The sequence below is a fragment of the Rhamphochromis longiceps genome, linkage group LG11 (genome assembly GCF_057381845.1).
Source record: "Rhamphochromis longiceps isolate RC_006_pf linkage group LG11, R_longiceps_female_GT1.1, whole genome shotgun sequence".
Taxonomy (NCBI): Eukaryota; Metazoa; Chordata; class Actinopteri; order Cichliformes; family Cichlidae; genus Rhamphochromis; species Rhamphochromis longiceps.
In genome coordinates this window covers 24,431,168-24,575,346 of record NC_140567.1, presented here as the reverse complement: position 1 = coordinate 24,575,346, position 144,179 = coordinate 24,431,168, and the positions used below count along the sequence as shown (strand labels likewise).

General features: G+C 42.4%; 4 protein-coding genes across 7 annotated transcripts; all 4 read right to left on the bottom strand.

Annotated features, from left to right (window-relative positions):
* Positions 1 to 3,390: 3,390 nt before the first annotated feature.
* On the bottom strand, positions 3,391 to 30,990 carry cacng8b (calcium channel, voltage-dependent, gamma subunit 8b). Its single transcript, XM_085421845.1, has 6 exons — positions 30,705 to 30,990; positions 12,418 to 12,707; positions 11,388 to 11,612; positions 8,437 to 8,520; positions 5,841 to 5,981; positions 3,391 to 4,509 (listed from the first exon to the last, which is right to left on the bottom strand). Exons 3-6 carry the CDS (start codon positions 11,608 to 11,610, stop codon positions 3,707 to 3,709), a joined length of 1,251 nt encoding a protein of 416 aa, XP_085277971.1. The 5' UTR covers positions 11,611 to 11,612; positions 12,418 to 12,707; positions 30,705 to 30,990; the 3' UTR covers positions 3,391 to 3,706.
* Positions 30,991 to 34,950: 3,960 nt separating this feature from the next.
* On the bottom strand, positions 34,951 to 49,259 carry cacng7b (calcium channel, voltage-dependent, gamma subunit 7b). Of its 2 annotated transcripts, XM_085421844.1 has the most exons (6): positions 49,031 to 49,259; positions 43,938 to 44,133; positions 43,551 to 43,637; positions 42,487 to 42,627; positions 39,630 to 39,775; positions 34,951 to 36,888 (listed from the first exon to the last, which is right to left on the bottom strand). In XM_085421844.1, exons 2-6 carry the CDS (start codon positions 44,131 to 44,133, stop codon positions 36,433 to 36,435), a joined length of 1,026 nt encoding a protein of 341 aa, XP_085277970.1. In that variant the 5' UTR covers positions 49,031 to 49,259; the 3' UTR covers positions 34,951 to 36,432. The 2 variants fall into 2 exon arrangements, with proteins under 2 accessions (XP_085277970.1, XP_085277969.1); XM_085421843.1 differs by lacking the exon at positions 49,031 to 49,259 and having other exon boundaries at positions 43,938 to 44,160.
* Positions 49,260 to 50,443: 1,184 nt separating this feature from the next.
* Positions 50,444 to 76,541, bottom strand: prkcg (protein kinase C, gamma). 3 transcript variants are annotated; one of them, XM_085423158.1, is made up of 17 exons: positions 68,129 to 74,085; positions 66,890 to 67,221; positions 63,346 to 63,377; positions 63,157 to 63,239; positions 62,177 to 62,288; positions 61,523 to 61,651; positions 61,263 to 61,419; positions 60,826 to 61,027; positions 60,113 to 60,310; positions 58,076 to 58,249; positions 57,710 to 57,801; positions 57,195 to 57,257; positions 56,886 to 57,024; positions 55,033 to 55,113; positions 54,743 to 54,850; positions 53,909 to 54,049; positions 50,444 to 53,127 (listed from the first exon to the last, which is right to left on the bottom strand). In XM_085423158.1, exons 2-17 carry the CDS (start codon positions 67,129 to 67,131, stop codon positions 52,966 to 52,968), a joined length of 2,115 nt encoding a protein of 704 aa, XP_085279284.1. In that variant the 5' UTR covers positions 67,132 to 67,221; positions 68,129 to 74,085; the 3' UTR covers positions 50,444 to 52,965. The 3 variants fall into 3 exon arrangements, with proteins under 3 accessions (XP_085279284.1, XP_085279285.1, XP_085279286.1); XM_085423159.1 differs by lacking the exon at positions 68,129 to 74,085 and having other exon boundaries at positions 66,890 to 67,582; XM_085423160.1 differs by lacking the exons at positions 53,909 to 54,049; positions 54,743 to 54,850; positions 55,033 to 55,113 and having other exon boundaries at positions 68,129 to 76,541.
* Positions 76,542 to 84,889: 8,348 nt separating this feature from the next.
* grin2db (glutamate receptor, ionotropic, N-methyl D-aspartate 2D, b) lies at positions 84,890 to 138,713 on the bottom strand. The gene is made up of 16 exons (XM_085423157.1): positions 138,352 to 138,713; positions 122,473 to 122,812; positions 121,965 to 122,171; positions 120,694 to 120,960; positions 117,287 to 117,615; positions 115,261 to 115,375; positions 105,671 to 105,876; positions 104,914 to 105,082; positions 103,330 to 103,483; positions 102,748 to 102,873; positions 101,631 to 101,860; positions 101,116 to 101,276; positions 97,804 to 97,873; positions 97,596 to 97,713; positions 93,345 to 93,580; positions 84,890 to 91,247 (listed from the first exon to the last, which is right to left on the bottom strand). The coding sequence occupies exons 2-16, from the start codon at positions 122,758 to 122,760 to the stop codon at positions 88,035 to 88,037; spliced, it is 5,889 nt and encodes a 1,962-aa protein (XP_085279283.1). The 5' UTR covers positions 122,761 to 122,812; positions 138,352 to 138,713; the 3' UTR covers positions 84,890 to 88,034.
* Between the last annotated feature and the right edge of the window lie 5,466 nt (positions 138,714 to 144,179).

The following is a 144,179-nucleotide window of genomic DNA, read 5'->3' as shown; positions in this document are numbered from 1 at the left end:
GCACTCTGAGTGGGACAGTGGCACGGCTGCCCCTCTGTTGGTCTTCCTTGGTCTCTTGTGTTCTGGGGGCCTCTGGATGTCTGGAGTCTTGATCTCCTCCATACCTGCTTCATGCCCTGGAGGACGGGGCTGTGGCCCCCCCACACCCTCTAGCAGATCATTACATGAAGGAACCTTTTAAAAAAACAAGCGCATCCATGCTCACAGGTGTACACACGGGTGATCACACCCACAAACTACACCCTTTTTGGCTCCTACCTCAAAACACACTGTGTTCTGTTGATCTTATGTGCTGCACAATAATGTTTAATATTTAGTATTTACTGTCATATTCCCATATATCATTGTGATGTTGTTTATTCTATTACTCTTGTTCTCTTCTGCTTGTTTTCTTTTTTCTTTCTCAGCAGGTGATCCAGGTGATTGATATATGCATTTTTTTCTGCCCATTCTGTTGGTTTTTGTTTTTTGCCCTTCTTCCCCGTCCCTCTTCTCAGCTGTTTCTCTTTCCCTCTTTCTTTCTCCCCCTTCTTTCCGCCAGTCAAGTCTGTCCCGTATTCAGCAAGTGAAAATAAAATAAACAATAAAAGGTGAATCAAATGGACCATTATGGCAAGGCTGGGATGGTCAATTTGGTAAAGTAAATCCGTTGGGCATCTTTCTTTGCCTTTAGACAATAATTCTGATGGCAAAAGAGCCAAACGGGACAGGCAAGAAGAATAAAATAAATAAAAAAATAAAAAAGGTTGTGTTTGTCTAGCCAAGAAATTTTGCGCTTTTTAGTGCACTCTGAGCCAGCACGAGGTGTCACACTCGTATGCCCTACAGTTAAGAAGGTGGAATATTCTCCCTAAGACGTTACAGCAGAACTCCATCTTTACAGCCTGTCCCTGGGGGCTGAATTCACAATGGTGAGCCCAAGAAAAGGAAAAGAAAAAGAAAAGATGAACATAGTCTCACTACTAATCTTGAAATCTGCAGACTCAACTCAGAACAACTGAAAACCACTTGGTCTCACCCAGCACCCCAGCTTTCATAATCAGCAGTTATCCTCCGCACAATATTTAGGTGAGTCTGAAACAGAAGTTGATGATTGCTCTCAGGTATAAGGTCCATGACCTCTGCCAAATTGCAGGTCACGGTGTAAGTTGTCTATAGGGAACTCTTGTTGTTGTTGTTTTTATAACTTTTTGATCCACTTATATGGACTGGAGAGTCTTAACTGACAGGAGTCATACTCAGTGCTGCGTTTAGCTACTGTTGCCCATCTGCTTCAAGGTTTGGCATGATGCATGTTCAGAGATGCTCCTCTGCATACCTTTCACCTGCATACCTGCAGACCATTCTCTGTAAACCCTAGAGGTGGTTGTGTGGGAAAATCCCAGTAGATCAGCATTTTCTGAAACAGACTGACAACAGCAACCATGCCACTTTCAAAGTTACTTAAATTGCCTTTCTTCCCCATTCTGAAGCTCGATTTGAACTTCAGCAGGTTGTCTCGCTGATATCTGTATGCCTAAATGCACTGAATTTCTGCCATGTGACTGGCTGATTAGATACTTGAGTTGACAACATAATAAAGTGTCTATCAAGTTAATGCCTAATTAACTTGTTTTTGTCAACCACCATAACAAATTAAAATAAACTAAATAATTTTATATATGAATATGCACTGAATATGAACGGAATTAAATCTGAATCTTTATGATTCAACTGTGTTTTTTCACAGCCTTCTACTGTAGCGCAACAACAGGAGAAAGAACATGAAACACAAATTAACTGCAGGATTTTTTTTTAGTGCAGCATTTGTAAAATATTGTATTGCTTCATTTACTCGGGTAAAAAACCAGAATATTCCACCTTTTTTTTTCAGTCAATTTGGAGGTTCTACTGAACAACAAAAAAAGGGAAAAAAAGACAGCACTCTGTAAATATTTCTGTTATTGTTTTTTTTATAAACTTCGTGCAATACAGTGTTTTAAGTTTATCACACATTTAGATAAACCATAATCATTTATCTAGATATATCTATTCTCAACTACATACTATTCATATTGCCCACATAAATGCTATCTGTGTGCATTTTTAATCACATTTTTTTCTTTTTCTGAAATGAAATCAACGAAATGAAAATAATCTGGAAGCATCTGGTCATTGTTTTTGTTTCTTCATTATACCACGTAGCAGGTGAATCCACAGTTTCCACCTAGATCTGCAGTCACTCGGGACAGTTTGGAAGAGGGTGGGATGGCTGGGTGTTACATGTGTCTACATTCTCATCCACATAAACAGCGCAGAGTTCAGACTCAGGAGTTACTGGGGAAGCACAGTGAAAGGAATCTTTGGGGAGCTTAAGGGGTTGTCTGTGGTGAAGCCGCCATTGGTGATAAAGTAGGGAAAACACTGATCGTGTGGCCGTAAATGGGCAGATATGGCGGGCCAGGGTTGGCGGTTGAAACCACCCGACAAGAGTCCAGGGACGGCACTGGGAGCAAAACACTTAAGCCAAACCGGCTCGTTCCAAAATGCATACCCATTTTGAACAGTGGTCCCGAGAAACATGTCTATAGACGTTACAAATATATGTATGCATAATTACAATGTACAGGTATCTTTTTTAAACCCTTTAACCCACATATACAGAGTGTTTTTCTTTTTTGCCACTGAAAATGATGATTTGCATGTGTCACTTTGGGACTTTTCATAGAAAAAAATCTGCTTTTTTTTGTTTTGTTTTTCTCCTCAGGCAGCAACCTTCACCTGATTCTGTACAAATGTGTAATTCTATGTCTCTTTTTTTTTTCCTGCTACGTCTGAGCAGAGGTTCTGTTAATGCCCAAGAACAAACATCTTCAACACGACTAGAGCTACAATTACTACTGTTCACACTGATTAGAATGGAAATAAGACTAACAGAGGCCCATAGAAAACTCAGACTCATAATAACAATGAAGTTGGTGAGCTGTCGCAGTCACTCACATTATTGTTGCATTTCTTTCAGTATCAATATTGGAAGACAATTTACAGTATTCACATCTGACTTCATCATATAAATGAAAATCATACAACATTTGGGTTAAAAAAGAAAAAATAATTATACAGGCTCTCATTCTCCCACGTTATTGTGCACACTCATGCTGGACACTGACATATTACAGCTCACTGTTAGTCCCAGTGGCTCTGCATGGAAGAGATTCACAGTAAAAGTCATAAAGGAAAAGAAAATGTGAAAATTAAAATTTCATTCTAAATTATAGTGTTTGCACATACAGCTAGCCTGTAATAACTCTAAGAATAATCACAACAACAATTTTACATCAATGATGGCCTGGTTAAATTAGCGGTAATATTGCACAAAAATTATGTGAAACATTTTCATAATAGCCCAAGGTTAATTGCGTTTGATCATTAACAAAATAAATCATTTCTAGCACATTAAAATATCAAAATAGTTTTATTGTGAAAGTTCATTGTTGTTGTTATTATCGCTCTGTTATTACTCTTCTTTTTATCCTCAGTGAGATTGAGTAGACTAAATAACAGTGAACATGGAGGGAGAGATGTAGCGTTTTACCTGTGTTTCTACCTCCTGTGTTTCTGCCTGTGTTTCTACCTCCTGTTGAGCCTGCAGTGCTCCTTTCTGGCTTCCCTCTTTCTTTACTACCCATCCTCCTCCCTCCTCACCTACCCCTCTAATACCCTTCCTCTAAACAGGTGTTGTTTTTCTATTGAGGGTGTTAGAGTTGCTCTCCCTGTCTCCCTTCAGCCTGTCCAGAGTCCCCATCCCTCGCTCCCTGTCGACTGTGGATGAGGTGAAGGGCGGAGGGCCAGAGCCCACAGAGTTGGGAATTGGTGGATTGGAGTTGGAAGAATTGGAAGGGTTGTGGGACTTGAGTGATGGGAGAGTGCCGCTCATCATCACCCCCCCTCCCCCTACGCCTCCATCCTTTGGAAAGCAGTTGTGGAGCTGGTAGAGCGTGGCCCTGTCCACCGTTCCATACATGGGCGGCAACCCTCCCAACTTGGGGTCACGGGACAACGTGTACAGGGAGATGTCTCCTCCAGCCAGGGCTGTGTGGGAGCGAGAGTGCGGGTTGGGTAGAGTGGACACTGAAATGGGGCCCTGGGAAAGTAGTGCAGAGGGGGGCAGCCCGAAGTTCTTTCCTCCACCTCCCCCCACAGGCGAGGGGTCTCGGGAGCGGGAAGGGTCAGTCGAACGGGATGAGGAGCGAGAGCGGCGGCGGAAGCGGTAGCTGGGCAGGCGGAGCATGGCGTGCGTGGTACTTTTGAAAATGTCGGTGCGAGAACGGCAGCGGAGCTCCTTGTTCTTCTCGATGTAGATGTTGACAGCCAGCACCCCCACCATTTCAGCCATAATGAAGGAAAGGCCTCCAAAGTAAAAGGACCAACCATAGGAGTACTGCCATTTCTTATCTTCATCCTTCTTCGGAGAAATGTCCCCCAGCGCAGCCGAGATGTAGACAATCACACCAATTATGTTGCTCAGACCTGCGACAGCACAGAAATACGATATTTATAAAAGATGTACACAAACATGGGCCTGCATACAGTGCTAATACATAAATTTTTCTGACATTTGTTAATAAAAACAACAGGTAGCCATTAATTTGGCAGCGACAGGCACCCCCAAACAAAGCATAGAAACTGTTGTGCCACATGATATTCTCCAGAACACTGTTCACACATCTACCCTGCTAAAAAAAGGTATAACAACCATTTAAAAACAATCAGATCTCAATGGAAAAAAATGCAGGATATCTACACTGATATGGACTGGGTAATGCAATAGGTACAAACGGATCCTACATCATTTCAAGGAAAAGAAAATTGTCATCCTACAGAGAGCTGAATTCAAAGACACTGCAAAACCAAAGTGAAAAAATGATGCAGGACTGAAACAGAATGTCACACACATTAAATCTACCGGATTTAGATCAAGTGATGGTGGGAGCCAGTTAATGGTATCAATTCCTTCATCCTCCAGGAACTGCCTCCATGCTCTCAGCAGATGAGCATTGTCATGTACCAGGACGATCCCAGGACCCACTGCACCAGCATATGGCCTGACAGTGGACCCAAGGACTATATCCTGATACCCAATGGCAGTCAGGGTGCTGTTGCCTAGCTTGTAGAGGTCCTTGCATCCCTCCATGGATACGCCTCCCCAGACCATCACTGATCCACCACCAAAACAGTCATGCTGAATGCTATTACAGGCAGCATAACGTTCTTCTCCAGACCCTTTCACATCTCTCATGTGTTTAGGGTGAATCTGGTCTGATCTATGAAAAGCACATGGTGCCCATGATGGACCTGCAAATTCTAGTATTCTATGTCAAATGCTAACCAAATCGGGCTCCACAGCGCTGAACAGTGAGGACAGGGCCCACTAGACAATGTCAGGCCCCGAGGCCACCCTCACGAAGCCTGTTTTTGATTATTTGGTCAGGCACATTCACACTAGAGGCCTGCTGTAGGTAATTTTTGACCCTAGCAAAATGCAAAACTAGTGAAAAAACAGTCAGGAAAAATAAGGAGGGAAAAATGTCATTTCCTCTCTAGGGGATTGTCTCACTGTTGTCCCTCTAGTGCATCCGTGTTAATTTCATTAACTCCAAAAGAGATGAAACTGATTAACAACCCCCTCTGCTACTTAACCGACCAGATCAATATCCCAGAGGTGTAACTGACTTGGCACTACTATAAAAATGTGTTCCTGTAATTTTTTTATAGCAGTGTAGATAAATACATGAAGACATGTGCACACAAGCACAGATACTGAGCTACATACAGAGTTACGTAAAACAGTCCTCACTTACCTGCAGCCACGAAGAGGATCCCTGCCCCCAGGATAATATTCCTTTTGCTTTTATAGAAACGACTAGCAGCAATGCAAACTCCTCCCATCAGCAGAAGGATGGCACTAAGGATGGGGAAGATGTTGGAAGCCCTGACTACCCCTAAAAGAATGGAAGATGAAGAGTAAATGAAACAAGCAAAAAGCTATTACTGTGCAACATGACATCAAGAAACTTAATGAATAGAAGATTTTCACCAGATCAAAACTTGCTTTTGATAAAGTTTGTGTAATATAATCAAATTACCTAAATAAGCACAAGTTATTTAGCTCTTGTATACAGGACAGAACAGTCAATTATGTCATAGGTTTTCTAACAGAGTATCACAAGCATTTTATTCTGAAATAGGTCTGTTAGAAAAACCCTATACAAAAAATAAGATCATTGTTGCAACTGTGATTGGCTTCTTCATTAAATCAGCATGCAATTGTTGTGCCTGTGCTGCAGGCAAATTTACAAATTGCTCTTCTGATGTGTTTTTGACAAAGTAGGTGCTCAGAGAGTGTTTATTGTGCATCCTGGCACTACGACAACTAGGACTAAATCTTTTATGCTCATTTGTAGCACTTTCACATTTAAAGAAAACATTTATTCTCTGTCTGAAAAAAGTACCACAAGGCTCCATTTTTGGACCTCCATCTTTCTCTTTGTACCCACTTGGCACTATTTTCCAGACACATAATATTTGCTTTAACTGTTATGACTGTCAAGTTTATTTTTATAGTGAAACACATTGGTGCATGTCCTGTCCAGCCTTTCCTTAACTGGCTTATTGATTAAATTTTCCAAATTTTAATGAGAGCAAGACAGAAGTTATGTTGTTCCAGTGGCACCAAATGCACCTCCTGTGTCACATTTTCTTCTTGACCTTATATAAGAAATTCATTATCACTAATTTAGGTGTGAAAATGAATCATTCTCTATAGTTCGATCCTCATGGGAACACAGTGTCTAATTCCTGCCTTTTCCACTTGAGGCTGCTGTCACAAATCAAGCCTCTCCTGTCCATATGCAAACCTTGAAACATTAATACATGCTTTTATTACGTCTCATCTCGATTACTGCAATGCACTTTTCATAGGAATTAGCTTGACTTCACGCTCCTTTGCACCTCCTACAACTGGTGCAGAACACTAGATTTTTATCTGGTGCAACCAATAACACTCCAATTTTAGTTTCTCTACACTGGCTTCCAGAGCCTTTACAAATCCACTTTAAAATCCTTTTATTTGTTTTTAATTCTCTAAGTGGTTGTTTCCCCCGTTTCAGCTGTGTGCGCTGTTACATCCTTACATCCCGTCTCGTTCTCTCAGGTTAGCAGACCAGACGACTTCGCTTGTTACAAAGATGCAACACAAACTCAAAGACGATAGAGTTTTCACAGCTGCGGCTCCATGTATGTGGAACAATTTGCCATCGCACTTCAGGCAGTCTCCTTCACTTGCTGTTTTTAACTCTTGTTTACAGACACATTTTTACGCCATGGCCTTTGACCCAGTGTGTTCTCTAACTTTTACCCTTTGGTCTTTTATGTTTGCTGTTATTGTGCAGCACTTTGATCAGCACTGTAGTGCTTTATAAATAAAGTGGTATGGCATGGTAACCTAAGCCATGTTAAAATAAGAAATATAAGGAAAATCGTTCTGAGCTGACATCAACTCGACACAAGAGTAGAAAACCCATTGGAAACCAAGCGTTTAGTGCTGTCTGACCCCTGACCTTTTGGCTCACTGGGATTTCTTTCGCTATGCTTAATATGATCATCTAACATTGAAACTGTAAGAAGCATATTTCCCTATAAGGATTACAAGGAAGAAATTATAGCCAACCTGTTTCTGTGCTCCTACTGTAGTGACAGGTGGAGAAAAACATTCTATGTCCTTGTTAACCAAGGCTTAGAAAATGTGAGAAAAATGGGTAAAAATGCTATGAAATAATTAAATATGTTGAAATTTGCTTTAAATAAAATACACAGAATACTTTTTTGAGGAAATTAATTACTCAGTTCTAGGCACCCAACTGAATCAAACCCTTCCCATGTGGCCCCCGGTCCTTTCAGGAGGTCTGCCAACCACACACACACACACACACACACACACACACACACACACACACACACACACACACACACACACACACACACACACACACACACACACACACACACACACACACACACACATTAACACGCCTCTCTCATCTAGGACAACTAGGCCACAGGAGAGAAAATGCCACCTAAATGCCAGCAAAATGCCTCTGCAACATTGTAAACAGAGCACAAGCTTTTCTTTACGTATGCACGGGCACACATGCATCATATCAGTGCAGAAAGACATGTCTGCAGGGCATTGAGCATGAACTAGGGCACCCCTTCTCTCATGGCTTTGTAAACCTTGTCACGTGTTTATTTCTTAATGTGATTGAGAGAATGAGCAATAAAACGCCAAGTTTAAAGCATCAAGGCATCATTTTATACTTTGCTCTTAATTTGTTTTCAGGTTGTTTTTTTGTTCCCCCTCTACATCACCCACATCTGGCACTTCAGGTAATAACTTACGTAGGACGTACTCTGCCCCATCATGGTCAAAGTCTGCATCCTCTGGGAAGTGGTTAATCTGAGAGCACACTCCTCTCTTCACTCCTGAGACAGACAAGAAGAAAAATGGTGACCAGACTCAACAAAAGGCAACAACTCAAAGCTGAAGCCTTATGAGAACAGTTTCTATCCTCTTGATGAAAAGACTGATTGACCTGGAAAATGTTGTACCGTGATTTGAAAATGAATCCAAGCAAATGCGCTGAATGGTAAATTTGGGTATATTGTTTAGGAACATCATCGAGGTTAATGACTCTCGTTGTAATTACAGCTTATGTTAGTAATGTCACAAACACAGTGAACGCACAGGCACAACGTAAATACATACAAGCAGACACACAGGCAGACCGATAACTACCCGGCGGGGTCTTGAATGTAGACAGACAGACGAACGGAGGGACGCACGGAACGATGATGACAGCCCACCACTGTTGTTGGTGGATGGATTTTGAGAAAGGTGGAGTGATGAAATTAAGAGACACAGACTGAGGGAGAGACGAACAGATGTGGGGTGAGATGGTCTCTCAGTGCTCCTACATTTCCACAGGTAGGTCTGTAAAGAAACAGATGGTGGTACAATGGGAGGGAAATACTGGATGAGCCACATGGATCAGGCATTTTTGAAACCCTGCATTAGTCTATGTTGGCATTTTCCATCGTCCTTTATTAAACCACAAATCCAGGACTGTGAAAATACCACCTTATGCACACACGTTCTTAGAGTATTCTATATCTATAGTCTTATATAAATGTAAGAGTTAGTTTTAGAAACACTGGTTCATGTGGTCTGCTGCCCTAAGAGGCAGAGAGAGTGAATAAAACGTTTCAGTAGCCAAATAGGCTAGTCAGTATTTCAGAAACTGCTGATCTGCTGGGATTTTCCTACACAATCATCTCTAGGATTTACAGAGAATTGTCTTAAAAACAGAAAACATCCAATGTGCAGCAGTTCTTTAGGTGAAAATGCTTCATTGATATGAGAGGACAGAGGACTGCTTCGTGTAATAAACCTCATTACAACCAATATATACATCTCTCAATTCATTTCATGGATTCCCATCAGCTGTGTGACGCTGTCATTCCAATATGGAGCAACATTTCAGAGGAACATTTCCAGCACCTTGTTGAATTTGTGCCAGGAAATAATTAAGGTAGCTCTGAAGACAAAAGGGGCAACTGAATAAAGTATTCAATGAGTGTATGTGAACGTGCTTCCAATATTATCTCACTACATGACCTCAAACACAGCTGTGCTAAGTGACTCTGGCAGCTGACATGTTCAGTATCGGGCTCACACATTTGTGGAATTATCTAACAAAAAGTCACACAGACAGATAAAATCTTCATTGACTGGTAAGTCAGTGCAACCCCACCTTGAATGAGTCTGCAGAGGGGAGAAGAGGACAGGACACGTCTATATCCACAGCACAATGTGCCACCCACCTGCAGGCATAAATCTTTTGGAGCTAGCATGTCCTGCATTTCCACCCCTTCTACACCTCACTGCATCACTGCACAACTACTGAGCATCTATCTTGGCTGAATACTCCACAGACATCAAGGATACTTGACCTCTAAGCCACGCCAAGACTCTGTCAGCTTTACTGCAGCAGAAAAGGCTGAAAACGAGAGGAAACTACAAGGAGGCAAAGATGAGGACAAACCAGTAAAAGATGAAATGTAAAAATGTTTGGGGGAGGAAGGCAGAGGGATAGCAAGTGGAAAAAACTGAGAGAGAGAGCGGTGAGGGAAAGAGTGGGTGGGGGTGCACTGCAGCAGAGCTGCAAGGGCTAGAGCTTATCTCTAATTGGCTGCTTTGCTATCAGGAAGCTTAGAGATGAGGACAAATTAGCTTTGTACAATGACCAAGCCCAGGATGGGCCAGGGATGCTTTATAAAGAGAGCCAAGCGGTTTTCCCGGAGACAAAAAAAAGCTTTTACCTCAGTCTGCATGTGAGCAAAGGCACAGATCGCAAACTCACACCACCCCTTTGCTTCTTCACTGTTAACTCCATCCCAGCTTTTACTGTAGAGTGTCAGGCAGGCAGTGTAATGTATAATGAATTAGCAGCTTGTGTTGCAGTGACACAAGAAGTGAAGATTGAGAGATGGTTGCTGCCAGATTCTGTATCTTCCGCCACTTGAAATGAGAAGCCGATGGGTGAACAGAGGCTTTTGTTTCAGCAATTGACTTGAATGAATGCATCCTGAATCACAGACAATGATTAATGGATTATTTTGGATGAGGGTTACGCTTCAGTATCACGTAATTATATTGCAATTATGCAAAATTGTTTTTTTTGGCCCTGTGGCACGGTCGACCAAATACAAATGAAATGTGTATGTTGGTGCTGCTGCAGTGCTGCGCCCTCCTGAACAAAGTTTTTCTAAAGTCAAGTGAGAGGTTCTTGCTGTTAGACTCTGATCCCATTTAACAGAAGAACAATGCATACTATTAAAAATATGTGACTGAATAATGGGAAATGTACTCCCATTTATAAGCTTTAACATTTCAATGAGATACGATTGTCTCGTTGGACCTCAGGAGCGGGTTTCAGGCCACCAGCTTGAAGGTTAAATATTTGAATATAGAAAATTTAAAAAAGAGCCAATAAATACAGTATAATAAACAGAGTATCAAAATTACTGCGTGCAGTGATTAATGTGATTTAAACAGTGGTTCAATTCATCTGCTGCCTGCACAGCATCCAGTCTGAAACCACCACGACCATAACTTAAAGTCACACAATACTGTGAGTGCCCTTCCACCCTGCAACTCTATTATATCTCTCAGTTGAATATGAACCTAAAGATCCAGAAAGTAGCTATAAACTTCAAACTTTTTCAAACATGCGTCTACTTAAGTCCAAATCCCGCACACAGATTCCTGTCGATGAAAGCTCTTTTGTTACCTTCCAAGCAGCATATTCTCCATAGACCGGAGTGGGTGAGAGCACCAGGGTCCTTCTTGTCCTTATTATGAGGGTCATCCTGGGTCACGTTGGCTGTGCTGTTGCAGATGAGGGCACGGGAGTACAGCCAGTAGTCCGTGCCTATTGCCACCGTCATCAGGCCGAAGGCAGCGAATGCCCCCACGGTGGTGAGAAGGATCTGGATCCCCTTCTCACACACCATGCCTTTAAGGGAAACCAGAAAGTGGAGGAAGAGGTGAGTGAGAAGTTGGAGAGAGTGGGCATCAGGAGTGCAAATAAAAAGCATTTATCGAAGAGTAGGAGAACAAGGAAGAACTTAACAAAGTGCAGTTTATTAAAAAAGACAGCAAACAAAGAAGGTGAGATGATGAGGAGCAGGAGGAGGCGAGGGGCACCGGTGGGAGGGAGAGAGGGAGGCGATGAGAAAAGATGAGCGCGAGGTGTAGGCGGATGTGGGAGGTGCATAAGTGGCTCTATGATGTGTCCTTGGAGGAGAGTTTGATGACTCTGCTGACTCTGCTTAACAAGACAGAATTGATGTGAAGCACAACAGATCTCACCCTCCCAAACTCAGTCTACTCCATATTCATGACCCTGACAATGTTCTCCCCCTCGGTATCAGCAGGGCTCGATGCACACACACACACACACACACACACACACACACACACACACACACACACACACACACACACACACACACACACACACACACACACACACACACACACACACACAGCAGATGAAACATGGGATCACCTTGCACCTACTTCTATTACAGAGGCAATGTTGGTGAACCTCTTACATACAAACATCCATGTATACACTCACACATTACATAATTCACTTACAGCCTTTCACATTGAACCAGGCAAGTGTGAAAGACAGAAAGTTGTCTCAGTATCGCAGAGTTACCTCCACAGATATTTCTGTTGTGTTAAAAGTTTCCTTTTCACAGACACAAATGTGCTAAACCTGACGGTGCAGAGAGTGACAAAGTGAGACCTACCTGACGGCGAGTTTCTATCCTTCGACTCAATTTTGAAATCTTTCTTTTCCTCGTCAGTGAAGAACGTGCTGTCCCCTCGATCCGGACAGCATCCATCGACTGTGTTCACCCGCTCTCCTCTCTCCTTCTTGCTCTTGTCCTCTCTCTTGCCTCTGTCTCTTTCTCTCTCTTTCTTTTCGACTCACTGGAAAGTTGGTGCTGGTGGAAGTTGTGGACGGTTGTCCCGCCCTCTGCTCGTCTGCTGTTAGCAGGAAACTTGCAGATAGAAGTCCATGGTCACTGCTCTGATGCTGCACATGAACAAAGACAGAAATATATTGCACTGTATTAAATTTATGTACAGCAGTAAATATTAAGTCATGACTCTGCAGATGAGGGCTATTACGTAACGGTTGACATGAGCCATTGTTGTATTTAACTTCTTTTCACATGTGCATCTATAAGACTTTTTAGCTGGTATCATGGATAACAAAGAGCTGTATAAATTAGGACTAAATTAGTAAATGGACTCTTATTGTTGCTGTGATTTTTGGGTCAACGACATATTATGAAAAAAGTAAATGTGGCACATTACATTACTTTCCTTAAATTAAAATTTCATTTTGCCAGCTCAACAGTAGGGTTAGGGCTAGGGTATCCTTCGTATCCTTATATGTGAGGAAAATGATATTTCTGTTGGCATGTGGTCATTTGGGAAGACTTCCATAAAATTCTTTAAGTTATTATGAATTAATTTAAGTTATCCCAAGTAAGATTTATAATATGCTCAATATTTGCTTGGAACCAAGTCGCAACCTCTGTGGATTGAAATAGAAACATGCAGTTCCTCAAATGCACAGCTCTACAACAACGTTATACATTCACCAGCCTATTTGTAAGGTCCATCTCGAGAGTAATGGGTTGGACCTTCTTAAAGCTGGTGTGTGCCAAGAAAATATCCCCCACAACATTATCCCACCACCAGCAGCAGCCTGAACCATTAATACTTAATAATTTATCAGTGGGTGGCTGTAGCTCAGGAGGCCAATCGGAAGGTTGGTGTTTCGATCCCTGGCTCCTCTGGTCTCCAGTCTGCATGTCTCAGTATCCTTGGGAAAGATACTGAACCCCAAGTGGCTCTCCCATGTCTTCCATGGAGTATGTTAGATAGAACGCACTTATGTGTAGCAAACAATACTTGTATGAATGAGTGAATGTGCCATGTTGTATAAAGCACTTTGAGTAGAACAGAAGGGTGGTCTACAAGAACCACTTAATTTACTATTTATACTTTCACACTGCTAATGTCAAATTCTCACCTTACCTTCTGAATGTTGCAGCAATGTTTTTCTAATCTTCTACTGTCTAATTTTGATGAGCCTGTGGGATTTGTAGCCTCAGTTTCATGTTCTTAGCTGACATGAATGGCACTTGGTGTGGTCTTCAGCTGTTGTAGCACATTTTCTTGAAGGTTTGAGATGTTGTGTTATCAGAAATGCTCTTCTGTATACCGTGCTTGTAACAAGTGGAAGGCAACAGTTTGAACTTTGGCTGCCTTCCTATTATCCTGAAGTGGTCTGGCCATTCTATTCTGACCTCTAACATCAACAAAGTATTCAGCTCACCTGTTTATTCAGTCTATTCAGGCTTAAAGTTTATTTATTAGCGCCATGGCTGCCTTAACTAGCCAATGCTAACTGCTAGCTTCTTCTGCTGGGATTCACCAATTTGTTTTTAATTCACTGAGCTTGACCTCTTTACAGTTTGGCCTTTTATATATTTAATTGTACTAATGGACCTCCCAAAAATTCTGTGCATCCCCTTTGGTGAGTGAATGTCTTATGTTTATTTAATTACACATCACAGTTAGCAGGTGTATGTGATATGCACTCAGCTAGCTAAGCTTGGGGCGATCATGGCTCAACAGTTGGCAGTTTGTCCTGTATTCGGAAGGTTGCCAGTTCGAGCCCCAGCTCCGACAGTCTTGGTCGTTGTGTCCTTGGGCAAGACACCTCACCTGTTGCCTACTGGTGGTGGTCAGAGGGCCCGGTGGTGCTAGTGTCCTGCAGCCTCGCCTCTGTCAGTGCGCCCAAGGGTAGCTGTGGCTACAATGTAGCTTGCCATCACCAGTGTGTGTGAATGACTGAATGTAGTGTAAAGCGCTTTGGGTCCTTAGGGACTATACAAATACAGGCCATTTACTTGTTAGCATTCATGGATAAATTAGCACTCCAACCTTGGTTATTGAATCTGAAATTAAAAATGGTGAAACAACATTTTATGTACTTGAAATCGGCACACTGTCACCGTGATAGTGATGTGTCGTTGCAAACGAAATGGCTCTTAGAGCCGGATCTTTGACGTGAATGACGCGAGCCGGCTCCTTATCGCGAGCTGTGGTGTTTTTTTTCTTTCTCTCACCCTCTCTCGCACTTTTTTCCGCTTCACTCCGCACGTGAGCCTTGTGCTTTGCGCTGGGAAGAGGGAGAGGGGCAGTAGTTACACTTGCAGTAGCACAGGAACAGAGCGGGAGGGAGAGGCAGAGAAAGAGAGCCAGGGACAACAACCTCACATTAGAAAGGTATAGTAATCATCCACAACTATTTTCAGTTGCAGATGCTAAAGGATTCAGAAAGTTTATTCATGCAGGCCCATATGACAGAGAATGTTCATCTTCTTTTTGTTTTCATATTTTAATTTATATTTAATTGTGTTGTGGTTTGCAGTGTTTTGTGTTGTTTCACTTTAAATTTGTTTAAAAGGAAAAAGCTGAAATTTTAAATAATTAAAAGTTGAAATATAAATAGTTGTTTTTTGTATTATATGATTTATTTATTGCATTTTATGTGGAGTGAATAAATAAAAGTATATCTACGATGGCCCCTCGAGACAAAGCCCATACAAACTTCAAAACACGTACGAACTCTGAAGCACGTACAAACTCCAAAACACGTAAAAACTCAGAAGAACATAAAAACTCCAAAACACGTACAAAAGACAAAAGAAGTGCTCCAGGATGCTAGGGCGCAGTGTTGAGTTTTTGTTACCTAGTGGCTACACAAGCCAGCAAGTACCAACGACCGGATTTGGTGTGTGGTAGTAACAGGTAAATGAACATTTTTTTAAATTATTTGATTATATATGTGTGCTTGTGTATAAATACACAAACAATACACATATGCCTTCAATTGTGTAATTTAAGTGATCTAGGTAGCTCTGTTTTGGAAGTTCAGTTAACGCTAGAAATGTGTTTTGGAGTTTGTACGTGCTTTGTCTCTAGGTCTAGGGGCCACCACATATATTTATATATAAACATATATAAATTAAACCACTTTTTTTTTTACATTAGTAATTCATTTTGTGCATAATTTTATATTATTGGTAATAATAAATTAATTAAAGCAACAAAATAACCCGAAGAGCCGGTTCGGAGCCGAAAGAACCGGCTCTTTTTAGTGAGCCGAGCCGAAAGAGCCGGAAATCCCATCGCTACACCGTGAGGCATGCTGATGTTAGCATTTAGCTCGACTGCTGCCTAACAGACCTGTGTGGCATTCAGGAATGTCGACGGTTTGTAAATTAATGGAAGTGAAGTGTATGACATGAGTTATGATTTATTTTCCATGCTTAGGGTTATGGCCAAATTAGTTTTTCCATTTTCAGCTCTGCTCTGTTGTGTGTTTTAACACTGTTTACAGAAAGTGTAGTCACAGGAGGGACAGCTTTAAAGGTTAAAGAGAGAATGAATCCAGAGCAAGGAAACTGCATCTACTCTGAATAAGAGGAGCAAGAGGGGGAGGCAGGGAGGACCAACCCGACATTGTTACCATAGCAACATTGAATTCCAAAGTCTGGATCAGCATCGAGCGAGGGGGGTGGTGGGGGGAGACAGAGGGAGAAAGGGGCAGAGATGGGAAAGAAAGAGGCAGAAATAAGGCAGATATTTCAAGACACTAACGGCGTGTTGACTCTGAGGCCGGGGCAGAAGGACGAGCGTGCTAAAGCTTTATCAATAGATAAATGTGTGACCACAGCAACACAGATGCTCTGGGTCACACACACACGCACGCTCATAAATACACATGAATAAAGACTAAACGGCATCCGTTACCGAGGGCACAGGAAGTATTTCCTTTTCTCAGCGTCTTTGTATGATGGGTTTTGAAACAAACACGAGGGTAGGATGAAGCAGCACACATTATTCAGCAAACATTATTTAGCAGACATAATGCAGTGCAGTCAAGTCTGTTAATATTTGATGATGCAATATGGCACCGTGATCAAAATAGGTTACATCCTGTTTGCATTGTGAGGCCCAAAACAGAGCTGCCTCAGAGACAGAAAAAGAGACATGGAAGGAGAAACGGTGTGTGTGTGTGTGTGTGCACATTTCCTCTCCAGTGCTTCTGAGGATGGGTCTAGTCCAATCTTATTGAATCCCAGCAATGTTCCCCTCAGCTCCCTTTGGTTAGACAGTTAGCCTTGTATCTCTGCTTTCAGGCATCTTATTATGTAAACTGTCAAATGACACCACCACAGTGTGGCTTATTATTTATACACTGTGGTTGAATATGTGTAAGCAAACAAGCGAAAGTGATTGTGTGTGTGTGTGTGAGTGTGCCGTATGACCTTCCAACCCTATCAACATGCTGCCTCTCCCTGTGGAAAATACATTTCTAGAAGGGATTACACTATCTCCAAGGCGTAAAAATACAGTATCTAATCTGTGTGTACGTGTATGTGTGTGTGTGTATAGTCTTTGACTCCATGTAATGAATGACCTTAAGAATAACCTACAAAGTTACTCTCCCGAGTAAAAACTCCCCTGCGTGGGCGGAGATCATAATTGTCATTTAATTATCTGTAATTTCTATTTTCCAGCAATAATTAAGAAAGAGGGGAAAGAAGAGAATGGCACAGAAGCTAGAGCAAGAGAGCGTGAAAGAACAAGAGGCCATGAAAAAAAATTAAAGAGCTGCACAAAAAATATTAAAGGGGTTCAAGGTCAGATAAGGGAGAAGGCATTGTAACTTTTCTTTAGGCTAACAGGAGTCTTGCTTTTTAAAAAAAAGTCTTTATGGTGTAGTTAAAAGGGTATGTGAACATGACATGCTTCTTTTGCAGTTTAAAATGAGAAGACTTTGTATTTTGGGGAAACATATACTGATTTAGGCTAGGTTGTATCAGGTAAAACAATAAAAAAAGAGACTGCAATAACACTGTCTCTACCAAAAACCTCCTCCATGCAGGGATTTTGTTGCTCTATGAAACCCCACTTTGGCATTTTGATAATGAGCCATACTGCTGTAACCATGCAAAGTAGACTTATTATAAGCTATGACACCACAATGCTTTGTGCTCCTGTGGAAACAACAAGTCCGTATTATGTTAACAATCTTTGACAAAAATGCATTTAATTTGAAATGTTGCAGAAAAGAACTACTCTACCTACAATCCTAAACTGATATAATCTCTGACTGATGGGAGTTGCTGTTACTGTGGAAATGTTTAAACCCTGTAGCATCATGTCACTTATTGATCACAAAACCTCAAAAACCATCAGAGCGGTGATTGCATTCAGGAGCGAAGCACTGTACCATAACCAGGCTATATTACTTTACGGCCTGATTATTGACAAAAAAAACCTACGTACTGTTATTATACAACACTATTATTAATCACATTAATCACAAACCCTACGATGATGAAAAGGAGTCAATTCAACTGCTATGGAATTAGAGACTCACAGTTGGTTATTTAAGGAGTAGTTCCTTCACCATTAAAATAATTAAGTTCGGTCCTTTAAAGTTTTTTTTTTGCTTTGTTTTTCTTCTTTTTTGATCCAAATATTTTTTTTATGGTCACGATACAACTGACAACCAGTATTATCTTTTTTTTAAAATTCAATGTCTGGTTAGAAAATACAGAAAAAACACAATGGTACGTTATATTGTAACTTTACAGAGCTTTTTTCAGTGTAAGGAAGGTACAAACAGCAAGTTCACTTGTGGAAATGGAGAACTTATAAAAGTGGAATTTCTATTGTCTGTAAAAATACCGGTATAAACTTTTACGTAAAATAAAAGTGTCATATAACAATATAATTTAAATATAGGGATGGCATGCATTTACACGCCCTTGTGCACCACACCAGCCTTTCTTTTTAGGCAGAATGATCATTTCTACCTAAAAAGGTAGTAATCATAACCAAGCACTACTTCAACAATTTGCAAGATATTTTCCAATACTTTTCCCCCCAAAACTGTTTGTTAAAGATGGAAACAACAAACTTGTTTCAACACTTGAGGCAAAAACACAATGTCGAGCATAAGCAGGCTATGATGGCATGTGAGAAGAAGATCCTAACAAACCACAGAGTAAATAATTAATCTCTGTAACTCTGGTTAGTTGCACTCCAAATGACAGAAAGAGCAAACAGTGGATGGGAAATATTGATGACATTATATGGTGATGGTCTTAAACAGCTTTAAAAACCTTGACCCAAGATGTAACATCCCAGGCTGAAAATTTTTTTTCAGTTATATTATGTGACAATATTGTGCGGCTCCTGAAGCCTTACAAGGTTAGTTACTGTTAAAGTGTTAAACAGTTATGTTAACACTTTTACTTCTCCACTGAAAACACTACCTGAGCTCTGTGAACTGGCTACATGCTACTGTTTGACTATAACTCTGGTGGTGCTGCTGAAACTTTGCAGCAACAGATTCACAGTTTGATTTAGGCAGTCTTTCATCAATGGAATATATCTTTTGTTTTGTTTACACTAATACATATTGCTGTATTGCAAACTGCAATCATTAATATATCATGTAATCAGTATTGCTTTTCTATATCATCATAAATATCATTATCATTAGTGATAAATACCATTATTGCAAATATCATGATATAATTTTGAGGCTACAGCATCCACCCCCTAGTGGTCAGTGTTGAGCTCTGCAGAGTCTTTTGTCAGCAGACATTTGCAACTGACAGTGTTGTTAATCTTGCAAGCACTGGGGTTGTACTCTTGACTGCTGATTGGCCGATCCATACACTCGATGATCTACTGTGTTACTGACACAAGTGGGACATCAGTTACATGCCAGAGTTAACCCATTTTTGCAGCAGAAAGAACGGTAACACTATAATACAGCCTGCAACCAAAGACATAATTCTTCTGTAATTAAATGGAATTTCCATGTATTTTGCTGTTCCATGTAAATAACATTGTAATAATGTTTAGATGGACAAACTTAAAGGTAGTAAACTAGATTAAGGGGCTCAGTCAGCTTTTTACAGGAAACCAAGAAAAAATTATATTGTAGGTAAATTTCAGTAGTGCGTAAGTCATTTTAAGTACTGCATACGTAACAACACATGCAGGTATTTTGCAGGAAAAGAAATACAAATTATACTGTAAGCTTAAGTTATTTTAAGTGTGGTAATACATCAGCATAATTACGATGCGAGATGGGGAAAGAATAAGACTTTTCAGTATTATAAAGTGGTTTAACTTCTGGGTATTTTATAAGAAAGGAGACACACATTGTATTTGAAGTAATTTTAAGAACAGTGTAAGTAAAAAAGGACAGCTGCATAACACAAAATTCATCATGCACATTAGCTAAATGAATATTAAATAATGATGTAAAAAAAATAAAGACGTAAAAGGTAAAGTTAAGTCACTCCATAATATGGTGTATTCCCGACATAAAATGGGAAAATATTGCATTTGCTCAAAGGTAAACACACATTACTTAAAATTACATACAGTATAATTTGTGTCACTCTCCTTGCAAAATAGCTGGAAGTTAGGAAAGATGAAGTCACTACATAATATGGACCTTGCCCCAAAATGTAAGATGGGAAAATATTGTTTGTTTATTGTACATCTTTGTCTACATTACTGGGAAATTATCCAGTACTTACAATTACTTATGCACTACATACATTTACTTGCAATATAATTTCTGGTTTGTTTGACTTGTTACCCTCTTATTCTTGTGTAATGCCTTTATATATTTTCATGTAAATATAATTACAATGTAATTTTGAATAAAATCCATCGAACTCCCTTTTTATTGCAGGAAAATTAAACCCGTAGTAACGAGCCGTATTGCAAAGTGTTACCGAAAGAATACACCATCTGCAACAAACTGGGCATCTTTACTACTTTGAACTTACCCAACCTAAACGAGATTTCTAAGTCTAACTTACTTAACCTTTACAAACTGTCCGCATGACTGCATTTCATAAAATAAAATAAAAAATCAAAGAGACAACATTCCAATCACAGGGCAACGAGGCAACAACCAACAAAGTATGTATTCTAAAAACCGTAGGCTACATTTTCAGTAACAGGATGTTCTGTAAATCAAGAATTAACGTATTTTAATATAGTTTGTCCCATAATTGCTCTTTGGAATACTTGCAGTGGGCAACAGCTGTCAGCAACAGCAGCAGTCCACCTACACCAAGCTGGATGTAAAGTATTCTCTCTCATCAAAAAGTAAAATTTATATCATGATAGGAAATGTCAGATGTGTTGTTGCTCTGGATATTTAGAGATACAGATTTGGAATGTAATGAGCACATGTTGGAGTAGTGTATGCTCTGCAATTCTACTACATTGTTAGGTGGTTGGCAGAAAACACGTTGATGTCATAATATATCATGTTTACTTCAGGTTTTGTGGATCAAAATTCTTAAATGTTATTGGAATAAAATTATAGTGACACATGATATAGATATAGAAGAACCTTGAGGAGTCTATGATGTACCTGTGTGCCAAGTTTGGCTGCTCAACTTCTGACTTGGTAGAAGTTCGCAGACAGACAGGCAGGCAGAAGGATTTTGTGTATTTTATTAAGATATGGACAGGTCTGTTGTTATCATTTCTGTGTAAGATAACAAGGTTAAAATGATTTATGATGCACCAATGCAAGCTTAATGTCTGTTTATAATTCATTTAGGCCAGGAGGGCTCACAGGTGGAGTGCACTCAAGTTTAGGCCACAATGCACTCAAGTGCCTTGTGGCATATATAGAAAGTCTGTATATGTTTTTTGGTTGAAGAGTAGATGACTTCTAAAGGCCAAGATTTTCTAACTGCACCCTGAGGAAATAGTGGATAATTAACAGTGGCAGTATTATTTCAATAGTTGCGTCACAGTGATTAGTTCAAACGTTAATGTGGACAAAAGATTTTACACATTTAGTTCTGTTTGCAGGTCCTGTGGGGTACTACTGCATATGTGCAGAAATCTGTACAAATGCCCTCTGTGGCTCCCAAGGGGGCTGCGCAAGATCTGACAAGCGATTTCACTTGACTCAGTGCTGATCTGAGCTGAGGAATACAAAAAAAGGAGGAGGGGGGAGTTTGAATATGAAAGAGGTGAGCTTAGCCAGACCTCTAACTCTCTCCTCACCCCTGCTTGAGGCTAGCAGATCAAAGCAACATTAACCACAACTAACATAGCAGACCTGAATCTCAAATACACACTGTCAGCGGCCATTGTGTACCGTGCTTAATGCAGGTGCCAGGTTGAAGGATGAAGAATGTGAGAAATAAATAAGATAGTACCTGTAGCTCAATTCTGATCCTTTTTTAAACTGTTGCAAGCCTGACGATGTCATAAGAGTGCACTGCAGCATCACCTTTTTTACATTATGAAATAGTGGGTTCAGAGCCACTCTTCTCGGCAATAATGTTCACACTGGTCGTAATAGCAAATGATTGCAGGAGTGGTGATAAATTCTGGATAGTACTGGAGTTTGTGTGGATGTAATATACACATTCCCCTTTGCCATAAATCTGAGCATCCCGGACCTAACACCCTCACAGTGATGCCTTCATTGTATGTTGCTAGCTAGGGGCAATTAGCTGTAGCTGGACTTACTGCAGAAACAAAGGCTTTGGAAGCAAGCGGCTGCAGGGACCATTACAGAACCAGGCTCTCACTTGCCTAAAAAAAAAACTTCAGATATAATCAGATCTACCTGTGTGACTCATTCCCAGCAAGGCAGGCCACCTTGCTTGTATGAAATACAAGCATGCCCAATGAGTTGTGGCGCTAATAACACAGCCATAAATCACACAGGAGATTTGAATTTTGTAGCAGCTGCTCCATTAGCTATTCATTGCATAAATCAGCTACCAAACTGCTTGTTGAATAAATGATGACAGCCGTAATAAGTTTTTCCACACATGTGAAAGGCAGTGGTCCTGCATGGGCAAGTGTGGAAGTTTTCAGTGCAGCATCTACACACACACACACACACACACACACACACACACACACACACACACACACACACACACACACACAAGGGTATCACATGGAAAGAAGAATTATGTCTGGTCTCCACAGGACCAGAATCGGGACTGTAGTTATTGAAAATGACATAAGCTAACAGTGAGTGCTTGACCAAAAGTGAGTGCTTGACCAAAAACATGCACTAGGCCTACTTATGATGGCAGATCTAAAAATACAAGCCGAGTATTCTATTCTGAGGTGCTGATGGCGGCAGTGAACATTAGGAAAACATGCACAAATATTCAGAGCAGTGACTTTTGGTAGCCGCAGTGATTTTTCCCCTTAATCATGAGAAAGAGCTACACACCTGAGCTCATTGCTGAGCTCCCACATCTGGCAGGCGCACATTTACATCTTTGCACGCTCACATGCAGAAACACACTCGTGAATGCACAGGAAAAAAAAAAGAAAAATAGGAAGAAATCCACATGCAAACGAACCAAGCACATATGCGGCCTTTAACACCCACAACTGTCAAAATGATGACAACAAATGCATAAAATAGGTCATCTTTAAAAGGTACTTTAAAGTGTAGCTGAACTGCCATTAAGCCCTCGTGAAGAGTCTGCTAAGATCCTCTGACTCCATGTGACCAAGGCTTTGCCTGTCTGAGCAGAAGTGCCTGAGGAGGCAGTGGCAGTAACACCTTGGTTTAAGAGGCTCTCAAAATAAAGTGTCTCTGAATGACTGGATGCTCATGAACCCGTGAATCCATGCTTAAACACATGGACACTTGCAACCATGAACTTTAAATATTCCAGTCTTCACAGATTAAACCGCTTTCTGACAGCAATTCTAACACAAAATTGCCCTTTAAATTTATAGTTATTATACATAAAAGAGTAAGTTATCCTGTTATGTAAGTGGAGCAGGGGAGAAACAAATTAACCAGGAAACAAGCTTGCAAATAACTCAAGAAGAAAGCTGGCCGTTGTAAAGATAGAAAAACTGGGGATTATAATTATTTTATTACTGCTCTAATACAGAGTTTAGTCAACAAGACTTTGGGAAACTCAAACAAGTGCCTATCCAGTTTAACCAGGGAGATATCTTCCAGTAATGGGTGATCAGCAGTTAAATTAGGCCTGCAACAGATTTTCATTACTGATTCATACATTATACGACTGTCTCGTTAATTTAATTTTACCATTTGGCTTCAAATGATTAATAAAATGAGAGAATTGAGATGAAATGATTATTGGGTTTTTTTTGTTTTTTTGTGTCCCGTTTGGATCTTTAGCCATCAGAATTGTTGTCTTTAGGCCAAGAAAGATGCCAAGCGGATTTATTTTACCAAGTGGATCATCATGGCCTTGCCATATTGGTCCATTTGATTGACCTTTATTATAATTATGAATTTATTTTATTTTCAGTTGCTACAAACGGGACAGACATGACTGGGGGATAGGACAGGGAGAGAGAATGAAAGAAAGAGAGGGAGAGAAAGAAAACCAAAGGGGAGAAGAGACGGTGAGAAGGGGGGGGGGGGGGAAAGAAAAAACCCCAAAACAAAACACCTGGATCACCTGTATGGAGAAAAAAAACAGAAGAGAAAGCAAACAACAAAGAGCAACATAATAAAAAAAACAGCACCATCACAATAAACTAGCTAACAGTAGATAACAGTAGATACTAAATAATAAACGATATTGTGCCACCCTCCTGGGAAGAGCTGAGTAGAGCCCCAAAGGAGAGGTCACCCCGCAGCTACGGAGCAGAGGCCAGAGGGGGTTGCAGTGGCGTGCCCACGGGCTCTGCCGGCAGCCAGCTGTGGCAAAGAGGGCCGAGCTTCAGGCCCAGAGGCCTGAGGGCACCCCACCCCCCGGAAGGGGCCCAGCCGGGCCACAGGCGCCAGGCCCTGCCAATCGGCCACCAGGAGTGAGCCGGTACATACATGAGCGCCCAGCCCCAGACGACAAGGACCACCAACACACCAACGTCTGAGGGCATCAGCCACCGGCAGGGAGTGTGGTGAGGGGAGATAGGCCTCCGTACTTTAGAGGGCCTGAGATGTACCCAGACATCAACCTGACATATAGACACAGACGAACAGGCACACGCGGACACAGACGTGCATTCCCACCCCATATGCACAACCAAATACTCGGCACTCACCCAACGTGTAGACAGACACAAATTGACACTGCACAGACAGTCGCACTCCCCAAACATACTCTATATCCCAGGTCCAGGTACCCCCGCCCTCAGAGGGGCAAGCCGCACCTAGACCCAGGAGATGTAACCCTTCTCTCTGGGGTGGAGGCAAGCGGACCACCTCCTTATCTGCAGTAGCAGGGAGGCCCCGCATCCGAGACCCCAGTCTGACGGCCAGCACCTCCTCCCAGCCCCCCAGCCCTGACGGCTAACAGAACCGGGGTGAGTGAAGACCTCAAACCTCCCTACGCCCGCTCATATGTAGTGTTGCTGTGTGCTGTTCTAAAGTGCATTTAAAACTCAGGAGAGCATGGTACTAGCTTCCTCTCAGAGAGCAGCACGGCTCTTCCCGAAAACCCTTAGTGTCTAAATGCATTTAAAATTGAGGGTAGGGCACCAGCGCCAGAGGTGGGTTGGAGTACACCGACCATCCTCTGGATGCTGTAAAACGTGCCCACCCCCAAGGCCCTATATGTATGTGTTATGTGAGAGTGTGAGTAATGTGGATGTCTAGGTTGCAGAATATAATTGAGGCACAGGCGGCCAGAAGGGGACAGAGGGGGAGTGCCCCCCCTGCACCCTGGTGACATACCTGCACCCCAAGCCCTGCGTGTGTGGGTGGGTGTGGTAGAGCGGGAATAGGGAGGCAGCTGAGGATGGGGAGGGAAGAAAGGGAGGGGCAAGCAACCTCACAATCTGGAACCCACCAGGGCAAGGGGGCCCAGGCCCATCTGGACCGGGGCCCGCAGCAGCAGCACCGCCCAGCCCCACAGAGTCCGGGGCAGCCCACCCGACTCCATCCCAGAGAAAACTGCACCCACCCCATCATCCAATCATCTCCCAAACTACACAGGACAATAGACACCCAGGTTGAGTTCATTCTCCACCTCTCCTATATCTCTCCCCCCACCTGCAGAGTGAGTGATTGATTATTGTACTTCATTCTGTTTTTGAATCCCTCTCCCTCTTCACTTTTGCACCTCCCTTAAAGTCTAAATACACAATGTCATGCTGTGGCATATTTAGTTCAGTTCACATTTATTTATTATTTATTTCATTTTTTTCCAGTTGATTTATAATTTATGTTCAAAGAAATGCACTTAAATACAAATAAAGTAACAATAATTAATAGGTTTCACCATAAATGAGTAGTTCAAATGTGGTGCCTGTTTTCTTTATGATTTGGTTCCTGTTAACAAAATATCAAACTTACCTAAAGCCCAAGCAGGTGATTTAAAGATGTTTTAACTGTCTGACAAACAGGCCACCAGGTGAAGGCATCACTGTGAGGGTGTTAGGTCCGGGATGCTCAGATTTATGGCAAAGGGGAATGTGTATATTACAACCACACAAACTCCAGTACTATCCAGAATTTATCACCACTTATGCATCGTGTAAGAAATGCATGAAATCTTCATTAATGAGAAGGTAAAAATGAGTCCCCAACCCCACTAAACAGAATATCAACATATGTAGCATATCTAAATATGTAACTAAAGATACTAAGTTAAACACTTGCCGCATCATCTTCATTATTTCTTAGGTTGATGCAGTGATGTTATGGGTGTTTTTTATTTTTGTATAAACTGAAAAACAAAGAAAGATTTAAAAAATGATAAATGTTATAATTAATACGTTTGTCGTTGATAGATCTCGGCCAGTTGTTTAAAAATATGATATTCAGATTTTCTTTCAGACATGTGAAACATAAACTGATTTCCTGAACATTTGTTATGTTTGGTGATTTATTTACTCGTCTACGCTCTGTCCACCTCTTCTTGGATCAGCTGACTGTGTTGGGATTCCAAACACGCCTATTGCCAGAAAAAGCCACCAATTGTATCTTTACATTTTGCAATTAAAATGGGAAGAAGTGCAGCGATTTAATAAAACACTTGCAAACATAAATGTAAATAAAGCATGTAAGCCAAAAACAGTTCGTACAATTCTAACGACTTTGAAAGTCAATATTTGGTATGACCACCTTTATTTTTCAACTGCCTGAACTCTCTTAAGCAAGCGTTCCTGTCATTTCTTTGAGTAGTCTTCAGAAATAGTTCTCTGGGATTCTTGAAGGACATTCAAAGCACTTCTTCGGATTTTGGCTGCCTTTTGTTCTGTTCTCTGTCAAGATGATCCCAGACTGGTTCACTAATGTTGAGTTTACTATGGATCAGTCCTGGACTAACAATCATGGTTTGGCTCCAAGGGAGACCAATCCATTACTGACAGTGTTCAACTGTGGGTTTTTCTATCCGGCTATGTTTTTAGTGCACTGGCAGTGTGTTTGGGATCATCGTCATACTAAGAAATGAAGCTGTTATCAATCAGATGCTTTCCAGATGGTACTGCATGGTGGATCAGAATCTGATGGTACTTTTCTTCCTTCCCAATTTGATCAATTCTGACAAGATCCCCAACACCAATGACTGAAGTGCAGCCACAAACATGACAGAGTCTCCAGCATGTTTTACACATGGCTGTAGACACTCACTGTTGTACCTTATCCTGACCTCCTCTGTACATTTAACATTACCCATTGCAAACCTTTCAGTTGATTACAATGGTAATGCCAGCTGTATCAAAAAACTAGGAATTCAGGGTAACAACACAAAGTGCATTCAAACCCGACTCTTACTGCCTCGTGGCAGCTACACGAGTCACCATCATGAGGTTTTGCTTTTCCGAGTGTGGTTTTTCCTGCACTTGTGGGTGTCATTTTTCTTCAGTGTGTAATGATACACTAGGACGCTTGGTTCCTGTGACATCCCTAGGTTTATGAGAATACACATAAGCCTATTTAAGAAACTGTTGAGCAGAGTTTTCTCAAGATCTGCATACTAGATAATTTCTGGATCGTTTCATAAATAAATAGGGAAAAGAGTTGATGACAAATGTAAATGAGCAAACTCTTGTGGACCTGGGGTCTGCTCTGTTAATCACTCAGCTAATCTCAAACAGATGTTTAGCAGATAGTCATTCATTTATTTACTCATAGGCTTAATAGTAGAGTGATATGTCTGCACCTACTCTGAGTCACATAATCTATTTCATGTGTGAGCAGCTTCAATATTCTAATATAAACAACTAAGACTCTCACTCACACCTACACCGTTTTGTAATCTGTTTGTGGGATTTAGTTACAGGTGCTGCAACCTGTATCTACAGCCTTGTGCTGGCCTATCAGACATGCTAACACGGTTTCTGTCGTGTTTTTATGCTGCATGCTCCTGCACACACGGACAGGTCAGCTAACAGCATATCACTGACACAACACGGTTCAATCACAGGCTCTTACAACCCTGCTCTTAGGCTATACAAGCTTAAACAAAGCACTTAAAAACACCAAAGCTCTGGGTTAATTGATGCATGGGTCATAGCCACTGAGAACGGAGTCATTTAGAATGCTTTGGATAAAAGCCTCTGCTCACTGGAGTTATAAGCAGTGTTGTGTATTGAATGTAAGCTTTCCCAATACTGCAAGACTTGCTACAAGTGTAAGTTTAGACTTTTTCTTTAAATATGCAGGAGTTTCTTTTTACTAATAGGGTAGAGATGAAAAGTTATGCAGTAATGTGAATGAACATTAGATTGTTAAGGGGCTGTATTTCAAACTGAGGCATTTGTGGCTCTTGTACAGCACTGGGCTTCCTCCTGCACTAAAGAGAGGAATGAACAGTGTGAAATCTCAGACCATCAAGAAAATTGCAGCAAAGGCATTGATCCTCTGAACAACAGCTACATGACAGATGTGATGATCATTGCAGAATTACTTCTCCTCAAAGGGAGAAAGCGAGATATAGAGAGAGAAAGAGACCAACCAGGAGTGAAATTTAAGCGAGACAGGTAAACGAGTGGAAACAGTCAAAAGTTAGAGATCCTTTCCGATTGTTGTGGACCGCTTGAGCATTAGATGATTATAATTTGGCCAGCGTTAAATCACACCTACAGCCTGTTTGGGCTACGCATCAGTATTGACTGCAGTGAGTCACCTTAGAGTGTAAAAAGCAGATCTTAGAGCCAACTCAGGGGTTTTGAAAGTGATCCAAAGTCCACAGAGACGATCATCAAGGCCACACGTACATCACACACACGGCACAGACGGTGTTTAGCACGTGGGAGGCGGAGGAACTGATGGGGTGTGACAGGGCCAAGATCACTTAATGAAAGAATCACTGATAGCTGATAAAGAGGTGGGCGGCAAATGGCAGCAGCGTGATACAAAAACGACACCTTTGATTTCTCATCAGACATAACCGAACCTTTTAGGCCCTTTCGGTGTGCAGTGTGTAACATGAAACTTGCACTTGCACTGTCATTAAGTCACACAACTGAAGTTATAGCGCAAACAGTAACGGCATGCATTTTCGCAGAATTACACGCAGTTAATTAATGATTTGAGGTGTAGTTAAGAAATGAACAACTTTAGGCTCTCATCCATTATCTCATTGCTGATAATATTTAAGAAATGCACAAATATTTCAGTTCAGCTGCCACCCAGTGGCAATCGCATTTGGCATGATCACAAAGGAAAAGTTCAACAGCAAACTTGTAACATCAAGTGACAGAAAACAAAACAAAACAAGGGTATAAATGAACAGTGTAAAAGCAGAGCGCTGACGGTCATTTATGCTGGCTCTTTAAAACCAAAGGCTGGTCCCCAAACGGAATAGATGCAGCACTCAGTGAGAAGCTGAGCTTAGTGGGTATAAACTTGTGCTACAGTCATCAACACTGTAGGCTAGCACAACAGCGTATTTCTCATTGAATAATGAAAATTTCTGAGAAAACACTCAGAGCTGTAACCTGCCATGGGCTGCAGGCACAATGAAGACAGGTATAAGTCACTGTGCTGTTTGCTGACAGTGCACAGAAACTCCTGAATACTGCAGTGCACACTCCTACATAATTTCCAATTCAAGACGTTTCAGTCCTCCTTTAGCAATGACATGATGTGAGCTGTGATGAATACTGAATGGCTGATCGCGTGCCAGGTGTTCGGTGCCCTTTACCTCTGGATCTGTCGAAGCTGCACAGGTTGTTCAGTGAGAGAAGACTGTGGAAAATAATGGAAAAAAAATACGCGTCTGATGCAGTGATGTGGCCCAGGTTCAACATGGAGCCAAGATGAGATGCTGGCCCTGCACTCCAAAGCGGTGCATAACACACTGATGAGACACATACGAGCTCAGAGCCACGGGGCCGAGAGCGTGCAGAGCTGACTTATAGTGATGCGGACTGCGGTGCATTTGTTAACAGAGTACGCTACACACATCACCCTGCCTGCATAGGCTGCACGGTGGAAAATGGACGCCTAGCATCGAGAGACCAGTACAGAGAAAACTCAGCGGACTGGGACACGAATGACACACCGAGACTCGCATTCGCACACGCTGAAATAACTCTCCATCCTCGGGGAAGCGACCGATCATGTCAGCGAACGCAGCAGATATTTTAGTCTCCACTGCTGCGGCGTGAATGCAGGCAGAGCTTAAAAACGAGCTATTAAAATGATCATTTGCATAATAGACGTTGCGGTCGCTAATTATAGGCCCGCGCAAAATAGGTGGGAATATTATCATTCAGCATTTAATCAGAGAGAGAGAGAGAGAGGGAGATGGAGAGGAGTGGTGGAAGTCTGAGAAATATTATTATTCTTTTCTGGAATTACGATATCAACACTGTCAGTAGTGTGTTAAGTTGCAGGCAACGTGAAACAAATCAATGTGCTATGAAAATGAGCCTGGATGAACTGTCATTCATTAAGCTGCAAAGTCAAAACAACAGTGTCTCAATGCAATTATAATCATTTTAAAGAAGCTTACGGCGGTCTTACCTGCAGGCTCCCTCTCTCTCTCTTTTTTTTTTTAAATTTCCGAGCTTCGCAGCGCCTTGCACTCCCAGAGAGAGAAGGGGATGGAGGGAACAGGAGAGAGGAGGTGGACGGCGCTAAATAACGGGTCTATCGAGGCAACAAAATAAATAATTAAATCGAAAGGGGTGATTAAAAATCATGAATTTAGGAGCAAAAAGAAAAAAAAGAGTGAAGTCTCAGGTCCCGGTTAAATTTAAGTCTGAGGTGGAAAATGGTTCAGTGTGTATATATTAAAAAAAGGCTAGTACAAAACACGTCACTGAACACGGATTTGTCTACAGTGGATGTGGCCGCTGCTTGTGTGTACTCGGGGAGAATGCGTCTCCCCCTCCCCTCCGGTTGGATGAGCGCTCGCCCGCCTGTCTGCTCCTCCATCGATTTCTTCCACACTGCGCGCGGCGCGAGCAACTTGTCGCATCACACTAAAACTCCACGCTAAATGTGAATGAGGTTGGATCGTCGACACAAGATGAAATCTCCCACAGTAGCCTATGTTGTGCTACGAGATCACTACGAAGGCATGACCCCCCTCACCCCCCTCTTATATTAAGGGAATTGGTCTGGATGTGCTTATTGGAGCGTGTGCCACACGCTCATGGTTGCGCGCTCGTAAGTAGCCTATTATGACCAGCTCGTAAGTGCGCGAGCGTTATTGATGTCGATATTTCTTTTTTCCTTTGCTGGAGAGCGACTTGATGGAGCGCCAGTGGGACACTTTTCCTCTGTAGTGATGATGCTGATGATGAGGGCCGCGCTGGTAGTTCTGGGAAATGGAGCACAAGCGCAGCCCCGCAGAGAGAGGGAGAGAGGAGGAGGGGGAGGAGTAAGAGAGAGAGAGAGGGGGGGGGGGGGGGGGTTATAAGACGGAATCAAACATCCACAGGTTAATATCAGTGTATCAGCAATATCAGCAAAAACGGAAATTCAGCAGTAGCGCTGTAATATTAGTGGTAAAATGATCAAATCATCTGGGGAAATTACACAGCTGGTGTGGGATCTCACTGCTGATGGTATAGATCGGATTATTTCACGCGCAGATCTATAAAAATGAAGCCAGAGCTGCTGACCTCACACAGCATTTAGTGCGCATAAAACAGAGTGAGCGAACAATGACCTTCAATAGCTTTAAAATGGCTTTACTGCCTAGTTCAACCTTTCCCTCCCCCCCCTCTCTCTCTCACACACACACACACACACACACACACACACACACACACACACACACACACACACACACACACACACACACACGCACGCACGCACGCACGCACACACAGAGGGGAAGAGGCAGAACCTAATACAGACTGACAGGTCTTTCATGCAGTAATGGTGATGGTGAAAAGAGAGATCCACTCAACACACACACACACACACACACACACACACACACACACACATGAAACTTTGTATGTACACACACAAACAAAAGGCAGGGGAAAACAGAAGTCAACACACGCTCACGGTGTAAAGTACACTATTGCAGAAAAGTGTCCAAACAAGCACAGGCCACGGTTTAATCTCACTTGTTTGCAGCTACAGTCGGGCTTCATTCATCAGGAGAGGCGCTCGCACACAGGAAACCCTCAGTCCAGATGATCACACAGCAGAGTTTACACATTGTTTTAGTTGTATTGACTGTGGATGTTTGACTTTCTGATGTCAAACCAGGCATGCTGCACCTCCTATGCATCTATGCACATGTTTAGCATCTTGCGCTTCATTTTTAATTAATAATGGTTTCAGTCAGAAATATGTGTGTTCATTTTTTTTCTAAAGATTGATATGAGTTACAGCTTGGTCATAAACCACAACGAGGCTGTTGCACTGTACGTATTATTAGTTCACCTACACAACGCCCTCCTTTTTTGTACTTCCTTTGTGACCTTCACCAAAAACTGGCATTTCTGTCTTACTGTGACACACTTTTAAAAGACACAGTGTTCAGCACAGACATCCCTGCTTTTGGAGACAGGAATAAGTAAAAAAATTTTTTTTATATCTCTCACTGTTAATTCTTATCCTTTTTTTCAAGTCTCACTGTGATAAACACAAGTACACATGCCAGCAAATGCAGCCACACACACACACACACACACACACACACACACACACACACACACACACACACACACACACACACACACACACACACCCATACAACACTCTGATCAATTGTTGCCCTCAGGCTGTGCTGGCGTGCTATGACTGAGGAGGGAGTCTAGTTAACACCCAGTGATTCATTGCAGTACAGCATCCATCCACTTGCAGGTTCCCTCAATCAAAGAGAGCAGCCAGAAGCCAGGACAATGTCTAATCACATGACTACAATATTGTAGTAGTAGTAGTAGTGCTATAATATATAAAATAATTAAAATGAAATGGCAACATTTTGAACATCTAACAACAGAAGTGCAAACAGAGCACAATCAACCCACATTAAAAGTTTTGTACAAAAGTGTTGTACAGCAGAGCAAAGTGAGTGTCAGAGACCAACTTTTTAAAAGCAGTGACTTTCTTCTGCATCATATAGCACCAGATTAGACAGCATTAGTATCTTTGAAACACTAAAAAAAGGATTCTTTTGCCCATTTTTTATTTTAGAAAGCTGGTAATGTGGATGAAGATCAGGCTGTTCCGCAGAAGCAAGCACAGCTACACTCTTTTATATAATCATGAGGCAAACGAATCATGAGGCTAGGGATAGAGATGGAAAAACAAAGAGTTGCAGAGATGAAAGGAGTTTAGGAGTTATAAAAGTATTATTAAATACTTCTGAGAATTAAAAGGGAAAGTTATTTTCAGCTGCTCCAAAGTCATTTAGTGAAGCACACTTTAACTGGCTGGAGAAAAAAACTTTAACAGCTACTGTTGATGTGTGCCTGAGCAAGGCACTTGACCCCTTAACTGCAACAGCACAATCAACAAAGACAGCTGCAGGTACACTGGGTGTCATCTCAATTCCAATGTGTGCAAGTGCTTAAAGAAAAAGCAGGGGAGTGTATAACCCTGCATGTAGGTGAAACATGACATCACAATGATCTCACTTTATACTTGTGAGCTGTGAGCTATAATTTTCATCCCACTCATGCAGTGAAGGACATCAGTGTGTTTCCCTATCTCCAGCATCACAGTGATCTTTATAATGAGCCCATATACACTATTATTATAGGGATGTCTCGCTGTGAGAGATGCACCTTAAAACAAACAGCAAATGTGTCTATTATAGAGGAAAGAATTATGTTTCTGATGTGCAGGTTCTTCTTGCCTTGCTCTGGGTTTTGTGATACTGCATCATTTAACAAGCGTTCAACTTCTAGAGCAGGGATGTCAAACTCATTGTACATCATGGGCCGGACCAGTGAAACACCCCTTTCTGTCAGTGTGAAGAAGTTTAACTATGCCTTTAATCGCTATCTTGATATAAGAAAAAGAAGTGCACTTTCAACAACGTGTCTCAATTCTTCTACGTGATAAAGAAATGATGCTGCAATAAATGAAAGAAATCGGTCAGCATGACTCTTTGTGCTAAAATTGTCAGAAATAGATGTGTAAAATTACTGAAAAAGTTCTAGTAGCTCATTTCCCACTGTCCTGTAATTATAAAACAGTTGTTGTTGTTGTTGTTTTTTACTGTGGATCCAATGTAAAAAACAAAAAACAAAACAGACATTTCTTTAGTAAGTGGAAAAGTGTAAACTTTTCTGTCACTTAAATGTTTATCTATTAGTGTTTTATGAATAGCCAAGGGGAAGGAAAAGTTGTAAGACTTATGAAAGCACAGTTAAAAATCCAAAATGTGTATCCTTCTTCACAACTGGACTCTTTTCTGGGAAGATTCTGGCCCCCGGGCCTTATTTTGGACACCCCTGTTCTAGACCGTCTGAGAAAGCACCTCACTACATTTCAAAACCACCACAAAATAATCACGTGTGGCTACAAACATCTTACAGAAGAGCCTCCTATGTCTGCTGGTACAGGGAATCCATCCCAGAGAGAGATGCTGAAGTCTGTTTATCCGTAGTTTATTAACAGAAAATTAATCTGCAACTATTAAAATCTATAAATCATGTTAATTATTACTGAAAAAAAATCTGCATCATTATGTGAGGATTTTATGTTCCCTGCCTGAGAGCAAGCTGAATGTGTTGAAAACTCTGGAACTGCAATGAAAAATTATAACAAATTTTTAATCGTCATTTGTCGGCATTTCATAGACACAGGGATCACTCAGAGACTCATCAACACACAGAAAGAGCTCAACGTTATATTTTTTAGTTTTTCACATTATTTCAGATATTCTAAAAACTTTGTACTAATGCTGTCACAAATGCCTGCCAAACAAGCTGCAATAATAAAATGTTAAATTAAATGTTGCCTTTAATGGTGTGTGCCGCTGTTCGTTAAGCAGCAAGTAAAAATGCAATTAATACTTAGTTGTGACTTTTTCCAGATAGACATTTACAGCTACAAAGCTTTTAAAATCTTTCTAATCATTCTTTAAAGTTATGTGTCACTCCTGATTTGTATCGTTCACAAACACTCGTCTCATCATCGTCATACATTCCTTACATGAGTGTAACTTTGTCATCTGTGCTGCACCAGCCATAGACACACAGTGGAGGTCAGGGAAGCAGGAAGAGTGCATTAAAGTAGTGAACCAGACCCATGGCTGATACCGGGGTCAGTGCAGGACAGTGGCCAGTAGAGGGCATCAGCCGCCTGTATCATTGTTGGGTGGTTCCTCCTTCAAACCAGCATGCCTGCATCCTGAGGGCGTGTTGTTGACTGTGGTGTGCCTGTTGCAGAGTCTTCCTCCAAAGCAGAATGAGTCAGACCTTTCATTGATGTAATTTGTGCCAAAGCTTCATTTACAGTTTACTACAGACACCCTCGTGAGCAATTATATACAGCAAGTTAGAAATTTGTATCTTATACAAAGATGTAAAACAGTAAGTTGATTTCTCCTGACGATGTTTCATTGCATCATCAATTTCTGTGTTTTTTTTATTTTCACACGATATCCATACACAGTTTTCTCAATTCAGCATTACTTCTTTTTAAAACTATTTTTAATTCATGATATTGATCACTCTAACTTGACAGTGTGAGTTGTGAAACTGAATTGATGATTTACTAAATTCAGAGAAGACAATAGAATATTTAACTGCATTTGCCATTTGGTAAAAATGTACATAGTTCATGTATCGGCATAGTATATGTATGTTAAAAAAAAAAGCTATGTGCATTCTCTCTTTGTGAAGAGTGTTTTGCATTGTACATTTCCAAGTGCATACAAATTTCCTGCAGCACTGCAGTATCTCCGTATTATACCGCAGCCCCACGCTCTGTCTGCCTCACTCTCCCTCGCTGGTATCTCCTCTGTAACTCAGCTTAACCTTCTATGTCTTTCTAGGAATCACTTTTTCCTCCCATTTATTTCTCCCTTCTTCCATGTTTTGTCCTATTTGTTTCTCTCAGTCCACAGTTTTTGTTAAAGCTTCCCGCTCAATCTCCAAAACTGCCTTTGATCTCAGTTCATATTTGCTCCAAAACTAACATTTGAAAATATATTTGGTCTCCTTCCACTTCCTCTGACATGATCTGCAATTCAAGCTCAACATTTACTGTCATCACATATAAATGTACATGATTATGAAGAGTCTACTTTCCTTCCTGAAGCTCCTTATTCCTAACAGGGGGAAGCGCTCATGTGCACGTGTGTGTGATAATGAGGGGGAGGTACGGGTGATGGAGGCATGGCCATTGGAAGAGCCTGGCCCTGGGGATGTGAGGAGTGAGACCTGGGCAGGGTGTGTGTGGAGGGATAACCGGTAGGCTGTGGGGGCATCTGGTAGCTTCCTGCGGAAGAAGAGCCAGAAGGTGGGCTGCCTGGACCAACCGCTTGGAGGTTGCTTTTTGATGGGGCTGGCGGAGTCTGGTTAAGCTGGATGGAGATGTCGCTGGAGGCCTCAGAGGTGCTGCGTCCACGTTTTGGTGGGGGCCAGGAGGAGTCTGGTTGGAGGAACTGGCCGCTATAGTCGCTGCTCTCAGACAAGCGGGGGCGGTAGAGCGCAGGGTGGGGGCGGTACATCTCTTCTTCTGCATAACGTTTCATGAACAGATAGACTGACATCACACCGGCCCCCTAAAGAGATGAGCGAGATTAGATTATATGTGACAGTGCGTATTTTGTTCAGAGACAACATTTCAAAGAAACAGTAACGAGTAGGTGTGTGGGATGTGATTATAAATGACTAATAAAAGGAGACATGAAGAAGAATGTATAAAATAAATTTAAAGGTAAAACAATAGCCAACAAGGAGTCCGGAGAAAAGAAAAGACGAGGGAAAAATCAGAGGAGACAGTTAGTTTACACTGAATCAGCCACTGCAGCACATTAAGAGCAGGGCCACTGATGACAGGAGAGAGGAAGCTGCAGGACGGGGAGGAGGAAGGAGAGAAGGAAGGGATATGTGAAGATGAGGACTCACGTGAAACTGCACCATGCACGAATTCACACATGAGCACAGCTGTACGGAAACCCTGCTGTTCTGCATCATAACCACTAATACCTCACATTACCTTCAGAATACAGATCATCACACTCAGCAGGGAGTACCTGCACCATACAAACTGTGTTGCACGTGTGCAATCAGACACTCAAGCACACACTATAGCCCCTGTCAGACATCTCTCATATATTACAGCATCAGCTTCATGGTCACTTTTTCTTAATGCTGGCTTGTCAATTTTTAAGCAGCACAAGTTTGAACTACCTCCAGTCACATTACAGGAAAGCAGGCACAATATTACAACTTCACGTGTGTCTTCTGTTACTTTGTGAGCTGTTAAACTCCTAACATGGGGACATTTGGCATGATGCATTTTTGCTATTCTAAATCCACAAGAGACAAGAAAAGTCTTTCTCTTGAAGCCTGTGTGCCAGCGGTGTATCGCAGCTTTCTCTCAGCTGCAGAGATCCTGCTCTTAGTTACACTAGTGGAAACAACAACAAAGTGTTGATAGGACACTTTAAATTGTTGTGTTCAAAAGTGTTGTTATACTTCACAACAGTCAATACTGGCAATGTTTTTCGACAGATGTGAAGCAAACGTAATTGATTAGTGTAGGTGTGTTTCTAGGATATATATATTTTTAAGAGGAATGGCACAATAAGAAGGAGTCATAGAGACTATGGGAAAACATAAATGTCTTTCAAAAATAAGGATTGTGTTGAAAATTTGGTTAGAAGTGATCTTCAAGTCTGTTGTGTTCTGATACACTTTTTTCAATGCTCTTAATATTTTTCTATCTAACATTCACACTCTGATGGATGCATTTGGCCCAACGATAGTTGGCATGCAGATTGGAATTGAACCACCAACCTTCCAATTACTAGGTAACCTGCTTCACCACCTGAGCTACAGCCACCCAAATTTCTACAGTGCATTAGAGTACAAATCACTTTTAAACACATGTTCATAAAATGCTTTAATCAATGCAACTTAAGCACTTTATCTGCTTTATCCAGAATCTTAGAACTGTAGTAGCATGAGGAAACCAATGAAGAGACAGGGAGGACATGCAAACTCCACACAGGGAGTCCCCCGCCCACCACAAGATTCAAACCAACATCTGCTGTGAGGCTGACAGACCTAACCCCTGCACCACCAGCACAATATGTAATATAGACACAATATATTACTAACAACAGAGCTGATAATGGTCGAGGTTTGGAAATAATCACTAACAGCTTCTTCTCTTCTGGGAATGCTTTCCACAAGGTTTAGGAGTGTGTTTACAGAAATTTTTGACAATTCTTTCAGAAGGGCATTTGTGACATCAGACACTAACGTTGGATGAGAAGGCCTCGCTCAAGTTTCCCTTCTAATTCATCCCAAAGATGTTCTGTCGGGTTAAGGTCAGGGCTAATCCACGTCTTTATGGACCTTCCTTTATGCACTGGTGCTCAGTCATGTTGGAACAGGACCGTTCCGAAAGTGTTCCCACAATGTTGGGAGCATGAAATTGTCTAAAATGTCTTTGTATGCTGAAGCATTAAGATTTCCTATCACTGGAAATAAGGGGCTGAGCCCAGACCTGAACAACAACCCCACACTAGAATCCCCCATAATCCCCTATACTCAAAAACTACTGGTCTCCTGGCAACTGCCAAACCCAGACTCGTCCATCAGATTGCCAGATGGAGAAGAGAAGATTCGTCACTCCAGAGAACACATCTCCACTGCTCTATAGTCCAGTGACAGCGTGCTTTACACCGCTGCACGTGGCGCTTTACTTTGTGGTTGGTGATGTAAGGCTTGGATGCAGCTGGGTGTCCATAAAAACCCATTCCATGAAGCTCTCTATGCACTGTTCTCGAGCTAATCTAAAAGAATCAGCATCTGCTGACCCTGCTTTGTGATTTTACGTGGCTTATCACTTCATAGTTAAAATGCTGTCAGTCCCACTCATTTCCACTTTGTTATAAAACCACTAACAGCTGACCGTTAGCCACGAGGAAATTTCACGCTCGCACTTGTAAAGGTGGCATGGAAGTGGCCACAGGTGTACAAAGGAAAGAACACCTGAATTCATTGATTTGGATGGGTGAGTGAATACTTTTGGCAATATAGTGCTTTTGCACACTCTGATACTCTGAGGCAGACACCTAACACAGGAATGGGAATCTGGAGATGCCCCTGATGCAGTGGGAATATTTTAATGAAGCAGTGAGGAAAATATTGTATAAGCGAACCATGTCTGAATGACAAAATGCTGTGCTTTAACAAAAAGATGAAGCAGCTTCACGTTTTCATGTCTGAAAAGGGCCTCTCACTCTCTTTCCCAAATTTGCTAACTAGCACACACAGAGCCTCGACTGACCTCTTTGAGTAAGAAGGAAGAGGCAGCGAAGGCAAAGGACCAGCCGTAGTGGTAATTGAAGAACTGCTCAGGCTCTCTGGGACGGTTCATCACCTCGTCATTAATACTGGAGATGTAGAGCACCAGCCCCACCACCAGACTGAGGCCTGCACACAGCACATTAACAATGACACTGAGCGTAAGAAAGAAAGTCACATACAAAAGTGATCCAGACAGCCACACCAATGTGTGCAGAGTGAAAGAGAAAGATGGGGAGGGGCCAGGCCAGCTAATTAGCTTTCAAAATACTTACACTGATCGAGAAATGGAAAAGACACCAGAGAGACAGACGAGAAATTTCATATCAGTTATTCACAAAGACCTTTGAACATTTTTCCTTTTACAATGAAAAAAGTCTTTTTAAAAAATAAGATTCTTTTTGCAAAAAATAAAATAAAAAGAAATAAAATAGAGCATACTGTCACTGTGGATTACTTTCAGCGGCAAATGATTTTAACATGCAGTTAACATGTAACTAGGTTCAGGATTCAAAAGCACTTTTGTGACAATTTGATTTAAAAAGGATATATCAGGATATATCAACGTAACCTGTCACACCACCTTTGTGTTTTTCCAGGTTTAACCATAACACCAGTGTTTCTATAACCAAGTGCTTAACACACCTTTAACCACCTCAAACATAATCCTGTAAAAAAGTTTCAAATCCTTTAGTTTTTATGATGTGAGGATTGCAACACATTACAAGGAAAGCCACATTCTTTTTAATATATGAGTGGATGAATGAACATGCTGGCATACTGTATGTCATTCATATCCTCATCAGGCAAATAAATAAATACATAATAATAAATCTTCATTATAAAAATGTCTTATTATGCTAGCACAACTTAATTAATAACTTAATTCACTAAGACAGACTGGCAGCATGTCAGGGTATGAAAGGTGGGAAAATGAATTACTGGGAGGAAAATTATAATTTAAGTATTATAAGGTTCTCTTATAATGACTGCTGTTTCTGATTAGGTGTATGTAAGGATATTTCTCTTTATTAAACAGTTAACAGTTACTTGCTATTTATCTTAAGGCAGAAGAAGAAGAAACCCTGAAAAAAACCCACTTAAAATGTAACAAAAGAAAGAGAATAATTCTGCTCCTCTAACATAGCATGCTAATTAAAGTCATGCAGTCAGAATTGATGCAGCATGCTGTGAAAACTTGAATATGTTATAGTGAAAAATTCAGTATATTCACTGTACTGGAAACAGAAGTGCCTTTCAAACGTGAACGGATGATCTGGAATCAGCCAGAAGCATCCCATACAACATTTAAACCTCTCTTTTCCAGGAACACTTACCTGCCCTCCACCTTACTTTGGCTATGTTAAAATTATGAGATGCAACATATGGCCAACATCACAGTATCAATATTCAAAGACAGCATCATGCTGTAAGCAGCGAATATGAATATTTCACCGCAACATTCAAGTGCACTACAGGGCTGTCAAGTGCTTATGCCCTCTACGTGAATGGCCTGGTTTCGTTGTTGACTTAAATTTGAAACGCGTGGGAAATGCAGAAACCGTGCTGCTGTCAATCCTGCAGCAGAAGTACATCTTTATCTGAGTTAATGCCTGAAAATCCAAAGGAACACACAGGCACGTGCACAGTCAGAGGCAGGAAAAGAAGAAGTGTTGAGTGTGAGACAAAGGGGAAGCAAACATGAAGGTAAATGGTGCAAGGAGGCGTGCAGCTCATCTGTGGTGTGTTTGTTGGGGGAAGAGATAAACAGAAAAAGAGAGGGAGGGAAAGCGAGTAACAGAGAGAGCGGGAGAGCCTCTAACCAAGATTAAACATCTGTGGCCCCATGCTGTTTTTTTATTTCCTGCGCTGAATACTGTTATGTTAACCAGAACAGGGTGCCATTGCACCCAGCCTGCCAATACAAACTACAATATTTACCAGACTACAGCGTCAGAGATGCCAGTGGAACATCCTTCCGCACACACCACTGCAGCAACAATGACTCAGAAATAATATCCTTTGAATGAAGGGGTGAGGAAAGGAATAGGAGGAAGGAGAGGGGCTGGGGAGGGAGGGTTGAGAGGGGTGTGTAGTAGGGAAGGCAGGAGGAAGGCACAGAGAGGCTTAGTGCAGCAGAGTATGTAAGCAATTTGATACACTTGCACCTTATTATCACCCTATTATCAAAATAAGGCATAAAGTAAAACACTGTGACACTCCAGCAGAGGCTATAAACATTATGTAACCTTCATTACATAACATTTATTACCTCGTATACTCTGAAATGGCATGTCGAAGTCATCATATCAGACTCTGCGTGATACTCCTCTGAGCTCTGCAGTCACGCTTCCTCCTCAAAAGTGCGTGTTAGGAGAAAGAACCGCCAGAGAACACAAGCTCCAATGTGGCCACTGACGATCAGGCTGAGCACCAGAAACGGGAGCATTACCGCCATCTGCTGTTCAACAAGACCGGCTGCACTAATGAAGAAAATGCTGCTGAAAAACCTGCTTAAGCTGCTTAAGAAATATTCAAAGGTTTTTGCAATTTTTTTTAACACTCTTTTAAAAATATGCCACTAAAATATGGAGGAAGAGCTACTCCTAATTAACAAGTTAATAAAGTTTATACGAGACAAAGTCAAATGAAAAACCCAGCGGGAACATTCAAAGCAAATCCATTGACCTTTTCTATTGACACTCCCCACACCTGCATCACAGACCAGAAATAGAGCTGTGATGGAGTGTCTGCATGTGTGACACAGGACACACCAGGACGCTGTAATCAATCACAGAGTGAGGGAGCAGTAACAGCAGGACATGAGTAATGGGTCCCACCTGAGAGGATGAAGAAGATGCCGGACACAAAGGCCAGGATGGTGCGCTGAGGTCGGATGTGTCCGATGTTACTGATGACGAAGGCAGTGAAGACAAAGAGCAGCGACACCATCGGGAAGGGCGTGGCCGTACGCACCATCTCTGGAGGAAGGAGAGGTCACAGTGTTAAATGCACGTTTTAGGATGTGACCTTAAACTGGGGAGAGAGGAGATGATAATCTTGGCCTTAAAAGAGTTAAATTACATTATTTTTTTATGTCTTGCATGTTTCATAAGACTTATGTCTCATCCTAGATGAATTGAGCATGAATTGAATAAACTTTTTTTTTTTTTTACAATGGGGTCACGTCTACGAGGAAAGTCCTATAAAACTTGTAAAACACAAACATTTCTACTTGGAGACAACAGGAATTTGTCATTTCCCCCCCTCTAATTCCTTGTAATTTTCTTCTTTCTGACTTCTGACAACAATATATAAATAAATGGCATTACAGCAATTGCAGATATACAAAATATAATCACTCACTCTCTACAACCCAGACAGACCACTGAGGTCACCAGGCTCAAATGTTTTACGTTTTCAGAGTCAGATCTCAGTCCACAAAGGGTGCTTTCAGTTAGTGTGGATACATTGTCTGTGCGTACATTCAAAAACAGACTCAAAACCTTTTTATTAACACAGTCCTACACTTAATACGTGCTATATAAATAAAATTTGTAGTGAAATATCTAATAGATTATGGAGTTAAATCACTGAATTTACTAATTCATTGGTAATCTACTGCAATCTGAAGGGTTTAACACAAAACATATTATACCTCATGCAAAGTCTTTACCATGAAAAAATAAAACCTTTGAATCACTGGATGAATAATTTTTCTAAATTCAACATCTTTGGATTTCTTTTTCTCAAACTTGTCAACTTACAGAACCTGCTGATGAATTTTAACACTGATGAACTGCTGCACTCAAACATCAGTACCCTCAAACAGTCAGCAGGGGGACACCGCCGCAGGCTCTCACACAGTAGATGAAGTGTAATGCCACTGCTGTGTTTTACTCACTCAGGATGTTCGCAGTGTTTTCAGTGGTGATCTCTATATCGGGCTCGGTGAAATACTCTGACGCAACACATCTCCCATTTTCTGATCCTGTGAGCAACCACAAAAGGTGGAAAATGTTGGGGTTGGTCAAGGATCAAAGTCAGTGGTGCATGAAGAAACACACTAAAATCAAAAGAGCATGTGGGTCTCTGCAGTCCTGCTCACAGGTAACGATCATGTTTTGTGACAGCTATGATTCCAAAGGCCGGAAGGTTGCTAGCTGTCTTTTCTCTGATTTCTGCTCTCTCACTCTGTTGCTCTTTCTGTGTGTTTGTCACTGCGTGATGATCAAATATGAATTCAGTCATTCTTTGCATATATATATATACATGTGCTGTATCTTCCTACCAGCCACAAAGCAAACTCTCCAGAGGCCTGAATGGAGCGCCATCTTCACCTCCTGGCTCTGGTTCTGCTGTAGGATGATTCCCTCCACCATTATGAGCCAATAGTCCGTGGACACAGCCACCCCGACCAGCAACAGTCCGCAGGCGCCGAACACTGTGGACAGGATGGTTAACGCACGGCTGCTACACGTACTCATCTGGAAGGCAGGATGAGAGAGGCACATCAAAACTGCAGACAGAAATATAGGTAGATATGGAAGGGCTCACTAAGGGGAGGTCATTAGAGACGGGAAACTCTGAGACAGACATGTGACACGCTCACATGGGGAAAAAGAGCTACAGGCTATCCTCCTGTCCTGCCTTGTTATTGCTAAAGAAGAGTTAGTGACACATTCACTGGCAACCAATCCTGTTTAAGGTTAGAGAGGAGCCAACAAAACGAATGATGAATTCACAAATAAAATTATGAAAGGACTAAAAAAAAAAAGCAGAAAAACAGATACACAGATTAGGAAGGAGAGTTGAGGTCTTACGTGACTCACACATGGTCTTTCTGTGACTTAATTCTGGTTGACCGGGAAAGACTTGAACATGCTGTCTGTATAGATTCAAGAGTTTCTGTGTCTGTGTAGCCTCTGCTTAATTTGGAACCTTGTTCAGTGTCATCAGCTTCATAAGTAATGGAGGCATGCGAAACACAGAGAAGGCTGATGCTTACTGTAATTTGTTATAGCTATATTGTGAGGTTTATTACAATAATGAAGATGACTTGTCAGCCTGAGAGTTTGAATATTTTCCTTTGATTTGTATTCACTGCAGTGTTTGCAAAAGTGGAGGACATCAGGCTGACGTTCCTTTCACTTTTCAAAATCTTATACTTGCCCCCCTTTGCTTTTCCTGCTAAAAATCTCTTTAAATCCAGATGAAGGAAGAGAAGAGAGAACAGCTTTCAGGTACTATGATGCACAACATGCCTAACGAGCTTAATGAGCCTAATGAGCAGACGTGAGTGTCTGCCAGACGGTCTTCACCCTGGTTTTTCCCTTACCTTATTAACACAGGTTTTTTGAGCTGCATAGTGTGTGGTGATCACCTGCAGACACTCCCACTAACTAATCATGGTGTTTGCATTTCTTTACACATTTCCCTATGTATGATCATATAATCTTTAAACATTCTTAACACTCCTTAGAAAAATATGTTTCTCTAGCTTTAGACGGCTAATTAGGTCCAACTGTCAACATTTGAAATCACTTAGATGCTGGAGATGTGTCTGGAATGACTTGCATTTATCAGCAGCTGCACACTTTTTTAGTTTGTGATTTTCACATTCTTGCAGTGTGTGCAGCAATTAAGATGAAATAAATAAAACCTGACAGTGTAATAGAAGCATTAAATAAGCACTGCAATCTGACATAAGCCACTAAAAACTACTTTAGTGTCCTAGTGCTTACTAAGGAAACATCATTTTTCAGGGCTGTGTTCATCGAAACTGTGGGCTATAGGTAGAATAAGTAATCCATCCATCCATCCATCCTCTTCTGCTTATCCAATTCAGTGTCGTGGGGCTGCCATTGTGGGAGAGGCAGGGTACACCCTGGACAGGTCACAGAAAACCATTCCACCTATTTATAATCACTAATTAACCCAACCCCACTAACTGCATGCTTTTGAACTGTGGAAGGAAGCCAGAGAGAACATGCGAACTCCACACAGAAAGGCCCTGGCCCAGATGGTGGATTTGAACCCAGTACCTTCTTGCTGTGAGGCAACAGTGCTAACCATTGCGCTCTAGAATTAAGTAGCCACTTTAAAATATAACCCTTAGCTTGCTTGAGACCAGAGTTGATTTTCACCACACCATGGATGGTTTTTCACCCTTACCATCCATCCATCCATTCGCTTCCGCTTATCCTTTTCAGGGTCGCAGGGGGTGCTGGAGCCAATCCCAGCTGTCATAGGGCGAGAGGCGGGGTACACCCTGACAGGTCGCCAGTCTGTCGCAGGGCCAACACACAGGGACAGACAACCATTCACACCTAGTGGCAATTTGGATTATCCAATGAACCTATCCCCACAAGCTGCATGTCTTTGGACGGTGGGAGGAAGCCGGAGTACCCGGAGGGAACCCACGCAGACACTGGGAGAACATACAAACTCCACACAGAAAGACCCCGGCCTGATGGTGGAATTGAACTCAGGACCTTCTTGCGGTGCGGCAACAGTGCTAACCACCGTGCCGCCGTGCTGCCCCTTTTTCACCCTTACACCATCTAATTTTGGTAAACAAGTAGCAACTCATTTGGGTAGGTTCTCAGTCATCCAGGTCATGGCAATCTAAGGAGCTTGGAAAGAAAGCAAAAGAACTTCTTTAAACAACAACTCAAGCTTCAACCTCTTGTTCTTTCAGTAGAGGACGGGAGTGGAATCATCCATGTTCTTCAGCTGATGTAACACGTTGCTTTAAGGTTTGAAAAATGTGCGCTTGAGCCTTTCCTCAGCATATCACTGCTGCTCTGAGCTCTTATTTGAACTCACACTACACTGTTTCACGGTCATTAATAAAAATCTCCACAGTTTCTTGCATCACCCCTTGTAAATCCTGACCCCCTTTTTGCTGCACAGAAACTGCAAATCCATTATTCACACCTATTAAACATACGACAATACATCTGCATAAAATAATGACTTAAAAAAGTAACGCTCAGGGTCGCAAATTAATTTAACAGCGTGGGCCATTTATCGTGCACCTCCGACGGCTGTGACAACAGAAACTTTAATGTCAAATAATGACTAAAACATGAGAACCACTTTATTATTCTGCTCTCTCTTTGTATGACAAACCTTTGAGTCTTTGAGAAGTCTGGTTACAAAAAAAAGTAGTCTACTGGGGAACAAACTCTTAAAGATTAAGCCTGGTCTCGTCTTATCTGGACACCCATTGTGGGAGATGTGACCACTAAGTTCCCTCAGTTTCTATGCAGCAGCAGGGATGAATAGAGTTTCTTTTGTGCGCTAGGCACAATAATGATGTGTAAGAACAGAACTGGGTGATGGTAGAGGGTACACATTAGAGAAATAGTCTGAGAAATGACAAGTTTGGGCATCTGAAAGGATGAAAGAAGCAGATGAAGTAAGGATTGCATTACTAATGGGGCAGACAGAAGTGAGGAACCACAACCACAAAAAGTCCAGTCAGACAAACACATGAAAGATGGAAAGCCACTGAGATTAAAAGGAAAACTTACAAGATACATAAAGGGCAGGATACAAATTGGCACTGTCATCTGCCACACAAGGGAACAACTGAGGATTTGCATGGGCTTAAGCTGCACATGAGTTTCCTGCTGCCCTGGTCTTAACTTTCCTTCTTTAACTGGGGGGTCTAAATCACACGGCAGGCCAATTTCAGCTCCCGCTGCCACAGTAACAGTCGACTGGTGCTGAAAAGTTTAAGTTAAAGAGTTCAAGGCAGGGTCACCGTGAACTCAAAAACAACTCCGTGAAATGACACAGCATGATTGGAGGGATAGACCGATGAGGTATAAAGATAAGATCAGAGGACACAGAGGAGTGGGCTCACGAAGAAATAATCACACTTCCCAACTTGTTGGAGGAAATGCCAGAGTGGTCAGAAACGAGTGTGAATCAAAGTGGAGTTGCAAAATTGCACAAACGAGTTGATGTGCCCGAGTTGCTCGCCTAGGCTTGTTCAGCACCACGGACAGCACCCTGTTTTCAGACTTGTTCAGCACCACGGACAGCACCCTGTTTTTGAGCACAACGTCATAGAAACACACTGAAATCCAAGAACAACAACAAAAATACGACCTGCTGGCTCGTAAGAGATTGGGATTAAAAATTAAAAGCACTGATTTATTGTGCCAGAAATCTTCTAAAGGGCTGCTGTGGCTTTTGAAGAAATAAGCACTCAGACTTAAGATTGGGTTTGAGTTTGAAAAAAAGAGCAAAGGAGAAAAAAAATCAGTTTCCTGTTAGATTTGTGATAACAATCCCATTTTAGTGCTCTGACACAGCCCCTCAGCTCCTTCATCCTGAAAGCAATGAGCCAATTGAATTGGTTAGATAGGAGCCACAAGGGGGACAAAAGGTTTAATTCACTCCAATCTGTCACAATCTGCAGACTGACATCACCTGTAAGCCTCTCAGGAAAGAGACACCAAGAAAGAAAGAGGCAGTAATGGAAAAGAGGAGAGGATGTGAAAGAAACAACCCAGCTTAAATAAAACGAAAGCAAAAGCAGCAGAAAGAAGAGAAGATGGGGACGAACTACGTGTGGAGAGATCTTTTAAAGACAGGCACAGAAGGAGTGTATCGAGAAGATATAGGTTAACACGAGAAAAGACCTTGGCCCAAAAAATGGAAGGAGTACTCGACATGGACGCGCACGACGGGAGTGCGCGTACCCCGAATTAAAAGGTGTGCACTGGTTGTCAGCCCTGGAGAAATCAATGAAACCACTCATTAGGAAATAAAAGACTTCACGGGAACTAAACGTGGATACCATGACTCAGTAGAAGGTTTTGCTCGTGGTTTCTGCGCAGACACACTCTGACAATCCACTCGCATCATTTCTTTCTCTTTTTTTCACGGTGCAAAGCGGATAGATAAACACTGCCACTATACTCTCACGTACCCGCAAAAGAACACCCTAGTACTGAGTGAGGCAGTCACACGAGCATCTATACGGGTTTGTTTAGCCCCCCACCCCCGCAGCTGTCACACGCACTCACACGCGGAGTTTTGAGATGATAAACACAGAGCAGGGAACATGTGAGCGACTCACGTTGAAAAACCGGAATGGGTAAAATAAATAGAGCTGCTCAACGACTTAGCTGTCAGGTAAGAACATTTTTTGCCCCCCACCACCACCTCGCGTGCGCTCTCACTGGAGCACGAGCGGCTATCTTTACGCTAACACGACTTATGAATTCAGCTCTTTTCACAGCTGTCACACAGGCACGTACATTTTAAGTCGGGTTAAAAAGACGAAACAAAACGGGGAGTCATGATTATAATTCCTACGAAAAGACGCATAAATGCAGGTATTCAATGAGAGGGGGAAATACTCACCGTGCCACGAGAGTCGTGCGCACACGTCAGTAAGCCAAGAAACCTCACACCAGGGAGGCTTGCTGGGGTTTTGTCTCTCCTCTCACTCTCTTCTCTCCTTTTCCCCCTTTCCTTCTTACTCTCTCTCTCTCTCCCTGTCTTCTTCTCTCCTCTGTGTGTTTTCCCTTAAGCCCCCTTACCCATCCTCTAAAATTCCTCACTCTCTCTTTCACTCCGTCTGTCCCAGGCACTGCGGTGGATCGGTTCAGGAAGCTACTTTGGTTAACAAAGAGACATACTGTAGCGGGAGCAGGGGGGTAAAAGTGTCGAAGGGAGAGAGAGTGAGAGAGAAAGAGAGAGAGTATATGTGAGTATGTGTGTGTGAGAGAGAGAGGTGGAGTGGAGTGATGTCATATCGCACTTCACTGTATAAACTGTTGTATAGTAATACTCACTCATCCTTTTTAACATCAATTTTTCTGGATGTGTTGTCACATTTAAAGAAAATAATATAGGCTTTTTTTTTTTAATACTTGCTTTTGTACTCACTCTTTAAAACTCTTTGAAACTGTCCCAGCAACCTTCACAGAAGCTGCCATGAGCATACAGTTTCTATAAATTACTTGATGTCACATCTTTTAAAATGATTTTAAGGGAATAAATAACGTCCATGTGGTAAACATTTGCAATAATTTTCTCACACGATGAACAGTAATATACAATATTATATATCACTATATAATAAATATAACGTTTTCCAGCCAAGAGAAGCTGAACGAAAAAAGTTGAGGACTCATTAGTGAGTATCTTTAGGGATGGAAAGGGTGAAAAACTCCAAATTTCACACATTTGCTGTGTGGAGTTTTGAAAATAAACACAAACGATAGATTACCTACCCTCAGTATCGCACAGTAGATAACTAATGACTGAATAAGGACTTTCATTCAACCCCACAGTACTGATGAATATCAGAAAAACGTGTAGTAACCTCTCCTTCACGTTCTCCTCCTGTCCCCTCCTTCTTTGTCTCCTGTGGTCTGTGTCCCTTACTCTATTTTTAGCTGGCTGGTGGAGGATTCATATATTTTTAGCAACGATATCAATAGTCTACAGCACACTCTGACCTCAGGGCACGAGCGAGAACGAGAGTGAGAGATTAAGGGGGGCGAGAATAAGAGACTGAGGCGCGATAGGAGCGACGAAGGATAGAGATAGAAGCAGAGGAGGCAGTGGCGAAGGAGGGGGATGATATCGTGTCAGAGTGACAGTGAATGATGGACTGCACATACAACTCCAACCACTGAGCGCTGGTGGTTCAGTTACACCAAGGCTGATGCTGTCAGTGCTAGAGAAAAGATTGTGATGGAAGTTAAGAATCAGCTTTAGATGTAAAAGAAACAGGCTGATGAGGAAAAGTGTCATTACGTGCTTTATTTTCTGTTTGACACTCTTCAGGTCTGCACTGCAGATTAGAAACATATCCCAGACAATTAAGAAGGTTTATCTGTCATTACAAACATATCTACCTCAGGTATATTCAGATTAAAGTCACTTTAACGTAAGCAAGTATGAACAATGGCTTTTTTTAAAATAAAGAAATAAATCAACACAAAGATCAAGAAGGTTTTTTTTCATTAAAATATGCTTTTATATGATATAGTCCACTCAAAATTATACTCCTACATATCCACTGCCTGAACACCATTAGCATAGAAAATACTGTATAAGTGTAAATCAGATCATAATACTGATGTAGAGGCCGGGAGAAGACAAGCTACACATATCAACAGCCAGCAACAGGAGTATTTCAAAGAGATACAAGCAACACAATAAATTTGGACAGGTGATTATTGAAGAATGATGTACAACGATGCAGTAAAGCATTTACAGTGCAGAACTGACAGAAAAGACAAACAGAGGGGAACAGAGATGAAGGGCAGATAGAGAAGGGAGGGAAGTAGACAGGGAGATGGGAAGTTGATGAGATTTTAATGTGAAGGTCAACTTGTTATAACTCAGATCTCCACAGGGATATTAGTCCCATCATGGTGATGCTGGAGGGGCCGGGGGGGGGGGGGGGGGGGGGGGGGGGGGCTGCTTCAGAGGAGGAGGGCACGGAGGGAGATGCCTGAGAGGTGTTTTTGCTGGTTCAACAGCTACAGTAGCCCACTGAACAGAGGGGTCAGCATCTTCTCCGTGCGTGAGTGTGTTCACATGCCAGGGATTGCACTTTTGAGCGTGAGTATGTGTGAAAGTGCGGGGAGGAGCGTGACAGGGAGGCAGGCTCGTAGTGAAGACAAAGCGAGAGGCCGTGCGTGTTTGTTTGTCAGCAGCTTCGCACGCCATCACAGAAAGAGACACTTCACTGGTGCTGTTTCATCATTTTTTCCCATCAACTTTATTTTCTTTTTCCAGCACATAAAAACAAAACCTATCAGATACATGATCTATCACTGATCTATTGCACTATTGATCATCATCTATTGTAATTATCGTACTGAGGGATTGTGTGCACTGACATCTGACTTCGGCTCAATCAGATCTAAAATAACAGGCAAACAGATGTAAAGCAAAACTGTACATGAAAAAAAGAATCAAAGAAATAAAGCATATTTATGTGTAAAATGACCAGCTGGTTCATTAGATAAGAGCACGGGGATGAGATTTTTGCACAGCAAGTTTGCAGCCACCTGCTCTGCTCAGATAGGGCTTAATGACAGCACTGCTGTTATTTTTCCACGTATTGAACAGTCCCAGTGAGCCTCACTTTTAATTACTCCTAATCAATACTGTGAGCACATCATTACACAGCAAAAAGCTTTACGGCATACACCATTAAAATCATAAGTATATGTACCTGTGCAAGCTAACAAGCCTCTCGTCTGGGAAAGACATTAAAAAGAGGCTTTTATTGATAAAACTGTAATGTTTACTTGGAGTAATAGGATATTTGTAGTTGCAATGCAGATAGGCCATATATTCCATAGCGTGCTCAAGAATAAAAAAATAATAATAATGCAGATAAACTGTGAATGTCAAATGAGGACTCCCTTCCAGTGACATTACACACCACACAGTGTGAGCCTGGGTGGTTGGAGCAGAGCTGTGGTCCACCCTAACTGTCACATTGTGATAACTGCATTGTTTAAACATCTCAGTGGGTCATCTGAAGTCGTTAAACCTTGAGGTCGAGCCAGGTCAGAGGAGTCTGACTAAGCGCTTCCACAGGACGCCTCTCTTATAAAATACACAAATATCTAAAAATGGCTCCCCGCTCAATTTGCTTCATAGTCAACATGTCATTTATCCAAAATAGAGAGCACAAAAAACCCCAGAGTGAGATACTGTAGGTAGTCAGAAAGAAACATTTAAGTGCTGTTGATGCTGAGTACTTGCAATGGACAATACAAAGTGCTAAGGTGGAATTGGCATCAAAATGGTGAGATGTCCTGCTTTTACATACTGTGTGGTCATTGTAGCTGCATGAATGAAACCCTGACTGGTGAAATATAACTGGTAAATTACACGTGTGCACAACATATGACTACTTTACTTAAAGGAAAGGAAAGTAAAGTATCTGCCTTGGATAGTCTAGTGCTATAAAAACTATCTGCATGCATAGAGATTATTTTTCTCACGTTCATACTACAGTACCTTTAGATCAAGTTAAGTCTTATAAAAAAAGTCTAAGATGGCAGTCCATAGTACTGACTATGTTTGCAGTGTTGATACACATTGTGTGATGAGTGAGTTAATAGACATGCATCAAAGAGAGTGCCCGAAAATCGAGGTGTCTTGGCATTTTCATGTAAACGTCTGAATTTGGTTATGAGAGGTGTAATACTCGCTGCTAGCTCTCACATTCAAATTCTCTGCTATAAAACTACAATCGGAAGGATAACAGGATTATCTGGCTAGACTTGGAACGGCGGCTGGAGCAGATTTGGGAGCCGTTTTCAAACAGCGGTGAGCGGTGACGGAGCAAAGTCTGGGTTGATGAAGGAGAAGCCTTCGAAGTCTTCCTGGTTCATGGCTGCGAGTATATCCGGGTCCGAGGGGGTGAGCGCCGTTTGAGCAGCTGTGAAGAACTTGTCAAAGTTCTCACCTTTTTTCCCACCCTGGCGATGAAGAAGAAGAGAAGGTATGTACACACAAGACTGAGATTGGGGCACATCTTCATGCATGCATGATATTGCATCCACAATAAACTTTACAAAATCCCTCCCCCCGGAACAAAAATAGTTTATTAAAAATGTTAAACTATAAAAAGAATCCACCCCCACGTTTTTTCCTCACTGAGACCTCCTTTTATCTCACTACAGAAGCACACAGGAAGAAAGCTGATCACATATCCTCCCCAGATGCCTAACAGCATATGACAGCCGTTCTGCCGAATGATATGAATCTCATTTGGCTAATGGGCCTGGCCTCTAACCCCTGAGCATACTCGGCTCACTCAAGGCACACCTCACAAACGGCCAGTGCGCCGGCACTTTGGCAAGTGGCAGGCTAATGATGACATACATTTGCATATGGGAGGAGTAGGCAAGACCCCAAGGTCAGAAGGTCTTGTCTGTTATGACTGAACTGTCTGTTCCTGAGCTCTTAAAGCCTATCTAAGAACCCAAAGAGGTGATAAATGAGGAAATAGAGGGGATGTGAAGGGGAGAGAGGAAGAGACAGAGAGAGGAAGAGGGAATGAAAAGGCCAAGGCAAATGTGGAGGAAACACGCAGGGAAACGAGGGACAATGTGGGAGTCAGAGAAAAAGGAGACAGATGGAAGAAAGTGACAGCTCCAATTCCCTATAAGTGTCCTCAGAGAGGCAGAGAAGAGAAGAAAGAGAGGAGGAGGAGGAAGAAAGAAGGAACATGTGGTTCATCTGTTTAACTGAACTGACAGTTCTGGGTTTGAAAGGTGGCGGGATTTCCAGTCTCTCCAGACGGTCCCAGTCAATCCAGCGGAAGAACGGATGCTCTCTGATCTCCCTCTCTGCATCTTCTCCTTCACCCAGGCGCTTGGCCGGGTGCTTTGTCAGGAGCTGAGTCAAGAGAGGAGGAAATGAGGGGAGAAATGTGAGAAAAAGCGACTAGGCTGGGATAATAATGTGATACAATAAATGACTTCTGTTTATGATCTGCCTCGGTTAGAGCAGTCGGTGTGCATGATAAGCTTTGCTTTATTTTGGAATCATGTACTGTAATCCAATTCCTTTGTTGTCTTGCCAACGAATGGATTTTTATTGCACTATCACTTTGAAAAACCTTGACATTTTTTGGGAATTATGCTTGTTTGCTTCTTGCAGAGAGATGAAGATCATTAAGATTCTGCTATCTGTACACCAATTATGAAGCTACAGCCAGCAGCCACTTAGCTATGCATAAACAACCGGAAAAAAAACAAAACAGTTCTTACTCACTATTTGTGAGTAATAAAACTCAACTGTCCAAAACATGGATAAAAACACTGTAGTGTAAAAATAAAAAGTTTTGCGCTGAAGAGTAAAGTTGGTTGCCTCCAGCCTGATATCTAACAGGCAGTTGTAAAAGTGGTGTCGGTCCAGCTCTTTGTAAAGAAGCAAATTAACATAGTTCCAAAAACTATTCCTTTAGGCGACCGAATACAATCTTGCACGAGTAAAGAGTTATTTCATTTCCTGATTTACAGTACATGAACTTTTATCTTAATTGCCCGTGTGTTAAAAGTTAATATGAGAAACGAGGATTGAACTCACTCCCTTGCAGATAGCTACAGCCTCCCGAGAGAGACTTTTTGGGTATGAGACACTCTGCTCCATGATGGACTGAAACAGCTCCTCCTCGTCAATGCCATCAAATGGCGGCTTAAAGGAAAAGAGAGTGAGGGAGAGAGCGGAAGAGTTTAAGCACAGACCTGTGGGCAAATTGATAACGAATATAATGAAATTAAAGTTCTTTGAAAGTCTTTTGAAGTGATTACAAAGGACGAGTACTGGGGGCTTAAAGTGTCTGTGCACGCTATTGTTAGGATTAAGCTGAGTGTTACCTGTCCTGCCAGCATTTCATACAGCAGCACTCCATAAGACCACCAGTCCACTGCTTTATTATAGGGCTGATAGGCCACAATCTGGGGGAGGGAAAAAGGATGGAGAATGTATGAGAAGATATAAATGGGGAAGAATGGCAGTGCAGCGATAGGAAGAGAGAGGCAGCTGGCTGCTTGGATGATATGCAGCTACAAGAAACAGCAGGGGTGAAAAACAGAGAGAAGCGAAAGGATAAAGTGCGGCGTAAGGGAGGGTTCATGTGTGAATGAGCTCAGAAATAATCAACACACGGATTTGGATTTGCACTTGTGTTCACAAGCTTGTGTGTTTGTTTGTTTGTTTGTTTCCCCGATACGTGCGCGCGTGTGTGTGGATGCCAGGAGGGGGAGGTGGTGGTGTGCTGTGCAGAGGGGCACGAGGGAACAATCCCCAGCCTCTGGGGAAATATATTGCAACTCTTCCAAAATGGCAGACACAGGAGAATCAATGGGTGTTTACATAACAGAGTCAATACCCAGGGGTTCCACAGCAAGGTTTACAATATCAAAGACGCACACAACAGTCGCTTCCCCACTTTCTCCCCCCCCCCCCCCGTATCACTCAGCTACGAGTCCACCGACCGAGATGCGCCTTCACGCCTTCTCTGAAGTAAATTGTTTAAGATCACTTCACACGGTAAGGGGCACATACGCATTTCCAACAATTTGTAAGGTAAACATTATACAGGCAGACAGTTATGGTTTACATATCAAAAGAACATCAAGCAAAACCACCTTTGCTTTTTCATTATTTCACTGCGGCTGATATTTGCACTGACATTAGTGACATCCCTTTTAGTCTTTTGGTGCTTCATCTCATTATGTTCACACAATTTCAGCTCCGTCTTCAACCACAGACAGTGGCGCACATGAAAACTGAAACAGGATTTCTTTGTTACAAATTTATACTGACCGATGAAACGGATTTCTCTACTTTAAAAAAAAATACAGATAATAGCCGAGCTTTTTGCCACCCTTTTCCTATCATTCAGAAAAATAAACTGCTGACTTGAAGTAATGTGATTACATGTAAATTCTCAATGTAATACTATTGCATAGGTACAATGTGGAACATTAACTTCAATGGAATCTGGTCAAAAGAAATGTATTTTATTGGTATACACTCATTTTATACCAAGGATATTTTCCTTAATTATTCATTACTTAACAACCTTTCATCTTTCATGTTTATGAGGGCAAAGAATCATTTTTTAAGTGCTCCACCGCAGCTCAACACAAACACTTCTTTGTTTGCTTCCTTCAACTCATTAACCATAACTTTAAATAAAAACCTACTTAATTTTACAGACTGCTGAAATCCCATAACAACATGAAATAAACCTCACTACATTTTCTGGAAATGTACTAAAAAGTAAAGTTGGCAAAATTTATAACTGCCGGGTATGAGCAAGGGCAAGCTAGCCATTGTAGTGGTTTGTTTAACTATTTTTAAATAAAGACTTTACATGCAAGTTAAACCTGTCAGCGGCTGTGAGAAAGCGGCGCTATGCTCGTAAAACAATGTCTCTGAAGGACAGTAGTGACTTCTATGCAACACTCTCATAGTACAATCACACACCACTGCTTACTGAATCATGTGAAGTTAATTATTCACAAACTGCTGACAAGGTCAGAGAGGACAGAAGAGACGAGGGGGAGCTGCAGCGAAGCAACTCGGCGTCTCGCGGCAATGCAGAACAGGTCAAGCAAACTAAGAGGGGTGAAATGAGGGAAAATGAGGGAAAATAAGGAACAAATGAGGGAAATATCAGGAGTGACTGTGGACAATAGCGTGAGGGCAGTGGTCACGGTACCTCAGGGGCGATGTAGTCAGGAGTGCCGCAGAAGGTATGTGTGGTGTCGCCCTCGAACATGCCCTCCCTGCACATCCCAAAGTCTGCTATCTTTATGTGGCCCTCGCTGTCGAGCAGCACATTATCCAGCTTTAGATCCCTGAGAGGGGAGAAACGCCACATAGGTATGAATCACTTTGATAGATACCATCTTTATAACAGTCATTAGCTACAAGAGACATGATAAATCTGTGTCGTGTCTGTGCCGAACGCAGACTGAAGTGAACACGGGCAAACAAGGCCACGTTATGAAGCAGCCTACTTCTTTACCTGTAGATGATGCCTTTGCTGTGGAGGAAGAAGAGGCCGACCGCTATCTCTGCCGCATAAAACCTGGAGGGAGAGAGGAGGAGGAGAAGGAGGGACAGAGAATCAGCTAATTCAAAAGAGGATGATGACAAGAGGTTAGGAGAGAGGGAATGGCGCTGGAGAGGGTGATGAAAGGGAGAAGCAACCAAAGAGATGAAAGGCAGGAAAATGAAGAAAGAGAGATGGAAATGAGCAACAGGGCAAAAATTTGTTTTAGATGATTGATCAAAGATTATTGATTAGAAGAACAGCCAGGGGGAGGGAGAATGTAGATGATACGATAAGATTAGTGGGAGGAGAAAGTCGGGGAAGAGAAAAGGGCTGGCACTTGAGTTGATGACTTTTTATGAGTCACCAGGTATAATGAACAAAGCTAAGGGACGAGTGTGTATGTAAGAGAGCACAGAACAAAAAGGCAGGAAATGAGACTTTGTGTAGATAAGGACGGTGATTAAAGGAGCTTTTTGACTACATACGCTGCGTGAGGCTCTTTGAACTTCCCAACTATCTGAATGTGAAACATCAGGTCTCCTCCGTTGACATATTCCATCACGTAATACAGTCGGTCCTGCAGAAGCAAAAACACACACACACACATGCGCAAGCTCCTCATGCATAAGCACCTCTTGTCCAAATTAAAAAGCAATCTGTTAAAATACCTCCTTCAGGACCGAGGACCTTGTTAAAGAAAGCAAGCTAATTATTTCATTTATTAATCGGAATTCGCCCAACCTGGACCGAAACAACTCCTGGGAGGACGATGCAGCCAAAGTGTCAGGCAGCTTTATGGCCAATTTAATGAAATTTAGATAGATCATTTGGGAACCCAGATACCCACACACCTCAGTCTGGAAGGCGCAGTAGAGGGACGTGAGGAAGTGAGGACGAGAAAGGAGCGCCAGAACCCTCCTCTCTACTAGAGCGCTCTCCGTGTCCTCGTCCTGGAAGAGAACGTCTTTCTTCAGCACTTTTATGGCAAACAGACGCTCGCTGCCTCGCTCCTCTGCCAGCAGCACCTGTGCAGGAGCGGGAAGAGAAGAGAAAGTTTCTGAAGAAACAAGGAGACAAGCGTGAATCCCAAAAGTCTGCAAAGCAGCTACCGTATGTCTTCAAAACCCATAAATAAACAAAATGTTTACAGAAAACACAGGACTGGCTTTCGGGTTGAAATGTTAGAGAGTCGAGAAAACACAATTTCCCCAAAATTCCAAAGTCACCTTTGAACATTTCTGAACGGATAACACAACAGCAGCAAACCAGGAGCAGCTTTAAAAAAATGACTATAACTTTGGCATAAAGTCCTCTCAGACTTAAAAAAAATCCCCAATGCAACTCTTCTCGCTCCAAAGACAGCCATGCATGTGACGTGCTGTACTACAGTCAGGTCTGAGTGTTTTTTAGGTTATTGTGTTAGCAGTGATGAGGTGCACTGGTCGCAGGAGAAAACTAGTTCCACTGTTTAAATAAACCAGCGCCCGTGTAAAATGAATAAAAGGCATATATAGTGCAAGAGGAAAAGAAAAAGTTATAACTTCAGAATGGATAACAGCAAGTTTGGTAATGTACATGTATGATGAAATAACTCAATGTAAAGTTTAATTAAAGTTGAAACAGGCCTGAGGGTTTCGAGACATTAATGTCTCGAGTGGACAGGGAAAGCCCTAAAAGCTTGCTCTCGTGTTTTAATCAGACATTAAAAACACATTTTCTCACTCCTATTAAACTGGCTGCTCGTGGGTAGCTCTGAGTGCTAATGATGCTATAATTTTCCACAATGAGTGCCACGTGATCCAGGTTTCACTGAGATAAATATGGTCAATAAATATGGAAAATGCTGACAACAACACTGTTAGAAATGATCAGCCCTCAGTGCTGAGCTGTAATAGAGGCGAGTGGAAATTAAGGATCTCATTTTACTTTCAAGTGGAGGTGAATAGCACTGAAAATTACACCGTTTTTAAAAATATATATATAAAACAGTGCGACTACGCTAAGATCACTCCCTCTGTGTGTGTGTGTGCAGGGCTATTGATGAACTGCCAGTCAGCAGGAGAAATCCTACCATCTGTGATCGTGTCTCCTGCTCTGTGTCGTGGTTTTAAACCAACTCACATAAAAATAGGACTCATCACCCTGCAGAATATTACAAATCTTAGTAGCATGTACTTTTTCTATTTGCCGCTCTTGTTATCCCATTTCCTTTTTGGTCATTTTGTCACTTTCTGCAGCACAGTAATCCTTCTCTCTTCCCTCTATCTCTGTCTGTCTCCTTCTCACTTTCCCTCACTCAGCAGCCCCGGGGTCTGTCTCTCCTTTCTTGGGTCCTTTTTTTTTTTTTTCCTCTCTCCTCACATCTTACGTAAGTCGAGTCTATTTCTCCTGTCCTCTGTAGACTCTCCTCTGACAGTTATGAAACAGCACAGGGGGATTTCAGAAGAGGAAGAAGGACTCAAAACTCCTCTCTCTTCATTATGTCTCATCTACTGGGGAATTAAAGAGAAAATGGAGAGCAAAGGCTCCCTTGAAATGAACACCTCCAGGATGACTGCCTGTGTAGCATGTGGGAAGCTCACGACTGCTGACAACACAAAAGCAGCAAAGGGTTAAATGAATCATTTGGCAGCAGAAGTAAAGACAGTGAGTATGTTCGTAAGAAAGGGTAATTTATTATTTTTTTCAAAGAAATTCTGGTTTCCTGTGCCTGGGAGCTGCTGCATGAAATGCCACTTGAAGGTCAAGTCCATCGATAGAAGAAAGGATTTAAATCCAGGAATAATCTTTGTTGTTTCCAGCATGAATGGTCTCTTTGATATCATTCACAGTTGCTGGATAAGAGGTGATGATTGTGTGTACAAAAGAAAAGATGGCATTTCGTTTACCTTGCCAAAGCTGCCTTTTCCAAGAACCATGAGGAAGTTGAAATCGTGGATGCCCATTTTAACTTTGCCAGGGCCCGGAGTGTGGACAGGGGGACAGGAGGGAATGAGGGTCGGGGACAGGGCCACGGGAAATGGTTCAGACAGCGGGGAAGGCATCGCTTGAGGCAAAGAAGGTGTAGTAGCATCTGGCTGAGGCTCCTGGAGAAATAAAATGGGATGTTCGAGATAAACGACACACACCCACACAGATCCATAAAACAGGAACCCAAGACCAACCTCAAACTCCCTCCTACCCCCCAGTTTTGGACTGCAGTCAGGCAGCACAATTCTGCACCCTGGTGGATGCAGAGTGCAACAGAGAAGAAAGGGCACTCAGTATAATTTATTATCTAATTATTTAGCAATAACACCGGCATTAATCTTCCAAGTTTTTTTTTTCTTCCTTAGATAGAACTGTAGGAAACGGGATAGTTCAGCAGGACAGACGCTGACCCAGTATGAGCTGTGGCAGCTGCTGTTTGTTAGATGTAGGTAATTATAAGCTGATAAAAGCTATGCCAAGGTCTAAGGATGAATGGTCAAAGGCATGGCACAAAATAAAGGGTTGCTCCACTTCCTGGTGAATACAGGTATAAATATCCCGTCACTTGCTTTTTGTTCACCTTGAGCCCATCTGATGGCTTTATGTCCATATAAAGCAGCCTGCTGCCTACCTGCAGGTCCGGGTCTGGCACAGGAATGTTGTAGTACTCTCCCTCATCTTGGGCCAGCAGTTTGAACCAACCACTGATTGGACGCCTGAAGATCTCACTCACGCCAAACGACAGCGCTCCCATGAAATCGTTCCTAGACGTCCGGTCCCAGTCCCATATCTCCACAGACAGACGCCTGTCCCACTGGTGACCACGCACGGAGCTGAGGAGTCAAACACACACTTGTGACAATTTGATACATGATGAAACACAAAGCATAGAACGAAATCATCCCTTTTCAGTGTGACCTTTGCTGAAATGTCTTATTTCCCCTGGATATCAAAGATGCACCTATAAGAAAGTAAAGGTTAACGCCGCTGAGTAATCCGATTTTACATATAGCAACGTTTGTGGCAGAACCCTGTAAATTTTCCACCCTAAAGTTTGCAAGGACTCACAAGGTGAAGCTCTCATTCCAGACGGGATTGAGTGTTGAGCGGATGGTCTTAGTCTTCTGTTTGCTGTGGCTCTTTGGGTCTGGAATCAATTTCAGTTTAACATACGGGTCTGACAAGCCATTTGGGTCCATGGGCATCAAGTTACGAGCCTCCCGCACTGAAACAGCAGTGAAACAATAAAAGGAAAGAAGAGAAACCTTACATTTCCTGCAGAAGCCTGCTTTTTGTTTAAATTGGTTGAATCCAGCGGGTCCTCCCACCTGTGACAAAGACGTCCTCCTTTTCTCCTCTGATGGTCAGATGGATTCTCCCTCTCTTCTCTGTGTGATCCTGGCCACACAGACTGGGGACGCTGGTCTCGCATCGCCGATGGACGTTCATGTCACAGCCTCACCACACAAAGACGCACAAAAGACAAAGTGTGAACACAGACATGCGCTGGATACATGTGGAGTAATTAGTTGTAATCAGTCTAAATCCACTAGCTTTATTAAGCATAATAATTAAAAAGATGAGATGAGGAATAGTGGTTGTGGGCTTCACTAGCTTTCAAAAAACAAGAACATTTATGTGAGCAAGTTCTGAAATTATTGGTTGGTATGTGCCAGACATTCTTCACGGGGTATAGAAGCCTCCTGGACTCTCCACTAGTTTCCAAACTCTTCATCTAATTCTCAGCAAGAAAGTGAACAAGCGCTTTTTCTTTTCTTTTTTTAGTGACTAACTATTCCTTTATCTTAGCCAAAAAAAAAAAGAAAAGAAAAAAAGATTAATGATAATAGTAGCTGGAAGTCTTCTCCAGATGTGAGTTTCAGCAATGTGCATATGTGGAGTGATATTCATCTGAGCATAATAGCTAATAAAGGCTCGAAGCACGTAGATTTATGTATCTCATAGAGTGGAGTGAAACTCACTGGTACATTTCATGCCCTGGTGTATGAGGCCATACAGCAACGAGCCACAGTGGTCACAAAATGTAGGGCTGGAGTACGTGTGGATCTTAAATGTGTGTCGACTCTTCAGGTCCTGAAATAAAACAGAAAAACAATCTGCGCTGAGAACTCGTTCTCTCTCACACACACATACATACGATGATTGTGGAACACACACACAGACACACACACACACACACACACGTGCAGAGCGTGATTAGCGGAGAGAAGATGAGTGGGGCATTCGTGGACAAGCCAATTAGATCTCTCCACTCGGAGAGGACACACAGTGTCTGCGTGTGTGTGAGCGTGTATATACTGTGCACAGAGGGATGAATCATTTTTATCTCTCTTCAGCTCATCAGACCACCCCACCGCCACGCTTCATACACCACCTTCTCCCAAACTGTTTTCCCTCCCTTGTCGCACTGAGTCGCTATTTAAAAACTGTCACCCTGTTTCTTCTCTTTCCCTCTGTGTGTTCTTTCACTGTCTCATCCATTTTCGATCTCTCACACATGCACACACACACACACACACACATTTTCTCATTGACCTCAATTCTCAGGCAGTTTATTTAGCTGGTAGAAAAAAAATGTGAGTGAAAGACAAATCTCCCTGAAATCCTCAAAATGCCACACAGAAGAAGACTGAGCAGTCTGTGGCTCTCGCTCTCTTTCTCCCCCCTCTAATTCTCACTCTTATCAGTCCATCCTGCCCTCCACCTGTGTCTCCCCCACACCCTATCTCCCACTCCCAGCATTTCAGATGCCTTCTAGGACTGCACGACATGAGTGCAGACGTCATGGATGGAAACAGGCTGCATGATGAGAAAGATGCATGGACTGATGGCTGACTCACGCACACATGCTACTGTCATCAAAGGATGTTGAAAAATGATGATGACGATGCAAATCTTCACAAAAACCGAAAATAAGAAGGGAAAAGATATGTCTGCTCACATCTGGTCTGGGGGCGGTCACAGAGCCGGGGCACGTGAAGGTCACAAACTCGTGACATCTTTTGTGGACCACAAAACTGCAAACTAGAGAAAGCAAACATCTCAGAATGAATCTGCTTTGCAGGACAAAAAATACATCAGAGAAGATTAACGCTGCAAGGAAAGGCAATAATGCTAGGTTTATCTCTACCTTGACATTGGAATCCCTGTTTCCCAATGCCCCTGTGTGAAAAAGACACATGGATTAAGATACAAAAACAATTTTCTGCAGTCCTCCTTAAGGTGAAATATTTAGCTTTGGAGAATGAGATATTGCTGTTGCGTTACTCTGCACTGTATAAAGACAGGAATGCAGACTCTAGTGGAGAACAAATTGTCTCATAAAAAGACAAAAAAACACCAACAACTTGATATACTAAGTCATTATGTGTGAAGTTTGAGTGCTTTTCCTTTCAAAGCCTCACCGCTGACCAGGTCAAACACTTACACGCACACACACCAATACAATGCTTCTGCAATGTTGGCTAGCTTCCATGGTCTCCTTAAAGCTTTAATTGAATAATTAAGTCATTGATTGACTAAACAGTCCACTCAGCAGCTTGCCTGTTGTGGATCAAGTTTTGATTAGAAGACTTAGAAAGGCAGGCAAACGAGAGACCTCGACAGCTCCTCTACAGTCATACCGGAGAGGCTCAGGGGTTCATAGGAAACTGACCATAATCACTGATCTACAATCAGTTCACCATCTGGCTGAGTAATAATTAAAGAAAGGGTTGCTGAGGGTAATCTGATCCTTGATAGGCACTCAACAGAAGTCCGTGTCTGCAGCACCAAATGCATCCGACCAGTTCTGCTTTTTGACCAGCAGAGAGCATTAGAGAACCAGATATGGTGAGGATTCACAGAGCTGCTTTCTGGCCAGATATCACAGAGAATTTAATGTAGGGGATAACTGCATTTTGAATTAATGATGTGAAAAAAATCTACCAAACACATGCAATTGAATAAAATGCTTCTATAAAAAAATCAGACTAACCCCTCTTGGAGCTTTTTTTTGAGAAAGCTCTTTATCAAAAAACACACTTTGACATGTGACAATAGAACAAACACATAATAAACAAATGAATTTTGCTGCTGCAGATAGAGAATCTATGACACTCTCTCTGATGGTAATTAGCACCGTCCCCTCACAGCGAGCAGGTCCTGGATTCGAATCCATCAGCTGGCTGGGGCCTTTATGGGTGGAGTTTGCATGTTCTCCCCGTGCTCGCATGGGTTCCCTTCGGGTACTCTGGCACAGTCCAAAGACATGCTTGTTAGGTGTTAACTGGTAATTCTAAATTGGCCATAGGTGTGACTGTGAGCGTGAATGGTTGTCTGCCTCTCTGTGTGAGCCTGGCAATAGATTGGCGAGCTGTCCAGGGTGTACCCCCCCAACTCCCGCCCTATGACAGCTTGGATAGGCTCCAGCCCAACTGCAATCCCTTATTGGATAACTAGATGGATGGATGCTGCAGTTGGTGGCACAGCGGTGCAGTGGTTAGCACTGTTATCTCACAGCAAGAAGTGCCCGAGATTGAACCCGATGACTGGCTGGGGCCTTTCTGTGAGGATGCATGTGCCTGTGTGGATTCTTTCCAAGTTTGCTGGCTTCCTCCCACAGCCCAAAGACATGCATGTTAGGTTAACCGGTGATTCTAATTTGGCTCCAGATGCTAATGTGAGCATGAAATTGTGTGTCCTGTTGTTAGCTCTGTGACACACTGGAGACTTGTCTCTACCTTGACAATACGGATGCTTTAATTTCAGACCATTCTGATGTGGCTCACTATTATGGCTTATTGAGACACTTGATGGTGATGTTATGACCAGCAAATCTGATCTCCATCTATGCCAAATCACAATTCAGCCTTCTTCAGCCTCCTAACATCCACCAGGTGCTCTGGTTAGGATAAGGATTAGGTTAGGATCCAGTCTATTTATAGATAGGGTTTTTTTGTCCCACTTGGCACACACAAGTGGAAAAGCTTGTAAAAGAATAAAAAACAAAACAAAAAATAAACACAGGACCAAAATGACACTATATATGCAATGTTTCCTTAAATAATCCACTTGTTTAGTATATGGATAATACCATCTGACCCTAACAGTAAGCAGGTGACCAGCAGCTTGGTAGATGTCAAAAGGTTTAAGTATCATAACAAATATTTTAAAAACTATGATCCTTGTTAGTATGCTAAGACTGGACTGTGACACGAAGCAATTTCACTTTTTTAATGTTTTCAGACAGTTTAGCTTAGTTATTACCCAAAGGAGCCAAAACAGGTACAACCCACTCCTCTTTAAGACCTTGACTTAATAAACAAGATATTTACATTTACAAATTAGAACAATCTTGCCTTAGTCTTTAATTAATCTAACAATCTCCCCGGGGCCTCTAACACCGTGATTGAAAGCGTCTGCTCTGACATCTTGTGCAAAATAAGAGAGTTTTCAACCTCATCTAAGAGCTGCTACCACTGCCAAGACAGCAGCCAGTTGGAGAAATGTCCTGAAAGATACCCAGAGGCTGCTGGCACGTACAGCGCCCTGCATCCAACATACACTCCCACCATATGTTCAAACACACAGCCCCTTACACTCACAACGATAAACACAGACTACTGCGCCTTCAGTGGTCGCGCTCACAGGGTGTCGTCTGATCATAAAGAAGTCAAATCTGATTCTAAATTCATGTATACGCGCATAAATGTTATAAATGATGATAAGCACTGGTATGTTATTTTACTCTCAGGTTTTTTTTTTAAAGGTAATCTAATATTTTAAGTTATTAAAGTCACCTGTAAATACTTATATGTACTTCTAGATACTTAAAACCTTAAATACTTACACCAAATCCCAGTTTGGGATTTAGGTGTTTCTGAGATTAATGTCAGAGTTTCTGTAACATTAATCTCAAATCTCCAAATGCAGTCCAGCACCATCTGGAGCAATTACAGCAGATAGTAAACATGGTAAAACTCTATCAGTGCCAAACCGACTGCATTTTAGAATTTTTACTGCTTTTTACTGTATTTTACTGCTTTTTACTGTATTTTACTGCTTGGTTTAGTTTACTCATTAAAAAGCATACTACTAACTCTGTGAAAACAATCCTATGATGTGTTTTGCCTCTCAGGAGGAGACTGCAGAAGTCTGAAACATTAACCCTTTTGAAGTCTCAGTCTGAATTTCAGACTGAATGTTTTCTACTCCTGCATTATTATTGTGGATATCTCAGATTCTTCAGTCCATCCCTTATGAGTCCTTCAGATTTATGAAACTAAAGAGTACCCCTTTAAAAAAAGAAAGTTAATTATTACTAAAAAATTAAATTACTTCAGGGTTGGTGCCTGTCTGTTTTAATGCAGTCAGGCTAAAGTTCATATTCTAATTAAGTTCTTGTTTGTGTGTGTTTTTTCAGTATATAAATCAATGCATCGGCGTGTGTGAGTTCCTAAAGTAATGCCTGGATTATGTGGGCGGCAGTGTGGAGGTGAGGTTATGTGATAAGAGCAGGTCACTGTGGGCAGTCTCTCCAGCAGGCAGCTGGAAAGGGTGAAAGAAAGAGAAAAGAAAAAAAAGCAGTGAAAGTCAGCACTACGTGGAGTGGTGGGATGCCTGAGGAGGTGGTGTTTGAACAGTTGGGGTGGTTTCTGTGTAGCTGTGTGTGAGTCTGTGTGTACGTGTGTTACCATATGAAGTCGGTGCAATGACTGCAGAAGGTGGGCTGTTTGAAGAAGCGTGCTGTAAACTGGTGGTCTTTCACTTCGACAATCCTTTTGTGTTTGAGCGCTCCCTTCCTCTGAAACACGGGCACCCTGGGTGGAGGGGAGAGAGGCGAGGGCAGAGGGGAGGCACTGGGGGAGGTTGCAGATGTAGGGGAGGCCAGTGTCAGTGGGGAGAGCGAGGGGGACGGGGAGACTGGGGTAGACATGATGCCTGGAGGATGCGGTAAAAAGATGAAAAGGTAAGGGGGATTGGATGATGAGTGTTAGTAACGAAGGCTTTGCTTTGAGCAGAAGACCTTGAATAGAACAGAGGAGAGGGCGGAGAGGAGGAAGCAAGGACAAGGAGGAGGAGCGGGAGGAGGACGATGGATGAAAAGTGTAATGGGTCAGAAGTTGTATTAATGGCACATGGGATGTAGGGTAGGGAGCGGTGAAAGAGTGACGCGATGAGGAGAAAGATCGAGAAGGGATGAATGGGCCGGAAGTGCAGCGCGAAAGAGGGAGCACAGGGAAAGTGGCAGGTAGAGATTGAAAGAGAAAGAAGAGATATAATGAAGGAGACAGGGAGGTTAATTCACATGCTGAGACAGGAGTCTCTTAAGAGACGCTAAACGATTAGTGCAACTCGCTGCGTCCCACATACTGCCTGCCCATGCTACCCATGCATATCCATGTCCCTCGCAGCTATGACTACCCCCCTTCCCTTCCTACCCCCTGGTCGTTATGTCAACTGTACTTCTGTTGCCATGTCAACAACACCCCCACCAGCTGCTCCAATATTAGAGTCTGGTTTCTCCTCATCTTCCTGCCTGCCTTTTTTAGCAATTAGTCCCATTTCTGAAGAAAAGTTTGGACCAGAATAATATGTACATGTCTATAGGGAATGAGATGCGCTGGAAAAAGTGCAAAACGGCAATATTAGCTGGAGAGATTGTGGTGCAAGAGTTGCACGCTACTAAATGATAAATGAAACACCAACAGAGATTTAATGAATAAATAAATAAGCCCACAGCGAAAACCCATACCATAAAAGAAATGTGATGAAATATTTGTGTCTCAGCAAAGAAGCAGGAGCAAATCAATCAAAGGCGTGAAAGTGGACGGTAAGAAAAATGGCACAGGGCTCAGTAATGAGTAGAATAATGACAAGAAGAAATAAATGTTGTACAGACTCACACGGAAAAGATAATAAAGACTTAATACCTGAATTTGGGACAATTTTGGAGGAAAGTTTTGAGCTGAAGATGTCTTTCTCCTCGTGTTCTCCTCCTCCTCTCTGTCTGGCTCACTTCAAATGAAAGGCTAAGGTGTCACACCTGTAGCTGGTCACCTCAGGAAAAAGAGAACAGGGGGAAGAAAAAGCAGTGGCTAGCAGGGGAAAAACAGCCCCAAAAAAAGAAAAAAATGAAAAGAAAAATGTAAAAATGAAAAATGGGTAAGCAACAAGCGTTTTGAGAGACTCAAGCTTTCTAGGAACCAAATATAGAGAAGTGAAGTGATATATATCCGTTAACCCAGAGGCAGGGTGAGGAGGAGGACGAGATAGAGAGGTGGTATTCTCTTTCCAAGATTGATTCGGTTTTTACTAGGAGGAGGACGAGAGAAAGAGAAAAGGAGAGAGAGTGGAAGTAAAAACAGAAATACGGAGAGAGAGAGAGAGAGAGAGAGAGAGAGAGAGAGAGAGAGAGAGAGAGAGGAGAAAGATTGAGGGGAATAGGCGGCGATTCATTTTGAAATCTGGGTTACTTCTCTCAGGAGAGGGTGAGGGAGGTAGAGGAAGGAGGACGGATGAGGTAGAACATGCCATTTTAGCACCACAAATACAGTATGGACAAGCAAGTGCCAACTGTCTCTCACTTCCTCTTGTGCCAGATGGAGAGAGAGGATTCAGTCTGAAAGAAAAACGCAGAGCTTCTGAGAAATGGCTGAGCGTAGCTAAAAGTGGAAACAAACTCAAGTTTGCTGCCGATCCAGCTGACTGAAGGATCAACAGGCCTGCAAAACAAACAACCCTGTTAGTCCATGCTGCTACGGCTCAGTTTCGGGCTTTTCACATCAGCGTTCTGAGATCAGGAGTAGAGTGGCGATATAGTAACACTGCTCCGCTCTGCACTGAAACCAGGTCAGCTAAGCCTGATGGGAAGAGTAGTCTCCATGAGAGTGGGACTTTTTGTCTGCCGCCTCTACAGTTTGTGGGCATTCAAAGGACAGGCAGATAGTGAGACACCCATGGCCCATAAAAACACAAAGCCTTACAGTCCAAACTACAACAGCAGATGCAACCTATTGCTGCATACACAGCCGAGCAGTAGCTTCTTACCTTTTCTATAGGGACACATATTTATTGAGACCCGGTAAGAGTCCAAAGAACTAAATGCTTCCAGATTTGTAGTAGAAGCATCCATCCATTTTCTTCTGCTTATCCAATTTAGGGTTGCAGTTGGGCTGGAGCCTATCCCAGATGTCATAAGGAAAAAGGAGTGTTTGCCCTGTGCCAAACGGTAGACGCGCTAACACATAGAGACAGACAACCATTCACACTCACATTCAATCAAGATTTGAACACAGGACCTTCTTGCTAGGCTGATCACTGCACCACACACGCTCCTGCCCCTCCAAGAGCTTCATATACAAATTTCTTGATAATGAATAAACAACCTAGGCCAGAGATCATTATGGATTGGCGGTGGCTGCTATGGGCCTGGTAGATCCCCTGATACCTTTGAGAGAGCTTTATAACCTCAAAAAGAAGGGGAACAAATTTATAGACAAATGACCAGAGGGGGTGATTTGTCTATACCACAGCCCAGAAGGGCCAGGGTGTGCTCCAGCACGTCAAATTCAGATAAATGGCCTCTACTTATAAAAGTAAGACTAGAATATAAGATATTTGCAAATGTGCCTTTTCACTTTCTTGCCAGATGAGAACAATGACATCTCATGTCCGTTTAGCAAATATGGAGCTGGAACAAAGAGCTGGTTAGCTTTCCAAAAAGACAAAACAGTGGGTAACCACCAGCCACGCTCAGACAGTGGGAGAAGGGCAGAGTAACCAGAGAGAACCCACACAAAGTCAGGGATCAAGACTAAGACCCAGACTGGATTTAAACCCAGGACCTTCTTACTGTGCTTAGACCAGGGGTGTCGAACTCCAGGCCTCGAGGGCCGGTGTCCTGCAGGTTTTAGATCTCACCCTGGGTTAACACACCTGAATCACATGATTAGTTCATTACCAGGCCTCTGGAGAACATCAAGACATGTTGAAGAGGTAATTTAGCCATTTAAATCAGCTGTGTTGGATCAAGGACACATCTAAAACCTCCAGGACACCGGCCCTTGAGGCCTGGAGTTCGACACCTGTGGCTTAGACAGTAACAAAAGCTACCAATCTGCACTACTGAGCTCTCAGCAAGTCTTTGTAAATAGCATTCATGCAGCAATCATAGTGTAAGAATGATGCCGCTGTTTTTGGAGACTACGTGCCATGGTTAGCAGTGCAATGCTCATTATGATCTTTGGATGTGCTGAGATGTCAACAAGAGCCAGGCTATATTTAGAAGTCATTCATGAGAGATTGCAATGATCTTTACACCTGACTGTCACTCAGAAGTAAATAAACACATTTTCATAATTCATTAGTTTAACTTTAAAATCACAATCCCTTTCACAGGTTGAAAGCTCATGAAGCGACAGCAAGAACAAACGTTTGTCATCACAATGCTACTAATGCAAGCGCACACAGACACAATTAATCACAGTTTATGTGTGCATGTATGTGTGCAGGCCATGTGTGGTCCACGGATGATCCTGGGAGAAGAGAGCAGCAGGCAGGATCAGAGGCAGAGGATGGAGGGGTGGATTGGAGTGGGACAGAGAGACTGAGAGAGGGAGCGAAGGGTTGAAGGTCTAATTAATGGAAATGTAGGTTATTAGTCTCCTGATGAGGACACTGGCAGAGAATTAATTAACAATTATAATTAGCAAGATTGTTAGAGAGCAAAATGGTGTCAGCCAGCAAGATAATAGTGAGCTAGCGTGCATAAGGTGTGCGTGTGTGTTAGAGTCAGTCATTTTTGGTGAAAAAAAATAACAGCTGTGTGAACATGCCCTATCTGACAATGATATATGTCATTTCAGCATTAGTCATGCAGAACCAGCAGCTGATTGGAAATGATAGGGAGGGGGCTTTCCTTTGCTTTTTCTCTATAGAACTGCCTTTGCTGTCTTCATTTTCTGGCCCATAAGACTCCCAGTCTTCATTGGTCTTATCTTAGATGAGTCATGTTCTTGTTCTGTTGTCACAACTAAATGAGAAAGATGTCCTTGCGCAGTGAGAGAAAGACACAGGGGCACAAAAATATAAGCAGCAGACCATGCACTCTTCAGTAATAAATGCATTGGAAAACAAAACATAAATGGCTCCCAATGCGTTCTCTCCATGCGGCATGATGAGTAAGCACTTATGGCTCTAAAAGTGTCTGTATCAGTGTGCTTTTGCATGCCCATTGAAGCATGTGTGCGTGTTTGATCCCGGGCCATAAAAGTGAGCTGGTGTGCAGCCAGCCAATGATGCATTAAGGCTGTAAACCAAAAAGACATATACACGTGGAAGTGTGCAAAACACACTGATTCGGCCTGCATGATTAACAGCAAAGGGAAATGCTATAGACACAGAAAGAACTGAAGCCAAAAGGAAATATATATCTGACAATGGAAAAAAACAGAAGGCTGAAGACACCACAAAAAACCTGTCTCAGTTATGACCAACCACTAGTCCCTACTCACTCTTTTTCTCTCACAGTCTACAGATGGCCATCTCATTATTTCTGACCATGGCTTAATGAAACAGAAAATTCTCCTCCGATAGAATCTTTTTGAGGGGGGAGCAATCAGCACTTTACCAATTACATGCATCCATTATCATCTAACGAGTGCTCAGTCGTATCAAGCACCGACTTCAACCTTGCTGGCTGGCTGGCTTTCTCCAATGAAATTAAGGTAAATTGACTTGCCTAACTGTTGTTTGTGGAATCAGGGGAGAAGTGGTGTCTGAGGTAATCATATCTGCCTGTTAAATTTGTCTCTTCAGAATCAAATTGGCTCTGTTTGCCAGTATTGGCTTCTATTTGCTTTTTTAATGAAGTGTGGTCCGCTGTGTTTTTCAAAGAGAGCAACAAACCTCCACGCCAGTCAGATGAGACATTTGGCAGGCGATTAGGGTCTGTCAACATGGCCTACAAAACTCTCAGTCCTGAAACAAATAAGCCTGCTCTCCATATTTGTTTTACTCCTGACCTGACTCTCAGTGCAATGTGAAATGCTGCAAAGTGGAAAACCGCACGCCTAAACAGAGGCATTTGAGCAAATCAAACATCTAAGCGTGTAAGAGGTGTCAGGTATTAATGTCTTTAATATTACATCACTTTGTGCAGTCGTTTACAAGTTATGATTTTCATTACAACTCTGCTGAACCGGTGTAGTTCCAGGAAGTCTGTCTCTGTCATAGCTTGATTAAAGATGGACTCAAGCTGTGGGATCCCATTTTGAAATATTGAATTTCAGGCGTTCACCATCTTGGTGTTTTGAAACCAAATAAGCAAGTGTGGGGTGGATATGACCAAGGAGCTGAGAAGACTGCACACTCATAAAGTATGCCTTGCCCTAAAGCAAATCCTTCTTTTTTATTTTCCTCTAAATACGGCCATAACTTAGAAAATGAACCTCATGGTGTATTAAAAAAGACTTTAAACTAGCATCTGAAACCATAACTGTAATAGGAACGTGTTTACTGACCTATTAAATCAAGTGAGCCGTAGACTTCTATACAATTAGACTTTTTAGAAATCACAGGAGTTGCCATCTGCTACCACATGCTCTCTTCCATCTTATCACAAGCTGATGTGTGGTCAGGGAATGCTTCTAGTCATATTTCCACTTAGTGTCATTTTCCCTGTAGTTTCCTTTTTACATGTGAGGAAGAAAGAAAACCTACAGTCTATGCCCACGTTAGAAGGGGGTGGTGGATGGCACAACTGCACAGCCTTAAACCAGAAGTTTGAGTCTTGTCTGACAGCTCCTTGGTCACCACGGTTACACTGAGGCGACACCACCAGAGCACTGTTCCTGTTCTCACTGGACCAATTTCAAATGCTGAGTACGTCCTACTGACTCTCAGACTACTACAACTGCATATACAAAAAATGATGCTCAAAGGAGTATCCAGACCACCTACAAGTCCTCAGCTAGGAAGCTAAAAAGAATGCAAGGTTGGCTTTTGCACACTGGCTTCATTTCTCAGATACAAAGAATCTATCCATCGATTTAAATACAACACTAATGTCTCGGGCCCACTAGAGTAAAAATGGGACAGGACCTCCTTATGACTGAGAAAAATGTGGTTGCCTGATGATTGCACAGAATCTTTTGACATTCAGTGACTGTTTGCAAGTATTTGCAGCAGTTGCCCGGAGACTGAACGTGCAAGACCCTTAACTTCTGGGTGATTATTCTCAATTGCAAGGTGTGTGCAGAGGCTGCCTGATGGGATCCAACCTGTCTCTAAATATTTACAAAACTGACTGCAACCACTGCTTTGCAAAAAAATTGCCATCTAATTTATAATCATAGTTTATAAAATAGTTAATAATCTCATTGCCATTTAATCTGTCCTGATGCACTAAAATCACTTCTGAAGACGTGAGTGGTGGCCGACCTGGTCCACATCTTTGCAGAAGCCATTTTTAAAGGTAACTAGATTTTTTAATCTCCAACCAACCACTGTTTTTCCTTTGTATGCCTGTAGCGCAACAAACTGCTTTCCTATTTTGTTTTAGCACATTCTAGCATGCTGCTTCAGCATAATGCTTTCCACTGATGTGTAACTGTGCATTACCATATGCAGAGGGAAACCATATGTAATGGCTCTTGCTTAACTTGAATGATTGTATAAATGCATATGATTTACAAATGTTTTAGAAACTTTTAGAAACACTCAGGCAGTGAGCTTGACCCTGATGTCTGATTGTGTTAACTAATAGTTTTTTATTTACACATCCAACAGCAACAGAGGAACATGAGCATTCGCGTAAATGTAAGTTCACTTTTCTTGTAGCTGTTTTGTTGGGAATACTGAGCGGTACAGACATCTGTATGATGAACTTCTTTCATATACCTGTAGTTATGTATTATACCATTACTTTAAAATAAGGACTTTGTGAACTTTAAACTTCTTTCTACCTTGACCATTTTTTAATTTTGATATATAAAACATTCACCATTGGCAGACCTTGTCTCCACTGGGTATGTGCAAAAGAAAAAAAAACTAACAAGAACTCAAAGCCTCAGCTTTTGGGCTGCAAAACCTTCCTTACTGCTACAAGGAGGAAAAGAAGGTTGTGAACAAAATGCGCTCAAGGGGAAGGATGAAAGCAGGAGGGCAGGGGTTTCAGGGTAAGAGGGGCGATTGGATAATGAGGCATGTGGAGAACAAGGTAAAGTCTGAGGATATCTTAATCTTCATCCCAGTTTTCTAGGATGAATTCCCTTTGGGCAGGCGGCACTACGCGCGCGCGCGCGCACACACACACACACACACACACACACACACACACACACACACACACACACACACACACACAAGCAGTGGCAAATAAGGATGTAATACGAATAATTATTGTGTCCTAGATGCGGTGTTAATGTTGTTGCACACATACTAGCTGCACAAGACAGCAAACTTGCATTGCTGTTGATGTGAATGCTCCCTCTTAAGGACTGTCAGCACTGAAACACTGACTTTAGAGACGAATCAAGAAAATACAATTTAAATAGGGTGAACAGCGCCGGCGCTCAGATTAGAGCTGAAATGATTATTCTATTAATTGTTCAGTTCATTCATAGAAAATTACTTTTTTTAAACAAGATGATTCATTCAGTGTTTTTTTTAAAGCCTCATATTCTCTTAAGGCTACTCAAATGTACTACCCTGCTCTCCTCTGTTTTATCTTTATGTAAATATAATATCTATAACTTCGGGATAGTAGGCTGAACTAAAAAGAGGCTTTTAACACATCACCTCCAGCAATCTGCCATTGTGATGGCCGTTTTTTTGGACTATTCTTAGAACAAGCACTTCATTGAGAAAAAAAACAAACAAAAAACATCATCTTGGGTAATCTGTGTCAGCATGAGCACAATGCAGAACAACAGAAAATACACGTTGCTGTGGTTTACTCTAATGGTTTGAGACGGACTATCCGCAGAGATGCGAATAAATGAGAAAATTTGCATAAAAAATTGCATGTGCATTATTGTGTAAACACCCTCTGTGCTCATTACCATTAAAACTAATCAAATAGCCACAGATTGCAACAAACACTGCTTGGGATGGCCAAAATAAAGGAAGTGCAAACATACAAACACACATTTGTGCACATGTTGTCTCTCTCTTACTCTCTGTCACACACATAAACAAACATTGGTTTTAGCTGTGGGTCAGTTAGCCCATTTGTCCCCGGATGTAGCTCGGTGTGGCTCGTGTGGAAGAAGCGAGAAATTGGCTGTGTAGCTGGGGGAAAAAAAGAGCAAGATGAAAGGATGCTTGGATGTTTTTTCAACTTCAGAGATCAAGCTGATGAGTTGTAGAACCCTGTGGCGGAGCATACATGATAAAAAAGAAACAGAGCACTTTCCACATATGCTGTACTGCGTGTCTGAGTGAAGTGTGTGAGATACGCATGGATATAGATATAAAGACAGAAAGAAGATAAGAAATTATATAATAATGTATACATATCAATATGTATAATTATACAAAAATGCATATGGCATGTGCAACAGACAATAAAAGATTAGAAGAAACAATGTAGGAATTCAATCAAATAGTGCAGGAACACACTGGTTAGAAATATTTTAAGGAAGGGATAAACTAGAGAAAGCAGAATATAAATGAAATGACGGAGTCAGTCGGAGGAAACAGAATCAAAAGAAGATCAAAACACAAGATGAAGGAAACCTGTTACTGGCAGAATAGTGAGAAAGATGGAGATTGGAGAGGTGTAGGAGCATGGAGCCACTGCACTGCTTAGCAAGACACAACGCTAGACAGAGGCAGAATGATAGCGACAAAGACAGAAAGAGAGCGAGCGAGTGTTAAGCCCTGCGCTGCAGACATGCGTTACAAATCCCCAGGGAGCCGGTGGCAGATCAGTACAGGATCAATCTGCTGCACCTCAGCAGGGACGCAGAACACTCCTTCAATTCCCGCACACCCTTCATCAATGTGTGTGTCATCATACTGTATGTGTTTGAATACCTGAGGTTGGGTGCGCTAGGGTGGTGGTGTGTGGAGGAGAAGATGGGAAAATTGGGTGTTGGGTTGGGTTTAGTTATTCTTCAGCAGATTAACCCAAACTACAGTACTGCGCAAAATTCTTGAGCCACTTCTCATTTCTTTATATTTTGCGAGGAAAACGTGAAATAGGTCCGATTATCTATTGAAACATAAGCAGTATATAAGGCAAAAACAGAGTTTATAAGTCAAGTCAAAGAAACTTTATTTATATAGCATGTTTTAAACAACCTTCGTTGACCAAAGTGCAAAATATACAAAACGTACACCATAGAAAACAGTTACTAAATTAAAAATAAAAATAAACTAAAAAACCAAATAAAACAAGTAAATAAGACTGATTGGATAATCAAAGCCAGGGTATTATGCTCAACTAGACCTGAAAGCAACAAATACGTTTTTAAAAGAGTTTTAAAATGACTGAGAGACTGGGAGCAGCTAGTTTAACCTTGGTACTCTGGTACTCTGGTAGGATTTCAAAAGTTCTGTTAAGTAAGGTGGCTCCAAACCATTAAGACTCTTAAAAACAAGTAATAAAACTGGAATGGACTGGAAGCCAGTGTAAGGAGCCCAGTATACGTGTGATGTGATCACACCATGTCTTTCCAGTCGAAAGGCCAGCTGCTGTATTTTGAACAGCTTGCAGGCGACAAAGTAAGGACATATCAGAGCCAACATATAAAGTGTTACAATAGTTTAGACAAAAAGTAAATTATAGTGTGATCTCTCAAAGTCATGTGGCAGGAGGCAGACCTTCACCTTACTGAGAAGCCTTAGTTGAAAGAAACTTGTCTTAACATCAAATTTTAAAGCACTGTCAACTCACACCAAGTTTCTTTGCAAAAAAGCTAAAAGACCGATGGCGCTGTCATATCCATCTAAGAGGTCGGGTTACCCAAATACAATTTCTGTTTTTCTTTTGTTCAGATTAAAGAAGTTTATCTCCAACCAGGATTGTACATCTCTGCGACTGTTTACTAGTGTCTGAATAGAAACATGGCTGTTGGTTTTATAGGCAAATATATCTTTAGGTCATCTGCAAAGCAATGAAAGGAGACATTATGCTTTTTAAAAATGGAGCCCAACAAGCTTGAAAGCAAGTACTTCAAATTATTACCTTTATTCTTCATCACAGCCTGAACTGTCTTAGGCATCTTTCTTGTAATTTCTTTAAGCAGTCTTCAGGAATAGTTCTCCAGGATTCTTAAACAAAATTAAAAACTGTTCTTCGAAACTTGGCTGCCTTTTGTTTGGTTCCCTGTCAAATTGATTTCGCACTGCTTCAATAATTTTAAGGGTGTGTGTGTGTGTGTGTGTGTGTGGGGGGGGGGGGGGGGGGTGCTCTAGGGAGACCAATCCATGACTGATAGTTCCACTGTGTGTTTTTCTATCCAGCTATGCTCGTAAAGCATTGGCCGTGTCTTTAGGATCACTGTCCTACTGAAAAATGAAGACGCTGCCAATCAGAAGCTTTATAAATGGTATTGCATGGTGGATCAAAATCTGATGGTACTTTTCTGCGTTCATCATCCCATCAATTTTGACAAGATCTCCAACACCACTGTTTTACAGATGTCTGTAGATACTCACAGTTGTACCTCCTATATACAGACGATAAGGAAACCAGAAATTTCTCATTTGGATTCATCGCTCCATAAGACTTGTTGTCACACATTTTCAGTCCACTTCTTTATTATTTTCCTTTCTTGCAGACATGACGTTCAGACACTGTTCATCTACTGTAGATAGTCTTAGGCCTGCCACATCTTTTGTACTCTACTTTTCAGTTTCCTTTTACATTTTCCTCAGTTTTTTCAGTTTTTTCTCTCTGGAAATCACCTTGCTGATACAAAATTACTATTTTTCTGCCTGTTTAACTCTGCTATCTTTTCAGTGTTCATTGATTTAACGAAAGAAATGGGAACAAATTAGGTGTTGTCTCTTATGTGTAGACACAACACATCCTTGAGTTAGGTGCCTTTTACAGGCTTGAATAATTCATACGCAGTGTTGGGAACTTTTAAAATGTATTCCACTACAGATTACAGAAGACATGCCCTCAAATGTATTTTGTAATGTATTCCTTTACGTTACTCAATGACAGTAACGTATTCTGAATATTTTGGTTTACTTTTTTACAACTACATGAATGTACTATTGCTGTGTGATTACTGAAGAATACTTGCCATCCGATTGTTAAGTGATGACGTGACGAATCCTACTTCCGGGCCTAAAGTAGTCTGCGTTTAATATGGCTTTTGTGTTGTTAACATGTTTAATGTTATGTATTTTCTTTTATTTAATCTCAAAAAGCTCCTAAAACAGTCAGTGATCACTGTTGACCTCCCTCGGCTTTTATTACCGCTAATCATTTATTTAAGCTCAGTTTTTAAAATCTTAGGATGTAACTACAGCCCAGCCCATGCAGCAGTATATGAATGACTAACCTCGTATTATGGATGGATTATCTCAGTTGTTCTCCTGGCTGAAGTTTGGTCCTTTTACAGCATCCTGCCATGCGATTACATTTGTTCCTGACCACCGAGAATACTCACGTTAACTTTTATCGAGTGGAAAAAAAGTTAGCTTGTTTATATTATGCTAACATAGCTGTGTCGCTAGCGGTCACGTAGCACATCATTAAATACCAGCTAGCCCAACTTCAGTAACCCTACAAACGTCACTGCTGTTTAGTTTTCTGTCTTCATTTATGTTGGAAATGATAACAGAGCTGTACGTTTTAATTTGTTTCCAAAACCCAGCAGTCAGGACATGCTATATTGTATTTAGATAGAAAATTAGCGAGCTAACTCCCTGCTAACTTCTAACTCCGTTAAATGTCATAAATTCCGTTTTCATGGATGCCTGGATGTTAAATTCAATTGTTACACCTGGTAGAGCAGAACGCTGATCATTTTATTAAAGATGAAAGACTTTAGACAGTTTTTCAACTCTCAGTAATGCCATAGTGATCGTTTGATATATGGACCTGCAGCGGAGTTTAGGTCCAGACACGGCTAGTGACGTCAGACTGAACAACCGGATACCAATACCAACTAGATTTTTAATTCTTAATATAAAATGAGTAACAGTAGGGTGGACATTAGGTAAGGCTGCAATTTTTGCAGTGATCTCGTATAGAAAACAGGTCCCTGGCTCCGAACTGTAGTAAAGGGACCTCTGACTAATACGTTGGGTTGGTGTTGGGCTCGTAGCCGAAAACTAGCTTTGCTCTGCTGTCTGGGTCAACTTTGCTAGTGAGAGACAGAGAGAGGCGTTGAAAGGCTGCTCCAACAAAATTTACTGTTTCGGAGAAAAACACGAACAAAGTGTATACAGTCGAGTCTTAATAGCTCACTTACAACTGGGCTACACTGCCCATGAAGCTACATTCTTTAGGGCTATGCCTGTAAGACTCTGCCTATTGCCTTCATATTAAATCATTTTTTGAATAATAATTTTTACAAATATTTCGTCACATCATTATGCGGGCCGCAAGTAGAGGTGACATGGGCCGCGAGATTGAGACACAGACATTAGAGCCTCTTAGTGCGTGTTTTACTTGGGTTTCCAAAGGCGTGAAATTACCAAAAATAGAGAGGGCACAGCCTAACATATGAAACAGGAATAAACCGCCGTGTAATCCATTTATTTCAACAAAGTAACTGTATTCTGAATACCACCTTTTTAAACGGTAACTGTAACAGAATACAGTTACTCATATTCTGTATTTTAAATACGTAACGCCGGTGCATGTATTCTGTTACTCCCCAACACTGTTCATAGGTCAGTGTCGTGGTTTAACCAAAAAACATTCCAATGAAAATGGTCAGACAGAAAGACTGGACTGAAATTAAGAAGAAAAAAAAAGCAGCCAATGTCAAAAGAAAAACTTTGACAGAACTCCAGAAAGACTTGAACCCTTGCACTTTTAAAAATTACAAGAAAATCTGGCTCCTTGGAAGGCAAATATAAAGAGATTAGGAGTGGCTCAAGACTTTTGCACACTACTGTTTTTACTATAAAACTTCCAGAGAAAAGCAGAGTTGAGCAGCATGCACTTAATATAATGTATACTTAATCAAATAAAATTTGTATTCCCGTATTTGACATTCACAAAAGCGCTCAGTGGGAAACTACATCACTGCTGGCATCCAACTGCACACGACTCTTAAGATAAATGATGAGACACAATGCAATTGATAGAAGTATCACATGGGAGATCATGGAACAGTTTATCCCCATCTACTCTCCCATCATAGTCATTAGAGAGAAAAGCATAACACTGACCTCAGATCAGTGCTTGGGGACACAATGATCCAACTGCCTGTAACTCAATCTTATTAGAGCGTTAAGTCATTACTGCATGTACACACAGAGGCCTCACAATGCAATTAGCCATTAGCCCATCACACTAACAAAGCACGGCTAATTAGGAGATCACAGGCGCACGGGGAGCTGAACAAAACATATTTAAGACCCCCTCAACGCTCTTATCGAATATCATGTGTCAGGTAATATTTAGATGTTTTTTTCTCGCTTGGCTGTGCCATATCTTTTAATATATTTTCAGCAGTGGCAACTAGATAAGAGATTTTTAAGAAATGGTGATGATGACAATTTCAAAGTCAGTTTCATATAACTTTGTGTTTTCTATATTCACTATTCGTGATAATGACTTCAGTCCATGCAGTTTAAACAGTGGTCTTCCAATACAAACATGCTACAAGAGTCTACAGCTGACATCCTAGAAATTTACATTAGGGAAAAGGTCTGTTGTGTGTGAAATTCTATTCTGATCATCGAAAACACATTTGTTTGTGTGTTTTAGCAGGTCCTGAGCTGGTCAGGCGGCTCTGATTTGTACTCTGTAGCCTGAAGTTGTGGGTTAAGGCAGTGTGTTAGGTGTGTTCCTCTTTTTGAGGGCAAAAGAAGTGGATTACGTTAGGTCAACTCTGGCCAGATCAAAGCAGAAGTCTGACAGGAGCTGAGAAAACTCTGAGGAAAAATATGCTACAGAGCATGCACACACACACACACACACACACACACACACACACACACACACACACACACACACACACACACACACACACACACACACACACATATACAAACACACGCATGCACACTCTGGCAGGACAGCCTGATAGAATGCCAAAGAAACTACTCTTTGAGCTCTCCATAAATTTACTTTGAAGGAGTTCTGACTGAGTAATAGCTTGTATGGAAAATACTGTCACAAGCTAAAACACACTCACACAGACATGCCACGCTCCACAAACACAATCTCAGCGGCCCTTATTTATGAGCGCATTCGAGACAACAGAATTGGAAGGAAACACAGCACCACTGGCATTAATTAAAGAGAATCATATTTTATGAAGCAATTCTCAGGAAGTAAGTGCAGCACTGACCCTCCAGCCCCACCCCAGACAGACAATGTCAAATAAACTAACACATTTAAATTAGGGCATAGACCAGACCAGTCTGGGCTAGGAGCGACATCACCCAACTAGCAACCCGCCTTAGCAACCCATAAGTAGGCCTGTAGTGTTGGCAAGGTTACTAGAGCAAAACTGGGCCTTGTACAATGTCGAAAACACACACATGCACACACACACACACGCACTGGCTGCTGTGGGTATATGTGCCCTGTCACTGTGGTAGGATAAGCTTTTCACAGAGCGACATGCAGACCCTAGACCTGACGAGTGTTAACGTGTGACACTCCGGTATTTCCGTGATATAATTCATGGCCGATTCAGCCAATGAGGACCCTGTTTGAATTCTGGAGCGCCACACGTATTAGTTCCCAGGTCACGGGCCAATAGACAGAGGGAATAAGCTTGAGGCTGCACCAAGATCTCTTACAAACTCAGGCACTACAGCACACTGTACTAGGCTGGACTGGACTGTTGAATGCATGCATTTTGAACAAACGGAAAATCTGATGAATCAAAGCAGATTAAGCCAGCGGGGTAAATCAAAGGAAGAGCAAGTAAAACAAATTGAACTTGGCTATTCAACACAAGAATTGAAGGATTAGAGAGCAAAGCAGAGTGCAGGGCTATACAGAAAACTCAAGAGACCGACAGCTTAAAACAAGCAGAACAGTCATTGTGAATGTACTTAACCTCCACAGGGTAGCTAAATTTGCAAAAAAGACACTTTTAAGAAATAAGTTACAGGGTGTGTTAGTGTGTGTTGAGCGTTTTCAAAGCCAGACATCTACCTGTGTGACATCATCAGACTACTTGAGGCAATGATTCATTTGCAGTGAGGGTTAGGAGAAGATGAAGATTGTTGCTTGAGTGAAGCGGGAACAGGAAAATTTCGAAATAATGCTTTTGATCATTTATGCACATGATACACGTGCATATATGTCACCATAACACAAAAACCTTTTAAATCAGGAATGTGAAATTGCAGACAAAGGCTACATTCAGACTGCAGGCAAAGGTGTTCTGATCTTTGTTGTTTTTCTGCTCAGATTTAGATCTGATTTGTGTGTGGATTTGTGTATGTGTGTGTGTGTGTGCTCGCGTGTGCGTGTGTGCGTGTGTGTCTGCACAACTTGCATGCAGTCCTATCTTTTCAATTCTAATTTTGACCACTCCGCGTTTTGCTAAATTGGATACAAATCTGATTTTTACTTTTACTCAGTCTGGACAGTGAATTTGAAATGACACACTTTTCTACTTCACTGTGTTGGGATGGAGGTACACTGCTATATAGTTTATCAAAAAAAAATATCCTTAATTTTTTTTTGACCAAATCTGTTTCACTGAGGCTATTCACCTCATAATCCCACCATTGCTGGCTTCAACTGCACTTGCAAGAAAAGAAACACGGCAGGGCTCCATTTTTACCTATTTATTGCATCACAAAGAATGTGACATTTAAGCACCACTGCTGAAGAGTTCTGATGAAAAGCAGTGGTTGGAAATGTGGCATTCTTTGTGGTGCAATAAATAGGTAAAACTGGAGCCCTGCAGTGTGCAAGCTGTTGATTTTTTTCCTTTGCTGTATGCCTGTTTTCAACCTAGCACCTGCCCCTTCTTGGCATGGTGCATTTTTCTAGCTTCCACACACTTCTTTTTACAGAAGTGGCGCTGCATCAAAAATGTCAGAACTGAGAAGTCTCTTTCTTCTCATCCTAGCCCTTGTTAACATCTGCTCACAAATTTGCTAGCTTCCACTGCTCATCAGCCTATTAACGATGCTCTAATCGCTGTGTTCAGTGGTCTCTATATTTACAGCAACATTCTGCTTGTAATGCCCTTGGATTTGTTCTTTCTACCATGCAGGTTATTCATACAGGGGTCAAAAACTAATTTAAACAAGCAAAAAAAGAAGAAAAAAAAGAAGAAGAAATGGCAGATGTGAACAAGAAATTCAAACTGAGCACCGAGGCTTGCAGTGTGGAGCCACATCTGGATCCCGACTGGTTTCAGGCTATAAGTGATATGAAGGTGAAGGGAGAACATGCTGAGCAGCACACACAGATGATTTAAAGATTAGGTGATCAACTCAGTATTGACACTCATAGCCATTTCGAGCCAAACCAGTCCAGTCTAGATCAGCATTAACAGCAGACATGTCACCACCATGCTGCCCCTTTTTAAATATTCCAAGTCCTATATCTTAAGGTCTTAAGCTATGCAGAGGGAAGCACAGCGGAACTATGACCATTACTTTGGGGAAAGTGAAGGACATTATGCTATATTACCCAGCAGGCACCAGGTGGTGGCGGTGCAGAGGACACCATGGCAACGCCATGAAAATGCCATGGCAACACCATAGCAACTGTGGCCCCATTTGCTCCCTGGTGGTGTGGTACAGCCCAGACTCACTACAGTGGTGTGGTCGTCAGATACACACTTCAGTCACATCAGTAATAGCAACATTGTTCATTAATTATTTTTTATCAATCAATTAATTGATCATCATCATCAACAATCAGTCAAAAGGAGCAAGAACACAGTATCTACTGGTCTCTGTTTTTTGCTAAGTGAGAGACAGAGTAATGAGCTGATTTAACAAAAAAAAAAAACAAGAAAGTGATCAAAGGAAACAAAAACAAAGGTCAATGGATGGGTTAATTAACAAAGAGATGTGATCACCATGAGATGCGGCTTTAAAAGAGGAGAGGTGGAGAGTGTTCATAGCTTGTTAATAAAAAACAGGAGAAGGAACTGCAGAGGAGAGCAGTAAAAAGCAAAAGAGACAGCAGACTGTGTGGGAGAAACATACTGATGTGTAAAAGCAGCGAATGCCAAAAAAGTCATGTTAGGTAGTACTGTAGAGGAGTGACAGACTGATAGCTATAGTAGATACAGATGAATAGAGAGTTTCGACTTTTACTTGTCTTTTTTGTCACAGGCACTAATGTCTTCACAGTCATATAGGAGGAATCAAAATTCAAAAATGATTTCAGTGTCTAGGATCGCTACAAAGCTAAAACATTTAAAACTATTTCATCTAACACTTCCTCCAAATATACCAAACTTAACTAATATATATATATACCTGTATGTATATATATGTATATATTTATTTGTACATATATATTTCTTTATAGATAAATGATAGAATTCAAATGATAATTGAATACAATAAAATATCTCAGTTAAATCACAGTATAACATGGTACATTCTCAAAAACATAGTATATTTTTAATATATTCTTTTTTTTCTCAGCATAAAATAAAATAAGTAAAACAAAATAAGCCAGAGGGTTTTTAAGAGTCACTTCTGTTCATGCAGTCACAGACTTAAGTATTAGCGCCTCAATAGAAATCAATAATGCTCAATGACATACCAGGTTTAAACCCTGTTGATTGGTTGGAAAGAACCTTGTTCTAGTGTGCAGGAAGCAGTCGCACTGTTGACGTGTTTTCCACTGTTGGGGTGCAGAGTAGAGCGAGCTTGCTATCTCACTGAAAGGTGGCTGTCCTGGGTCCTAAGCATTAGCTAAAACTGAACTACACAACCCTCCCACCACAAATCTTTGAGGTTTCATTCAGCTAAACATGCAATGATTCCGGGGCTTTCCAAAGAATGGGAAACGGCAAAAGCATTTCTCTAAAAACAGCGACAGATTGTTTTTAAAAATTGCCCCACGCAGACTTAGAAAAAAAGCAATCCATGTGCAGATAAAAGGTACAGTCTGGCCTCACTGCAAGGCAAAGGAGTTAAAAAGGGGGATACAAGAAGGTCGACTAACCCTTCGATCTGTGACGACATGCACAAACACAACGCACAGCCCATGACATAGCAGGTCAACCCCCTCCCTCCTTCTAACCCTTATCAACAGCATCCAAAAAAAGAAAAACAAAACGAAAAGCTACAAAGTCTAAAAGTAGGTGTTCTTTTGCTACATCATGTCAAAGCTACATTCAACTACGACAGAAGAAGAGCTGGGCTGTGGCTGGTCTTAGCGTGAGAGATGAGGTGGATTATGAAAATACAGAGTCTATGCACTGCATTATTGGCACAGTTTACACAGTAGATGGCTTTTTGCACAGCTCACAGAAGGTGCAATGCTACACAACACTACCCTCTCTGAAACACATTTTTTAAATAGTCATACTTGTCAGCTACAGCCTGGTGCTTTGGACGTACAGACCTGATCACAATCGTATCTGACCAGGTTAGATGAAATTTGTCCTACCGATAAGAAAATAATTGAACGAATGGAACACCTCTGATTTTTTTACATTTTAAAATAGAGTTAAAACTTGAATGTGTCCGATGCAAAAAGATGTGCTATTGCATCCATGTCACATTGGAGGTGGGAATATTGCTCAGAGTCAAACAGTCATCTGATAATCTTGATAACGCGAGTTATCACTGACTGCATTCAGTGAAGTGTCAGCTAGTGTAGGTGCACCTCAAAACGTTCACAGTATATATATCGTTCAGTCTTATTTGCCAAAAGGAAACAGCCACAGCGGGCAGTTTCCTCAGCACAAGTGTCGTGGTACTTAAACACTGGTTACAGTGGATTTTATTCTCCGTTATAGCAACATGACTTCAACATTAAGTGAATAGTTACACCAACAAAATATGGTACCTGGAGATTGTGCATGCACAAGTGTGGCACACGTGTTTGAAAAAAATATATAATGAGGAATTGTGCTTCTTATAATCCATCACCTACAAACTCTGCCAAGGTACAATAGAGTAGCAACATAAAATCACATCCTAAGAGAGCTTTTTCCAATGCACTGCACTTTTTTTTTTAACTCTCCTCGGCTCCTCAGAATAAATCCTGACTGGCCACTTTCATAAAAGTAATAAAGTTTATAGCTAAACAACCCTTCCTCCGTATCATGTACTTACAACTCCTGCTTCCAACTCCTGCCTCCTGCACAATTGTCTCATAAGCTTATTTGAATATTATGCAGCCATCTAGTGCCAATTACAGATATTGCACCAATCATCCTCTTGATCCACTTCCATGAGGGTGAATTATGCGCAGTTTGCATGTGGAAATAAAAAATGGGATTTCATCTGTGAAGACGGATAACTTGCAAACCAATTTTACTTAAAAGCTCTTCACTTAAATTTGGCACAGCTGTTGAATCATTCCCACTTCCAACACTAGCCACATCCAGCCTCCTCTTTATTAAAACACTAACACAATCAGATATTGATAGAATAAAAAAGAGGGCATGGGGAGAAAAGTCTGAATAAGAAAAGAAAAGACAGACGTGAAAGAAAATCTGCTACATGTCTTTTTTGTTCTTATTGTTATTTCTCTTTTTGATCTCCAGTTTGTTATTCAAATATGCTGATACTCAACTGTGTTCAAGCATTACAAGCTCCAACAGGGAAGAGGAGAAGTTGTTCCTTTTCTCTCTGATTGGTTAAAAGGGTTTCTAGTAAAACATGACATCACGTAGATGGTCCTGGGGTAGAGCTAGATGGGTCTGATGGTGTCATGAGGTCAAAGGGCAAATAAGTAGCACTGTCCTCACTGCCCAGTGAAAGGTGATCAGGCAGACAGTGCATGAGAGAGGTGACTGCATTGCTTTTCATATCATCTGATTTACAAAAGGGAAGAGGAAGGAGTGGTCTCTCCAACACATGACAAGCAGTCCTCCAGTCCAGTTCAAAAGCCAAAAGCCAGACAGGAGAGGAAGCCAGACACAACAACTATTCTGGCATCTTTTTGGAGAAGGTGGGTCTTTCCTCATCCCACCGAGGTGTGTTCTCAAAGCCAGAGGGAGGGAGACGTTTTGAGCATTTTATCTGTGTATGTGTGTGTGTTCGTGCGTGTGTGTGTGTGTGTGTACAAACATGACATCATTACTCACAGGTTGGAGACTACTGTTATCCACAGTTGTGACTCGGGGAGGGGAGGAGAACCGAAGATGACATCACAAAGCTCATTTCTGAGCAGAGAAGAAGTTCTGGGGCTGCTGTCCCCGGAGATGCAGCCTCGCCTTCACTCTCATCATCATCGTGGGAACCATCCAGGCGCACATAGCTCACCCTGGTATGGCGTCTCACTGTCGCCCTCACTAGAACGCGTACGATGGAGCGGGTGGCAGCAGTGTTGCTCTCACACTGGCTCGTGTTAACAATAGAGCTACTGTCCGTATCAGCTCCAGCAGTGGTAGTTGCTAATTGATTACCTGTGGTCACCTGGGCAGCCATATCTCCGACGTCATCCCTGGCTCCAGCTGCCATGGCACCACGGTTCTCAACAGCAGTGGTGCTCGCTCTCACGTCTCCCTCTCTCCTCTCCCCCTGTCATACCTCGCTCTCCAGGCTAGAGAAGTGGGCCGACCCTCGACGTGAGCACAGGCTCTTGGCTTTGAGTGGCAGGTGGGGAGAGTAGAACCTCCGTGGCTGTGGCACAGAGCGCAGTCTCTGATATTGGAGTTTGGCACTGGCTGAAGCCGGAGCCTGGGCCTGGCCTTCCATCCCTACCCCTGCTGGTGGCGAGACAGAGGATGAGGAGGGTGGAGGTGGGATGGGCATCGGGAGGGACGTGGGAGACATGGACGGCTGCTGTGGTGGTGACGGTGAGGGCTGAGGCGGATGGTCTGTGGGCTGTGTGCTAAGGCTGAGGTTAGATTGGCTGCCTGATTTGGCCTGGCTGGAATCGGGTTTGGGGGGCAGCGGCTTAGGACGAGAGACACCGCTGAAGCTGTGGCAGTGGGGGAGAAGCTCTTCCTGGCTATGGGAAAGTGCTGTGGATCCTCTCTTGGAATGGGAGGTGTGTGAGCGGCTGTGGGGATGTGGATAAGGATGGGGTTGGGGGTAAAGGCTACAGGAACACATGGTCGCCCGTGGCGCTTCTTCCTCCCTTTCCCTAGATCGTCCCTTGTTCTTCCCTCCTCCACTCTTCCACTTTTTCTCACCCTTCACAGGAATTTTGTCCATAGACCAGTATCGTCGAGGTGGAGGGAAGGCTGCTGGAGGTGGTGGCCACTGCGAACCCAAACCCCCACTCCCTCCCCCAGAACCCCAACCAACACCTGGTCCCGATCCCCAGAAATCAGCTCCAATCCAGCCTTCTGCTCTAGTTCCTAGTAATGAATCATCTCGACTGTTGACACTGCCCCCTTTCTCTCTGGAGGGGTAGGTACCAAAGAACCAGCCTCCTCCTCCTATGCCCCCTATCCCAGTGACACTTCCCCCTGAACCTCCCTCCCAGTATCTTTCAAAACGGCCAAACTCCCCCGACGAGCCCTCATCTGAGTAACTGTCCTCTGCCCTGGCCCTGTCCCTCTCTGACTCAGAGACGGCCCCCCTACCTGCCCTCCTTCCCCTGCCCTCCACCCGTTCCCTCACTCTATCCCTCTCCTCCTCTTCCTCCTCCTCCTCATCATCATCATCGTCGTCTTCAGAGTCCCACTCATGGAAGGATAGCCCTTCTCTTGTGTGTGCTTTCTCTTTTTCATAACGCATTAACAAAGGACGCCGTTCTCCAAGCCTGCCGCTATCATCTCTATCCATCCCCCCACTTCTTCGCCGCTTAGAGGACGGAAGAAGCGGATGGAGGGATATTGGAGGAGCATTAGAGTCACCTCCTCTTCCATTTACCCAAAATTTGACGGACGCAGGGAGCTTGTTCAGGTTAGGATAGCGCTTACTGGGTGTACGATGCCTTGAATGAGAGTGTGAGGATTTAGGGCGCCTATCCCTGCTTCTTCCACTGTCCTCCTCTTCCCTGTCATTGCCCTCATCTCCTCCTTCTCTTCTACATCTCTCCCTATCTCCTTCCCATGAATCGCGCCCCTTTTCCCCAAATGTGCTCCGATACTGCGCAGAAAATGAAGAGTAGTCTTGTATTCCTCCTTCCCTCTCTCCCTCTGCCTCTCCTTCCCTGTCTGCCTCTATATCACCCTCCTCTGTCTCAGACCGCTTTCCCCCTGTTGATTTCTTCCTTTTCTTTGTTTTAAGGGCCTTCTTCTTCCTCTTTTTTACTTTTCTACGCTTCCTTTCTCTCTCTCGCTCTCTTTCCCTTTCTTCTCGCTTTTTCCTCTTTTTGTTCTTTTTCTTTTTCTTCTTCTCCTTTTCCTTCTCTTTTCTTCTCTTCTTTTCCCTTTTTTGCCGCTCAGCATCTCCACCTGCTCCACTCCTCTCTCTCTCACTCCAGCTTGCCCACCACTCTTGGAGCTGAGACAGTTGGCTCCCACCTCTTTCTCTCCCTCGTTCCCTTTCTCTGTCACCCCAGGACGTGCGTGGTTTCCTGGGGGGTATGGGTGGTGGCAGGCGGCCGTGACTGAGAGAACGAGGCCGGATGATTGAGCGCTCCCTCTCTCTTCCCCTCCCAAGGAGGAGGCTTGACTCTTCTGTCAGCTCCTCATCGTCATCATCATCCTCTCCATCTATTCCTCCAGTTCTGTCCCGTGTGCTCCTGGAGGAGCTGTAAGAGTAAGTAGGAGAGGTGGAGCGAGAAGATGAGGCAGATGACGACGTGGATGTGGATGATGTGGTTGACGAAGAGGACGAGGATGTATAGTGCAAGGATGCAGAGGGAGAAGGAGGGGTATAGGAGGGGCTGAGGGGTACCGGTACAGGAAGTGAGAGTGGGGGAGAGAGGGGGCGTGCCCTCCTCCCTACTCCCTCCCTCACACCATCTCGTGCTCCTCCCCTCCGCCCTAGGGGCAGAATGTTCTCATATAGTGGACCCCCGGACTCTTTGGGCTTCTTGGGCCTTCGTTTCCTCAAGAAGGATGAGGGGAGAGGGGGGGAGGGGTGTGGCAGCGGGGGTGTAGGAGGTAGAGGTGCCTGACTCTTAGGAGGCAGTCTGGGAGTGCCCAGAGGTTTAACAGCCCCTTTCCCCTGACCCCCGCTGCCACCTCCTACCACCTTCTTCCCCACCCCATGGTCGATGCCCTTCTCTGAGTAGAAGGCCACACTGGCTGGAGGGGGCTGAGGGTGGCCCCTGGGCATAGTCTTGGGGGTCTGGGACCCTGCCTGCTGCTCCATGCAGGGCCCCAGTCCCTCAGGGTCAATGGGACCATAGTAACGCTTATAACCATCAAGTCCCCCAGCCCCTCCAGCAGTGGAAGCCCAGTTTGGTGGGACTTTCTGAGCAAAGGGTCCCATGTCACTGATACCCCCCCTTACAGCCATTGGGTTGGTGGCTGTAGCAGATTTGGGCAGCCTCCAACGATCCACCACAGCCAGTCTGCGGTCTGGTCGTGGCAGGAAGGTGGAGCAAGGTAGGGGCGCACCAGCTATCGGTGTGTTAGCTGGACCCAGTGCTGTCCCAGAATGCACCACGGTGGGAGGAGAGCCCGGTAGAGGTGTTTTGTACACGGGCTGCGGTTGCTGCGGTTGCGGTTGTTGCTGCTGTTGCGCCATTGCAATTGCTGGGTTGGTCAAAGACGTTGAGACAACATGTGACTGTGACGGAACTGTAACCATTGCTGTGTGGTGATGCGTTGGCAGACTTTTAGCTCCACCTGTTGCTGTTTCATCCTCAAAGCTACAGCAGCTGTACATGCCCTAAGACAAAGAGAGAACAAATACAAAACTAGTCACTTAAAAGGCTAAAGAATCAAATGTATTCTCCCAAATAAATATCAGGACATAATTAATTAAATCTTGCTTTGAAGAGGGAATAAATGTAAGTATATTAGGGATGTAACAGTTTTTTAAATTCACGGTTTGTTTCATACCTCCTCACCTGAAGCATCTTTAAACATTTAAGCTGTCACTAGATTAGCAATGCTTTAATCAGGTATTAAACGCCACAGCTCCACATGGCTAATTAGCATTCCATTCAACACCCAGATAAGCTATTTCTCAATTCTTATTGTACCAACATGCTTGCCACAACACCGCAAAAATATGTTAAACTGTTAACTGTGAATTTCACCAGAAAGCTTGGCTAACATTCCAATAGCTAACAGCTGGTAGCTTAGCAGCTCATTGATCAAGTGAGCGTTCCATTTCTCCACCATGGCTGTCACAAAAGCCTCCTGGGGGTAGCCTGTCCCATAACCCACTTCAGCGTTTACATCCACGCTCTGCATTCCACTTTTACATTGCTTCTTTTCAGTGTCTTATCATGCCGCTATAATAGCAATAAAGCTCCCCTCCAATGTCACTTGACTAGAGTGCTGTTAATCTTATAATGCCCAACACCACTGGATAACAGCATGGACAGATCCAGGCAGAATGGAAATGACTACATTTGCTCAAGTACTTTACTAAAGGTTTATTGTAATTGTACTTAACTATTTCTATGTTATGCTACTTTCTGCTTTTACTCTACTATATTTTGGATCCAAATAGTTTACTTTGTAGTTCATATCATTTATTTTAAACCTTTAGTTTCTTATTATTTTGCAAATCAATTGCAATTTTACATCAGCCATATTAAGTAAGTTCAATCATATATAAAAGTAATTAAAATCATCAGCAGTTGGAAAATCAGTGAGATATATACACACATAAATGATCAATAAATGTGATCCAGTAATACATATATAGATACATATGTAGTAATCTGAAAAGTGCCATTCTACATAATGAGCTTTACTACTTTCAGTACTTTCGATATATTTTGATTATAAAACTTAAGTAGGATTATAACTTTTATTAATAAAAGTCTTAATACTTTTTCCCACATTTTGCAAAACAATTATCTAACACAAAATTATATTTTAAAACTTGTGCATCATCACTTTTCACTTAACAAATCTGTAATTGCACACAGGGGTGCAGTCTGAAAATCATGCCCAGTGTTTTCTGTGCCAATTTGCTACACTGATTTTATTTCTGATTAAATATTCTAATTTGCTTTTGCTGCTTTACTCTAAAATCCTGGAAATGCTCCTGTGGGTGAGGACCTCAAGAACGATGGCAGTTTACATTGCAAACTGTTTGACTAAACCCCCTAAAAGTGACAGCTACAAAAGTTACAAAAGGCACAGTATTTTACTGTATATGTAGCTTACATTAAAGATAATGAAGGAGCGAGGAAGAGCAGAACAGAATAAGAATGGAGCGCGTAAGAATAAAACGCTATCCATAAACTTACGGTGTTTTAAAGAAATGCAAATTTGCCGTTTTCAGTTTTACATTCATTACTATTTATAAGTACAGCTGTGCGCAGCACGGTTAATAAAATGCATTCATAAATGCATAAACTGAGACCACAGTAGTGGGAAATGGATAATTTGTCAGTGAAGCTACAATAATTACATACATGGAGTCGGTTGTTTCTGTCAAGGTCACTGTCAGAGGAAGAGGATATCCAGTATGTGAGCAGAATTGAATTTCAATTAATCTCCTGAATTGACAGAGGGGAATTGAAATGACCCCAAAGCTCACAATTTCTAACACTCACGCTTAGTAACAGGAAAGGTCACACACAGGATCATGCTTACACATGTGTGTTCAGATGGTGACAAGCACAGCCTTCTGTCTACCATCATGTTGCCAGATTTAGCACAAAAAGAGGTTTTCAGGGTGAAAATGGCCGTCGACACATGGACATAAAACACATTGACAGCCAGAATGTCTTCAAAACAGTGAGAAATTTAACATGTTTGCACATTAAGAAAAAACCCAACACACGAAGGGGAAAACACTTACCCTGCTGATTGCCAAGAGAAAGTCCAATTTTCCAGAACTAGTGGCCATGCAGTGGCGCAGCTTCCAGTACACTAAGTGTTCCCAGGCAAACACCAGCAGGCTGAGGCCCATAGCCACCAGCAGCATGTAGAAGACCCCAGCCATGTTGTCAATGTCCAGTTTACTGCTCATCACCTCAATTTTGTCATTATGGCAGATACCTGACAGCCAGAGGCGCTCCAGCATCTCAATCTCATCTGGAAGGGAAGGATGAGGATAAAGGATAGAAGAGAAGGGGGGTAGCGAGTGAAAGTAGAGGGAATGAAGGGAAAGAGACAATAGGATTTTAGTTAGTTTAAGGAGACAGACAGACAGACAGACAGACAGACAGACAGACAGACAGACAGACAGACAGACAGACAGATAGATAGATAGATAGATAGATAGATAGATAGATAGATAGATAGATAGATAGATAGATAGATAGATAGATAGATAGATAGATAGATAGATAGATAGATAGATAGATAGATAGATAGATAGATAAGCACTGAAGTACAGGTCTGTAGGCTTGTTTTTTGCCCATTATCCAAGGTGACACTTCAAGGTCAGAGGTCAGCAATACAAAGAACAGAGTCCAAAACAACAAAGAGAAAGGGGACTGAGACAGAGAGGGGGAGAGGGTCCAAAACAATGAAGAAGCACTGAGAAGCAAAATGGCATCGACAACCTAATCTCAACATTGTAACCCAGAGTAAATGAGGAGAAGAGAAGAGAGACCAGGAGCCACAGTGAGATGGCTGGATAGGTTGAGCGAGCATGGAAAAGTGTAAGAGCGGTAATGAGGGAGCCTTAGAAAGAGAGAGGAGGAACGGCATTCTCTCTCCGTCCACGAACGTGTCAGGGAGAATGAGACAGACAGAGTTAGAGAGGGCTGCAAGAAGGAAAACAGAGATGGAGGGCTGTGTGAGATTGTGTCATCATGACAAACAGTGGAACGCTCCTCAGCTTGAAGAGGATGGGAGGAGAGAAAAAGAGGAAAAATGTGAAGAGAGAGATTTGATAGAAAATGGCAGAGATGGGGAGAGAAGATCATAATCAGTTAATTGTGCTGGAGGGATGGTCAGGATCCTCACCCAGGTGGTAAGCTCTGGGGGTTTTAAGATCCCCATCTAATAACCAACCGAGAACCAACTTTTTACCCATAACTATATCTTTTCTTAACAAATCTGAGTTTCCAGGCTAAATGTGTGACTGGCTACAGGGGTTACTGGTGTAACCATAGTGCTGATCATTTACAAGATGCGGCGCATGATTCATGTTAGAGTTATATCATGACTAACAGAAGTCATAATGAGAGCTTTCTGTCGCACTAATAACAACGGCCCGATGAGCAGTGCTGCGATAACCAGGTATGAAGTTGCCTTCACTGCACACTGCACTCTCTGAACTATTTCAAATGAAAAGCAAGAGCAGAGTTTAAAAGCTGACAAGTCACACATCTAGTCGTAACACTGCACTTCTCTTCGAAAACTCAACCTTTTGCCTTTTCATTTGTGCCATCATTAGCCCTGCTCGCGTAGCTTAGATGAAGCTGATGCAGTCATCTGTGTGAACTGGTTAATGTGTCTCCTGTAGAACATCATCAGCCAACAGGCCGTAGCGTCCAGCTACATCAACAGATGGACACACTGCTACTGCAGCCCGCTGGCAGTTTAAGGTAACAACTCACTGTCTTATCTTATGCTCACACTTTTTTAGACACAATGTCTGTTTTTAACTCTATAATGTAGTCCCCACTGTGGAGAATTCATTGGAATTATTGACCTTCAGTGGCAGTTGTGTGTCCAAACAGGAGCCCGATTTGGAAACATCAAATATCTTACTTGAGGGTGCAGATAAACAGGTAGTCCCACAAGTGTCCTGTACTTCACAAGTCTCAGCTGAATGCTTTCTCCGATCTCTCGCTCTCATTTCCTGGCTCCGCTGCCATTTGACTCCGAGTGATTCATCTTGTGCTTCTTCGTCTCCCTCATGAATTGGACTCTTTTTTCAATGTGCATGTTTCTTCTCTCCCTTAGACCTTTATGATGGCGGTTGTCTCTGCCTCTAAGTCACAGCCAGCTCAGGTCTGCCAAATCTGACAGGTGTGTCAAATCCACACTTTACCTATGTCGTTTCTGGCAGGTCAGGTCAGGTAGAGCTGGCGAGACTGCAAACACGGAGCTGGCAGCGCACCACAAAGACATTATTTAATAAGAGAAAAACGTATTTGTGTGTGTGTGTCTAAGTGTGTGGGCGAGTGTGCATATGTAAATGTGCAAGTGTACATTTGCATTTTGCACTGTGCCAGATGGGGCATCATGCCAGACATGTCCAGAGACACTGAGCTCCACAGCTGTTGAGCAGCAAACCATGACCCGTACAATCCCATGCTTTTATCGCAACATGACAAACCTCTCTGCATTCATTGCAAGATTTCTGGGGGGAAAAAAATTAAAAATCTGCCAGCCAAGAGCTAAAAACCCAGCTTCTCACATTTTTAATATCTACTCACTGAATAATATATTATTAGAATCAAAATCATGATACTATGCAAAATACAGGAGTGGATCTGATAAGAAGGGGAAAGGGAAATCTTGTTACTCAGCAGTTTTGATTTATCACGAAAAAACGTTGTAGTGAGATCAATGGACCAGCTCTTAAAGCTGTGGTATGAATCACAAGAGGTGACAACAAGGAGAACAATGTGCTCACATTGGAGAAAGCAGTGGAAAGTATCTCGGGTGCTCTGCTATCCTCTAATTCAGTTGTAAAAAAAATGATAGCACTCAAACACAGCATGGTACAATAATGATGTAACACTGTGACACGACTTAGCCCCGCTGAAGGTGCGACGCTGAGTCCTTGAGCCGCAGGGCGATTGTTGAGATGCAGCCTTTGAGGGCACGCTGAATGCGAGCCCCCCAACCCCCCACCCCCTGCTGCTCTCCGCATCCAAACAAACTAATCCTCTTCCTTAGTAATCCACTCCAATAATGCCTTCCTACAACTACAATTCTCAACATTCAACACCACCCTGTAACTAGATCCATCCAGCGTGCACAGCTGTTAAGGGTTTGTGCTACAATGAACATAAGCAAGGACAAGGAAATCTATCAAGAATTAAAAGAAATGACAAACACTGCATGTCAAGGCTGTCTGGGCTCCCTATTTTTCTAGCTAACACACACACACACACACACACACTCGCATCCTTTTCCAGGTCCAGCTATTCAGCTCCAGACGCCAGTCTTATTTAATAGATCTTGGCACCAAATTGGCATTATCAGTGTGTAAGCAGCTAAAGCGTCTGCATGCCAGAAACAGCTAAAGGGCTTTGTCCGCCACGCCATAAGCAAAGCTGATTTAAAACACGAGAAAAAGCCAAACAAGCGGCATCCGACTGAGACAATAAACGTGTGTGGCGGACTGTGTAAAATGACAATCAAGCATTAGTGTACCGACGACTAAAAACAGATTCTCATGTGCTAATCACGAGTGTGTAAAGTAGACAAAGCGCACTAATAACATCTCTATTTAATGATAGTTGTTTTTTATACCTCGTTTTACTTTCCTATTCAGAGCATTTTCAGGTGTTTCTTTTCACTTTTTTGCCACACTTCCTCACTTTGTATGTCAGTTTCAGCTAATCTGCAATAGGTATAAATCTGTCACCACCACACAAGTTGTGACTTTCTTTTTTTTTTTTTTTTTACAACAGTGACTCACACAAGTAAATCTTTTTTTTTTCTGTTAGCTTTTCAAACAGGGAGAAAAGGAAAGCCAGAGAAATTCAGACAGGTTTGTACGAGAGTAGCGAGACAGTGGGGGAGGCAGACATCAACACAATCAAGTCATTTTTGCTAAGAAACAAACAAACAAAACAATTTTCTTCTTGCTCTGTTGTTTCTCCTCCTCTCCTCTGGCCAATAAAGAGATGTGCAAACCTCTTTAAAAGTGCCATCGGCCCTCTCCTACGCACTCTTATTCCCTGTGTCACAATCAAAACACCTTAGAGCCTTCAGCCTCTCCACACACCTTACACTCCCCCCGTCCACCACTCCACATCCTCTCATTCATCTACCCCCTGGGTCCTCCATCCACCCCACACTCTTGTGCTACTCTGTGGCTCGTTTCTCTATCCTTTTCATTTTTACTGTAACCTTCTCTTTGCTCCTGCATTGTCCTAATTATTTTCATCTGAACCCCTCCCCTCCTCACAGTCCTCACCATCTCCCACCAGCTGCAGCAGGGCCAGGTCAAGAGGACGTTTCCAGCGTGAGTTTTTGTGCAGGGCGATACCGTAGCCTGTGGTGGCAAAAACCTTCCCCGAGCCTATGGTCATCACCTTGAAAGAGAGGACAACGAGCAGAACTTGAGAAACCCACCGAGGTGAATGCATGCCGCATGCACATACGTGTGAGTAAAAAGTCCTCACCTTACAACCTTCGTCCTTCCGAGCCATATAGTTCAGTACTGCAGCGTCATAAATAAAGGCATCCAGTTTCCTGTAAAGGGATGAAGGGAGAATTCATTCATCATTTAATGGGAGACAAGAGCAAAGGGATGGAGAGACTGACTGAGGCAAGAGAGGGGATATAAAGGTATAGCGCCGCAATGTACCTGGGAAGGGAGTTAGGGTGCAAAAATATATAGCAGACAGGTGCACAGAATGATAGAGAGGGCATAAAAAGTTAAATCATGACAAGAAAAGGGAAGAAGAGTGGAATAGTAAAGCAGGTTCGGCGGAAAGAGTGAAAACACAAGGAGAATAAAATAAGGCAGAGATCAGGAAAAGATGTGTGGGTAAGAGGGAGCGGGATGGTGGTGGAGGCAGCGGAGGGGACGAGGAGGATGGGGATTTATACGGTGCGGAGAGCGTTGTGACAGGGAGTGAGAGAGAGGGGGGAGAGATTTACACACTTCAGACATGGGATAGAGCTAGAGAGTGATGAGGATTATAAAGTTTAAATACAGACACACTGAGAAAGCACACTGGGAGGGGAAAGAATGGACCAAAAAAAAAAAGGAGGAGAAAGAAAAGACATGGCGACATAGGAGGGCAGATGAAGAGGAGAAGGGAAAGATAAGTACCGAGGAGCAGAAGAGAAAGCTGCTGGAGAAAAGCAGGTGTTCCTCATTCTTTTGCATGTTAACACTGAGTTATAATTGTGGTGTCAAGGCAAGATTCAGTGGGGGCTGATGGGGGAGGGGGGGTGACAGAAGCTTAGGATAAAGTAAACTGGGATTATCCAACACATGACGGGTGATAGAGATTCTACTAGAAACTGAAGAGGGAAATGCTGTTTGCACTGCGTGCGTGGGTGGAGATAGCGGCAAAGGTGGAGAGAGAAAGGGAAAGAGTAAAGGTGAGAGACTCTTTGCGGGAAAGCATGAAGTGTGACAAAAGATGTGAAACGTTAGCTGGAGTTGAAAAGAATGAGTGTGTGATGGCCTGCTGGTGTGAGACTGAGAACATTAAAAACCCGGAGCAAACAGTGACAGCGGGCCACATCTGCTGTCGTTCATTGCTGCAACTATTTCCATTCCGTCCGACGCAAACAAACGTGCCAGAGGCGTTTCAAACACACGGATTTGTTGAATGTCAACTGCAGCTTCCCAGGTCAAGGAGGAACCTGCATTTATGCAAACGCAGGCCACTGATTCCAGCTCAAACTCCCATCAGCTGATAGCACAGCTGTTTGGCCTGCTGCACATCTCACTGGCAAATTTGGGACACGCTATCTGAGATGCTTCAACCTGCACAGAAGTGCTGCTTTCTCTGCAAACCACTTTGCAAACCACCTCCTCCATTTCATGCCACTCGTGACATTCTGAATTAATAAATGTCATCCATGGCTACTGATGCCTGTTTTGCTCTGTAAAGGATCTTGCTGCTGGTCTCCTGCCTTCCATGCTTTCTATGATCCTGACATAACATTAACTAAAAGATTTCACTAATTGGAGAAAAAAAAGCTTGGTTTGTTTTTTATCGTCTTGAGGAAACAAACTGATTTGGCCTTTTTTTTTTGTGAGATTTAAAGATAAACAACAGCTGCTGAATATCCCATGTGGTAGAATATTTTCATTATATAATATATATCTAAGCTTAATCTAAGTGCAGTGAAAAAGATCGAGAAAATCAAGTTAAGTATACCGGGCAAGTATTTACCCCCTTCATCTTTGCTTATTTTTTGCATATTTAGCATATTTAAATGTTTCAGAGCATCCAACTCATTTTAATTTTAGACAATATTTAGCACAATATCACATTAGACAAAGATAACCTGAATAAACACAAAATGGAGGTTTTCATTTATTAAGGGAAAAAAGCCATCCAAGTCTACCTGGCCCTGTGTGAAAAAGTAATTGCCTCCTAAACCTGATAACTGGTTGTGCCACCTTTGGCAGCAAGAAATGCAATCAAGAGTTTGCGATAACTGGCAATGAGTCTTTCACTTCACTGTGGAGGAACGTTGGCCCACTCTTCTTTATAGAAGTGTTTTCATTCAGCCACACTGGAAGGATTTAAGGTTGTGCCAAAGCATCTCAATCTGATTTAAGTCTGGACTTTGACTGGGCCACAACAAAACCTTTTTCTGAGGTATTCAGAGGTTGATTTGCTAGTGTGTTTCCCATTATTCTCCTGCTGCATAATCTAAGTGTGCCTTATATTTTCCTTCAGGATTTTGTGGTTCTTTCAATGACAGCAAGTCGTCCTGAAGCAACAAAGCAGCCTCAGACCATCACACTCCCACCACCATGCCTGAATGTTGGTGTGATGTTCTTTTTATGAAATGCTGTGTTAGTTTTACACCAGATATAACAGGATACAAGCCTTCCAGAAAGTTTAACTTTTTCTTCATCAGTCCACAGAATATTTTTCAAACAGTAGTTTTTGCTAGGATCTCTCACACAGATGCCATTTTTCACCATTGAAGCTTTACCACCATTCCAGGTTTTCTCCATTTGTGGATAATGGCTCTCACTGTGGTTCGCAGTGGTTAGAAATGGTGGTGCAATCCTTTACAGACTGATAGATGTCAGTGACTTTGTTTCCCAGCTGTTTCTTTAGATTGTGACACAGTGCTTTTTTGAATCGGAGAAAAAAGTGATTCAAACCTGCCTGAGCTTCTGTGGAAAAGTAATTTCCTCCCTTGTTAAATTATAAAAATAGCTGTGATTAACCACATATTTAGAAAGCTGGATTGGATTTCACTAGCCACACCCAGGCCTGATAACTGCTAGACCTGTTGAATCAAGAAATCCTTTAAGTTCAGCCTCTCTGACAAAATGAGGTAGGCTGAAAAATCACTTAAGAAATTAAATCTTTATTCAAAAACTGAATTTTGCATCGACTTGGGTTGTCTTTGCCCATATTAAACTTTGTCTGATGATCTCAAATATGTAGTGTGACAAATATACAATATACATGTTGGCCCAGTGGATGTCACTTCACAAAACGAAGGCTCTGGGTTCCAGTCTGCTTGTTGAGTGGGGTATCTGCACATGTGCGGGTTTTCTTAAGGTACTCTGGTTTCCTTTTACAGCCCAAAGACAAGCATGTGAGTGATTTTTAATTGGCTGCAGGTGTGGATGTGTCGTTCCACGTTAACCCTGTGATGGACAGGCTGCGCACCTCCTTTTACCCAAAGTCCCTGCTACTCTATTTAGATAGGCAGTTACGGATGGATGAAGGAGTGAGAGAGGAGTGGAGTAAGACAAAGGTAAAGGTTCATGGCAGACAGACCCGGTTTTGAGGTTCAGTATGGCATCCTCCACTCCTTTCTGGTTGTATTTTCCCATGTACTGGTGCATGTCTGGGTAGTTGGAGCGGATGTTTTTTTCTGTGCTACCGTTGGGCACCGTGCCAAACTTCAGAGGTGGGTACTGCTCCTCGGGATGCTGAAACTAGCAGAGCAAAGGGAGACGAGGGAGGGAGACGAAAGGGGCATGAGACACACCAGGCTGTGCACCAATCTGTCTGACCTATTTCTGTCCACTCTCCAGACTAACTTACAACACTCCATGCACAGTCAAATCTTTGAAAAGAGAGCAGTCTGTGGACTTAAATTAGTATTTAGGACTGTCTTTTAAGTATTCGAGAACTGTGGTAATTGAGTTCTGTTAAATGAGATTTTATTCATTTCTAAATTCCTGTGCTTTAATCAATTTAACATTCAAATGCATGGGATTTAGCTCACTCTAAGACTTTAATTCTCCTTCTGCTTTTTCTGCTTAATCAGTATTCAAGCCATGAAGTACCTTCTTGTCCGAGAGGCCTGACACTGTGTCAATGTACTCCTCCTGGATCATGAAGGCAGCCAGGTTAGCAGTGTAGGAGGCCAGAAAAATGACAGCAAAGAAGGCCCAAATCAGCACCATGATCTTGCTTGTGGTTCCTCTTGGGTTCTCCACTGGCACAGAGTTGTTAAAGACAATGGCCCACAAAAGCCAGACAGACTTTCCTATAGTGAAAGTAGACCCTCCAGCCTCTGTCCAGAAAGATAAGGAAGAAAAGAAGAAATTAAAAAGAAGATCTTTCAGTTTAAAAAGAGCAGTTGTAACACTATATTTACTTCTAGGAAGTGATCCAGCCAGTACTCAGCACAAGTGTATTCACAGGCATCTGTAAATGACGTGGCTGACTCAGATTAAACGCGTCTGAATGAAAAACAGCCTCGGAGCATATGAAAAAGGAAACCTTGCAGATTTTCTTTTGACAACAAACCTCATAAGGTGGCGCCTATACGTTACGTAGATGGCAGATATCAATTCATTTGCTACACGATCAAACAAACCACCTGGTGCAAAAACACTATTCAAAAGGACTCAAACACTCCTGCCTTTACACAGCGGGAATAAAGGAGGCAGGAAGAAGAGAGGCGAGAGTGAATAAGAGGGATATATGGGAGGATGACAGAGGAGTAAATTTATGTAGAACACAGCAATCATGCAGTAAAAGAGGCGAGCCAGGCTGGGTATTGGACCAAGGCATCAGGCATACTGAATATCACAGGGGTACAAACTATGCTGCTGAATAATAAATGGCTTCTTCGGTATTGAGAATACTTGGAAGGAGTTCAGTATACTGTAGGTATAATTTCCTCTTTGCTACACTCACAGCTAAAGATTCATGGCAGCTGATTCAAAATACACATCGATTTTTTCCCCATCTAATGCAACAGCTAACTAACGAGACAGCGAAAAACAAAAAAAACAATCAGATGCTTTCATAAGATCATTGTGACTAAGATTTTTTTTTTTTTTTGAACCAGTTTTCCAGGAGTGTGTTTAATGTTTCTTCTTTTGATCCATTTGGCAACAGTGATGGACTTCACAGAGATGCATTAAACACAGACAGCTTGGACTCATCACTCACTCTTGCCGGTCTGGAGACTGCGGTTGTAGCCTACGGGGCTGAAGAACTCAAAAATAAAGACAGTCACAGCCACGACGGTCAGGCACATGACAAACATCATCACCCACACCGCTGGACTGTAGGGCTCTGTGGAAAAAAACAAAAAGATGCACTTTTTTGTACTCTTATTGCATTATTAAATTACTGTAACTGTCATTATCAGTATAAGAAACAAGAATGTTTCATAAATCTAGCCCATAATGGAGACTATATATGCAGAGAAATAAAAACCACTGGAGCAAATATATTCTCCAAAAGCCCATAAACACACTCTCTTCTCTTTCTTCTTCTTTTTTTTTTTTTTTACAATCATCTCAATGCAGTCTATAGGCCCATAACACTATTCTCCCGCTGGAGCCTGGAGTCTGCTGACGGAGTGAAAGTAAAAGTTAAGAAGACGTGAACCTAAGAAAAACTAATGGCTAATCTTGATGTAAAGAACTAGCAACCAAAGGCTGGGGCGTGTTATGCAAACTCAGCGCTCCACAATTAGATTAGATTCTGTACATCAGCTACACGCCGCCCACAAACACAGCCTCTTACCTAAGAAAGCTGATGGCGATACAGTCCCATTGCTACGGGAGACCATGACACTGATCCCCGTCTCCACAAAGGGCACGGAGAAATCCACAACTTCTGACCTCTCCTCATTGATAGTCAGCGAGCCAATGGCCATATCCGCCCGCTTGTACACCACCTAAAGGGGGACAAACAGCACCGCTAAGAAATAAATCGGCTGTAATTATGAGTAAATCGTGTACCTGTTACAGCTAGACAAAGCCCATCCTTTTCAGTCCAGAAGGTTTTCAGGTAAGGTGCTGACAAGTCACACCTTGACCCTTTGTACATCATTAAACTTGCCTGCATGAGAAACTCGGTCTTGTACAAATACTGAACACGTGTCTCTTCAGCATCCCTTTAGCATACAAAATGAGTTAGGACGCTTCTCAACCCTGCCACCATCTAGCAAAAACCTGAAAACCGCTGTGTCCGCTGATTGTATGAGTGAAATGTTAATCTACATTAGACATGGCACATTCGCTCTTCAGAGCAAATCAGCAGAAAAATGAAGCGAAGTGGAAAGCAAAGCACCCTCCTCTCAACTTTGCCAAGTCTCTGGATTACCTGATCAAAGAATGGCCGGCTTTGGAACATCTGATCAAAAGACAGACATTAGTTTGAGAAAACAAAATTCGCTTGCCCTTTTGCATGTAAAAAATAGATTCGACAGACGGGCTCAAGTTATAAATGATAGAGCAGGAGAGCGCAGTGGAACTGTTTTGGAACCTGTGACAACTGGCGTTTGGCAAGTTCCCTCTGGGACAAAGATAGAAACAGCAGGGCGCTTCAATGAAACAGCAGCTCCCGTATCGATCTCGGCTGGTGTGTGAGGATGTGTGCATGCTTTTCTGTCTGTCTGTGCATGCTTCTTTTTTTTTTTTTTTCATTTTCTTGCCAGCATCTCTGTATCTTTACTTGATGGTGGATGATGAACTATATTACCACGAAAATATCAAGGACTACCAGCTAGGGGGTATCTGACAGAGTGTGTGTTTGTGTGTGCGCGTTTGTGACTAAGGATGTGTCTCTGCAGATAACACACTGTCGGGACGCGTTTGTAGGAGAGTGAGCTCACTGCATGTGTTACACATTATGCTTGTCCTTCTAATTTGTTTAACCGTGAGTTATTTTCTCTCTAATACAGTATGCGTTCTGTTTTGTGTGTGTGTGTGTGTGTGTGTGTGTGTGTGTGTGTGTGTGTGTGTGTGTGTGTGTGTGTGTGTGTGTGTGTGTGTGTGTGTGTGCACGCCTGCTGCAGTGTGTAATAAATGACAGCTGTCTGATTGCTAGCAGTGGTTAAGTGGCCATAACTCTCACAGCGATTGATGTGACACTTAGCGTTTAACTGGTCACCCAGGACGCGAGACCACACACTGAGGAATGCTACTACTTGACCGAAAATGCAACTCAAATATGCAGAGGCACACACACACACACACATACACCCTTTTCACACATGCACAAGTGATACGGGAGCGACATTGAGAACACATTGCTCACAAAGGCAGACAGGCAGAACCGGGAGCTTCCACGGGCTTACAGACACACACACTCACAAAGACTTGCCTCTCCAATCATGCCGTTCCAAACCCCATCAATTTTCTTCCCATGTTTCCCATTGGTCACTAAGTAAAGATCGTAGGTGAAGCCGACTATTTTGGCCAATCTCTTGAGGATGTCAATGCAGAAACCCTTGCAGCACTGCTTCATTGGAGCCACACCCTCATGGATGGCACTATGAAAAAGACACAGCATAGAGAGTAAAAGATAATAGCAAAAAATAATCATAGTAAAACTTTAAAGGTGAAAATCTTTAAGGAAAGGTAAGGAAAGGAAAGGAAGACAGTTGGATATGGTCACAAAAACGGAGTACTGTGGCCAAGCACTTGTTGACAGGTTTGATCGACCTGTGCAGGATAGGTGCTGTCATTCCTTCAGAAGCTGATGAACCATAAAGCTCCACTATGGTCATATCTGATTCCAGACCCCTGAGTCATTCCACTGATCCTCTGGAGAGCAGTCTGTTATTGATTACGGCCAGGGAGTGAAGAGACCACAGTTTTGATAGGTGACTGATGTCACCTCAATTGGATGGCATCATGAGAGCTTAGGAACTCCATTCCAAACACTAGTAAATAAAGCAGTCTCTAGTACTCCTTTCAATTAGATTACCCTCCGTTATTTCTTTTCCCAAAGTACCACCATCTTTGAAATGAAAGTGTCCAAAAATAAGGTATGGAAAAGATAATCACATCACATACATAATAAAATACGTGAGTTATTTCTTTTACATTTCTCCCTCTTCCTTTCAAGGCTTTCAAACCTGGCATTAAGGGGTCGTCTGCAGGGAACTGAGTCACGGATGCAGGTTCCAGATGCAGGGTCTGCAAGCTCTACAATGACAAATGGCCTTTCTTCCAGTGTGACAACACGCAGGTGCTGGGCATCATCGGGTGGTTTAAGGAATGGCCCGTAGCGGGACCAGGCTGGGTACCGTAACCTCAGCACGCCATTCTCCCACCAGCCTACCTAGGGGAACAGACAAGAGAAACATTAGAGGAAGTGCAGTACTCTAGTGCAAATGACCTTTAGTTGTAATGATAAATAAGCACGTAATCTTTCCCATATAGATTAAAAAGCATTAGAAAAAACTTAGACAGGTCATATTCACATTGTCTCAAGACTTGTTAGAAAGTAATAGCTAAATTAACTTGGATTAATGTTTCAAGTAATTCCAACGAGCGTTTTCCAAATGTGTAACAGAATCAGTTTGTGTAACCATTTTTGGAAACAGAATGTTCACTAATCTCAGAAGATAATTTGGCTCAAACCGCTGCTATCTTTAAGGCTTTTTTCAGGCCCATTTCTGGGGTTGTCTTTTTCACCGATCTGCAAGAAAGTTGGAAGCAAGGGCTGATTTTAATCTTGTATCTGGGCATCTGGTTGAAAGGCTGATAAAAATGTGTGACCTTGGCAGAGAAGCAAGAGGTGTAAGATGGCAGTATTCCAGTTCATTCATGAGTTATCTCAAATTAAGTCTGGATTCTGATTGGCCAGGAGGGTTGAATTAACCTTAACAAGTAACAAAATATTTCAGAGAACTTTGTTAGACTCACTCTCTTTCCCATTTACTTTATAAATTTATGTGTGTCCATGTGCATATAATCTGCATTAGAAATTCAGAGTATTTCTGTTAGGCTGTGTTTTATGCACCTGTGGACGTTTCCCAGTAGCACTGTGAAGTTTTCAGTGTCTGACTGAACACTGTGGCTGTACCTTTCTCTGAAATTCACGACCGAGTTTCATTCCTGTCAGATCATGAATTGTTATTAACTTCCAGTTATTGGTCTGCTTTGCTTCTTTCCTGGACTTTCCCGAGATATCTCTCTGATGTCTAGCTGGCTTGAGGAGGGGCATGGAAAGGACTTCTCATTCAGAAAATACTGTTTATGCAGTTTAAGACGAGATTTAATAATGGTCTGCGCTACAGCTGTTTAAAAAGCTGCTGCTGGTATTTACTAAAGGGGGGCAGTGTTGATTTTCCAACTGAACAGAGATGTTTTTGTGGCTGTCCATGTATTTGTTGTTCTCTTTTAGAGGGCAAAAAATTGGGACTATTCATTGAGGCATAATTAACTGCAAATTATTATTAGATCCCAGTCCCATATATTTGTCGTCCTCAATCATACTGGTAACTTGATCACAGAGGAAGAATCCCAGTACAAGTTACGCACATTGAGGTGCACATATTGGTACACACACACAGCCACGTTGTTTTTAACAGTGAGCAGAGCGGACTGCAGTGTTTTAGGACCAAACGGTCACATTTCCACACACAGACTAATTCACAGTAAAATAGTTTCTGCATGTCTTTTCTCAGCAGTGGTTTTTAGAGCACCTTAATATTTAAAAAACAAACACAAACACAACAAAAAATCATACTGAAATGTTGGTCAAAAATAAGTATTGGCTGAGGGGCTTAGAAATAATATGCCATTTAAAAAAAAAATTTTTTAAAAGAAAGAAATAATACGCTATCTGAAGTTTATAATATTTACCTCCAGACTAAAATAAATGCTCACAATTATGCACGCGGCACAGTAACAGTAACGTAGGTGGCGTTCTTCTTCTGCAGGTCAACAGTTGAGCACATGTGGTAGAGAGGTTTGTAAAAAAAAAAGTTTTTTTTTACAGCAAGAAGCTGAACTCTAGCTGTGTTTTAACAAGATGGCGCCTTTACATTCAGTAGTTTGTGAGAACTACTATTGAAAGAGACTAGTTCATTATAAAAGTGTCTAAAGGCACAGGTGGTACTACAAATATAATTTTATGTGAACACTTACTATAGAGTTTTGATAAAAATGTTGAGAATCTACTGGGTTTTTTCCCCAAGTATTAAAAACAGTCAACAATTCATTTTATATAAAAATGGCTGTAACTGCTAAAAAATTAATGCAAAATGTTTGTAAAACTGTCCCCCTCAGTCCTCCTGTTTCTCCTCGTGCTTGAGTTTCTGTGTCTGTGTTCATGGACGGGACTCATTGCGGTTTGCCTCTGGCTGAACGCACCTGCTGCCAGGAATGGAGTGTTAGTGAAAACAATGAGGAACAACCCGTGCAACTTGCACAGGCCGACTCTCCCTCGCAGAACAGCTCTCAGCTGGCGAGTGCCTTTATTTTGGAGTGAAAGGACATTTCATTTATGCCTGTCCTGTGTGCCCAAAAGACCACGCTCGCAAGTAGTAGTAGGGATACTGGCGAGCGAGCAGTGAAATGGCTCAACCCTACCTCATGTTCAGGCTCATGTTTCCAGCAGAAATCATCTTAAATCATCCTCTCATTCTCTCTGGCAACAACTCAAAACAACTTTGTCTGTCTTCTTGAGGCCCCTCTCACTCCTCTCGAAGTTAGTCACACCTGGTCGAGATGCCATAACCCAAACATAGACTGGAATAAAAACCAGAATGTCTCTTTCAAACATTCGCTTCAGAGTCTCACTATGGGCAACGTTCTCCCAGCGTTGTCCTCAGAAGCCTCTATATCAGGGGTGTCAAACTCCAGTCCTCGAGGGCTGGTGTCCTGAAACTTTTAAACGTGTCCCTGCTGCAACACACCTGAATAAAATTAGTAGGTCATTAGCAAGACTCTATAGGACTCAACTGCATGCTGGCAGCCAAGTTCTATAGAGAACTTGCTGATCACTATCTGTATGTATCACAGTTAATTCACTGTTAATAAATGCACTCGAGTTCACCACTCTAAGTCCTGCGATTGGGTCCACTCTGCCCAGTGTTCTTCACAAAAACCCCTTGAATTAAAGCTCAAAGTCTCCACTTCCATCACATATCGATGGCTGGATCCACTGCTGTGGTTTGCAGAAGTTATCTCTGTCCAACAAATTATGGACCTAACTGTATGTATGCTTGTATGAAGTAATAGAGTACCTATCACAACCAAAGGGCAGAGCATAAAAACGATCTCAGAAAGCCCTTCAACAGAGACATGTTTATTAAATACACTTATATCTGTAGTTTTTGTTAGCTTGGATGTTTTCTGAAATCCTTGTATTACATAAATAGAAAAAAAAGACAGAAAAAACAATCCAATGCAGCAACCACACAAAATAGTGGCACCAGATGATTGCAGCTACAATGAAGATCTGTTTGACAGTCTCAATAAAAACTGAATCTTAAAGGGGGTCATAAAGGTAGCACTTTGTAAAAGGCTGTAATCATATTTACTGTTAATAACTTGGATGCTGCGCTTACTCACTCTGTTTTAGAAAACCGAGCCTTTAATATTCACTGTCATGTGGCCAATCTGTGGTTGTGCAAAGGGTGCAGCTGTTACTCACATATGTTTGTCAAATCAGACATTAAACTAAATAAGAACATTATTCATGGTAATGGTTCTGAGTAGAATGAACCAATTAAAATCCATCTCCTGGCATTGATTAAATCTGCCAAAACTCACCTCTGTTCATTAAAATGACAAATTTCATTTCACCCCTGAAAATAAAGCCTTCATGTCTTAAAATGCCTTAGATGCAACTCTGTGCTTTTAACTTATTTAATTAACATCATTCCTCAGCTAACTGCCTGCAGACCCTCTCCACTCACCCTCTGCATCTGCCTTACAAATTCTCTTATTAAATACATCGTGGTTTACACAGCCAAAGTCCATTTTTTGTTAGAGTTGTTTAGTAGAGTAAAATGTGCTTAATTTATAAATCAGGATGTCCAAAGCACATGTTGTTTCTGTGTTTCAGAGGAAAGACAAAACCAAGGTTTGCATCCAGTTCCAGGAGTACACTACATGATGCTAAGGCTTAGTGTTAAAACTAAACAAGTTTGCAATCACAAATAAAGCATTTTGATGGATTAACTCTTCTTGGGAAGCTTGTTGACGACTTAAGTAACGTTATCCTTACTTCACCTGTCTTTTCTCTGCTACATTCCTTGTGTGTCTGTTGTCTGTTTGTAAAGCAGAGCATAGGAGGAGGACAGGTGAGACACTTGTGGTGAGCAGAAGACTCACACATGCCCTTAATGCCCAGTATCACCCTTCACGATGTCATTTATCAGTTAATATAGTGTCTTTCTGATGTTATACAAACTTTGCTCTGATAAATTAGCCAGATGCAGCAAGTTCACAGGACTGGTTTCGATCGGTTTGTTGCATGTCCAGCCTCAACTCTGACTGGATTTTTTATTTATTTATTTTACTCATGATCCGACTACCAAAAATAAATGAATGACTAAATAAAACACCATATGAACAAGGTTAAAAACTTGACTTCAATCAGAGGTGCCATTAAGTTTCAAATAGAAGGAGGGCTTTACTGAGATGGGGCTAACTGTGCTGAGCTTAAATCCATAGACATTTTGGACATTTAACAGCCTGGAGCCAAAGTTATGCTTTCATTTGACTTTTTTTAATTTAAAAAAAACTGGCCCTAACATTTTATTTTTGTTTTGATAATCTTACATGAAGCTATGAGACCAGATTGTTCTGTCCTCTATCGATCTGAAAATGTCTATCAAGCATCTTTTCACTAGTATCATCGTTGTCTCCTTCTCTTAGCATTATTTATAGCAATGCAGCCGGGATGGACTGGATGCCTCTGCCTGGGTGCCTGGGATATTCACACTTCTTAAGCAGCACAAGGATGAACCACACCCAGGAACAGTGAGTTTATTTGTGAAACTTCCTCTACCGGCCTCTCTTGACAATTCTCGGCGTGATCACCCAATAAAAGTCACATCACAGTGTCGTGACAAGTGAAAAAGACACAACATAATAGAAAGTGCACATGGAAACTGTAAACACATGCACAAACAAGAAGATATGCCGTTAAATGCACACACATACACACACGTGCACACACACACACACACACACACACACACACACACACACACACACACACACACACACACACACACACACACAGTCACATAAAAAAAGATAAGAAATGAAAATGTGAGTGCTTTAGCAGGCCAGTACTGTAAAGTTTGACAGCTTTGTGCCGCCTTCCTGTCTGTATAATGCGAGCACTGGCAGAGAAGAGGAGGCGGTGACAACAATGACTGTATTTCGACAGCACTTCGACCAAGGCTCCACAGCAGACGTTCAATCAAAACACACTCAGGAAACGCAGAGAAAACAGACAAAGCTTATGGGAGAACACATTACTTTCTACAAGAAACATCCCCAAAAGGCAAAAGCGCAAATGTCCGAAAAAGACCAGCCAAAAAACGTAAAAAATGAAAATTGCTGAATATATTCATAAGTTCGGGAACTGGGAGCCACTTTAAACTCAAACCTTCTTCTTTAGCAGTTCTGATTGTCATTAATAAAGGTTCATTCTAGTAATCTGTCTCTCTGTGCTTTTCTCATATGTGAAACGAGCCGCGCAAAAGCTGGACAACCTTCAGTACTAGTCTGCAGTGTTTCAGCGTACTAAGCTGGGTGCTCCCATGCTCTAGGTAATGGTGCAGTCATTGTAAAGAGAACATTAAATATTCAGGGAGAGCCAACAGCGTGGATGTGCATAATAGGCAGATGCAGGCGTCTTATCCTTATTGAGGGTGTGTGTGTGTGTGTGTAATAAGGATTGTGCAAGAAGGGTGTAGGCATACTCTATGCTCTCTCATTTGTGTGCACATATGTAGATGTCTGCATGTGAGCTCTAAGCATGTGTGTATGTGGGCGAGTTTCGCACCCTGCGTTTGCACAGAGTCGAAGGACCAGCGCAGGAGCTTCTAATTGAAAGGGATTTGAGGGATATGGCAGGAGTCAGCATGTTACGACATGCTGAGACTGGACTCTGGTGGGCTGTTAAAACCAGCAGGAGGCTGAGAACCACCAATGTGTGTATTTGTGGTTGTGTGTAAGCGTATGTTGGTGCATTGCTGTTTGTATTTGTGCAGAATTGAATCCAGTCGCAGAATTAATGTTCTGAGATTTTTGTGTCTTTATGCATGTGCAGTGTGGGAAAGAAAGGCAGGTGTGTGTGTGTGTGTGTGAAAATGAGCCTCGCTCTCTCTCCTCTGACACTGACGAGGGGAAAATCCCAGCGCATTAAAGGGAAAACATCCCCAACAGGTGACAAGGCTTCGTATTAAGGATTCCTGAACAAATGCTGTTTTATAGAATATGCATGACACGCCAGGCGTACAGGTGCTCGGTAGATGTGCACACAAAACAATGGTGAGGCTACAATCAGATGCAGATGAAGCCCAGAAACCTTCAGGACTATTTAAGTCTGATTTTCACTTTATTTTAGAAAAAAACAAAAAACAAATCAGCAACTATTAGTCTAAACAACATCAAAAAATCGATTTCTGTGAATGGACAAAGAATAAAGTAAATAAACATGTTTAACTGCATTTTCATTTGAATAAAATTCTCTTATAGTTCTACTTATTTTCTCTTATACATATATAAATTTACACATATATAAACACTATTAGGATTGCTCTAAACAGTCAATTTCTTCTACTCTAGAACCTGGATGACATTAAAGATTGAGGATATTTTAATTACACTCCTGTCGGGCACACAGTTCTAGTCTAACTTGAAAAGTTTGTTCACCGCTCTGAAGTACTCATGAGTTTTGGAGGTTAAGCAAAAAAAATAAATAAATAAAAAAAATAATTCATCAGCTAGAATACTTTACATTTAACTTAAGATGTCGTTTCTTTTTTTAAGGCCATCAACAGACAAAAGTTGCACAGACTGTATACTGAGCTTTGTTTGTTCACAAAGCTCAGTATACAGCTGGATTTTAGCTTCATTAAAGATAAAAGACAAAGCGTTTCATCTAGGGGAATAGTGAGTGAGAATGGCGAGATATAATTAACATATCACTGAAATGTTGATCTTAATGATCATACTGAATAGCCTGTTAATATACTTTCTGTAAAAACAATGGGAATATTTCAGTGTAGCTTTACTGAACCTTATAATTCTGATAATTCCATAATTGCAGCTGTTACTACGTGTATAAAAATGTTCAATCTCAAGTATGATCGTATGCAGACACATAGAAACATCAGTCATCAGCTACATACACTCACTATCCACTTTATTAGGGTACACTAGCTCAACAACTCCTGCAAATATCTAATCAGCCAATCACATGACAGTATCTCAGTGCATTTAGGGACGTAGGCATGGTCGAGACGACCTGCTGAAATTTAAACTAAGCATCAGAATGAGGAAGAAAAGTGACTTGAGTGACTTTGAATGTGTCATGGTTGTTGGTGCCAGAAAGGCTGGTGAGCAGAAACTGCTCATCTACTGGGATTTCCCACACAAACATCTCTAGGGTTTACAGAGAATAGTCCAAAAAAAGAGAAAATATATCCAGTGAGCAGCAGTTCTCTGGGTGAAAATACCTCGTTGATGCCAGAGGTCAGAGGAGAATGGCCAAACTGCTTCGGGCTAATAGGAAGGCAACAGTAACTCAAGTACCTACTTGCTACAACCAAAATATGCAGAACAGCACATCTGAAGATACAACAGACTGAACCTTGGAGCAGATGGGCTACAGCAGCAGAAGACCACTCCTGTCAGCTAACAACAGGAAAGTGACGCTACAATTTACACATTCTCATCAAAATTAGACAATAGAAGACTGCTCTGATGAGTTTTGATTGCCACGTTTGGGTGGTAGCGTCACAATTTGGCATAAACAACATGAAAGCATTGGACCCATCCTGCCTTGTACCAATGGTTCAGGCCTTTGGTGGTGTGAGAATATAGGGGATACTCTCTTGGCAAGGGTTGGACGCCAACTGAGGATCATTTAAACACCACAGCCTACCTGAGTATTGTTGCTGACCATGGGGAGCACAGTGTGCCCATCTTCTGATAACAAGCTACGTCCCAAAGCTTAAATAATCTCCAAAGTAGATTCTTGAATATGACGATCTCAATCCAATAGGAATGTGAGCTCATGAATGCACATCCAATCTGCAGCAACATCATCATAACATGAAGCAAAATCTCAGAGAAATGGTTCCAGCACTTTGATGAATCTATGCCACAAAGTATTAAAACAGTTCAAGAGCCAACACACCTGGCACCAGAAAGATGTAACTAATAAAGTGTCAGGTGAGTCCATTTATTTATTCCAAAAAAGGAGCTCATGATTAAATACTGAAATGTTTTTGCTGCAGTCCAATCTTAATTTTCATTAGATTCATGCTCAAATATAAACTAACAGCTGGGAACGGATTTGCAAAGTTACAGTTTTTTGTGGAATGGAATTGGTATTTTTTGGTAGGTTTACAGTTTGTTTCCCGAGCCGACACACCAGCAAGTGAACGAGGTGGTGCTCATCAGTGTCTGTTCTTTATGGGGCAAACAGAACGATGGCTTAAAGGAAAGGGAGCTAAAGCAGCTTGTTTCAGACAGTGGATGAACTGTGGGACTGCAGACCATGTTGAAGATAAATAGGGATTATTTTGAAACATGAATCATGCAACACTGCTCCTTTAGAGTCCAAGAATAAAACCTTTGCCACCAGCGGCCACTCAAGTCAATCCTCATAAACTCCCATGGCGATATGTTTCCATGCCCCTTTCCAACAACTTCAAAACAGCTAATTCAAGTCGCTAAACTGGAGCTCTATTGGTGCCTTTTGAAGCAATTTCAGTAAAATTATCAAATAATATGGCCTCCCTGTGGTCATGGGGGGAGGCCATTGTTGCTTATTGGTCAAACCAAAGAAAACCAAACAAAAAAACATGAGAAATGTTCAGTTTAAAGTGATATATATATATAAAAAAAAGCAGGAAATTTCATTTTAGAAGCTGGAGAGCGTGCATGTTTTGCTTAATAGGTGAATTCAAAAAATTATAATCATCAAACTTGAGGATGATTAGATGTTTGTCAATGCTCCGATCATTACAGAGTAATAAGTGTGTCCGTTCGTGCGTGTGTGTGTGTGTGCAATCTTGTTTGTGGTATTACGTGAATGCACTGTAACCATGAAATGAACTGAATAAGCAGCATTAACCAAACAGGCAGAGTACAGCAAGTGTGCACATTCACAAAGCGCAGTCAGATGGTCAGCAGCAGCAGCCAGCTTCTCTCTCCTGAGGCACCAACAGCGAAATCCTGAATTTCACATGAGCATGCACCTTTGTGACCTGCATATCTTCACTGTCAAGTTTATGTGCCTATTACTCGAACATGAATCTCTTCTACTTGCTCGCATACTGTAGAGATATTATTCATTTTGCTCAAATCAGCAAAAAAAGGTTGCTCTGGGGGTCAGCAGCTAAGAGCTTTTGTTTTGTTCCCTACTTGTCGTCTCAAGACTGTCAACAAAAAACTAATTATCCTTTTACACCTCAATAAATCTGCAAATAAAAGATTCAAAGAAGTTATGTCATGTCCTTACATCTTCCCATCCACGTCCAGGTGTCCACGAGATGACGTCCAGGAAGGGGTTGGCCAGGTAACCGTCACTATTAAAAGAGTAATCTCGACCACCAAGCGTGATGTTGCTGAAATATCTGCATTGAAGAGCGGCAGAAGGGGAGAGGACAGAAAGCGCATAATATCAGCGAATGAATTAACATTCATCTTAAAGATATGAGGAGAAAAGAAACGTCACTTGTGTTTGATGCAACAGAATGCCTGCCCTGCTCTCACTTGAAACTAAATCACAGATCCTCTGTGGTGACAGTCAGGGCTTGTCTGTTAATCAAATGTACAGACGAATGATCAGACACACAGAATTGTCAGGATCTTTGAAGTCAAACAACTGCTGCTCTCGGCATCGGCTGCGGGCTCTATAGTTTGTCTGGTAATCACGCAGGACAGGCTTTCTAATTGTCTCCTTATGTCATCTTGCTGGCTTCAAAACACAAAATATGAGAGCTTTTCTTTTTTTTTTCTGTAATGCATGACAGAAAGCTTCATATGGAACAGCAGCTTGTAGTTGCAGACAGTGAACAGCAGGTAGCAGTGCAAAAAAAATAGAAACGAAAACATCTTTCTGCTCTGTTCCTAGACATAATTTATAAACAAACAGAGGAGAATCCATTAATCATTTCCCAATAATTGCCTCACCGTTTGTGCTGAGGATCATTTACAAAAAAATTACAGCAAATAAACTAATCAATTTCATGTTTGAAAACTACTTAGAGTACTCTCTCCATACAATATTGTGTTCAATGTGCACATAGAGTGAGAATGACTGGTGTTATATATGAACCGGGGTAACCACAGCCACCTGAGATACCTGTTAAGAGTGTGCTGCTTGTGCGTTTGTACAGCCTACGAGGAATATATTAAAGCTAGTTCATTAATATACATGAGACATGGTCTGCTTGCTACAGATGCTGTGGTAATTTCGCCAACTCACAACTACACGCACCAACAACATCTATTTTGCATGGATGATAGCCAGCTCCAAATTCAGATATTGTCATGGTCCTGGGTCTTTTGACCCAGCGTTTTAAGTTTGAGTTTATTTTGTTCATTAGGTTATCTAAGTTCATTTGGTTATTAGACTCCTTGTGTTTTCTTCCCCTGTATTTAAGCTTCCCCTCACCCTTCGTGTTTCATGCTGCGTGTCTTATGTTATCAAGTTTGTATTATTATGCCTAAGTGTTTCTAGTTATTATTTTCCCCTCGTGTTTCCAACCATGTTAAATCTCCCCTGCTCTTCATGCGTTTCATGTCTGTGTCTTACGTTGTCAAGTTCGGGTTGTCATGTCTATGTCTCATTATGTTTCCTGTTTTATTGTGAAGAGGTCTGGTGTTCTGTGTTCATCATGTTCAGTTTTACTCTCCCACTGTGACGTCATTATGTTCATGTGTGCCAGCTGTTTCCTCATGTGTCTCCACTTCCCCTAATCACCTCCTGTGTATTTAAGTCCTCTGTTTTCAGTGTGTGATGGTCAGGTCGTCTGTTGTCCACGCCATGTTTCCCATGCCATGCTTCCAAGTTTCTTGCCTAGGTTTTTCTTATTGCTTGTTTAGATTCCCCAGTTTAGGTTTGTGTTAATTTTGCTTCAGTTTGCCTTGCCCTTTGTTTGTACCTCTTCTACTAGCCTTATTAAACGGCTCGCCTTTTGTTAACATTTCAAGTTCTGTTCCCTGTTCCTTGGCGTCTGCGTTTTGGGTCCTTTTTCAATTCATACAGTCTGCCCTCGCCAGACTGTGACAGATATCCCTTTTGTGCCTGCTCTCTGACACTGAATTTACCAGCTCCACCCATATATCTTCCAGCTCATTCTGGCGAAGAACCAGACCTCCTTTCATAGACTAAACCATGTTCCATCTCTATTTCTGTTCCTTCCTATTTCAAAGATTTTGTCTGGAGCTTGCCAGCTGTGTTTTACCCTCCAACCTAATATTTCTCCTCCTTCCCTCCTCATTTCTCTAGAGCTTCACTCTTTCCCCGATATCTCTCTCACCTCATCCTGCCTCGCAGCCTCTGGGTCTGATTGGCATCCGTCATGCAGTTGGTGACAAAGTTTGGCCCGCCCGTGGTTCCGTATTCCTTTCGCATTGCCACTGCCCCATGAGTCAGCACCGACACACCGCGAGCGATCCTTCGGCGGGGCTCGTCCCTCCAGCCCTGAGGCCGTACAGCAAATAAAGCCCGGGGCAGGTTTTCCATGCCCAAACCGGAGAGGGCTGGTCCCACAGCAAACCACATGTGCGAGGCTCCGGCTTGACCTGCGGCCCAGGCAGCTCGGAAAACCAGCTCAGCCTCCTCCTGGGAGCAGTACAGCAAACGTACCTGGAGGACAGCAGGAAGGCAGGGAGGGAACAGGGACGAGGGGAGACACACACACACATACACACTAGTGAGATAAGGAGGGGAAAGGGGAGACGTGGAGAGAGACAGAGGGTGGGAGAAGTAAGGGGAGAAAGATAGAGCCGGAGAAGAGGTGTACCTGAATGGGAGGGGAGGAGGTTTGATAAAAAGGCCATATCAGCAAATAACAAGGATGCTGGATGAGGTAAGAGGAGTGATAGCTGTAAGCTGATGTGATAAGGTGCATGGAAGTCGGGTGTTAGACTTCAAGAGGGATGCAGGCGCTCTAAAAAGAGGGAAGACTGCAGGGCAGCATGTGATGTGTGCTAAGAGGTGCGTAGCAGTAAAGGTCAGTGCTTGATGAGCTTAGGCCTAATGAAACAAGTTACATTTATGGTTAATAAAAACAGAAGTAAAAAAAGTAAAAAAAATCAAACAACTCTAAGCGGTGGAGCAGAGAAGCGGCAAGGAAGAGGTGGGGATCTAGAAGAGGAGGAGGAGGAGGGGTGGCGGTTAAAGTCCAAACACACCTGAGGGAAAACAAGGGGGAAGAGGTTAAGCTCTGACATGTTATTAAAAAACAGGATAGAGAAAGACAACGGGAGACAACCAGGGCAAAGTGAGCGGATGAGGAGGATAGTCAGAGAATAGTCAGTCCTTGGAGATCAAAAAGGGGGGAAGGAGGGTTAGAGAAGAAAAGCAAAGGATGATATTTTGGTGAAATCAGTGCCTGGAGAGATAAGAGATGTTTGTGAAAGAAGGGTTTGGATGATTGAGTGGGGCTGGGAAGAAAGAGAGAAAAAAATATTAAAGCTAGACAGAAGTAACATGGGATGAGCGCCCTGCTGCAAATGCTGAGGTAAGGAGGGTTGAAATTGACAGGGTTTTTAAGGGGTTACTGGGAAACTGGAGAGAGAAGGAAGTGGAGAGAGGAAGTAGCATCTGGAAGCAGGAAGTCAGAGAAAGAAGGTGAGGGCAAATACCAAAAAAGAAGTGAAGTGTTTAGAATAAATGAGGAAACCAAAAATAAAACTACAGCTTGAAAAAAAGAGACAAAGCAGAATTGAAGGGCAAAAAAGAGAAAGACAACTCTTTCATGCAATAGGAGGGGGTGTCAGGGAAACAGACTGAAAGCACATTTTGAGAATTGCGCCTTCATTGAATTTTGAACTGTAATGGCTTGGCAAAACAATCCTGCCCGTATGCCAATAAACCTCCAGTGAATTAGGCAGGGAATGAGAGTGACAGAGGAGGAGGAGGAGGAGGGAGACAGAGGGTGGAAGACAGAGATTGGGAGACTTAATTGAGAAGGAAGGATGAAATCAGCTGTTAAAAAAAGACACACAATATCTAAAGATAGGAAATGAGGATGAGAAACACAAAACAGACAAAAAGAGTGAGATGAAGACAGAAGGAGCAGAAGAAACACTCACAAAGCAGAAGCTGGAAGCGGAATGGGACAAATGAAAGACAGCGAGAGAGCCGAGCTGAAATTGACCCAGACCTGCAAGGGGCCATCTACAATGTGGAAGACATTATCATAAATGTAGCGCAGAGAAAGAGAGAGAGAGAAGAGAGCACGCAATGCAAACACATACATCACTAGCCAATCACGAGCATTTATTAGCAATAGAGAAAAGCTAAAACAAGGGAGCTGTCATGAAAAGCAAGGTTAAAAAGCAAGCTCTCCGTATAGGCAACTCGCCGCAGGCGGTATGTTAGATTAACAGTGACACCAGCTGAGTGGAGCCTAAGGAATCCAATACACATGCACACACTTACAGACACAAATGCACACGCGCACACACACACACGCAGAGCTGCAGTAGCCATTCTGGGACATTAGTGATGACATTGAGACCCAGACTAAACCGAGCCAACGGTAAGCAGAGTCTGTGGCCAGGAAGACGTGCAGCAGGAGGGATGTGCGACTGAATGAGTGGTAGCCATACAGAGATGGAGGTGAAAAGCAAAGCGGCAGAGGAGACTGAGCTTGTCTCCAGGCAAAGAAGCACAGGAGGGGAGGCAGAGAGGGAGAAAGGGAGCTTTGAAGGGGAGGTGGGGTAGGCATAAGAACACGGACATTAGTAACAAATCTGAACAGGAGGATCATGGGGGTTAAAAGGGGGCTTAAGAGAGGTTGGTGGTATAAAAAAATGTGAGTGAAAGACAGTGTGATGAAAGTGGATGTATGAAAGAAAGTAAGAAGGGGCAAGCATACAGTACAAAGGAATGAAACGTGTCAGAAGTACAAAGCAAAACCACAAATCATCCTGGTCGAGATTAATAAGTCAAAGAAAATTTGAAGCATAAGCTTTAGAATTGATTGATTTTCTTGTAATATTTGGATATTTTAAGTTAAAGCCAGTTTAAGTTTAAGCCAAAATAAAGAGAGTGAGAGTTACATAATGGGAAGCAATTGTGTAGCATCAGCTTGTTAATGGATGAATTATGAATTAGAAAAAGGAAAAAAAGAAAATCGGTTACGGTCATTTTCTTCCAACAAGCAGCTGCGCACTAACTGATCGCTCATTACAAACTCATTCTGTGCGGCTAAATATTGTTTTTTTAAGACGATGAACAGTCCTGTTTATCTTTTTTTTTTTACAATCCAGTTTCTATTCATACAGTAACGAGTATGACAGGCCGAAAACACCAAAAAAAAGAACACGACATAAGACATTTGGCAACTTTTTTAACCTTAAAGCTTCTTAAAAGGAAAACGGGTGAAAACTGTATGATAAGTGCTGGATTTCTTCAGCGCTCCGCATCACCACAGAACATACAATGCCACACAAAAGCCAGTCGGCAAAGTCAGACCGACTCGTGGTTTTTCGTTGTACCGATGAACTCTTTATGCTTTGGCAAGACGGGAGGGGAAGAGAAGAACAGAGGGATAGAGGAGAGAGGGGAGAGAGAGACGTGAAGGGACAGAGGGAGAGATGAAGAAGGAAGGAAAAAGCTGGGAAGCCACCTGTCAGAAAGGGGGGCCCCCAATGATAGTTGCAGCACTTCCTCCCCTTTCCTCCCCCTCTCCCTCCTCCCTCCCCCCTGTCTCACCTGCGCCTCGTTCTCCTTCAGCAGCCTGCGTGTGCGTGCCCCCCCAGGGTCGTCGGTCACGTTCAGGATCACCACGCTCTTCTTCTCCCATCCGATGAACGAGCCGTCCGTTAGGCCCTCCACCACAGACAGGAAATCCCGGTAGCCGTGGTGGCGCGTGGACACCACGGAAAAGGCGGTCCAGTCGTACTCCTCCAACACCTCAAAGATGACTTCTAATTGGAGTGCGGTAGAGGAGCTGAACTGGAGAAAGACGGAACCTGATTCCTAATTTGGGGAAGATAGTGGCAGATGTGGTTAAAAATCTCACTTTAAAATTCCCCCTCTGTGTCTAAACTGTAGCTGCACTAGCATGAGTAACTAACAAACAACATTTTCACTAAAAAGAACTACAATGCCCTGGACTGCTCCATCTTTATGCACAACATCGAGGCATCACGGGGCTTGTAGTTGTTACAGAGCAGCAGCAATCGCTCCGCCGCAGGGCTAAAACAGCTTGGATTGTTGCACGAATTCTCCTATGACATCCAGAAGAGAGTGTTTCTAAAAAGTCTGTGCAGGAGGTGGGAGGGAATGAGGATTAGGCGAGGGTACAGCTTCAAAGGAAGTTCATCAAAGTGCTACAATTTAATTCCTCAAGAGTAAATGGTTAAAACAGTTATTTGTAAGCACAAATGCACTGCTTTTTATTTCTTCCCCCCCCCCCCTTGTTTGGTGATGAAATTTGGCACTAGTTTTCTCTGATGCATACACAATCATGTAATTCAAAAAAAAAAATGTACAGTCTGCACACACATCCTTACTCACTGACATACACACTCGTGTCTGCTCACTGCTTCCCTCCCCAAAACATCACAGGCATAGCAATAGCCCCAGTTGGTGCCATTTACAGATCAAACACTGTAAAGTTTCTGCAGATCAGTGACCCTGACCTTCAGCTTGCCCTCCATCCCGCAGGCACTTCCCTGGCACCTTTTCTTCACAAACAGGATGTGCAAAGTTGTGACATTGTTGTTATGGGGATAGCAGTTTTCCCTTTATAGTCCATTAAAAATCCCGTCAATCCGAGATGCTTCAGTGTGCGACACATCATACTAAGATTGTTTTACCTGCTTTTTCTCACAATTGCAGCTACACAATCTGGGACACTGGCCTCTTGTATACATACATATATATATATTTTTTTTTAATTCTCTCCTAACTTCATCTCACACACACTCAAGTCGCAAACACCTCCTCACCTACCCCAATTACAACCTCCCTCCTCCTACCTGTGGCATCCTCCCCAGCCCCGCTCCCCCTCCTACAGCCACTATGGGCAGTCCTGTTTGTGCAGAGACAAACTCCAGCATGGGGGCCAAAGGTCCCCAAGCTGTGCGAGGGGGCCTCTCCTCTTCATAAACCAGACCCTGCAGGGGCCGCGCCGCCAGCAGCTCACACAGCTGGGACAGTACTGTCTTAGGACTACTGTCATTCACCTGCAAGATGAAGGGAGGAACGAAGACAGACAGAGAGAAAAAGAGAGTCGGTCAGTGTGTCTTGACTTTGCCTTAGTCACAAAGAAGGTGTCTGTAGTATTCATGGCATGTCTGGCTCCTCATACAAGTTGTGGTCAAGGAGCAGAGCTCCCTGCTCATTCAGCAGGGCCTATACACACAGCAGCAATGTGCTGCCTATTCAGCTAAAATAATGAGTGATTATGAATAATGGATCGTCATTGTTATTCCCCTCCTTCAAGTAAAGCTGAACAAGCACTAGATAGAGGAGACAGTGTCTAACCTGTAGCCAGATGACGTTAGCAGAGCCCCACTGGGTGACCACGCTCTCCCCCAGGGAGCCGTAGACCCGGCCAAAGCCGGGATAGAGCACCCTTCCCCCAGGCCCCGCCACCGCCGCCTCCGCCTGCACTGTCGCACCGGCGTGGATCACGGCGATGTTGAAGTTCATCATGGCCCCTGCATCACGCTCCCGCGGACTCGGCCGGAGCAGGAGGTGGGGGGAGGCGTCCACCAGACCTGCCCACTCTGCCAGGACCAATAGGAGAGAGAGAGTAGGTATGGCGACCATGGCAACCTGCCGAGGGGGGGAGGCAGATATATATCGCACTAAGAGAGGGTGCCTGAAAGAAAGAGAGACAGCAAGGAGAAGAAAAAAAGGGAGGTGAAGAAGAAGGAAAAAAGCAAGAGCGAAGACATTAAGTTAGACTTTTCTATCATGTCCAATACAGAGGACATCAAATCAAATTAGAGAATAAAGAAAAACTGAAGAAAAGAAGAGGGTAAGAAGGACACACTAAGTAAGAGTTGTAGAAGAAAGAACGGGGGAGAAAAAGAGAGAGAAAGTGATCAGAGACTTCATACAGTCAACTGGGAAACAAATTCTGAATCCAATCATGAGGTAATGAAAGTTAGTCTTGGTTGAAGAAAATACTGGACGAAAGATGCAGGATAAGAAAAAAAAACAAAACAATGAAGGACGGAGAAGAAAGGAAGACAGAGAGAAGATGAAATGGGTGCTATTTAGGCTGCAGGCTGAGGAGGAACAATAAGAGGAAAAATAGAAACTGGCCGTTAGAGAAAAGGTGGGTGAGAGGGAGAGAGAGTTAATAGCAGACAGAGACAAAGATTGGGGCGGAGGTGGTTATTGTGCTGCATGAATGATAACAACAATTAAGATAACTGTAAACACACTCGCCCTCACGCGCAACCGCGTCCACGCGCATACACAAGCATGCAAGCGTTTGAAGCCACACAAACATTCCTGAGATAAATTCATAGCAGCACTGCGCCTGTAGAGCACCTTAATGATAGAGAGATATGAGGGTTAATGCAGTATGCGTGGCTGTACGCGCTCACATCCACGCAAACAGCCACACAGAAAGATAATGACTACCTGGGAGATAGCAGGGTTAATATGTGCACACACGCACACTCTCACTAAAAAAAAGAGAAAAAACACAGCAAATCATTTTCAATTTGCTCCTGGTGCCAGCTGCCCTCCTTCCCTCCCTCCTCCATCCCTTTCCCCACATCCTCCTCACTTTCAGCCCACTCTCTTGTGCTCTGCCGTTTTTACATTCCCGTCTCTTCTCTCAGTTTTTCATGGCTTCAGGTACCAGGCACAGTTGCATTGATTAGCAGGGGCCTTCTGACATAATCTTCTCTCTACAGTAACTCTCTGTGCCTCTGTTTGGCCTATCCTCCCCTCTATGTTGTTTGCTCTGTCTTCATCCGACTCACCTCTCTTTGTCACAGTCTGCCGATTCTTTGACCCTGATCAGTCTTTTGGATAAAAAAAGACAGCAGTGAAGAAAAAGAAGGACCGGAGGAATGCAAGATAGGGAGCAGCCACAAGAGAGAGCTGTGCAATGAATAGGAATGAAAAGTACTGTAAATATTCGGAGCATATGACTTAGGATGTACTGAGCGAGAGACTGTGTGGAGGAGCAGGCCACACGGTGGCGGGGGAGAGGGGAGGGCGAAGGTGGGTGGGGAGGTTGGAGGTGGTGTAAAATATGACAGGGGAGAGTAGCAGGAAAAGAAATATTGATCACTGGGATGTGTATACGTGTCTGGCCTAGGCAAATGTACTGCCAAACCTTCTGTTTTGAGTGACAGGGTGTGTGTGGTGGGGAAGTAGAGAGAAAAAGGAAGAATGAGAGAGAGCGAGAGTGGGATGAGAGGGTGAATAAGGGAGGCTGATAGAAATGGGTGAGAAAAAGAGATGGAGATGTGGAGAGATAGGGGGAGACAAACTTGTTAGTAGAAGAAAGGGAAAAGGAGGAGCTAATAATGAAGAGGAGAGGTAGGAAAACAGGGCTTTGTTGGGTTTTTTTCCTCTTTTTTTGGTTTGGTTTCTGTGTTTTTTGATGTAAGGAAGCTGCGGTAGGAAAGGGCATACGGAGACGGGCAGAAAGGTAGAAAATGAGAACGCCAGAGATGGAACTGCAGGAATACAGTACATCATTTCATTTGGAGAAGATGTATTCTACGGTGCCGAGCTCACAGCCAATAACTGTTAGGGCTGTCACCGTATTTCAGTCTCACGAGGTGTTTACGTTGCACTGCACAACCAGTGTGTGCTATTCCACCTTCGGTGAGCCTCGCTGAAAGCGCGAACAGCGCATTACTACATTCAGCATCCACATTTCTTACAGCACACTCTGCCCGTTATCAAAAGTGCAAATTGCAACATCTCACTGGGGCGTGCTTCAATAAAGTTAATTATAAATAAATCCTCATTTAAATATATCTTACTATAAGTTCATTATTTTCCTACGATCTGTGAAATTTTGCAGACTGAATAAAAAAAGCAGGCTTACATTTAACACACACGCGAGGAATGAGAAGGAGTGGGAGAGAACGAGTGAGAGATTACAGTTCCATTTGATTTTCTAACGTAAATTAATCTTTAGTTAAAATGCTTTTTATTCTCTTCCATTTTAGTATGCCCCCCCTAATTTTAAAAACCATCCTCTTCAGTCCCCTGGAGCTTCCTCCAGACAAGCGCTGGATACTCCAAATGTACTTGGCAAGAGGCTGCCCACAATCCAGGGATTGCTTTACGTGGGATCACTTAATCAAAAGGTGTATAGATTTCTGTTTCTTACTGAAAGTCATTAAAGTCAAGTTATCTATTATTGTAGAGTCGTTTCTTAAACACGTGTGCGTTATTAGGTGAACTGCCTGGACCTTGTCTGTCATCTGCAGATGCAATAAATATGTAACGGAAAATCTGAATTTATGGAAAAGTGCTTCCTTTGATTTTTTTTATTTTTTATTTTTTTACCTAACCACAACTTTAAATTCATCACGGCCCCTCAATCATTATAAGCTCTCTAAATCATTACATCAGCGGCTCCATTAAAACTATGTGCACTGTGCAGTGTTGATCTCTCCGTTTGTCAATCAATCTTGTAATAAGCCGCTTACTGTAGCTACAGTTTAATTATTATAATTTTTTTCTGCTGAGGCTGTTTAGTTTGTCTTTTTAAACAAAGAAAGTGGCATTTACAGCACCATAGACAGCCAGCGTACATGCCAGTGACTCTTAGAAGCAAACTAAAAACACCTTCAGGAATATTTACCGGGTACTTAAGAGCAGAGCATATTCTTAGGCCGACAGAGACAGCTAATCAAGAAGATGAGAGAGAAAACATTCACACAGGCAAGCCAGTCTCGTCTTTCTCTTCCAAAATTGCCAGCCAGAACTTCACAATCAAAACACATCTTATCATATTTCTGCTTAAACATTTGATTTACTCTGCATAATGCGCTTGCTGCCATTTCAAATCATTACTTATAGGAATTAATGGCGAGTGTATGTGCAGCTTATGCGAAAACTCTCTCCCTGGTCTGTGAAATATCAAAATAGGTTTGCAGCTTTGTGCAGCGGAAGGCAAATCAGCTTTGAAGGTACAGTACATCCTTCTATAAAGGAGAACAGCGAAGCCTATATTACTCCTGCCAAAGCTAAAGGGACCAAAAAACTTGTATAGCCTCTGAACACAAAAATGAAATTGATTCTTGGTGTCAGTGCGATGGTAGGGAAACAATCACAATGTTTAAGATCACCTACTCCCCCTTCTCCTGTATGCTCGAACGCCTGCGGTGACTGTAGAAGAGCACGTCCTGAGAGAGGTGGGGAGCTCTTGGGTAGATGTCAGTTGCTGGCATCCGCACTTCTCTGAGCCCCTTTCACACTGAACTCCAATGGAGGCAGCGTGCCAGACCGCGCGCTGCATCGGATCTGCTGGGAAACGTGAGCGGGGATGGGAGTTTGAGTAGTCTGGAGTTTGTGCAGTGTGGAGTTGCGGAAGTGCGGTGTTCAGCGTTGTGTTTAGCCCACAATGAGGCTCTGCTGCTCATTCCTTGCTGTCACGCAGAGTAATGGACCTGCTCTCAGCTGCCTGTGGCACGAGCTGCACTGAATCAGCTTAGGCCATTTTCCACAGCCAACACACACAAGAAAACATATCTGAAATATATGCAATCTAATAAATACTGTGCTATACTCTATTAGAAGAGATTGCAGCTTCTCGCTCTAAGTGCCTAGGTTAAGAAACACACATTCATGAAGATGAAGACTCAATTCATCTCCTTTTTTTTCATTTGTCCACATTTAAGCCCGACAGTGTACTTGAGAAAACGGCCATGTGTAGCCTCAATAATTTTCTTTGGTACATAGCTCTACTGTACTAAAAGATAAGATAAAGTGCCAGCACAGTGTGGTGTCCATAGTGTGCATATATGTGAGTGTATCAATGTGTGTGTGTGTTGTGGGGGATAATATGGCAGTGTGTGGGAGCGGAGGAATGAAGAGAAGAGTGCAGCTGGAGCTCAATGCTCCTCGTGTTAATTGGCCCATACTTCAATCACAGCCACTGGAGTGTGTCCTCTCTGACGGAACAGATCCTCTCTCCCTCTCTTTTCCCCCTTCCCAATATCGCACCCTCTCTCTCTCTCTCTTTCCCTTCCCCCCTCCCTCTCTGTCCTGCTGCACTTGTTCATCCACTCACTCATGCACTCTCACTTAACACACACACACACTCCCTCACTCAGTCTGTCTCACTAAGTCACGTTTGGATTTTTTGGTGTTTTACTCGTTCATTCATCCTCTCATTCATTCATTCATTCATTCATTCATTCATTCATTCATTCAGTCTCTCTACCACCTCACTCTGCAGCATGCCACTGTAACCGACTCTCCTGCCCTCTCTCCTTTCCCTCTGTTTTCCTCTATCGCTCCCCATTCTTTCCCTTCACGCACGTCTTTGTCCTGCGCTTCTTTCACTCTCTGCTTCCTCCCCTCCCTCCCTCACTTACTTCCTCTCTCCCATTTCTCTCCCTGTCCCTATCGCTCTCTTTCTCTTTGATCCCTGTCGAGTAGAAGAGCCACCAGGCAGGCGAGCGGCTCTTGTTCCCATTGTGCATAGTGTGCAGAGTGATCGACAAGAAGCTCAGCGTGCAGCAGTAGGGCGTACAGTGCTCTGTGTGTTTCTACTGCATGGCTGTAAACAGCAGTAGTAAAGCTTGCTGCAGCCACAGCTGCCCTGCTTGGACTTGCAGAGCTGTGACTATCATAAGCCATTCAAGGAAAAAAAATCACACAGGCATCTATCAGCTCAGCAGGTCCTCAAAGAGGAAAGACAAATCACAATATGTTGCTTCTGTTATGAGACAGCTTTGCATATGGATTGTTTAAATTTAAGGTTAGGTGATATAGAAGATGCGAAATAAATCGAGTTTGCCTCTTTATCAAATAAAAAGAAACTCTTCGATATTAAGTCTCAAGGCCGCCGCTCTACTTTGTCTTCCCACAAAATGCAAATTTATATACTGTATATGATATTATTTCATATAAGCTGCAGCACTATGTGAGATGGGAAAGCAAAATCTCCCCTTGGCTCTTCATGCCAAACATTTGTTTCTGGCAGGTAGTCTCCACATGTCCTTTTCATATTTCGTAACCCTTTGGAAGAACAAAATGAAACAGTCACCTTGACATCTCACTTTGATGTTTCTTCACAGCAAGACGGCATTTTATTCTGACATTTCAAGCTTCCATGTGGTCGTACAAAATGCACCTCACTCCGAGGTTCAGAGGATCTTGCCTTTAATTCAGGCTTTTTTCTTCTTTTTTTTTTTACGTTTCGGATTAAACTCTCCTGCCAAGAGACAGTGTCAATTAATTGGGCTCCACTTCTGTACATTGAGGGGATAACTTTCATTACTTGAATGGGAGAACACTCCTTGTTTCTCGTCCCTCTATGGATTGATGGAAATGAGATGAAGCTGACCTTGGACCCTGCCTCAGTGTTGCACTAACAATTCACTGACCTCATTTTTTAACAAAAAGGAAAATGTCTCTGTGGTTTCTGGCACACCAGACACACAAAGCAGTGACGGGAAAATCACATCCATTACGGATGATCATTATTGAAATATTTGACATTATCCACATCTCATCTTTCTAACTCGCACCATTCAGGACAGAGTGTATAATTACCTTAGTGGAGAATGCCTTTTGATTTTGCTTATTATGAACCTGCACATGCCGGGTAATTGCTGTAATGCTCAGAAAAAAATGAACTCACGTAACCTGAGAGGAAAAATCAGCTGATAAAATTCATGGCCTTTAATTTTTCTCTGTAATAAAGCCTAGGCATCTTAAATTATCCACACTCTCTTGCTTTCCCCCTCTCTCTCTTTGGTTTTGTGTGTGTGTGTGTGTGTGTGTGTGTGTGTGTGTGTGTGTGTGTGTGTGTGTGTGTGTGTGTGTGTGTGTGTGTGTGTGTGTGTGTGTGTGTGTGTTTTATAAGTCAAGCTACAGGCACATAAATCTGTTTACATGGTCATATTTTGAAGATCCTGCCTCACTTTTCGGGATAAAAAGCATGTCCTCCTAACATAAATCCTTAGTTTAAGAATTATGTTTTGTCCAAGTAGTACTTAGGTTTAGGTTAAGGGTACATGTACAGCAAATAAGTCAGTGCTATGTCCTAAGAAGTGATGAAAACACAACTATCTTGTGTGTGTGTGTGTGTGTGTATGTGTTATCTTTCAACCCCGTCATTCATTTAATCCTCGGGGCATTTCAAGCTCACACACAGAGTGCTTTGAGCTGCACAGTCTGCATAAACAAAATCAATTTGTGTATGAATGATGAACAGAAATATTCTCTATTCTCTATTTTATCTTCTCCCTCCCTCAAACTCACAACCAACACATCCATTCAGTAAACATCGGCAACAAATGATCTACTACTCTCATGAGTTTTCAGACATAAATACCAGCGAGGTCATAAACTTTCATGTGGAAAGGCCAGCGTCTGGGGAGCTTGCAGCTGGAATTTGTACCTTACAAAGCATTATTTCAATAAGTCTAAATGGCCTATACTAGCTTTACTTGAATGAATGAAAAATGGTTTTGTAGGGAGACTACATAGCTTATATGTCCAGTGCTAATGCTGGTAAAAGGAGCAAAGGTATTTCATTTTCCCAACACAAAAGGCAGCAAAGGACTGCAGTGCTGGTGCCTGGCCCTCCCTTCTTTTCCCAGGTTGACTATGATATCATATAATTTACTCCTTCTAATGTACATATAAATTGTTTTTGTAGTTCCTCCCCCCCCCCTCAAATCTCTTAAGATGTGCTTACAACGCACAGCCTGGGGGATTATCTTATTACGTTTGTTTTTAAAAGGAATAAATTCTCACTGCACAACCTGCATCCAGAAACTCCGAGGGCTTTCGGTCTAGGGAAAATAGCTTCAATATTAGAGCACTATCAATGCATCTAATAATAAAAATGCATTCATACTGAGCATTTACATAACATACTGTACATTCATGAATGAAATGCTTGACTGATTGATGTTTTTAACAAGCACTGAGACTGAAATTAGGAACAAAATGGATGAAGGAGTCACAGCATACATGATGAGGCAGTCGACATAAGCCTCGGAATATTCGCCATTTAGTGGCATCGCATTAAAGCATTGAACAAATACCACGTTTTTAAGGATTGAAGCTAAACAGATTATTTTCCCACTCTAACTCGAACCAGTAGTCGCAAAGCCACACTGTTGCTTTGCTTCCATTAATTCCCTCATTGATTGGCCAGACACTGGGATCACCTAGCCAGATCTAAATCAGTCACTAATTAAAAGAGCAAGATGAAAAGCAGCCGACACAGCAGCCCTTCAGGACCTGTAAGGTGAAACATTCTTTAACAACTACAAACTAGGAAGCTGCTCAAGACTCACAGCAGAAAAAAGCACCTGGCTCTGCATAGTAATGATTCACAATCTTATTCTGGGGATAAACAGATTAAACCGGTGTGGGAAACCTTCACTGATAACTATTGTGTCTTTGTACAAGGTCACACACAGGCAAGTGCCAACGCACACAGTTGCACAAGCAGGCGAGCGTGCTCAAGGTTTGCACGTACGGGTGACTGTGTATAGCTCGTCTGTGACACTTACACAGGCGTCCAAATGTTTAGGAAAATTTAAAGTGGGAGAAATATTAAGCTCGTCTCATTCCAAGGAAGGTGCCAAATGTTGCTGAATCAAGCTGGATTCCTTCTGCATGAATTTGAAGCTGCGTAACAATATTGGATGCAGGTCTGAGCTGCATTCACAGCACATCTGGCTCCACCCACGCTCATAACCAAAGGTGTTAGCAACACTTCTGTCAGCCTATCGTCTGAACATTGGTGGATCAGGAAATGTACTCCGACGCAGACAGAGCAACCCTAACCAGCAAGGGGAGAAGAATATAAAGATCGAGACCAGCAAACGTTTTCAGGGTCTGATTTATAGCTTCAGTGGGAAATCTATGCCGCAACCTACGACGTAACCGCAAACCCCTCTGAACCCAACACCGGAATCCATCCATCTATCCCTTCTCTTCCGCTTATCCTTATCATGGTCACAGGGGGCCTGGAGCCTATCCTAGCTGCCACTGGGCGAGAGGCAGGGTACACCCTGGACAGATCACCGGTCTGTCGCAACTCAGAGAGACACACATCCATTCACACCCGCATTCAAACCTATGACCAGTTTAGAATCACCAATTAACCAAACCTCACTAGCTGCAAAAGTTACCTGCCTACCTACCGCAGAAGCCTGAATCAGGACTCAGGGTGATTTTCAATAATAAGAGGTGGTGAGAGGTTAGTGAAGGGGATGTCAGAGCCCCGCTGTGTTCTCTTCACCCTTGGAGTTCACTAATGCTATGATGTTTGCTTCACAGTAACAAATATGAAATGTCTGTCTTCTCCATTTTTTTAAAATCCTGACATATGAAGCTGTGGTATCTCATCAGAGATGTGCTCAGTGGGCTGAGATGGCCACAGCTTTTTCAGCAGATTTCATATTATCGTTTACAGAATGCAATTATAAGCAGTGAGAAAACGGTTCATGTCATGAGATATCAAAAATTTCTGACAGCTGTGCTTTTGCTATTAGAGGAGAAAAAACCCCAAGAAGGAAAAAACTTCCCTGTGGTGGCTTTGGTCTCTGCCACAGCAGCCCATCATGTGCACAGTGCGACTTGTCTGCAATCACTCACCGTGCAGGTAAAGCTTGCAAAAGTGAAAGGCAACCCCTTTTGCTGCAACCGACATGTTTCAAAAGGCACAACGTTGACTTAGAAAGCAAATAGTCTTCATTTGCAGTTTACGTCTCACTTTGCACAAGCACTCGATGAGTAGCTTGGAAGTCAGCTCGGACTTTGCAAAGTACGAGCAACCTGCAAGTGAGCAAAGCGATCGCAGTGATGTTTTCTGTGGTGCACCATATTCTTCTTTCTGACCAGTTTCACCTAGCGACTGGGCGTTTGGCTTCAGCAATCGATTTCACAGTGACTGCCATCAGCTTTCAGCAATTATTCACCAAACAGTCAGGGAATATACATTTTTTCCTAGTGATCTGTGTGACTCTCAAGACCTGTGTGACAGGGCCTAATTTACATGTAAATAAATAACACCATTAACCCACAACAATAAAGTTTCAGCCAATATCATGCAGGTTTTTATCATGCCAGCAAAACACAACTGAAAGATGGGACCCAGAGATGGCACATCCCACTGATGCTTGATCAGATTGGGTATTTGGAGAGTTTGGAGTTCGGGTTAGTGCCTTGGGCTCTTCAACATGTTCCTCACAACAATCCTGACCACTCTGAGTGCCAGATATACAAAAAGAAGCACTCTCTGTATTATAAAGAGAGCGCAGTGACAAGATTGTGTGTAAAAGGTGGGAACTCAGAGGTTTGTGCGGATGACCCTAATTGCACCAATAGTTAAAGCTTATTTTTGGTATTGAAATTAATTGACCGCACCTCTGATTAGAAAACAGGACAACATTTGTGAATAACCTGTAAAGCTAACCACATCTATCAGTGCTATTTGGGGATTGCGCTATGTTGCCCAATTTAGTAACTCTGACCCTTAGTGTTGTGGCAGAGCACTTTATCCTTCTGGAGGAGGCCACTGCCACTGGGGAGTGTCTTCAACACCCTCTAGGTGTTAAAACAGCATTCACGTGAAAGTGTGTTTTATCACAAGAAAAAGAAAAACTAGTCTTAATGTGATTCATCTGGTCTGAGTGGAAAGGTTCTAATAAAAATCGCATTACCCACTTTTTCCACCATTATGGCATGACTAACATATGACTGATGATTCATCTTTGTCGAGTCAGTGATGATACTGAGTCAAATTAAAAGCTAACGACAGCATAACAGTGAACACTGATCCACACACATACTCACAAAAACTAGTCTTCACAAAGTGACATTGCCCCGGACAGTTCATGATAGGAGCTGCAAAAAGCTGACTTAATATTTGGGTGTAGATGACATGGAGCATATAGTGCCAAGAATTGATTTCCTTTCCGTCTCCTATACTGCTCCATGCAAAATGTGTGAACAAGTGTCCCTCTTTTCCCAAAGCTGCAGTCTTTTATAGAGTTAATGCCACAGTTCACCACAGGACAGATCAAATAACAATCGCCCTGATGAGTCCGAACAAGGGTAGCTTAAGGACACGGTGGTTTATTGGCTCGTTTGACACATCAGATTCAAATTGCAATTACATAATTGAATAGAAGGCATTCGGTCCTAATTACCTTTAGAGATAGACTAAAGAGGACTTCGATGTGAGAAAATATTCGGGAGGAATAATGAAAAATCGCAACCTGAAATGAAAACAAATTAATTGTAATCCTGAGTTAGGCTAACAGCATCTGTGCACGTTGTACATTTCACTCTTTTCAGTGTCAAAAAAACGAAAAAAAAGCAGGAGAGAGTCTGTAGAACTGTCTCAAATCACAAGGCCAGTTTTAGAAGCTGGAGCTATTTATGCAGAGATGAGGCACATTAAAACAGCACAGCAACATCAAACTATCTTCATCAGAGCCTTTTCTCCATCTCTGCGCTGACATTCCCTCTTCCTTCCTTGTCTTCCCCTCCTTGTTGTACTGTAGATAACACACTGTGCAAATTCCACTCAGGTGCAAACACACATATTTGCATTTTCAGCAGCTGTATGGTTGGCACCTGTTTATGGAGGAATTTCACATTCAAACTTAACATAAAAATAGTGCAAAGCTATTTTTATATGAAGTGATAAGACAATAAAACAAGTTTGACTTCGCACCTGGGACCTGCACCTTGTAAATCGCACACTGTACAAAGTCTACTATAAATGCCAGCTCCTGAGTTCTTTGAAAGGAGAATGACATTGAGTTTTAACAAAGCTCGCTCCGCATGCAGCTCGGGGAAGACTCACAGATCCGAAGGCATGACACAATAGCTCGGGATGACTCGAGACATGGACTGCAGACACAGCCTAACGTAGTTTTTTATAAATGCCCCCATTTCCTCTTTTTAATAACCACTTATGCTGTCATTTCCTGCCCCATCCATCACCATGAAGGACCGCACCACATTGCTGCAAAACGCTGCGCTCCGCAAAACATTCCTGCACATCTCTTTATTTTCTTTCATTACTTTTCTTCGTCCTGCCTTTCCTCTTTGTGTCTGTCAGTGTGTGCGCATGTGTCTCAATGCAGTGTGCACACAAGTGTATATATACAGTGTATAAATGTGCGCATCTCGTGGCCAAGGTCCTCTCTCATCCAAAACTGTGTGTTTGTGTCTGTTTGAGTGCCAGTATTCCTTTTGTGTGTATTTCTGGGGTATGCTTTGGTGTGTGTGTGTGCGTGTGTGTCTGACTGCATACCCATGGGTCTCTCCCTGAATGTACTTTTTGAGAGTTTGTGTGCCTGTGTATTGCATGCAGCCATGTGAAGCTGTGTGCCTGCTTTCTGCCTCCAGACTTGTATTCCCAAAACAAGCCGCGGGGCTCTGGCTCAGGTTTGTGTGTGTGTGCATGCCTGCTTGAGTGTGTGCACACACCTGTTAGACAACACTGTGCAAGGAGTGCACGCTAAATGTCCCTCAGTTTTGTGTGTGTCTGTGTGATTTTGTTTATCAGTGTGTCTGTCAGCCAGCCTGTCCACCTGTCCATTTGATTCTACTTCCCATCTGTTTGTTAGGTGACTATACAGGTGATATAGTCCAGGTATTTGAATGCACCTCTGAAGTCACTCTACTAAATGTAGCTCTATCAGCATAAAGGATTTGATACTGTACTACTGTATTGGATTTTCCAGTTATTTTAAATCATATTGAAAGCTATATTTGCACCACTTCCATCAACAGCTACTAATTCATTTACACGTTTATCCAAATACCTTATTCTGGGAGACGTCGCTCTCTAAAACATGGTTAACCAGATGATTTTTGTTTTTTTCCTCACACTTGTCACAATCAAGTGCATCATAATGTTACTTGTATAGCTAATTACTAGTAGATTGGTTGAGTTGTCACTGATAGCTTGGCAGCTGTAACGGAGCTAATCAGCAGAAATTTGAGGTACCTGCACTGATTTTACCAAAAAGGTTGTTTTGTTAAATCTGATTAGCAGACGCAGATTAAATTTGAATATATTAGAATTACTACTATACTCCTCTTTTTTCCTGATTTTAAATGGAAATGTAAAAATTTTGCTAGAAATAAAACCATAAATAAGCATCCTCTACTAAATGTACCTATTTGTAGCTTCATTAATGAAGCCTGACTCCTTCATTAACGATTTATAAACTTCCCTGTCCAGTGTGACGTGTGTTACTGTCTTTAAATACCCAGAATTTCAATGAAGGAAGAAAAGACACTGGACAAGCTGAAGCGAGAACATTTTGGATTTTTTAAAAATGTGTTTTTGCTTTAAAAGGTCTAAAATGATAGAAATTTTAAGATGTCTTATTATTTTTTGTGCAGGCAGTTAATTTATTATCTCAGCTATAACTATGCAGAATTTCACAATGGCACTTCCTGAAAAGATTCAGATTTATTAAATTTACTTTTAGTTGTAAGTCTTGTGTTGAGTGGCAGTTTCTTTTTTAAGCCATAACAGAACATCATTTAATTTCTAAACACCTGTATCATTAATAAAAAAAAATGTTTTAAGTGATTTTAGCCATTAAAAGCTTGACGACTGTAGTATCCAATTTTACACTTTAGATCAATTTAAACTGTAGAGAAGAGTCAGTTTGATAAATTGTGTTCCCTGCTGATTTCAATGGAGGGCATTCTTTCCTGAAATTATATGGATTTGTTTAATGAGCACCAGTCAGAGGTGTTATCGTAGGAAAATACAGATTTGTCCTTAATGAGTTTGATTTATTTATTGCTGTGAGTAAGCCAACGAAGGGTTTTCAAATGAAAATAGCACAAGACAGTCAGATAATTCATCAAAAAAGGACATCTCACAGCCCACTCCCAACCACATGTATTAAATTCTGAGCTGTACTGCTGCAGGCCAAAGTGAATATGCAACACGTTTATCAATACAACCCAAAGAAGTGTCCAAAGGAGAAGACTGAGAGAGGAGAGTACAGTAATCGCTCCAAAACAGCGGCCTCTGATCTCGTTAAAGACTAATTGATGTTCTGTGCTAACGAGCTTTACCTTAAAAAGAACACTGGGTGCCACGTGTGCAGACGCTGGGAGAGGGGTTTGGGTGGGCGGCAGAATTGAGGAAACCATCCACTAACGTTGCGTTGAGCAAATGATATAAGGGCGGGCAGAAGGAAGGGGGGAAAAGGAACAGGAAACCTTGCAGCGGAAGTTACAGGTTGCAGAGGTGAGAGTTTTGATGGAAAGGATGGAGGCGATAGGGAACGGGGGACTGGGGGGAGACAAACGAAGCAGGGACTGAGCTAAGCTTGAAGGTTTTCTGCGCCAGAGTCAAAGAATCAATGAGATGAAATTGATGAAGAGCATGGGCTGAAGAAAACAAGCACACAAATGTTGACTCTATTGCTTCTCCTCATCTCTTCTCATGTGCTTTTCCAACTACACCCCCCCCCCCCCCCCCCCCCCGAGATTCAGTTCCAACCAACTCCTTCTCTTACTCTCCACCTCGTTTTCCTGCCTTCCCAATCTCTCGCCCAGTTCTCCCGCTCACATCCCTCCTCCACCCCCCTCCCCCTTGTCCTCACACCTCTCATCCTTGTCTTCCTCTCTCTGCCCCTCCACACCTGCTGTCTCTCTCATCCTCGTCCCCTCCCCTCCTGCCTGCCCCTACTCACAGCTGGTACAGTACAGCTCTCTCTGGGCAACTGTACGACAGATCGTCAGAGAAGGGGGGCTCTACTGACACTGAAAGCAACACTTTACGGGCAGCAGTGCAGGCAGCACACTGCTGCAGTACGCCTGTGCGTAGATTTCACAGGGTTTGTGAGGCAAAGTGATAAACTGTACCGAGCACGTCACCTGTGGGTGAAAGAGCTGATTGAAATGGATATCAGCTACAGAATTCAGCTGAGAGAGTGAAGGGGTGAGGGCGGCGGGGGGGGGGGGAGACCAAACACCCCACAGAAACAGGGGAAAACAAACACATTAATTCCAATTTCCATCTGGATAAATGTTGGCCTCACAATGCATTGCCACTCTCAAACACTGCAGCAAATCTGTAATAGAAGCAACACTGTGCCTCTCCGTTTTACAGGTCAACAGCATGAGCTTCTCCATTGGTGGTCTCTTTGGGCCAAGGCCTATTTTTTTTTCTAGAAAATGACCGAAGATGATGATGATGGTGTTGGTTGTGCCTGTTATTCACTCTATTAAAGTACCATAAGGCAAAAACAAAAGTTATTTGGGCACCCAAAGAGGTGCAGAAAATGTACATACAGAGTGAAATCTCTCACATACTCCTTTACGCAGCTGGGCAAAGAAAGAAAAAAAAAGCAGAGAGAGAAGAAAAAACCGCCTGTTCCAGCTGTCTGAGAATGTTTGAGGCAAGTCAGCCTGTTGGGGGAAGATTCCTCGGTGGCAACAGAGGGATAACTGCGCGCTGCCATACGCCCAAATATTCAGCGTATCGGGATATAAATAGATCAAGAGGCAAAACTGATCGGCAATCTTGCGGGCTTAGCGCTATAGCTGTGCAAGACGAGCGAGCAGACGCGCTCACTCACACACAAACACAAGCACGCACTGACACTGACCACGCAGCCCGACAAAATGAGCATCAACAGATATGATCGCCTCAATTAATACATCCGCAGCAAAGTGAGGGGGAAACTGCAGCCAGCGCCGGTGTTTGAAGACTTAAACGGAACCCAAACTCTGTCTTTATTAATAATGCACAGAAATTTCCTGGCAGACAAAATCATAGCCTAAAGGTTTAGTCCATATGATTAATTGAACTACCGGTAAACTGTGTGTGCGTGTGTGTCTGTGTGTGTCATTAGACTACCTATCCCATCTGCTGTAAGGAACATATGCGTTAAGGTGCTTGTGAGTTCTCAGGCGCAGCAATGACAGAGGGGTCAAAGCCCCGGTGCGCCGGCCGTTTCCACATCTCCATCCATCCATCCATCTCTCCATCACCGGCGTCCGCACCCGACATGCCGACACCCGAGCCCGCTATCCCCGTCTCAATGACGCGTAGCACCCTCTCACTGCCCGAGCCGCAATTAATCTAAGCAGCAGCACAGAGTCTGTGTGCGTGGAGTGAAGCAGCGAAAAAAAAAAGAAAAAGAAAAGATGCCTCCGCATTGCAAATATCATTAAAATAAATGTACTTACTGTTTTTCAGCAGCCTGTCCCCCCTCTTTTCCTGGGTCCCTCCATCCTTTTTCACATCCTTCCTTTTTGAGGTATCCGTTTTGCGGGTGTCCCCCTCTCGCCGCCGCCGCCGCCGCCACACACACACACTCACACACTCACACACACACTCACACACACACAGACACGCGCGCTGTGAAAATATATATCTAAATATATATATGTTCTACATGTATTCAATTTCTCCGATCTCTCTCTTTTCCTCTCCCTCCCTCTCTCCTCTCCTCTCTCTCTCTCTCCCTCTCCAGCTCTCCCTCTTTCCCCGATCTTTTGTTAAAATTCAGTATATGCGCCCCGTCACCTAGCAACCGTCAACCTCTCTCTCTCCCCCCTTTCTCTCTCGATTTCTCCCCCCCTCCCTCCCTCTCTCCATCACTGGCGACACGTGTTGAATGCTAAACTTAGCGGTCCGGAATAAAATTAATAAAGGGATGGACGCTCTATATATCCCCCCTTTCTCTGCCTTCCCCGTCTCCCTCTTTCACTGTCGCGCGTATCATAATGCAATATAAATATTTACTAGAACCACTCAGCCCTCTCATTGCCCCACCACCACCATCGCCACCTCCCTTGCGTCCCTCCGCATTTCCCCTCCCTCTCTCCCTCCCTCCATCCATCCATCACCGGCTGCCTCCCTGCATCCCTCCCTCGCCGTCCTGCCTTTTTTTCCCCCTCCCTCCTGCCTCCTATCGCCTCTTTCTGCTTCTCCAAGCAAAACGGAGGCGCCACACCAGCGTTTGTGGATCCACATGTGAGTGTCATCCTGCCTGGTGCGTCTTTGCATTGCATGGAGTGTGTGTTTAAATGTGTGTGCGCGCGTGCGCAAGCGTGCATGTGAATGAGAAATTTACTACAGTAGCATGTCAGCGACCATGTGTGAGCGGCTTGCGGAGGATCAAGACGCATGCAGTAGGATCATAACGCTGCAGCCGAGTTAGGCCTGAGAGCTGAAATTACACATTTATATTAAAGTAACTTTTCACAACCGTTTGCAAAGAGAAATGCAAATGAAACAGTGGGGTAAATAATAAACTAAATTACTCCCTCTTTTATTTACAGTCCTCTCTCTCCCAAAAATTAATTTGTTAAATGTAGAAGGTGGTGTTGTCCTCATCTGTGTGTAATGTCAAATCAGCATTAATCAATAGTTAGTCTCAGATCGCTCTGGAAATGGTGCTGTGATAGGAGTTTAACCTTTCCAGCAGACTTTGAGATTGTGGGGAAAAAAGTAGACATGCATGTAAAAGAAACCACAGAAAGAGAGAAAGAGTCTCTTTGTATTGATGTATTCGAGTATTGCAGCTTAGTAAATGAAGGTACTCCTCGCTTCCAATTGAGTCATCATCAATTTGAAAATTATCTGTGTGCACACAAACTGCAGTTGTGCAGATGCAGACTCAGACAAATGTCTAGAGGCTCAAAGTCCTTTATCAGACTTTGAGCAATCAGTCTTAAAGATACTGCATCACACAGTCATCATCACAAATGTGCATGAAAAAAAGATTTTGTTGGTAAAGTGTTTTTTTATTATCTCAAGATGTAAGTTCCAAAAAAAAAAAAAATCCAAAAATATTCCAAACAGAAAAATCTATTTTTTGTTAATCACAACATTTTAAAAAAGAGAGCGAAAGAAAAATGTTGAGACAGAATCTATTTCCAGAAGCTGTGTCGTCATTAGGAGCTGCAAAATGTTTTCACACAGACTAAACTTCATTAGGAAAAACATTACCTCTTGACACCGAGACAGAAAACTCAGAGATAAAAATTTGGGAAATAAACACAAAACTAATTTCGCTGCTGTTGAAATAAAAGAAAAATTCGATTTTTATTTTGGTGGTGAAGAAGCTGATTTTCTACACGTAAAATTAGGAAAAGAGACACATGTTCATCCAAATTACCTGGATGGCAATTAAGTTAGTTTTATTTATTATCTTCCCACTTATGGTGATTACTAACTGATTAATCTGCAAATACTGACAGATACTTCTGTGAGACATCTGCTGATATCATAAAGCTAAGTCCACAAACACAAGCATGCGCAGTCCACCTCCACGCACACCAGTGCCCACCACGTTGTTTCCACTCGGTATGTTTTGTGATGGAGCGATGCTGCGCTGGGGACAAACAATTAGGAACATAAACCACTGCTCGTTAATCTACATGCACACTGATGTGTAGTCAGTTTAAGGGCACGTTCCATATGGCAATAAAGGTTAGGATGTTAGGCGATGAAGCTGATCTGTTTGTCCCATCCCAGTGATTAGGCTCCAGATGGTATAGAAAGACTGGTGGCCACTGTTCCTAGGCCATACGATTTGCGATAAGAGAGCCATATCTGGTTTAGTGGTGCGTTCACTGTCGCTGTCATGGTATTAATAGGCTAGATACATATCAGCTATTCCTATTTTCTGCTACGGGGGGGGGGGGGGGGGGGGGGGGAAGGTGAACCAGCTGCTGTGCTCTTCATATTCCTCTTGTTATCTGTATTTGCCACATGCATTCATCTTCATTTGCATTCATCAATCAATTCATCATCACAGCTCGCTCGTGCGCTCCTCTCTCTCTCGCTCTTTCCCCCTGTCCCTGTGGTGGGCTCTCCGTTTTGCCTGGGGTCTACGGAGATGTTCGAGTGGTAACATTAGGGTTTATGAGGCATGTGATGGTATGCATCATCACTGTATTTATTCCTCAATGCGCGTCGGCATGCTTCTGTAGCAAACAAAGACCCACGCTTTCTGAATGTGTTCACTGGATAGTTACAGTATAGGAACACGTTCTCCGCTTGTGACGAATAAAGGCTGGATGCACAATCGAGGCACATTGCTTTGCTGATGTCTGTTTGTTTTCCAGGGTACGACTACTGTCTGTGACTGCATATGTGTGTTTGTGTGCTGGAGAGTGAGAGTGTGAGAGACAGTTTGATTTTTGCTGTTTGCTGTAATCTGATGTGACTAGGTTCTCCTATCTCTATTTACGCATCTGTTTAGCTCTGAGCTAACAATCAAACAGTAAGGTTTTCTCTCCCTCGTTCTCTTACAGTCTCTCTCTCTTGCAAAAACACAAACAAATACACATATAGTTTGTGTACAGATGCAGAGAAGCGCAAGGATGAAATTGCCTTCAGTATGGTGGACTCCATGACAAGATTCCTCCTTAAATTCTATTTGTTTTCTTCAAAAACTATTTAAAAATGGACATTTCTTACTTTCATAATGGTAAAAACATTTTACAAACCTCTTTAGAGGTTTGAAATGGATCAAACCCACTAGGTCAGGCTCTTCCCATAACAATTGATTATCAATCTGTCCGATTAGGAAACCCAAACTATTGTGAATCCATGGGTCAGCTGCTTTGATGTAAAAAATAAAGAAAATGGACTCTTACACAGTGCTTTTCTACTCAATTTAAGCTTTTAACGTGCTTTCTTACTACAAGGCTCATTCACTCCTTAACAAAAACGTGTTTTTTTTCTTTGCCTAAGCACTTTTAAACCTTCAAGATTCATTAGATTTAGTGTATCTTGTTCAAGGATAAAACAACACAAAGGCTGAAGGAGCCAGGGATCAAACTACCACCTGAGCCACAAAAACAGAATATCTTTTGTCGGTCATCTAGCAGTTGCGAGGCTATATACATGTAAAATATGTCAGTAAAAGAACAGGAAACATACCAATGGTGATTATCTTAAGAGATAAAGACAACTCAAGAGCTATTGTTCACCAGGCATGGTTAACCGTTTCTGCTGGTGGCTGACGTACTTCCTCCCCGACTGACGTGACAAGGTCATTTGTAATTATGATGGAGATGACAAAGATGGCAGTAATAGTACCAGCTTACTTATTTTCTTGTCCCTTCTTCCTCCTCCCTCAGATGAGACTCCTTGTCAAATACTGTGGGGCGCAAGCATGCACACAGAAATGCTCACGTGCACACATCAGACACAACCCAGTAAGCCAGTTCTTACTTGTTGTCCCACCTTATATGTATTGTGTTCTTTCTGTTTCTGTCCATGTCTACAGTTTATCAGTTTAAAAACATCTGTGGTGAAGGAAGTATTTGGGTCCTTAATTAGGCAAAGTTTTCCTGATACAACATAAAAAATACTAGTTTATGTATTTATTGCATAAATAAAACATATTGTGACAAAACAGATGTAAAATATCAAAGATCCAGTGCTAAAAACGCATTTAAAGTGCCTTACTATGTATTACACATTACATCATCACTTATGTAATTAAAGTGTGAGCAGCATTTTCCTGTTGTTTGCTAATGAGAAGCTAATATATATTTCTTTATATTCTGTTGGGTAATTAATTTAACACAGTGCATTTTATTAAGTCATCAGTATGCTGTCTGTTTTCATTTGCAAAAAGTCGAAGTACGGAATAATATACAGAACTGTTATGGGATAGAAATAACTACAAACGTCAAGCTGTGCATAGATGTGCATAAACACATTATTTGAAATGTATATTTCCACCATGACACAAAAGTCTTTAAATTTTTAGAAAAATTTTTCTTCTAAGCTAGAGATTTACTAAATGTAGTGCTGTGCAAAAGTCTCGAGCTCCCCTTTATCTCTTTTTATCTTGCTTCTAAGGAGCCAGACTTTCCTGTACATAGTTAAAGTGGTCTTGAGTAGTTCTCCAGGCTTTATGAAGGTCTTTCAAACCTTGGTCACTTTTCAGTCCAATCCTGTTTTTTAAACCACTTAACACTAACCTATGAATCATTCAGTCATAGATTAGATTAGACTTAATAATGGTCAAATCTATAGAAAATGCTGAAGATAAGACTGTTTGACAGGCATAAAATAATACTTTGTACCAACAAAGTGGTTTCAAGAGAGCTATTTGCTGAACTTGGCATATCATGCCCTTAAAATATTAGGAAAATATCAGGAAATTAGACGAGTAGAGAACAAAAGAATTAGCAGGCCTGTATCTATAGTAGTAGTACTGCAAAGTAACGTCCTTAAGAAATAGTGTAAAAAAAATCCAGCAAAGACCTGACACAGGAGCTGAGAGAAGCATCTGATCCTTCAGTTGATCCAGCTACTGTTCACTGAAGCCTCATGACAAATGGTCTCAGTGGAAGGGAAAGGTGGCTGTAAAGGAGCCGTTTTTAAGGAAGGCAAACAGGGAGAAAACACTGAGGTATGCCAAACTACACAAGAACTGAGTTGAAAATCAAAAAGTGATGGTTCAAACTGTCATCAATATGTACAAAGGTCATGACAGAGGTGCAGCAGTGAGTGTCTACAGCCATCTGTGAAACACGGTGGAGGCTCAGTCATGGTTTGGAGCTGCTTTTCAGCCACTGGTGTTGGAGATCTTGTTAAAACTGATTGAATTATGAACACAGAAAAGTAGCATCAGATGCTGACCCATCAGGCAATACCATCTGGAAAGTGTCTAATTGGTAATGAAAATGACGTGAAAATAATGCCAAACACAAACAGTGGAGCACTATCAGTCATGGACTTGTCTCCCCAAAGCCCAGACCTCAACCTTATTGAGGCATCATGTTGACCTATAATGGAAGAAAAGGCAGCAAACATCCAAAAATGAGCTTTGAATGTCCTTCAGGAAGCCTGAAAAACTATTCCTGAAGACTAATTAAAGAAATTATAAGAAAGCTGCCTGAAGGAGTTCAGGCTGTGTTGGAGAATAAAGACGGTCACACCAAATATTGACTTTCAACTTGTTAGTATTGTACAAAATTTGTTTTTGCCTTAAATTCTGTATTTCCATAGATGTTTGCACATTTCAGTAGATTGCAACATCCGT

Bases quoted from the DNA above. Each gene is read 5' to 3' on its own strand.
- cacng8b (XM_085421845.1), bottom strand. From the start codon at position 11,610: ATGGTGTGTGAGAAGGGGATCCAGATCCTTCTCACCACCGTGGGGGCA. The intron at 8,521-11,387 runs GTAACAAAAGAG...TGTCTGTCTCAG, and splicing joins GAGAATATGCTGCTTGGAAG to GAGTGAAGAGAGGAGTGTGC. The intron at 5,982-8,436 runs GTAAGTTATTAC...CCATTCTTTTAG, and splicing joins TGGGGCAGAGTACGTCCTAC to GGGTAGTCAGGGCTTCCAAC.
- cacng7b (XM_085421843.1), bottom strand. From the start codon at position 44,160: ATGTGCCTCTCTCATCCTGCCTTCCAGATGAGTACGTGTAGCAGCCGT. The intron at 43,638-43,937 runs GTAGGAAGATAC...GGTTGCTCACAG, and splicing joins GAGAGTTTGCTTTGTGGCTG to GATCAGAAAATGGGAGATGT. The intron at 39,776-42,486 runs GTGGGACCCATT...TGCTGTGTGCAG, and splicing joins CATCTTCTTCATCCTCTCAG to GCCTCAGTCTGGTGGTGGGG.
- prkcg (XM_085423158.1), bottom strand. From the start codon at position 67,131: ATGTCTACCCCAGTCTCCCCGTCCCCCTCGCTCTCCCCACTGACACTG. The intron at 55,114-56,885 runs GTACCGTGACCA...TCCCTCCCCCAG, and splicing joins CTGACTACATCGCCCCTGAG to ATTGTGGCCTATCAGCCCTA. The intron at 54,851-55,032 runs GTAACACTCAGC...TTTTCCTTTAAG, and splicing joins ATGAAATGCTGGCAGGACAG to CCGCCATTTGATGGCATTGA.
- grin2db (XM_085423157.1), bottom strand. From the start codon at position 122,760: ATGGTCGCCATACCTACTCTCTCTCTCCTATTGGTCCTGGCAGAGTGG. The intron at 105,083-105,670 runs GTTTGAAAGCCT...TCTTTTTCATAG, and splicing joins AGACGACCCCTTAATGCCAG to TGCCATCCATGAGGGTGTGG. The intron at 93,581-97,595 runs GTGAGGACTGTG...CTTCCCTTCCAG, and splicing joins GCTGCAGCTGGTGGGAGATG to ATGAGATTGAGATGCTGGAG.